Genomic DNA, 143,589 nt, shown 5'->3' with positions numbered 1-143,589 from the left:
TTCATTTCAGTGTGTCTCTTGTTCCGTCACCAGACTTGACTTGGCAAGAAAATTGCAGGGGATTTGTACTCGGAAGGCAACTCTGCCAACTAAATGTCCGTCCACTAATCTCTTCACTAAGCCGCACTCAACTGTGCTTGTTGGCTCTAAACTTAATTTCCTCGTAATTTCTAGCACAAAAATAATCAATACCGGTTCAACGTTCTACTTCACTTCGTTTATGGCAAACTTCTAGAACTGTAACAAATTTTAGCGTGTTGCACGTTCAAAACTCGACTCACGACTGAGCTCTGCGAACCGACTGCGATTGGAATGCTACCGCCGAACTCGACGACTGCGTTGTTGGTTTCTACACAGCTGGGAAATGGCCTGGCCTCTGCGAAAGGGGGCGCCTGGTTGGTTATGTGGGGACTAGGTGAGCAGCAGCAGCAGCGTGACTGGCAGTGAAACGGGGAATGTTAGTGGACTGTGGGTTGAAAATGAAACAATTTTGGACAAAACCAAATCATTTTTGAAATTGAAAAAAAACATAATTTTCGAATTTCGTTTTTGAATGGATGAGCAATTTGGCAAAATACTAGATGGCATTAACAGCAAAACTTATATGTAATACCAATTGTAGCATTATCGGGGTCAAAACTTACGTGAAGCATCAAGGGGGTTAAAAAAGTTGGAAATGCAACTTCATCCGGCTGTATCTCGGTGAAAACTCAACCGATTTGGATTACTCTTAATGCATTCGATTCTGAAGGATGTCAAGAATCACCTCCAACAAGGAAGATCCAAAACAGATACGTCTACCCTAAGTTACAATAAAAAAGGCATTTCCAACTTTTTTTCAAGGGTTCAAAGAGCCGGTGAAATTACATTTCCCATTTTTTCACCCCGTTGGGGCTACACGGAGAAAAAAGAGTTCCCAAAATCGTGAACAAGCGTTCATGAAAATGGGAACCACGAATAAAGTGTTCAAATTTCATGGTACGTTTTTCAAAATCGTACCATGGGATTTGAAAACTTTGTTCGAGGTTCCCATTTTCATGAACGCTTGTTCACGATTTTGGGAACTCTTTTTTCTCCGTGTACAAGTGATGCAATATGTTGTTTTGAAATTCCTACTAAATCAAATAATTTGATTTTATTTAATGGAATAGCAAAAATAAAATATTTATCAAAAATAAAAATCATATCTAATGAGCATAATGTAAAGTTCAGAATTTCTTTTAAGATTTTTTTTACAAAAACATTTTTTAAATATAAGCACCTTGTGGCCTCCTCCTGAAATAATAAGAAACATTTGGTGTTTTTATTTTTAATTATTTATCAATTGAAGGTTATGCTGTCAACTGATAATGATTAGGAGACGACTTCTTTTTTTCTTTCGAAACCAATAATTGCATATTAATATACAGTCAAACCTCGTAAAAGAGCGCCTCACATATACAACTTTGCATATATGTAATACATGTTTTTAACACTTTCGTTTAGAGCAAAACATCATTCAGTGCCTTTAAAAAAATACACACACACGTGGGTTTTGTACTAAATTTTGTTTGGAACGGTATTTTGTGCAGCTGTCAATGTTTCTATCCTACGATATTCAACAAAAATCTTAGAACTGGAAGCTATGTTGCATAGTGGGACCACTCATAAACCACGTGGGCACTTTTTTAAAACCAAAAAAAAAAAACTTAAAATTAACTTTTTCTTAAACACTTAAATTAATTTTATTAGAATTATGGGTATCAATCGATGCCAATTTTTGCGTTAATTTTTACTGCATACGGTTTTTAATTCTTAAAAAATCTTAAATTTTAACCTAAACCATATTTCTTAAAATAAAATTTTCATAATTTAATAAATAGGTTTCAAATGACTTAAAATTTGGAATTGATTTTTATAAGATCAAAGTTTGTACTATATAGTAGAAAAAAATACAAAATGACTTTTTTTATTTAAATTATAACAATTAACAAATGGTTATCAAACGACGTAAAGTTTTGAAAAGATAAATAAATAAGAGTTTTAACTTAAAAATCTGAAACTATCATAAATTGCCTTTAAAAAATATTATTGTATGCAATACGAGTATAAAATGGGTCCCTTTAAAGTTAAAAAAAATCACTTAAGGCCGTTGCAAATATTTTTCAAAGTTTCAATTTCTTCAATTCCGTCCGTCAATTTCTTGATATTTTCAAAACGAATGATTGGAAAGTAACTGTACGCCTGTAAAAAGCATTTTAAAACACTTTTTCCATCCAAATGTTGAAACCGAGGCTTGTAATTTCAATTTATATATTTTTTTTTATTTTTCGGCATATTGAACCGTGCCTTTGCCGTATGGGCCACCATGGTTCGGCGACTAAGTGGCGGTCGTTTGTCCATATAAGCCACTAAAGGATGAACTGTTCCAATGAACGAATGAACACGCGAGAGAACTATACTCTCGCAATATAGCACTTTCCTCACGTTTCTTTTCGTGAGGACTATCCCGTCGTTCTTTAACTTTGGGTGTATAAAAAAACTAAAATTTCACAAAAAAAATAATGAGAATGCTCAAATTTTCACAATTTAAACCTTTTGAAGCGTTGTTCTCGACTGTTCTTCCCTGACAAATGCAGCTTTAGCTGAAAATCCCCCGGACATGAAAACTGTATTTTCTGTAAGATTTGTATTATTGTGACTTGATGATTTTCGTATTGCTATGTTTTTGTTAATGTCCCTACAGAATCCCCTGAAGAAGACCGCATATCGCGTCGAAACGTCGGAATAAAGAAAAAACTACAAGTTTTTGAATTTTGTCTCTGACTGCTGAGCCGAAAAACAACCTAATTTAAACCTTTTGACTCAATTTTCGCATTTTTGATCGTCAAATTTACAATTGCCCATTTTTTAATGGTTTATTTGATGGAATTGGTTCTCGGATGACCAGTAAACATAATTTTGACAAAAGTTTGAGAAAATATTTTTGCAGGTCGTTTTTATGTAAGTTTTAAGTGAAAAATTGGTCCGGCCCGCGGACCTGATTGATATTTGACGAAAAATGTAGATAAAATCGACCTGTTTAAATATTTTTTCAAACTTTTTGAAAAGTTATGTTCTGAGAACCGATTCCATCAAATAAACCATAAAGAAATGGGCAATTGTAATTTTGACGATCAAAAATGTGAAAATTGAGCTGAAAAGGTTGGGCAGGCCTGATTTAAAGCATGGGTAACAGATAATCTACAAATTATAAACTTTCGAAAATGATTATAACATTTTTCGTCGTTTGATACTCACACAGAAAAAAAGATGGAAATCGTCAGCATCAGGAAATGATGTCAGGCATCAGGAAAGAATGTCAAATTTTGTAATATTATATCAAGAATTGGTGAATTTTAATTAGTCTCTAATGAATTTTCATCAGGTTCACAAAATTACGTTAAAAGAGGTTGACTCACATAAAATTTTAACTTTCCAAATAAAACTTTTTTTGAGGCATATCGCATATTTTATAAATTTGAGCACATTAAAAACGTTTTTATGATGATTTGATTTTTTTAATATTTAAAATCATTTCTCAATTTTGCATGGTTTCATATCTGTATTGAAAATATCATAAAAAATAATTTCAAAAAACATGTTCGATAATTTAGGTATTTGTAAAAAAATAGCGTTAGCGTACCAATTTTGCATTAAGAGGTGAGTATTTAAACAACATTAAAATCTGTAACCATCAAATTGTAAATTGTTGTCACTTTTTCTCCAAACGTCATTAAAAAATGTGTCCGAAAGAACAAAATCTATAGTTAATATTTCATAAAATAATTGCACATGTATTTTAATCTTAATATTTAAAGTATAACTCATATCACCAATTACAAATTTAACCGAATTAAATGCAACCCACTGGACTCCAACTATTTGAAACTTTCAGTTATTCTTTTTATTTTTCTTCAAAAAACCGAATGAAAATTCTATTTTTAATTTTTTTGGCTAGTTATCTGCCTGACAGCAATTGTGTTTTAGGTTATTAAAAAAAGATAAAATAAAATTTTAAAGCTTGCGAAATTATTGCAAAAAGAAGCTTGTTTAAGACAACTGATTATAAAAAAATATAAAATGAACAGTTTTTCTAAAAGTTCCTTCTGAAAGGCCGCAATGCATTATCTCTAGTTAAGTTAGAATAATTCGTAAACGTTTTTCATGCTACGAGTGAAATGTTTATGTTTGATAAAAGTGAATTTATTGTGGTAAGATTCTTGTTATTTTATGCTTATTTTAAAACTCAGTAGCTAAAAAAATTAAGATGTTTCGAAAAACATACTATCCTAACAAAATTCATAGAAAATAACAACAGCACACTGTGCCTTAATTTGTCTCACATTTTCACGAACCACACAAACACCCTCTCGCACGCTCTTTGTGTGTGACCGCGATGAGTCGGAAAATTCTTCGAGCAAAAGAGACAACTACAATCCTGCCGCCTCTTTCCCCCATCCATTTTGTTTTCAGCAGTTTCTTTCGTTCTGCCCGTCACCACCACCACTGCCAACCAGGTGGGCTGGGGCAAAATTCGGTGGGTGGCTTTTTTTTCGGTGTGTGGGTGTGTTTTCCTACAGACTTGCACACATTTCAGCAAACAGCTGAAATTCCTCAAATTGTTTTTGCCAACTCTCTCTCTCTGTCGTTTTCTTACTCACACCAAGTAAGGTTGGGTGAATTTGGGTGCGAATTTTGTGAATGAGATGGATTACGGGTGATTGAGGGTGGTGGGGAGAGGGAGCAAGTCGCAACTATTAATAAACACGTACAAGTTTTGGTACGATCTGTTGGGCTGTGGCTGTTTTTGGTCGAGTTGTGGTTTTTTAAAGTTTTTTTTTGGGTTTGCCACGGTTGAATTGTCGAAGCTATGCTTTCCTGGTTGTCGATGCCATTTGCAGCTTGAAAATGTTAAGTCTTGCCATTTTTTTCTATGCAAAATTAACTAAGTTTGTTCTACCAAACAAACTGAAAATATTGTAATGTTTTGATCAGTGGTGTAGATAAGAATCCAGTTAATAATTTATATTTATGTCTTTTTTTTAATTTTTAATCTTGCAATATTTAGATAGTTTAATAGATTTGTTTAAAAATAGAAAGTAAATTGATTACTTTTAGGCTTTTAAGGTTGAATCCAATTTTATCAAATTGCTTCAAAATGTTTAATTTTCTAAGATGCAAACCCAATAGACCAAATAGAAATAAGAGCGAGTGTACCGTGAAGGACAGATGACTTCGCATTCGTCTAAATGTGAAATGGTCACACTAAGTTAGCATGGCGAATTCAGCCAGAACCTGCAGCAATTTTTACGGTGTGATTTTTGGATCATTACCATTCGAACGTCATGTTTCTTTTCCGACAATTTGTTTCGAATAGGCTGAGAAAAAACTCAATTTAGTAGTTTGAAATATCAACACTGTAAGTTTAAGGTTTTGTTTTTTCAAATTTTGCATTGAGCAATAAATTTTTCAGTACGATGTAAAAAGCATGTTTCCATCAGAAGTTTTGTAAATATTATAAGAAAAAGTGAAAAACGATTATTTATATGGAGATACTAAGTAATCTTTAACATACCAAATATATAAATATTTTTTCTTGTCATTTTCTTTAAAAAAAAATTAAAAATACTTTTTATTTGATGAAAATAATACTTAAAATCTAATCCATGTATGTTCTCTACTGTCTATGTATTTACTACACTGATGAACAATTTAAATGATAATCTAAATTTGGAAAAGCATTTTGAATCAATTTTCGAAGCTCGTTAAGTTCAGAACTAATTCCTTCAGAAATGTCTTTCAAAGACAACTTCTTAAGAATGACGAGACCGGACAGCTTGTAGATCTATTTCACGGATGGCTACCAACCACTTCAATTTCACGACACGTGTCCTACCATTCATGGCCTCATGGTTTTTCCTGTTTCTTGGAAAACTATCACGCGTGACAGCTTCCTAAGCCCTTTCCAAGGTTGCGGAGTACGTGACAAATGGAACGTTTTTTATTTTGTTGGAAAATTCCCAAATTTCAAAAACCGCAAACCAAACAAATTGTGGCAACTTTTCCTTCAAGAGTTTGTTTTGCTTTATTAGCTGCACTGTTTATTTCCAAAACGATTTCGAAATGATTTACAAACCAATCGAACTCTGTCGGCAGCCAATCGAAAGTCTGCAGCTCGAATAAATAATAGCACAAAGTTGGTATTCTCCCCCGAAAATCACCGTGGAATGCAGCGAATGCAATGTTTATGACTTGGGTAGAATCGAGGATTTACGATCGCGCGAAAGTAAAATTACGTGCTCTCACGCGGCCGTAAGAATGCACTTCACCGTCTTCAGTGGTTATGGGTATAAATGTTTAAGACTTGAGTGAACATTGCAAAATTTTGGTTATTTTTGAGATGAGACAGTTTGAGTACAGGTACTTTATTCAGGAAAAAATCAATTCAAAAATTATGAAATTTTAACCATGTAAATTTATTGTATCTAATTACCATAACTTCACTAATCCTATCCAATCATATTTCAATCTTATCTAAACTTATTTAATATTATCTAATCCTAACTAATCTTATCTAATCTTACCGTCATTTGGGGCGAATAGGGACTACAGTCTGAATAGAGACAGTAGTGTTTAGAGCTCTTACAGGTTATAAATTTGGAAATGGGTGTATACATTTTGTTGGTCTGAGTCTGTTCTATCCGAAACCAACCAGAAAAATAAAAATATTGTGCTCTGACATGGTCAAAACTGCTGTCCCAATTCACCTCAGTTGACGGTATCTAATCTTATCTAATTTTATCCAACCCTATCTAATCTTATCTAATATTATTTAATCTAATCTAATCTTATCTAATCTTATCTAATCTTATCTAATCTTATCTAATCTTATCTAATCTTATCTAATCTTATCTAATCTTATCTAATCTTATCTAATCTTATCTAATCTTATCTAATCTTATCTAATCTTATCTAATCTTATCTAATCTTATCTAATCTTATCTAATCTTATCTAATCTTATCTAATCTTATCTAATCTTATCTAATCTTATCTAATCTTATCTAATCTTATCTAATTTATATCTAATGTTATCTAATCTCATCTAATCTTATCTAATCTTATCTAATCTTATCTAATCTTTTCTTATCTTATCTAATCTTATCTAATCTCTTGTAATCTTATCTAATCTTATCTAATCTTATCTAATCTTATCTAATCTTATCTAATCTTATCTAATCTTATCTAATCTTATCTAATCTTATCTAATCTTATCTAATCTTATATAATCTTATCTAATCTTATCTAATCTTATCTAATCTTATCTAATCTTATCTAATCTTATCTAATCTTATCTAATCTTATCTAATCTTATCTAATCTTATCTTATCTTATCTTATCTAATCTAATCTAATCTAATCTAATCTAATCTAATCTAATCTAATCTAATCTAATCTAATCTAATCTAATCTAATCTAATCTAATCTAATCTAATCTAATCTAATCTAATCTAATCTAATCTAATCTAATCTAATCTAATCCAATCTAATCTAATCTAATCTAATCTAATCTAATCTAATCTAATCTAATCTAATATAATCTAATCTAATCTTATCTTATCTAATCTTATCTAATCTTATCTAATCTTATCTAATCTTATCTAATCTTATCCAATCTTATCTAGTCTTATCTCATCTTATCTAATCTAATCTTATTCAATATAATCTAATTTAATCTAATCTAATCTAATATAATCTAATCTTATCTAATCTTATCTAATTTTATCTAATCTTATCTAATCTTATCTAATCTTACCTAATCTTATCTAATCTTATCTAATCTTATCTCATCTTATCTAATCTAATCTTATCTTATCTAATATAATCTAATCTAATCTAATCTAATCTAATCTAATCTAATCTAATCTAATATAATCTAATCTAATCTAATCTTATCTTATCTAACCTTATCTAATCTTATCTAATCTTATCTAATCTTATCTAATCTTATCTAACATTATCTTATCCTATCTAACATTGGGTAATTCTCTACCAACTCACACGAAATCGGGAAAAGTTGCCCCGACCCCTCTACGATTTGCGTGAAACTTTGTCCTAAGAGGTAACTTTTGTCCCTGATCACGAATCCGAGGTCCGTTTTTTGATATCTCGTGACGGAGGGGCGGTACGACCCCTTCCATTTTTGAACATGCTAAAAAAGAGGTATTTTTCAACAATTTGCAGCCTGAAACGGTGATGAGATATGAATTTGGTGTCAAAGGGACTTTTATGTAAAATTAGACGCCCGATTTCATGGCATACTCAGAATTCCGAAAAAACGTATTTTTCATCGAAAAAAACACTAAAAAAGTTTAAAAAATTCTCCCATTTTCCGTTACTCGACTGTAAAAATTTTTGGAACATGTCATTTTATGGGAAATTTAATGTTCTTTTCGAATCTTCATTGACCCAGAAGGGTCATTTTTTCGTTTAGAACAAAATTTTTCATTTTTAAATTTCGTGTTTTTTCTAACTTTGCAGGATTATTTTTTAGAGTGTAACAATGTTCTACAAAGTTGTTGAACAGACAATTACAAAAATTTTGATATATAGACATAAGGAGTTTGCTTATAAACATCACGATTTATCGCGATTTTGCGAAAAAAAGTTTTGAAAAAGTTACTTTTTGCGTTTCTCTTTGTTTCGTTGCCCGTGTCTGTCGCGGTGAACGGCCATGATCGATGACGACCAACTTTTTTAAAACTTTTTTTTCGTAAAATCGCGATAACTCGTGATGTTTTTAAGCAAACCCCTTATGTCTATATATCAAAATTTTTGTAATTGTCTGTTCAACAACTTTGTAGAACATTGTTACACTCTAAAAAATAATCCTGCAAAGTTAGAAAAAACACGAAATTTAAAAATGAAAAATTTTGTTCTAAACGAAAAAATGACCCTTCTGGGTCAATGTTGATTCGAAAAGTACATTAAATTTCCCATAAAATGACATGTTCCTAAAATTTTTACAGTCGAGTAACGGAAAATGGGAGAATATTTTAAACTTTTTTAGTGTTTTTTTCGATGAAAAATACGTTTTTTCGGAATTCTGAGTACGCCATGAAATCGGGCGTCTAATTTTACATAAAAGTCTCTTTGACACCAAATTTCTATCTTATCACCGTTTCAGGCTGCAAATTATTGAAAACACCTCTTTTTTAGCATGTTCAAAAATGGAAGGGGTCGTACCGCCCCTCCGTCACGAGATATCAAAAAACGGACCTCGGATTCGTGATCAGGGACAAAAGTTACCCCTTAGGACAAAGTTTCACGCAAATCGAAGAGTGGTCGGGGCAACTGCTGTGTGAGTTGGCGGAGAATTACCCAGGTACTAAAAATTACAATGTTTAGGCCAAATCTACTAGCAGAATTCAAACAACAAACTTTGTCAATTCAATTCGGTTTTATTTGTGAATAATCAAGTTACAATGAGTTCATTAAGGCACATAACAGAGTTTTGAAGCTCCTTTCAGATGTGTGTTACATGGTTATTCAATAGAAAACATTATTACTTATAACTATGGAATAGACAAGAGTAAGAAAAAGCTTTCAAAAAACATACAGAAAGTGCAATGAGAAAAGGATAGATAAAGAGAAAGTTTAATACTACACAGAAAAAAATATCATGGAAATTTATCGTCTGGGAAGGGGTACATCTGTTAGGTCAGAAAAAATATGTAATTTTACCTCTGAAGATGTGTAATTTTACCACTTTTCTGTTGTAATGTCGCTTTTTCAGTCTAAAAAGATGTCTAAATCAACCCAAACATGCTAAAAATGATCTAAAACGCAGGGGAATGCATTTCGAATCAATTTCAGCTGATTGCAGTTAAATTGCCATTGAAATTTTGAAGTTTTTTGAAAAAATAGTTTTTTGCCCCCTGATTTTTGGTGTCAACAAAAACAAAAACTTTAAATAAATTTTGTACCAGCCTTATCAGAAAAGACATGAAAATCAAGTTATAAATATTTTTTTCAATCAAATCACAGTCAATCTCTCACAGTCCACCCAAACAACTTATTTTCATTAGCGTTGCAAACCAGCATGACTTTTCTCAATCAAGCAGCCCCACAGTGCTCAACTCAGTTGGTTGAAATATGGAGCCGCGAGGTCACTCATGTTTGGAAGAAGTATTCGAGGAATGCGGTCAAGCTGACATCGCCGCCGTCGGCGCTGGTCGGAGAGTTACCTTCAGGATGTTTTTTTTCTCGTTTTGACCAGCTGTGTTTATTTTGATTTCACTGATTGGCCCTGATTGAATCATCTCTTGATTTTTTCCTCAGCTGGGTATTTTTGGGACTCTTTGGGGGGTGATCTCTTGCGCTCAGGTATTTTGCCGTTTCGTAAAAGTGCAGCAATTTTAAAATATTTTGATTTATTTTTGACCAAAAAATAGAAACAAAGCAACACAAACCTTTCAAGTCGTTTAGAAGCTCAAAGTGAAGCGTCGTTCAACACGATCATTATTTTTATTATTACCTGCTGCGCAATTTTGGGCTATCGGTTTTCAGCGGAAAATGTTTTCGGTCATTATTATTGTTTTTTTTTTTTTTGTTTCTCGTACAGTGCATTCTGCCGTTCGTTTGTGCTCGAAAACAAACCAATATTTCTGCACCTGCATTTGGTTTTCAATATTTTTGTTGGCTGAGAAATAAGTATTGTATTTTAACTCCAACATTCGTTGAATTTACATTTCTTTTGACAATATCTTCAGACCCAAAATTTCAGGAGTAATATAAGAAAAATTTCAATTAAATAATTATAGCCTAGACATGCTAAAATGTAAAAAAATGTGTTTTTTAACAAATGATAAGAAAAAAAGAAGTAAGAAAAAATTTCATACAATTTAGGATTAGATAAGATTAGATGGGATAAGATAACTCACACAGCAGTTGCCCCGACCACTCTTCGATTTGCGTGAAACTTTGTCCTAAGGGGTAACTTTTGTCCCTGATCACGATTCCGGGGCCCGTTTTTTGATATCTCGTGACGGAGGGGCGGTACGACCCCTTCCATTTTTGAACATGCGAAAAAAGAGGTGTTTTTCAATAATTTGCAGCCTGAAACGGTGATGAGATAGAAATTTGGTGTCAAAGGGACTTTTATGTAAAATTAGACGCCCGATTTGATGGCGTACTCAGAATTCCGAAAAAACGTATTTTTCATCGAAAAAAACACTACAAAAGTTTAAAAAAATTCTCCCATTTTCCGTTACTTGACTGTAAAAAAATTTGAAACATGTCATTTTATGAGAAATTTAATGTACTTTTCGAATCTACATTGACCCAGAAGGGTCTTTTTTCATTTAGAACAAAATTTTTCATTTTAAAATTTCGTGTTTTTTTCTTATTTTGCAGGGTTATTTTTAACAACGTAACAATGTTTTACGAAGGTGTAGAGCAGACAATTACAAAAAAATTGCTTATAAACATCACGAGTAGGCCGTCCCAAAAAAAATGAAAAGCTATCAAATCTTCGGTGCTCACCCCTAGAGTGATAGATTAGGATGTCAGGAACAATGTTTTCATACAACAAAAAAAATCCCAAAAATGGTTTACAACTCGCGCGCGGAGCTTGAATGAAAAAAGTGCATTTTTCGAGTATTTTTCTGAAATGCGAGTAACAATCATACTAAAGTCATTCAAATTTGGTCGCCTTGGGCTTCAAGTTATAGTTTAATGTCCCCTGAACAAATTCCTGTACAGACATAGTCCATAAAAGTTTGTGTTTGGGCATGGCTGGGCGTTTTAGGAAGAAAAAAGTTGTATTTTTTAGCCAAAAAATTTCAAAAATCACTCCCCAAAACGAGCCAAAAAATTTTGCAGCCAAAACTAATGCATTCAGCTTATAGGAAATATCATTTTGTTTTTTTTTTAACATTCAATTTATGTCCACGCAAAGCCGAGATATTTGCATTTTAGTGAACAAAAAGTGTCGAATTTTCAAAATTCTTGGTATATAAGCGTTTTTAGCATAAAACATTGGCTGCTAAGATTACAAACGGGAAGGCATATATTTTGGAAATTTTAATTTTGCTAGCTCAAAAACGATATTTGTTAATAACATTTCATGAAAAAACATGAGATTTACTCACAATGTGACGTAAACGACAAATAATCATAAATCAAAATTAATTTTATTAAAGTTCATGATTTTTTGACATAGGACTATGTCTTTACTTACTATATTGGGGGGCCAGTTCAGAAATTCGATCCAAAGCGTCACTTTCAAGCGTTAAAAAAGGGGACATTTTGAACGCTTATATCTTTTTTCCCTGTGAATCAATCCAGACGGTTGGACCACCAATCGAAAGAGGAAGACTTCAGCTATTGTTTAACTACATAGATAGTCTGACTAAACATAGTTAAAGCACTTAAAACATGCAATCAAAATGAGTAATTTTTCAGTACAAATCGGACAGATGACCAATCAGAGCGAGCGTATGCATTCGAGACCGCGCCCCTTTTGTGCCGTTCTCCGGCTGTGCCGCTATTTAAGCAGAAAATTTCGCAAAAGCAAGTCACTTAGGAACGAGCACTCGAACTGTGCACGTCGGGCCGGCGCGGAGCAGCAGCAGCAGCGGCCAATAGAAGAAGAGGACCAGCAACCAGAAGGAAGAACCACCGGCAGCAGAAGGAGGAAATTCGAGCGAAGCGGACGGCGTGGAAGTCGCGATGATGCGGCGGTTCTTATGAAAAATGGCCAATTCGACAGTGGTGAAAAAAAGCTGGAGTGGCCGGTGCCCTCAAAGAAGGTTCCCCCGGGGCCTAGGGGGACATTTACAGAAACATACGAGTTGTGGCAATATGGGTATCAAAATTCATGGTTTTTGATACTGAACATAATAATGGCCATTTCGACAGTAGTGGCCACAACCTGGAGTGGCCGGTGCCCTCAAAGAAGGTTCCCCCGGGGCCTAGGGGGACATTTACAGAAACATACGAGTTGTGGCAATATGGGTATCAAAATTCATGGTTTTTGATACTGAACATAATAATGGCCATTTCGACAGTAGTGGCCACAACCTGGAGTGGCCGGTGCCCTAAAAGAAGGTTCCCTCGGGGCCTGGTTTTTCCATGGTTTTTGATACTGAACATAATAATGGCCATTTTGACAGTAGTGGCCACAACCTGGAGTGGCCGGTGCCCTCAAAGAAGGTTCCTCCGGGGCCTGGGGGGACATTTACAGAACCATACGAGTTGTGGCAATATGGGTATCAAAATTCATGGTTTTTTAGACTGAACATAATAATTGTCATTTCGACAGTAGTGGCCACAACCTGGAGTGGCCGGTGCCCTCAAAGAAGGTTCCACTGGGGCCTGGGGGGACATTTACAGAACCATACGAGTTGTGGCAATATGGGTATCAACATTCATGATTTTTGATACTGTACATGAAAATTGACATTCCGACAGTAGTGGCCACAACCTTGAGTAGCCGGTGATCTCAAAGCAGGTTCCTCGGGGCCTGGGAGGACATTTACAGAAACATACGAGTTGTGGCAATATGGGTATCAAAATTCATGGTTTTTGATACTGAACATAATAATGGCCATTTCGACTGTAGTGGCCACAACCTGGAGTGGCCGGTACCCTCAAAGAAGGTTCCCCCGGGGCCTGGGGAGACATTTACAGAAACATACGAGTTGTGGCAATATGGGTATCAAAATTCATGGTTTTTGATACTGTACATGAAAATTGACATTCCGACAGTAGTGGCCACAACCTTGAGTAGCCGGTGATCTCAAAGCAGGTTCCTCGGGGCCTGGGAGGACATTTACAGAAACATACGAGTTGTGGCAATATGGGTATCAAAATTCATGGTTTTTGATACTGAACATAACAATGGCCATTTCGCCAGTAGTGGCCACAACCTGGAGTGGCCGGTGCCCTCAAAGAAGGTTCCCCCGGGGCCTGGGGGGACATTTACAGAAACATACGAGTTGTGGCAATATGGGTATCAAAATTCATGGTTTTTGATACTGAACATAATAATGGCCATTTTGACAGTAGTGGCCACAACCTGGAGTGGCCGGTGCCCTCAAAGAAGGTTCCTCCGGGGCCTGGGGGGACATTTACAGAAACATACGAGTTGTGGCAATATGGGTATCAAAATTCATGGTTTTTGATACTGAACATAACAATGGCCATTTCGCCAGTAGTGGCCACAACCTGGAGTGGCCGGTGCCCTCAAAGAAGGTTCCCCCGGGGCCTGGGGGGACATTTACAGAAACATACGAGTTGTGGCAATATGGGTATCAAAATTCATGGTTTTTGATACTGAACATAATAATGGCCAATTTTACAGTAGTGGCCACAACCTGGAGTGGCCGGTGCCCTCAAAGAAGGTTCCTCCGGGGCCTGGGGGGACATTTACAGAAACATACGAGTTGTGGCAATATGGGTATCAAAATTCATGGTTTTTGATACTGAACGTGAAAATTGACATTTCGACCGTAGTGACCACAACCTGGAGTGGCCGGTGCCCTCATGGAAGGTTCACCTTGGGAGAACATTTATGACAATTTTGCCGACAAATCTATAAAACAAAATAAAATAATGTTATTTCAGATTTCACTAGCAATCCAAAAACACATTCAAATTGTTTGGTCCTATGTCTTTCGGTTATGTCTCTGACATACCATCTTGAACTTTTTATGTATGTTCATTCGAATGAAACAAATTCATTTATAAAAAACTTATTTTTTTCAAAAAAAGTTACCCATTAGAGCTTTATTTATTCATATCGAGAAGAGCACAGAGCAGTACCGTAAAACGGGGTGACTTTGATAGCCGGGGTGACTTTGATAGGTTTGCGATTTTTCCGCAAAATGAAGAGTACAATTAAAATACGTAAGGAATGGTTCAGAAACATACTGACAGTGGTATAGAAGTGTTCAAAGTACCTCATGAAGAACTTTTCATAAATTTTTGAAAAGTTTATAAAGTTAGTTAACTATAGTTAAGAAAAAGTGGATGAAAGTCATTATTTTAAACTTCTCAAAGTGTCATGATTTTCTCAATGAACATGATTTTTAATCGGAAAACGGAATGCATTTTCGGATTCTTTGGACAATTTTCCACTAGGAGAAGGTTAAATAAGTTTGTAAATAATAAATAATATGTGTTTTTGAAGCACAATTTAAAAAAAAATCTCCAAATTTATAGGCAAATTCATTTGAACAAATTTCATGTAAAATGTGAAAACTTGTGATTCGTGCTTCGAATTCAGTTTAAAATGCAATATAAATCGATAATTTTATAAACAAAACTATTTTTAACAAATTCCAGGCAAAATTCCGACTTTTTAACAATTTTACCTAAAATTTATATGTATTTTGTTAAAAAGCTTATAAACTTAGTTAACTTAATATAAACATTGATTTTTTTTCTTACAAACTTTATCAGCTACTTTAGTGATGGTAAATTTAACGTACAAATAAATTTTGAACATCTTAAATATGATTTTAACAAGAAAAACTATGACTATCAAAGTCACCCCGGAATTAAAACCAAGAATTTTTAACGTAACTATTTGTCTAAACACTATTGAAAAAACTTTTTTTCCAAAATAGTGCATGGACTTTGTGTGGCCTACCCAAGTACATGTTTTAAAAATAATAATCTTGAGAAAAACCTTACCTGTTGGAAAATATTCTAAAAACAAATTGAAATCCTATCAAAGTCACCCCGATTTACGGTACTTATAAATATGTCGTTTACGTCACATTGTGAGAAAATCTCATGTTTTTTTCATTTTTCATTCAGCTTTTTGATTTATATCGTTTTTATATTTACGTAAGCAAATTTACTATCCTAGTTTCTACCACACTGAAAAAAAATTTCTATCTTAGCTTATATCTGTAAGCCCAATTAAAATGCTGTCAAAGGCAAACTTATGGGAAATTGGACGAGCTTTCCGGTAAAAATATTTACGAGACTGAAAAACAACCGGTTCTAAAATTTTGACGTTTAGACCACTTTTCAAAAAATCAGTTTTAGTAAATGATTTTTGTATTTTTTCAGGAGAGACATATCATCCTGCATTTTTCGTCAGTCTTTTGGTTATATTTTAGGCTATTTCCTCAATAATTTTGAACGAAAAAAAATCGTGACATCACCTTTAAATTTAAGTTTTAGACTTAAAAATCAAAAAATCTCATAGATGTGGCATGTATTTTTGTTTCAGTGTATTTTTTTCAGAAAGCCCATCCAATTTCCTACAAGTTTTTCTTTGACCACTTTTTGATACGACGCCACGGCTTTGAGATACAGTAATTTTTAAATTAAAAAATACAAAAATATTTAAATACCTTACGCCCTTCTCAAATGTTATTTTCGAGTACTATTGGCTCCATATACACAAAAATGGCTTATATAGGCCTAGGATAATATGTCTAAAAACTTTCATTGAAATCGGAGAGGGTCGGGTACAAAAGTACCAGAAAAATTCCTGAATTGAGCTGGAATTGCTCTAGTATTAAAAGAATTCTGCTAGTAGAGTTGGCCTAAACATTGCAATTTTTAATACTTTTGAAAACACATTTTGCAAAAAAAAAAAAATCTTTACTTAAAATTCTTTTAAACTATCTTCGTCCATAAGCTTGAAAATATGCGGAACGTCAACTCTCAACACCTCACTTGACCAAATCGACGGAGACAAATTCCTCACGACGGCGGCGGCGGCTGGCGCGTCCCAATAAAAATATTTTCCCAAAAGGTGAACGTTTCAAAACATATCATCAAAAATGCGTCTTGGGCGTGCGGTCGCCGCCGCCACCGGTGCTTGCTCAAATGGGATTTTAACTTCTATTTTGGGGTTGGGGAAAAATTTGATCGCATTAACATTCCACGGGTGTCGCGACGCCACTTGAACTGATTTTTTGTGTGTTATTTTTTGTGTTTGTTCTTTTTTTCGGGTGGTTTGTTTTTCCCGGTTTTTCCTGCAGAGAGGAATGCAGAAATTTTGCAACGTTTTTATGCGTTGCAGATATGGTTTGCAGATGGGTTTGGGTTGGCTCAGAGTGGAAAATAGATAGTATAAATGTGTCTTAAATGCAGTTCCATTGATATAACATCGTCACTGAAATTGTCATGACTCTTCATGGATTTTGCAATAAACATTTTATTTGATCATTTTTTTATGTTTCGAAATTGAGGTTAAGTTAAGCATTTTATTTCACAAAATCTCGGTTTTGTTCTTATTTTTATTTATTTGGCAGCCATCTTATTTTATTTTTTTAATTAATATGTTTTTTACACATTATTAAAATAATGTGATCAAAGTGGTTATTCGTGAAATCGTGAGAGAAATATCAAGTCTGAGAAAAGAATGGCTTATCAAAAAAAAAAAACATTTTTTTAAGTCAAAAAATTTCAAAGTCAACCCCGGTTACGTAACAATGTATCGCGGAACATGTGAGCGCAAAGTCTTCATAAATCTTTGTGGGCAGTTAACCCGACATTTCTAATAATATTCGCACGTGGGGGCACCCGTCGAAAAAAGAAGTAAAACATTAGCAACCGGTATCGGTGCCTTGAGTCATGTTCTGTCAGCTGGTCATCAATTTGGCGAAACCGATCGCGGTTGGAAGCCAAATGTGCGCCAAGGTACCTGCCAAAAATGGACCGAGTGGCGGGGGTGTTGGGGGGCCATTGGAGCAAGGATATTTATGGCGAACTTTTGTTATTTTTTGCTTTTTTTTTGTTAGGATACCCCCTTTGGGACGGGACACGACGCCACCCGGGGGTCACTGACAGGTCAGCTGATGGCGTAAAATTGATGGTTTTGCTAATGGACTGAGGTACAGCTGTTTTACACAAAAGAAATGGTTATTAGCTGTTGTGGGTTTACGAACGAAAGTTTTCCTTTCTCCAAATTTAAAGCTAATTATTTTTTTACAGTTTTTGCCTAATATTCATAACATGTAATTTGAAAAAAAAATCTTCAAAAAATGATTTAACATAGCATATTCGTCAAACTGAATTAATAAAAACAAAATGCTGACAAAAGACAAAGCAGTTTTTGATTGGGATAAGATCGTTGTCCCTCGCATTCTAACAAAATGTTAAGTATTAAAAAATTATTTCAATAATAGATTTTTTGGATTTCAGATACTTCAATAAATCAAGTATTTGCAAGTAAGTTTCAAAACATGAGATTTGCTGATACTTTGCTTCTTTTTGGAATTTCTAAAACTAGAATTTTCAATATTCTGTCTGCAGTAATAGTAATCTGAAGGGTTTCCATTTTTTTTCTTTTTTTATGCTAATGAAATTAGTATAGAATTCAAGATCATACTTCCGCTTAGTTTATTTAACCATGTGATTGTATTGTGCTCGTGACTCAGCAAAACAACGATCAGCTTTGATAAACGGCTTCGCAAATTATTTGGTCAAGGACATGCAGGCAAAAAGTTATAAACACAACCGCGTGATTTATGCGAGAATTTGTCAAGTGATTTCTTGCAAGATTTTGTTTTGCTTTATCCTTCAACTGCCCAATTATTTGAACAATTTTTATATTTTTATAGTTACGAAATTAAGGTTTCATTTCACAAAATCTCGGGTTTATTCTTATTTCTATTAATTTGGCAGCCGTCTAATTTTATTTTTTTAAATTAATCAATATGATGGTGGTTCTCAATCTCAATCCTTAGACCGGCCCGTGGCTTAATGGCTAAGACTCCCGCCTCATAAGTGGAAGGTTCCGGGTTCGATTCCCGACAGGTCTCCTTGAAATCATTCGACTATAATTGAACTTTGAATGTGAACTAAAAACTTCTTCTTCCCCCGATGATTCCATGAAATGTGGGTTCCGTTCATAGAATCTGTCTCTTGCGGTTAATGCAACGCAGTAGGCCGGGCCGCTTTGATGAGTGTAATACATTTCGGGGGTTCTCGAAAGTACTGCTGTCATTAATAATGACAAGAAAGAACTTGAGGCGTAATCTAACCATAAGTTCTTCCCGGATGCTTTCTTCGGACTGGCTGCGCTTGTGTTCGATTAGATTAGATTAGATTAGATTAGATTAGATTAGATTAGATAGTGGTTCTCAATCTCAATTCTTAGAAGTTCGTTCTCCAAATTGCTAGAATCCCATTTCCTAGAATGAACCATTCTTTAAATCGATTGTTTACAAAAAAGGCTAAATTTGTACAAGATAAATAAAATTAGTAATTCTCTGCCAACTCACACGAAATCGGGTAAAATTTGCAATCGATTTTCATGAAACTTTGCCCAAAGGGGTAATTTTGGTCGATATCTCGTGATGGTGGGGCGGTACGACCCCTTTAAATTTTCTGGATTTTTACTAAGACACAGAACCGTTAAGAGATAAAAATTTGGTGTCAAAGGGACTGTTGTGTAAAATTGAACGCTCTAATTGATGGCGTGCTCACTCTTAATTAAAAAAAAACATTAAAAATTGTTTTAAAATTGCTGACATTTCCCGTTACTCAACAGCCAAAAATCGTGAGACATGTCATTTTATGGGAAATTTTATGTACTTTTCAAATCTGCAATAACACAGAAAGGTATTTGTTTTCATTTAGCAAAAAAAATCACGTTTTTAAAACTTTTCAAGGCTATAATTTGAGTGTATCAGTGTTATACAAAGTTGTAGAGCAGACAATTACAGAAACAAAAACTGGATTTTTTTTTCAAAACTTTATCTCGTAAAATCGTGATAACTCGTAATAGTTGCAGGCAAACCCCTTAAGTTTAAATATATATATTTTTTGTTATTATCTACTCTACAACTCTGTAGAACATTGTTACACTCTGAAAGATGACCCTACAAAGTCCAAATTGATAATTTTAGTTTGGTATTAAAATAAGCCTTCTGGATTATTACAGATTTGAAAAGAACAATAAATTTTCCATAAAATAAGATGTCATAAAACATTTTACAGTTGAGTAACGAGAAATGACAAATTTTTTAACATGTTTTTGTATTTCATTCGATGAAAAATACGATATTTTCCGAATTTTAAGTACGCCATCAAATCAAGCGTCCATAAAAGTCCTTTTGACACCAAAACGTTGAAAAAACGTCTTTTTCGAATGTCCAAAATGGAAGAAGTCGTACCGTCCCTCCGTCACGAGATATCGAAAAATTTCAATTATGGAAAAAGTTTCACGCAAATCGAAGAGGGGTCGGGGCAACTTTTCCCGATTTCATATGAGTTGATAGATATTAATTATTAAGATTTGAAGATTTGAATATTTGAAGATTTCTTGAGTTTTTTATTTTTATTTTTTTTTTGAAAAGGTCCAATAAACCAAATTTTTAGTTTTTGCTTTTTGGGTGTTTTTTAATACCCCTGACTCAAAACGGTTTTAAAAACATCCAAAAAGAAAAAAAACCGGAAATTTGGTTTATTGGACCTTTAAAAAAACTCCAGATTTGAAGATTTGAAGATTTGAAGATTTGAAGATTTGAAGATTTGAAGATTTGAAGATTTGAAGATTTGAAGATTTGAAGATTTGAAGATTTGAAGATTTGAAGATTTGAAGATTTGAAGATTTGAAGATTTGAAGATTTGAAGATTTGAAGATTTGAAGATTTGAAGATTTGAAGATTTGAAGATTTGAAGATTTGAAGATTTGAAGATTTGAAGATTTGAAGATTTGAAGATTTGAAGATTTGAAGATTTGAAAAATTTGAAGATTTGAAGATTTGAAGATTTGAAGATTTGAAGATTTGAAGATTTGAAGATTTAAAGATTTGAAGATTTGAAGATTTGAAGATTTGAAGATTTGAAGATTTGAAGATTTGAAGATTTGAAGATTTGAAGATTTGAAGATTTGAAGATTTGAAGATTTGAAGATTTGAAGATTTGAAGATTTGAAGATTTGAAGATTTGAAGATTTGAAGATTTGAAGATTTGAAGATTTGAAGATTTGAAGATTTGAAAATTTGAAGATTTGAAGATTTGAAGATTTGAAGATTTGAAGATTTGAAGATTTGAAGATTTGAAGATTTGAAGATTTGAAGATTTGAAGATTTGAAGATTTGAAGATTTGAAGATTTGAAGATTTGAAGATTTGAAGATTTGAAGATTTGAAGATTTGAAGATTTGAAGATTTGAAGATTTGAAGATTTGAAGATTTGAAGATTTGAAGATTTGAAGATTTGAAAATTTGAAGATTTGAAGATTTGAAGATTTGAAGATTTGAAGCTTTAAAATAGTAAAATTTGAATATTTTAAGACATGATGATTCGGAGATTTTAGAATTCTAAGTTTAAAAAATTTGAAATGTCATCGTTATTTATTAATGATTCAAGGTAGTTACTGTAGATTATAAAAAATATAAATAAGAAATTATTTGAAACTTTTAACTCAGCCACATCAAAACAAACGAATAAATGTGTGTATTTTTATTTGTATTAATGAAAACAAAAAATAAGTGGTAAACATGTTTACTTTAATTCACACAAATTTGCAAAGCATTGTGTATCGCGTGATGACCTGCCTTAGTGCCCCCGGATCATAAACATTAGAAAAAACACATTTTCGCCAACGAGGCTCATGTTGAGGCAGATGTTGATGACGAACAATCTGCGAGAAATGAATGAACGAAAGGAACCGCTGACAAACAACAAATCTACTCGAATCTATGACGATGAGATAAACAAGCCATAATTCTTCGCCATCACCAAGGTTTGCGCGCGGGAAGTCAACAATCTGGTTCTGCCGACCCAATCGGTACCGGATCTGCCGGCCACGCCATCTTATTTAGGTTGGTTTCGCTTACGATTGTGATTTTGTTGTTATTTTTTCGAGGTTCTAAAAATATTTCAAAAGGTGCCCACATGATTCGGAAATTGTAGCAAAATTTGCAACTAAACAATTACCCATCTCGCGCTTCCCGCGCGAGCCTCTGACCTCTGCCAAGAAAGGGGCTGACCGTTTCCGTCAGACCTGAGATCGCTGACTGATGACGTTCGTCCCGGGTATTTTCGGGCCAAAACATGTGGCCGTCCTGTCCGGACTGAGACGCAGTCAATCAACGCACATGACGCGGGAACTGCTGAAGAAAGCATTTCTTTCACGGCTAGTCCGCTCTCTTTTGTTGGGCGCAGTCAGTTTTGGACCGAAGATCGTCGTCTGACTCATATTGCGCGTAATTGTCAAGGCACGGGGTTTGTGTCTACCTTTGCTGGTGAAAAGTGAAAACTTCTAGCAGATTCGTTCAGTATTTTTAAAGGGAATTGCGACGCGCAATGTTGTGACAAAATGGGGTCACCAATTAGCGAAAGAGTGAAACCATGTGATCGGGTTTTTGTTGTGAACTACTTTTTCGTGAGTTTAACAACATGTTTTTTTGGCAATTCTCTGAAAAATCATTTTTGAATAATTTCCAAAATATTTGTTTCACTTTTTTATACAAATCAAAATTCTTTTCATCTTTTTTACAACTTTAATTTTTTTTTTATTGCAAAATGTTGACTAAAGCTTCCACTAGCGCCACCCAGTAAATACTGAGTCACTGGTCAGGAATTTCGCGCCGGCTATTTTTCATCGATTTTCCTCACCACCTCTGCCACCATCATGGAAAACAGTAAATCGTAAAATTATTTATGACCACGCAGCGCTCTACCAAAGCGTTGAGCTCCCTCTACACCAGCCCAGCTTGACCGGGGTTTTCTTGTTTATTTTCATGTTTGCCGGCTTGTATGGGAAAATTGACCACTTTTCTACTCCCGGGTGGTTCAAAGCTCGAAGCCATGAATATATTGTTATGAAATTTACATTACATGATTTTATCTGTAGAGATTAGATATGACTCTTGAAATCTTTCGTGTTTTACAATTATTTAATTTTGAAACATTTTCTTATCACAATTTTTTTAGTTTAAATTGTTGAGAATTCCTGAAAGCAATATCCCAGCAGAGTTAATAAATCAACTTGTTTTTCAATTCTAAGTCTGGACATTCTAACAAAATGATTCAAATTTATGTGACTCTACCATAGTAAACAAAATAATGTTTTGATCATTTTTCGCAACAATTAAATTTTCCTTTGGGATTACTTTGACAAAGTGGAAAATAATAATTCTTCCCAAATCCCAAGGCAATCTAGTGGGAGTATTTTTCATCTCTTCCCCCCGAACGAGAAGGTTGGTTTTGCATTAGAGATGGGTTGATGCTCTAAATTAATGAACTCAAAGATCTAATGGCGCACCATACCAACAACGTGACCAGTGGCCAGTGGAAAATTGCGCGCGCCCTGTCAGTTCAATCCGAATGTGTCATTAAAACGTGGCATGATTTATAATGGTGGCACATTCCAAGCTGGGGTGATGATTTAATTGGTACTTTTTTTGAAGTGACATTTAGGACACTTGGGTGGTTTCAATTGAGCGTGTGTGTGTGTGTGTAGCACAGGAAGGGAAATCGATTTTAGAATTCCACGCCAAAGTGGTGGACGTTTAAAATAACACTCGAGCTATTTTAAGTCATAGATGATTGACAACAAAGAGGAAATTATCATGCTGGCACTCTCAGTTTTGACAAACATTTCGGTTCGGGTTCGGTAACCTTTGGATAGAGACATGTTTTTCATCAGCACTGAAATGTGGAGCAGCCCCTGTTTGGCAGTCTTGAGTGGTTCTATGTCCAACTGAACCACTGAATTGTTGCAACTGGCTTTCAACGGTAAGCTGGGGAATTTTAGATAAAATTTTAGCTCAAATAACGTGACTACATCTGAAACATCTGATTTTTGCAGAAATTCAAATATATTTAGAAAAAAGTATGGCCGTTGCAAATATTTTAAAAGTTTTTTTTCACTTGACTTGACGATGGTCAACATTTCAATGAAAAAGGTACAGTATAATGCATTATACCACACTTCTGTTGCTTTGAAATCCTTAATTTGAAAAAAAATAAGATTTAACAAATTATTTGTTGATCAAGTTCTTACACAAATCTGGAAAATTAAAAAAAACATGCCATGGTTAAGATATTGAATTGGAGAAAGTTTTTTTAAAATGCATCAAACACCAGTCCAATTGTTTGGTAATCTAAAAATTCAAAGATTTTAAAAGAATTCCACGCCACGAATTGTCAAAAATGTTTTTCTATCGCATTTTTTTACGGTTCCATACATTTAACAAAAAAAAATCAACATATCTTTAAACGAACCCTAACGTGCTAAATACGACTATCAATGCAAGAAAATTCATTTCGGATTGTTTTCAGCTGATTAGACTTTTTCCGTTAATTTTTTTGAGTTTGATCGTTCCAAATAGTGACAAAAACTTTGAAATTTACAGTCCAGACTCAAATATCCGAGGGCCTAGGAAAATTTCACTTTGGATAATCAAAACACAAATACATGTTTTTTTTCGTTCTCTGATTTTTTTTATTTTTGAGCTTAAATATGACTTCTAAACTACTCTAAAGTGATTTAAAATTTGTGAATCAAAGTTGATGGCCAAAATGATAATCATGAAATATCGAAAAAAAACAAAAAAAATGACGTTTAAAAAAATGTCTAACTCCTGATTATCGAGTAGGTTTTTTGTCGGAAGATTTCATTTGCTTTTTCTAGTAATGTCTTTAAAAATACCATTTAAATTGGCGAAGTTCCTTGATCCAAGTCACAGCTTAGTGGGAGAGGAAGCAAAAAAAAAATATTTTTGCTTTAAACAAGGAAAATCCTCTAAATTCTGATTCAAACGGTAACATGAAATTATTATTGAAAATAGCAGTTTTGCTATTCCCAATTATGCCTTAAGTACACAATAACTTTTTGAGCATACACGGAGAAAAAAGAGTGTTCATGAAATTGGGAACCACGAACAAAATGTTCAATTGCCATGGCACGATTTTCAAAAACGTACCATGGAATCTGAACACTTTGTTCGTGGTTCCCAATTTCATGAACGGGTGTTCACAATTTTAGGAACTCTTTTTTCTCCTTGTATAGGCAAAAGCATAATTCTCTTTAAAAATCATCAGATTAAATTTGTGTCTGATAGCTAGCAACAAAAAAATCAATTTTAGTGCGATAAAAATCGCAATTTTTCATATTTAATAGCAAAATTATTGTAACTTCTTTTTAATAATTAATTTTTATTTTATATTTGCATTTAAATTTGAAAATGATGAATAATTCTAGATAACTTTTTCAAAGCAACCAATGCGCTATGGTTTTCCTATGTACATATGACCTTTTGAAAACGTAAGCGAGAATTCAAACAAATCTTAAAATATCGTACAATCTAAACAAAATCTTACAATTTTGTCATAATAAGGCTGTTACGAATTACACTTAAATAATAAAATAAAACAAAATTTCAACTAAAATTAACTCATGAACAATTTTTTAAATTGTAAACAATAAATTTCATAAAATATTTGATAATAACAAATAAATCTTGTATTTTTTTAAAGTTTTGTTTATTGGGTATTTTTGAACACCCTATACTTGATGTGGTTTCAAAAACACATTAAAAATCAAAAAACCTAAAAATTGTAAAAAATAAAATTTGGTTTATTGGAACCTTAAAAAAACCTCAGTTAGCATTATACAATTCAACAAATTTTCCTGGCCCCTGAAATCAATATTTGTGGTCAAAGTACAGGTAAATACCTGTGAAATGCAACCCCGGATCCTGATTGGTTGAAATTTGCTAGAGATACAGGTCGTCAAAGTTGGGTTCTCAAAAAGGTAATATTAAAAGATGGTTAAAATGAAAAATTAGTCAAGTACTTAAAACCAATTCAAACATTAAATAAATATAATGAAATTTGACAATGAACTAATTGAACCGAATATATTTTCAATTCTTGATGGAAAATGTGTCACACAATTTAAGAAAGATACACATAAACAATTAGAATTCCACAAAATTGGTCTATAACTCAAGTAATTAATTTAATTAAAACAGTTGAAAAAAGGAACGAAGAAAGTGTCTGAAAAATCTTCCAAAATAGATATACTTAACTAGCATATTTTGGCACCTTCTATTGGAAGTGGCCCTCAAAATATAAAAGCATGAAAAATTAAAACAAGGTGGCAAGTGTAAACATTTTCAGGTCAGCGTTCGCGTTCATTGATACTTTTCAACTTAGTTAAAAAATGATTTCTTTTGGGGTAATTTGTAAAATTTTTAACATTTTGCTAAATTAAAGTTAGTTTTAATCATATATAACCCTTATATTTTATTGAAAACGAAAATTTTACCTAAATACATACACTGGCATTTCCTTGTTCAAAAAATGTCAAACTGCTCCACACACTTTTATTTGTTTCAATTCGCACAGATTATCTCAAGGACGACGCACTGTCCCAGAATAGCGAATTAGCTGTCCTACTAGAAATAAATTTGCTCTCGAAGGAAAGTAACATTCAAAAATGGCTTTTTTGTATTTAAAAAAAATTGGGCAGAATGAATCATTCAAAAGTCAACGAATCAGTTTCAAATTTTAGAAATGGAAAATCACAAGCAATTTTTTATGACCCCCTTCCATTTGTTAAATCATCTAATGAAGTCTACTTTATACCGTCACACGTCTCCAACCTGCTTCTTTCATCAATGTCACCAAAGTTCAAGGTTAGCGAAAGTTCACCCGAGCGAGATTCACCGCTGACAGTACGGTTAATCGTAAATTTGTTAGAGAGTCATCTGTTTAATCCGATTTTTTTTGCATTTTCCCCCAGATGACTCCGCAAGAGTTCAACATTCTGCGACGAATTTTGTTTTTTTTCGTGCGATCGGTCGAAATAATTGGTAGCGAAAGTGTGCCAAAAGGCATGTCTTTTTGGCGCGGGGAAAAACAAACATGTTTTTTCATCGCCAGCGATTTTTTTTCTTCTTTGGTTTTTCTTTGGCGCACACAACGAGACCGACACCGAGCGATTTGTTGTTTTTCTTGAACTTGAACGACTTGCCGTGGCCAACGGAATGACTCAAGTTTACTTTTCGAAGGAGCGGAACCAGGGGAGGGGAATGTGTACAAAACAATGGTTCGTTAACGATTGTTTCGTCGCAAAATGGGCGCGATTCAATTAGGATGTTTGGGGAAACAATAAGGATACTTTAAAAATCAATTTAAACTAGACTCGGTTTTTCTCATCGTCACATAGTGAAGTATAAAGCAAAGTTTTCAAAATATAGCTCTGTTTTACTTTTTTTCTGAAATATGATATAAATTTTGTTTTTGTTTTTTTTTTCTCCAAAAAATGTGTTTATATTTTGCGATCACTGGGTTTGGCTAGAACAAATATGGTACAACTAAATTAGTACATCAATTGAGTCCAAAAATTATGCTAGAATTGCAGATATTATTCTTCACAACGATAAAGCTTATTTTTCTGAGTTCAATAACCCATTGTAGGATCACAAAAGGTTTGAAATGGATTTTAAAATTAAATTTAAAAATTAACTTTGCGGTCGTTTTTGACTGAAAGCATCTTACTTGACAGTTCTTTCTAAATGAACCATAGTTAATCCATCTTAAAATGTTGTCTTCGTTATTTATTTTTAATCAGATATTGTTTTTTTGCGTGTTTTTTTACCTTTTGTAAATAATTCGATGCTTCTGTGCTCTCTTGTGCTAACTAGACAGGAAAACCAGCAAGCTGAGTACAAGAGAACACAGAGGCATCGAATGTAACGTTATACAATTTCAAGACAAATCTCATTTGGTAAAAAATTGATCATGATTAGAACGAACTGAAAGCGCCTAGATTTTCCATTAAGTTGTTTAATATCTGAACCAACACGAGAAAAGGGCGGAAAAGCAATTAGCCACATATTTTTTAAACGTTCAATAGATTTAAAAAAAAAGTTTTCAGCTGAAATAAGAAAACTATAGCTGAGTTGGAAATGACCAAGCAATTACCTATACCAATTTTGCAAAATTACTTTCTTATGCTGGGGAAATCGACGATTCAGATTGATAAAGGAAAACATCGTTAAACTGCTGAATAAGCGTAACTTTCGAGAATATACTTTTTGTGCGAAATATAAAAATAAATTTCTCTATTATTTATAAAGCTGAGGAAAAAGCGTGAAAGTGCCAGAAGCAATCAAATTCGCCTTTTGTTAGGCAATACTAATAACAGCTCTTGTATTCAATATTGCATCACACTTCAATAATGTTGTATGCAATTTATCAACGAACCAGCAGATTTTTTTAAGGAAATGGAAAATTGGCTATTAAATTTTATTTTGAATACATATTCACAATTTGTGAATTACAACACAGGGGAAATTCACACCATGTGGGGCATCCATAAACTACGTGGACACTGAAAATGGGGGGAAGGGGAGTTGATTGGATGCTGATGCTCACGCGAAAAAGTTTTTGTTTGTATAAACAAGTAAAAACAGTGTGTACGTGGTTTGTGGATGGACCCTTTTTTAGATTGTCTCAACTTTTGGGACCATCCATAAACCACGTGGACACTTTGGGGGTGTGGCGATTGTCCACGATCCATACAAAAAAGTTTTTTTTGTATGGACAATTGTTCACGAAGGGGGGGAGGGGGGGTAAGAGATTCCCAAAAAGTGTCCACGTGGTTTATGGATGGTCCCTTTGCAGTGAGTTTAGGTTTTTTTTAAATAAAGTTTTGAACCGATACTCATTCATGAACGGTTGAATTCTAAATATTTTTTATTTTAGTCTCAGATTAATTTTTAAAACTACTATAATTTAAGTTATTCACATCATGGTTAAAGTTTCATCCATTGAGGCGCCATCCATAAATGACGTAGCATTTGCGGGGGAAGGTCATTTATTGGCTATACTGCCCAATTTTTTTCGAAAAATGTTATTTTGAAGGTGTTCAGGAGGTCATTTTGAGCAACTTTTGTTCTACGAAAAGCATTACTTCTCTAGTTTATGTTTTCATTGTTATATTTTTAGCAATTCAATTTGCTTTTATCTTGTAAAGTTTTTGTTTGTTTTCAGAAGTATTTACCACCTCCTATCATTACATTTTGCCTATCTTATTTTTTCATGTTTTGTCACTTTATCAATTTTTTGATTGTTTTTCACATTTTCTGCTATATAATGGCACCATTATCATTTAAATTATAAAAAAAATACTTAGAGGTATAGTCTGGAACACTACAAAAATTACTGCATACTTTTTTTTACCTAAAGTGTAGAAAAATTTTGTTAAAAAACAGCCAAAGTTGATCCCTGAAAAAATTACATTTTTAAAAACATTCCCAAGGTCACATTAAATAAGTCAAACTTCCCACCCTTAAATTTTCTCAAATTTGAAGAATACTTCTTTGGGACCATCCATAAACCACGTGGACACTTTAAGGGGGTGTATGGCGATTGTCCACGATCCACATTAAATAAGTCAAACTTCCCACCCTTAAATTTTCTCAAATTTGAAGAATACTTCTTTGGGACCATCCATAAACCACGTGGACACTTTAAGGGGGTGTATGGCGATTGTCCACGATCCATACAAAAAAGTTTTTTTTTGTATGGACAATTGTCCACGAGGGGGGGGGTAACAGATTCACAAAAAACTGTCCACGTGGTTTATGGATGGTCCCTTTCCTATTCTTTAGATAAAAATAAGTTGAAATTGATGTTCGGCGAATTTTTAGATCGAAGCCCGTCTTGATGCGGGGTTCATCATCAAACTGAAAATTTGTCAAATTAATCCAAATGAATTAACAACAAGAGTGTTAAGATTTTCACATTTATTTTCTTTATGTTTAGATAACAAAACAATACTTTCAGCATTCATTTTTAACATGAACGTACACTTACCCCTAATTCCTACACTTACACTAAACACTTTACATCTCGTCCTCGATCTTCACCTTGTTCACGTACCCACCACTAGTCTTCCTCCCGTTCAGCTCCTTCGCTTCCCTCTCCTTGGCCTCAATCGACCACGGCTGCAGCTCTCCGGAAGCCCAGAACCAGTAGATCAAACAGCCGATCAGGTAGATCCCGGCCGCAATGTAAAACACCACCCGCCACTCGTCGTCGGTCTTGTTCACGGTGAGGTAGCCCGTAATGATCGGACTCACGATGCCCGGGATGGTGGCGAACGTGTTCGAGATGCCCATCAACACTCCGGCACTCTTGGGCGACAGGTCCAGATGGTTGACGGCAAAGCCGGACCACGCGAACGCTCCCATTCCGACGGCGATCGTGATGCAGGTGATGGTCGGACCTGGCTTCAGGATGAACGCGCCAATGATCATGAACACCGTTTGGCCGAGGAAAGCGCCGCAGTTGAAGTACCGGCGGACCTGAGTCGTGGTGAGCCATCCCTTAACGATGCTGGTGTCGGCGAGGTAGCCGGAGACGAAGAGGAGAATGCCCATCACCAGGTACGGGATTGCGGAAATGAAGCCGGTCTTCTCCAGCTGGAAGTGCATTGTGTCTGGAAGATCAAGCACAATTTTATGTATGGTCTAATACAATATAATTTTGGATGATTTACCCTTCAAGAACGTTGGCAGTTGCGTCAACAGCGTGTAGAATCCCCAGTTCTCGGAGAAGTGAGACGCCACCAGGGCCCAAACCGCCGCCGAAGTCAGAATTCCCCTCCACGGATGCTTGATCTTCTCCTTAACGCCCTCGGTCCTGCCCAAACTACCCAAAATGAACTCTTTCTCCTTGGGACTGATCCAGTGGTCCACTTCGGGCGATGTCTTGATGAAGAACATCCACGCCATGAACCAAATGCAGCCGACCACCCCGAAGATGTAGAACACACTCTCCCAACCGTACGCGTTGGCAAAGATTCCACTCAGCGGCATCGAAACCACAGTTCCGGCGTAATTTCCGGCGAACGCGATCGAAGCCATCCGCGACCGCTCAGTAGGCGGTGCCCAGCGTGACCAAACGGCGTGGATGCATGGGAACGTGACTCCCTCGAAGACTCCTTCGATTATCCGGACGGCGATCAGCAGACCGATGCCTCCTTTGGCGGCCAGCGGCGTCAACAGGGTCAAAATGGCCGTCACTCCGATGCCGACGCCGAAAACCTGGAACGAAAACACGTTCCGTTTTTGGCAATTAGCAACGATATCAAACTAATTGGTCCAAATCAAATTCTGTGGAGATTCAACCATCATGCTTCCACAAAATTATTTATTTTATTCTGAAGGCATATGAAATAATCTACAATCTCTAATCAATAAAGCTGACAAATGAAAACAAACAAATGAATCTGCAGACCATCCTAATAAATTACTCAATTTGCTGATAATTATTCCTAATGAATTGCAACTTCTATAACCCTAATAGTAATGCGACACCCGCGTTATCGCTAGCCAGCGTTTGATTGACCACTTACGTAATTGCCTCCGAACTTGTTCGAGATAAACCCGCCCAAAAAGGGCGTCAAAATGTACCCGTAGAAGAACGAACTCAGCACGAATCCCTGCTCCTTGGAACTCCAGTCAAAGTATTGCTCCTGCAAAAGTAAACAAAAACAAAACTTTACCAATCAACCACACCCCAACTCCAAACGCAACTTCCACATACTTGACCAACGGTTCCGTTGCCGTAGTCCACGTCCCGCACCTCGGTCATGGCGACGATGGCCACACTGAGGTTGACGCGGAGCGCGTACACGTTGAAGAAGCCCAGGAAGGCCATGAACACGACCATGTAGCGGCGCCGCTTCCAGAACATCCACAGGGGCGCGGAGATGCCATCGCTGGAATTTTGAAAGAATAAAAAGAATGTTTAGCCCCATGATTGATGTTTATAATATTTAAAAAAAAAATTGTTTAGACAACTTTCGATTTTTGTGATTTTTGTGATTTAGATGACCAAAAATGTCATTTTGCTATGCTATGATGCTAAAAGCTCTATCACACGAAGTAATCAAAATTGTTTTTCAGAAACTTAAAAAAAAAGAAATTACCCGTACAGTTGATTTGAAACCAAAAACGCAAAAAAAACAACAACAAAAACATTTGCGTTACTGAACATTGAAAATTAATTAAAATTTATATGATTTTTGATAAAACATTTTTGAAAATGATTCTAAACGCCGAGAAATCTTTTTGAATTGCTTTCAGCTTATTGCATCTACATCTCATCTTAATGTTGGCCATTTGAAAAGTAAGACTTGATTTAACAATTTAACAATTGATTTGTAACATTTTTGAGGCCGGATCTTAGTAGGACTATTGAGTGTTCTGCGCCAAATTCAAAGATTTAATAATTCAGAAGAAAGTTATGTCCGGTTTGTTTCTGGGACCCTTTACTCTTCATGAAGTTAAGGTTAAATAGTTAAGGTTAAAAACAAAAAAATATATTAAACACTATATTTGAATAGTGTGGCATCAGCTATACAAGTTATTTGAATAATAATTTAAATTTTAAGCCATATTTTGTTTCCCAACTGGATTTGAATTTGAAAGGAGGGGGCAAAAACTTGTAGATAAATATGCAATGGCCTATTTAAAAAAAATGCAAAATTGATCACAAAATACCGTATTGTTTTCGAAAAAAAACAAATTTTTAAAATTTGCCTTATGAGTGACAAACGAATGGAAATTTATTAAAGTTTTTTGAGAATACTACAATTTTCACGAATTCCCGTTTTGCCTTCCTCACTGAGGCAAGGCTATAAAATCACTCGAAAATTGAACTTCTTAAATACACCTTCTAGATATACCTTCACGTATACATATCGACTCAGAATCAAATTCTGAGCAAATGTCTGTGGGGATGTGTGTAGACATGATTTTTTTTCCACACGATTTTCTCAGAACTGGCTGAACCGATTTCGGCCGGGTCAGCCTTATTCGACTAGTTTTGGGGTCCCATAAGACCCTATTAAAATTTATTCTGTTTAGTAAAGTATTTAAAAAGTTCTGTTAAGAAAAAGATTTTTGTAGCTACAAAAAAAGGGTGATATTTTGCATAACCTCAAAAGGCCGGGTCTTTTTGTTTACGTGCGAGAGTCGCGCCAGATGCAAAACGTCCGGTTGCCACATTGCTTCAAATGAGAGTCTGCATGTTTGCTGGAAAAGTCTGTATCAGATATATATCTTTTTATAAACTTATTTTCATTATTACTTTGTAAATGTGAGGGAGGCACCAACCACCTAATGGTGGATTAGGAAACGTTTTTTTTTTTCGAAAATACCCAAATTTTCAAAATATGCAATATGGGTATCAAACATACATTCAAATTGTGTATGATGCATATCATACAAAATTTTGCGTCGTTTGATACCCATATTGCAAACTAAAAAAAAAAAAGAGATTTTGGAAAAATACGGTATTTTGTGAATATTTAAGTATTTTACAAAAAAATAATAAAATGGAAAAAGAAATCTCGCTTCGTTTTATATCCATGAAGCAAATTTTGAAAATTTGAGTGTTTTCGAAAAATACGGTATTTTCTGAAAATTGCATTCAAAATGTTGCTTCGTTTGATACCCATGATAAATATTTAAAAAATTGAGAATTTTCGAAAAAATACGGTAATTTGTGATAATTTTAGAATTTTATGAAAAAAAGTCTAATAAAGTGAAAAAAGCATACGAAATATCGCTTTTTTGGCATATTTTGAAAAATTTAATGCACTCGAAAAAATACGGTAATTTGTGATAATTTTAGAATTTCAAAAAAAAATCTAGTGAAGTGAAAAAGCATGCAAAATTCCACTTCGTTTGATACCCATGATGCATATTTTAAAAAATAGTATTTTTTCTTAAAAAATACGATGATTTGTGTAAATTTAAGTATTTTCAAAAAAACTCTAATACTGCCCTTGCAAATATTTTTCAAATTTATTTCGCCCCACCCCCGCCCCTTCAAAATTGGTCCAAAAAATCAGAGGGTAGAAATTTTTTTTTCAAAAATCTTCAAAATTTTAATGAATATAAAGGTCAAATCTACATTTTCCTGCATTTTTAATCGTATTAAGCATGTTTGGGCTGGATTAAAAGTATTTTGAATTTTTATGAAATTCCAAAGTACAACACCGCAAAAAATTTTTTTTTGCAAAAAAATAAATTTTCGTCAATACTTAGGTATTTTGGAAACTAATGATTGCAAAACAACTGCCCCCCCCCCCCCCCTTCTCGACTTTGGCCAGAGTCAAGGGACATAAAATTTAAAAAAATATTTGCAACGGCCTAAAGTAAAAAAAGCATGCAAAACTCCGCTCTCTGATACCCATATTTCATATTATAAGATTTAGGTACTTTCTAATCAATACGGAGTTTTGAGATAGATTTTCTAAAAATATGTTCTTAGTGAAAGCATTGAAAATTTAACATGATATGGTTGAATTAATCGATTTTAGAAAGCTTTTAAAAATGAGTTATCGTTCATTATCGACGATAAGATTATCGCCGATAGATTAGAACTATCGTTATCGAACAAGCTGTCCTTATTTAAAATCGAGCTGCCCTTATTTAAAATCGAAAAGAAAAGCAAATTTATAAAAAAGGAATATTTTACGAAAATTTTTACACGTGTTTTTTTTTAAGAAACGAAGAAAGAGACAAAATTAAACAAATTTTCAATTAGATAAATCTCAATTTTGAATTTTTTGAAAATATAATCAAATTCAGATTCGTAATCAGAGACATTGATTTTACGAAAAGCAAAGGTGGTACGAAGCAACAGCTATGTAGGTTGACAGAATTACTGTTTTTCTAACATTTTTACCAGTAATTACAGGATTGAAATACATGAATAAATATCGTTTGTTTAAAAAAAAAATGCACTTTAAATTAAGCTTTTAGCATTCTTTTTATTATTTACGCATGAAACAGTTAAAAAAACACGACAAATTCGAATAATACCGACAGAACACCCAAATCAAAACAAACCAAACAAATCAACTTCCAATTCTTCGCAATGGACAACTTTCACACCGAAATTTCCCACAACGCCAATCAATCAACCATGTTCCATCACGTGCTACCGTGTGTCGAGTGCAGAAGACTCTCTACGATATTTTACACGTGGTGTGTGTGTGATTACGCGCGTACTAATCATCGGAAGTTGACAATTTCTACCTTTCGGAGAGACATTTGTTTACGTTCGTCTTTCATTCACAGCGCTTATGGCGCACACGTGCTCAGTTACTATCTTTGTTGATTTTCCCACACACCTTAATGGAGAGGAAAATTGAGGGTTTGTTTTTATTTTTTGTCAAAGTGACGTAAGTGATAAAATGTTTCAGGGATGGTTTTTTGGAAATATAAATTTTTCATGAAAAAATAATTCCGAGTGGCGTTTCCATGCGTTCGCAAGATACCTGCCGATCGATTGACCCCCGAAGGCAACGCTACAACAACCAAAGCTGCAGAGGATGCCAGCGGCGAAATGTCTGCCACTTTTTTGCCTCATGATTCAAACGACCTGTGGTCTGATATGACAGCGAGCTGATGCAACTCAATTCGTCAGCGTACGTTCGATTGTCGTGAGGTTTTTATTTACAACTCATTACTGCACGCGCGTGGAACCTTCCCTCACGTGTGTGTGTGTTATAAAAGTACTTGACTGCAGAAAGTGTATATTTTAGATTTTTTTTTTTTTTACTAAATCGTGTTTGTTTCGATTCCACTAATTGCAAAACTAATTTTACCTTTATTTAGGTTACATAAATAATCTCTGAGTAGCTTCTATCAGAACTGATATCTATCCTTATCGAACCACTTCGAAAGAGCTTTCGACAGCTTTCCATTAAGCCCAGCTGCCAAAATATGATATGTTATCCATTAATCCAATCCATTGATATCAATATGGCCATTGTCAGGCCCCTCCGGCATAAATCAATAAATATTGTACTCAAGACGGACTTAATCCACAATTGGGTGGTATTTGATTTCCGTCAAAATTCTGAGCAAATTTACAATCAATTTGAGTTTGACAAGGTGGCTTCTTATCATACTAATTGTTGAACCCGTCATGAACTGGTAGTGATTGAACGCTTTCGTGGGAGGGTTTTTACCGGTGCTATTGTGATCATACTTATCAGGTTAGTGTATATGGTAGATAGGGCTAAATTGGAGAACAAGCTCTATTGTTGTTTTATGACCATCCTCAACAAGCTATTTATTGAACAGCTAAACATAATGAATTTCCAGCAGTCAAAACATGAGATGATAATTTAATTCATTGGAATTAAATCCATCTACCAATTCCATTTGTTATAAAATTGCTCTTGAGCAATTCTCTACGAAATCGGTCTTTTTTTTTAATTTTGATTTTTATATTTTTGAATCCAGCTGAAACTTTTTTGGTTCCTTCGGTTTACCCTAAGAAGCCATTTTGTATCATTAGTTTGTCCATATAATATTCCATACAAATTTGGCAGCTGTCCAAACAAAAATTATGCATGATAATTGAAAAACATAAGGATTTTTTTTTATCGATTTGGTGTCTTCGGCAAAGTTGTAGGTATGGATAAGGATTACACTGAAAAATAATGCTACATGGTAAATTATGTCGGTGATTTTTAATTTCTATTTTTGTCACTTAAACTAAGTTTACAAAAAAAAAACTATTTTTAAATGTTTTACCCGGACAGACGATAAACACAAAATTCATGCCATTTCATTAATAAATAAATACTTTTAAAATAACATAAAATGTTGTGGAATCTCCCTGAAAAAATAATTTTTGCATATGAGTTTAGTAATAGTTCATGTTATCATAACAACAATTGTTTTTGGTCTGATGTTGGTTGAAATCTAAAACAACCTGGGAATAACAACTTTTGTTATAGAAAAATAACTTTAACTGTTGATAGGATTAGTTGTTATAAGACCAAAAAATAATAACATAGATTTGTTTGAAGAATATCAAAAAATGTATTAAGAATTTTATTACAATATCGATACAAAAACATAAAAATCATAAGGACGAATAACAAATCCTGGTTTAAATAACATAAAGTGTTATTGGCCTAGTATTTTCAAGTATCAAAAAATGTTATTCCTAAAATATCTCCGTCTGCTCGGGTTAGGGAACATCAATATTACACCCTTTTGAAATGTAAGTCTTGATTTAAAAAAAAAATTGTTTTCGAAAAAATCGGAAAATTTCATAACTATTTCATATTTAAACAATGCAAATCGGACCATAAGTTGATATCGACATTTGAAAATAGTGGTTTGTTTGGGTGAGACTTAGCAAAAAATATCGGATTTTCAAAAATATATTTTTTCAAGGTGGACTGTGGCTATTTTCAAAAAACCTACCTAAAAATGGATATAAACTTATAAACACTTGAAAACGGTGCACTTTATCAAAATTTCACTGAAGTACTTCTTGATTGCAAATTCGATATTTGAAAAAATAAATATTGATTGAAAAATTCATAACTCGGTCAAAATTTTTTGCATATTTTCGAAATTTCTGAAATTTTTCGATATGTTTTAGAGGCATCAATCTAAAACATATAAAAAATTGATGAAAATTAAACTAGTGACAAAAAGTGAAATTTAAAAACACCATAACTTTATTCTTATTCTTCTTGTTTTGTATCAGCTCGACGTCGTCGTGCTATCTTGTCGCACCCGCCATTTTGACGTTCCGAGAAAAACGCGTTTTAATGTTTGACCTTGAATATTCAAAAACGAGAGCACGCAATGTAAACAATAACAAACACGTTTTGTTTGGCTCACCATTCTGTGCATTGTCCCAAAGTTTGGTTGAAGTTGGTTGCTGGAGTCCCGAGTAATAATTACAAATGTTTACGGTAGTCTAGCTTGTACGTGCGACAAACGCATCCTGACTTTCCTGGCCTGAAATCCCTTTGGCCTTTTGTCGCACTTACATCAATTTTCATGGAGTGACAAGATAGCACGACAAGATTGAAACTACTTTCATATGTAAAGTGACAAAAATGCACGGTGTTTTTTCGGTTTTTGTTGAATATCTCAGGATTGAAATCGAATTTTGGGGATCTGTTAAGGTCAAAAGGTGAGGCATTGGGAGCTGCACAAAATGGCGTTCTTAACTCAATTTGGCCCAAAATGCACGTACGACAAGTTAGCACGATGGCGACGAGCTACTACAAGTTTATTCCTTTAGTTTTTGGAAAGAAATATGGATTTTTGTTTTTCCAAGGTGTCTGAACTTATTTATGTAAATAATGGCAATTCTACCAACTGAACTTAGCCCTTTACCACCCAACCCCGTATTTTGAAATGTATTTTAATGCAAGGTTTGAAGTATGACTTGTTTTCTGTCAGTTTGACAATGTTTTCTTTAAATATCGGATTCAACTTTGGATTTTTTTCCATTAATATTTTTTTTAGTAAAAGTAAAAATGCAGAAGTTTGATTTATGTCTCGGGTTATGCATATCTGCATTTTTAACCCATTTAAATGATAATGGTATCATTCTTTAGTACAAAATGTAACAAAATAATAAAAGCAAAAAAAAGTGGCGAAAAAATCAAGGCAGTTAATAACTATTAAAAACAAACAGAAAACAAACAGGATAAATGCAAATTTAAAAACTAAAAATTAAACAAGAAAAACGTAAATGAAGAGAAGTGATCTTTTTCGTAAAAAAAAGGTTTACTCAAAATGAAATTTTCAGAAAAAATTTGGCCGGTAGAGAATTAAGAGTTTTTTTTTGTCACAGCTGAATAAATATCTACAAATTGGAACTATCAAAAGTCTAATTTAATATTTTTTTTATTTGGCCGTGAAATTTTGAATTTTCGTAAAAAAGCGAGGAGTTTCACATTTTTTATTTTCAATACTAAGTTCCTCACACATTAAGTTAGTGCAATTAAATGTAATAACTGTACATTATCAATTAAATTTAATAAATTAAATATATCTTTTCAATATTCATGTTTATACAGTTAAAAAATCAAAACGTAAGGAACTGTCGCCATATAACTTGTCCTAATTATTTGTTAATTGCTTGTTAAAGCATGGTATCAAATAATGTGATGAATACGAATATTTTAACAATTCTCAAATTCCGTGAAATAAGGTGTTTTAAAATAGTCGTTCATATGGTATTTTTTTATTTTAGTGCTTGAAAAATCACCAAGCTTTAAAAAGCCAAACTCGGTTAAAAAGCAGACAATTTAGATAAAGTTACGATTTAAAAAATAATTGATCAATATTTTATTTACTTGTTAGATTGATATGAAAGACGAAAAAAGGTAACTTTTGGGCTATAGTGAAATATTGACAAAAAAGTTTCAACGTGATATGAATATAAAAAAAAAGATTTTCGAAAAAAATATTTAATGTTCAATCTAAAATGTTTTTGCAGAGCAAAATTAATTTTGCAATCAAAAATTATTTTTTGTTTGCATACCATTTTCAAGTTTGTCAGTTTTTTTTCTGAGAGAAAATTGATATGTTTTGAAGAATTTATTTCCAAATAGCCGTGATTTCACAACTAGCAATGTATCAGTATTTATTTATACGATTTTCACTGTTCAAAAGTGAAATCTCTGTGAAATATTCCAATTTTCAGAATTCAAAATTTCAAAATCAAGTATTTTCAAAACATGCACAAACATACATTTTCAAAGGAGTATAAACAAATGTCTAGTTGAAATGCATGATATTTTAATAAACTAAAAAGTTGTGCTCAGAAGCGTCCGTTAAATTATTCAATTAGCATAAACTGCCGCTCAAATCAAGTCCGTCTCATATGTAATTTCTTCAATTTTGAGTTGACGATGCAGTTTGGGTCAAAATCATGTGAACTTTAAAAAAAATATAAAATTTGTATATGATTCTAGAAAACCGTAGCAAATTACACTTTTTCGTGAATTCCCAACAAGTAGCCTTATGGACGGGACAAATTTGCCTTGCGTTTTTTCTCGGCTTGCTGTTTATACATATAGGATGGACTACCCGGGCAGACGGTAATAACAAAATTAATAATATTTCAATAACAAATCCTGTAAAAATAACAAAAAGTGTTATTATTTTATCCTGAAGTTCAACTTCAAGAAGAAAAAATAATAACAGTTTCTGATAAAATAACAAAATTTGGTATTGAAGTGATATTATATTGAAAATGTTCAATAACATGCTAATAATAGGAAATGTTATACATTTCAAAAACCCTCCTAATAACCAAATTTAATATTCGTTCGGTATACTGACTTAGAAATAAAATTACCATAAATCGCACAAATGGAAAAGTTTCTAAGTGCACAAGTTCCATAACACAATCTGTTATTTTTTTTTTTCTTATGTTAAATATGTTTAGATCTTTGGGATAATTTTGTCTAATTTCGTCGGGGTCATTATTTTGGCGATGAAATGGGGTCCTTAAGCTAAAATTATTCCAAAAAGTTGAAATTTTGGAAGTTGATTTTTTGAATTATTTGATATACCCCCTCAGGGACTTTGTTTAAATTGGCTAGAACTATGGGATAATTGTGACCAATTTCGTCGGGGTCGATATTTTGGCCATGAAATGGGGTCCTTAAGCTAAAATTATTCTAAACAGATGAAATTTTGAAAGTTGATTTTCTTAATTATTTGATATACCCCCTAAGAGACTTTAGTAAAATTGGCTAGAACTATGGGATAATTTTGACCAATTTCGTCGGGGTCATTATTTTGGCCATGAAATGGGGTCCTTAAGCTAAAATTATTCTGAAAAGTTGAAATTTTGAAAATTAACTTTTTTAATTATTTGATATACCCCCTAAAGGACTTTGTTTAAAATGGTTAGAACTATGGGATAATTTTGACCAATTTCGTCAGGGTAATTATTTTGGCCATGAAATGGGGTCCTTAAGCTAAAATTATTCAAAAAAGTTGAAATTTTGAAAGTTGATTTTTTTAATTATTTGATATACCCCCTAAGGGATTTTACTAAAATTGGCTAGAGCTATGAAATAATTTTGAGCAATTTCATCGGGGTCATTTATTTCACCATGAAATGGGGTTTCAAGCTAAAATTAATCCGATAAAATTAACTTTTGAGAGTTCATTTTTTTTTTAATTTTGTTATATTCCCTAACGGAATTGATTTATTTGTTGAGAATTTTTGAAGTGTGAATAACAAAAACTGTTATTATTTTCACAGAGCCAGGAAGTCAGAGCTGACGTTGAAGTTCGAGCTGGAGTGAGACCTCGGAGACTGCATCGGATTCAGCAAATTTTCAGCAACTTTTACTTGGAGTCGGAATTTGTGAAGTCGGGTATTTTTAGAGAGCTGAAGTCGTCGTTGACGTCATATCCTGCATCCTGAGTCGGAGTTGTCTTCAAAGTATGGATTCAATGTCGCTTGGAGGTACCCGACTTTGCAGCCCTGACTAGTACAGAGGAGTTATGGCAACTGCAGGTTTATTTGCAAATTACAAATAAACCAAAACAATAACCTTTTTTGTTATGGAGACATACCAGTTCAATAACATTTTTTGTTATTATGCTGCTCCACCTCTCCGCACAAAATAACAAATCATGTTATTCCTTCATGATTCCTTCTGTGTTATTGGTTTGTTATTGCAATTACAACATAATAACAGTTTAAGTTATTCTTCGAACAAATCTTTGTTACTGATTTTTGTTATTTTAACAGCTAATCCGATCATCCCAATAACATATTTCGATCTTCTCACAATATCAAAAACTGACCTTCCCAAGTTATTTCCGTCTGCTCGGGTAGCTTATAGCGGCAGTATATATGAATTGTAGAATCTTGAATCTGAAGGTTAAATTTGTATGGTTATAACAATTAATAAACACATGTTGAAGCAAATAATTTGGATTGGATTCTATTAAAAAGCGCACTAGGACTTTTAGCGCCATAAACATTCAAATTTGATATTTTTATCGATAATTTGTCAATATAATTTGATTTAATGATTACAGTTTCAAAAACGCAGCAATCTCTCAACTAAATCAATTATTTTTCAATAACTAAATGCTTCACGGTATGAAAATCAAACTTATCAGAATAATTGTCTGCAGTACATCATTTCATTGAATGACAGAGCAGATACAGTAATGAGAGAAAATAAGCTCAACAGGTTAATTTTAGCTACTTTTTCAATGAACGATAGAGTCGTGAGAAACCCTAACTTGACAGCTATTACGACTCTAACTTAAAATATCCACCGGTAATCAACGCCACTGCTGTTGTCCGAGCACTTTAAATTGCAAAATTTGTTGTTATTTTTTCTAAACATAATGAACTACACCACTACACACCGCTCATCCTCCCCAAACACCTTTGGCGGCTAACATAAACAGCTCAAACTATTACGTTTCACCTTCAGGCCATTTTTAGATGTTTTATTAGGTGCTACCGTTTGGGCTTAAGTTTTAAGCGCCCCGTCGGTTACACCGCCACCACCGCGCCTGGAACAATTAGTTTGAAGTTTTTATTTAATTTATTCACCTCAATTTGCTAACTTCAGCGATATCCATATTGCCGGCCACTTTTAGTGACGCCGTTGATTCTGCACACTTTCCTTCACGAAATCTCCCGCTGCTGCTGCTACTGACTTAGTTAAAGTCACTTGCTAATCCAGCACTGTTGACACACCACTTATCGTTTAGTTTTGCGCTTCGCTCTAACTAACTAAACCAACAGTGTGACGACGACGGTCGGTTGCATTGTTGGCCAAATTTCGCACGCAATCAAAATTTGGTACAATATTTCACCTGGTTGAAATGAACTTGCTTCTCTCCCCCCGTTGGGGGATTGACTTAGTTGGGGGTCGACCGGGAAGCACCTGTTGACACACACTGCTGCTTCTTCGCACTGGTAGCTACAACTAGGTTAGCACAGCGGGTTGGATTATGAAAGGAAGCTCTGTTTGATCTTTTTTTTTTTTCGAGACTTAAAAATTCCAACAAAATAACACCAACTATATCTTCACTTAGTACCACTCACTAAAGTTCCCCCCACCTAACTTGAGCGGCAGTTAGAACACACGAACCACCCGCGTCGAGGGTGCACAATCGACTGAAGCTGGAGAGCCCGGCAGCGATCCAGGAGAACACGAGTTCGAGCTTCGAACTGCTCCACGGCGCAGGAGTTGATTTTTTTTCGGGGGTTGGTCGGTTGACTGGCTCGGAGTAAAGGTGTGATAATCGAATCGACAAATAATCGTCGTGAGCAACAGCTGCCTGCGCTGAATTGCTGAACTGAAGGCTACGCTGGACTGGGCATTGGGTTTATGTACCTCAGGGGGGGGTGCACACTGCGCGTTGATGAAGCCGGCCGCAGCAAGGCCGAGTTTGTTTGGGTGAAATTTGACGGTAGTTGTAAGGTGATTCTAGGTGGTAAATTAGGAAGACACTTGAGCGTCTCGAACATTTAAAAATTTAACGGGACAGGGATCAAAACATAAAAATAACTTGAAAATTTGAATATGTAATAATAAAATAGCAATAAAATATATTATGAAAAAAGGCAAAAAAAAAAAACAAAAAAGAATATAATTTACATCAATACTATCGCTAAATCTATCAGAATCTTGCGATTGAGAACTATTTAGATAGGTTAGGCAAACTTTCATGACATTTTGACTTGTTGACACAATTTTTCAGCCGTTTCAAATAAAAACACTGTGCAATATCTTAGACTGACGTGGGATATAAAAATAACTTGTACGTGCGTAAAACGCGTCCTGACCTGAAGTCCCTTAGGCCGGTTGTCGCACTTACATCAATTTTCAGGGAGTGACAAGATGGCACGACAAGATTTCAACCAGGGCTGCGGAGTCGGGTCATATTTCAAACGACTCCGACTCCGGCTCCAACTCCGGCTTTCTCAGATTAGCTGACTCCGACTCCGACTCCGGCTTTGAACAAATGGGTGGCTCCGACTCCGACTCCGACTCCGGCCTACCAACTCTATCCGACTCCGACTCCAGCTTTCAACAAATGGTTGGCTCCGACTCCGACTCCACATGTTTTTAAATGTTTCAAAAGTTAGTTAACTATTATTAGTTAATTATTTTTAAAACATTGATAAATATGATTTTTTAAATACTCTCTAAGCATCATGTTTTTCTTAAGAAAAATAAGTTAAGCAAAAGTAAAGTAAAGTAAATAAACGGAAAAAAGTTTCTAGGTTACAAGTTTTATACGTTATGGAAACAGAAATCAAAAAATATCTTCAGTTTTAGAGGCATTTTGAGAAGAACAGTTTTGTAAGTAAATTTGGATTTACTTGCTTAACCTCAAATTTGAAAATATTTGTTTCAAAGCTAATAAATTTAGATATTAAATTGGTATTTTTGAATGAATAACTAAAAGAAATCTGGCCTTAATGATCTATTGAACATTAAAATTCAATTTGCTCACTTTCAGGCTGACATTTGTAAGAAGCACAGTGACAGGCACCTTGTTTTTTAAATGACAATTTTAAACGAAACTTTTTTTTTGTTTTTTTTTTTTAAAGACGTACATGGACATCACGCCATGGCTGAAGGAGATTATTGTTGCAAATCAATGTATCTAAACAATTTCTTCGTGAAAAGGACGCTTAAGATGTCCTTTTCAAATATCTGTGACATGGAAAATATTTTAACCAGGAAATTTTTAATTTATTTTAATTTTAAAACTTTATATACTTTAAAAAGGAGGTGCACGATACTTCGTGAATCTTCACCTCAAACAAAGCTTTATGGATGATCTTGCGCCTCCATCAAAATATATGAAAAAACTTAAAATATAATAAAAAACAAATATCCACAAGTAAAATATTTTCTAGGTCACAAATATTTCATTTTTTTAAGGTACATTGATTTGCAATGGTTATCACCTTACATCATATTGGCGTAAGACATACAGTATGAGAAAATTCGTACCAGTTGATAATATTTTGATTCTATGTTTTTTTATTTTTAATATTTGAAAAATAAACTAAAATCCCATATTTTTTTCTATACATTTTTTTATTAGTTCATTTTTGTACTGAATTCTTGAGATTTGTTCAACGACAATTTGCAACGATATCAAAATAATTTACCTAAAATCAACATCAACATCAACAATCAATAATTATTTCAAATTTGTGGCAACTTCTTTTCACATTTTTTGTTAGTTTAAATTATTTTAAATGCAACGCTTTGATTTTCTTGTACTCAGTTATAAACAAAATGCGCATGTTGAGTTCCAAGTAAGAGATTGTTATTATCGTTGATTTTTTGTTACATAACTTAAACTGTCAGTGACTCTTTTTCGATCTGCAAAAACAGTGATTATTATTTATAATCTTTTTATGTACCTCGTAATTTTTTTCCTAAAAAATGATTTAACTTATAACCTCTAAGACATTCGCTATCGGGGTAAAAGATGACTTTGTGTGTACTTTTTTCAGAAATAGCTGGATGAAATTTGGTTAAATTTGAATTGAAAGAGAATATAAATATAGTCTGACTACATAACCAATATTTTTTTATTATTTTTTGAATTATGATACTACATACTTGGATAAGAGGTTATCATTTAGTGATTATAGTGTAATAACACAATTAGAGCATTTCAATCACAATAAAAAGCTTCAAATACATAATGGCATCTGATAAATCAATTTAAAATATGAGTTGTTTTGTAAATTAAGCTGTTATATAGGAAATACCGAACAATAAAAAAAAAACATATTTTTTGTTGAATTTAAGATATCTCCGGCTCCGACTCCGACTCCGGGTTATCAGAAATCTTCGGCTCCGACTCCGACTCCGACTCCAGCTCATAAAATTTAGCCGACTCTGGCTCCGACTCCGACTCCAGCTGATCGAGTTTTGACGACTCCGACTCCAGGTCCCCAAAAAGACCCGACTCCACCGACTCCGGCTCCGACTCCGACTCCGACTCTACAGCCCTGCATAATATTTTTTAAGTTATAAAAATTAAAAATCTTGACTGCCATAATGTTTTTGTAATTTTTTCCATTGTTTCAAATATTAGCGGTTCTTTTTAAAAGGATAAATTCTAAAATATTTTGTAAGTTTTTATTTTATTTATGAAAATTGTAGGAATATTTTAGAGACTTTAACATTCTTTCAAATTTAAATTGCTCCGAAAAATGAAAAAGTCTTGCTTCTCAAATATTATTGCAAGTTTTTTTATCCTTTTCAATTTATAATTCATGGTCACAATAGATCCTAAGAAAAATGTGGTAAAAAACATAGCTGTAAATAAAAAAAAAACGATCGCATTTGTTTATATTTTTAAAGATAATAAATAACAAATAATTTTATATTTCAGAAAAAAAAAAGTTTTACGATGAATTACGATTCCAAGGAATTGAAAAAAAAATCAAACCATCCACATTAACGACCCCCAGGTCTTTTGTGGTCTCTATTTCAAGTTTCTGCTCGAACCTAGGAGTCCGAAGGCTTGAATGGGGAGAGCACCCAAACCTCTTTCTACTCCAAGGAACCTTCCACCCCAGTGTTTGAACTGACGACCTTCGGATTGCGATTCCAACTGCCACCAGCGATTCCACCGGAATAGGCTTGGTTTGGTGTGTATTTGTACTTATGGAGACAACTCCTACACCTGGAATGACTTAACGGCCTAACAACCAAGGCCGGGACCGACATTTTACTTCCTCATCCGATGGAAGGTTGCAGAAGATGGGAATCGAACCCAGAATCATCCACTTGCAAAGCGGACAGCATAACCATTCGGCCACGCACTGCCACAAGGTATTATCTTTAATTGTTTGAAAGAATTTAAAACTAATAGAAATTATTGTTTTAAGACAAGAACTTGTAACTTGAACTAGAATTAAAAAAAAAACACAGAAATATTTTTATCATTTATCAACAAATTTCTTTTTTAAGAACTGGTCATGGTGAATACTATTTTCAAATTGTAATAATTTTTGATTTGTTTTTCACAATTCGTTCTCTGACGATTATTTTCCTATCTACAAAATATAAGACAGGACCACTTGCCCAAGACACTTAATAAAATAAAATAAATGAAATAAAAAAAAAAGATAATAAAATACCTTCTTGAGATTTTAAACTTTATAATACTATGGCGTCATCCATAAAATATGTCACGCTCTAGGGGGAGGGGGTCTGAGAAAGTGTCACATTGCGTGTTATAAATATAGGGAAAGCGTGACAAAGAGGGGGAGGGGTAAATTTTGGCTGATTTTAGCGTGACGTTCTTTATGGATGTAGCCTATTAACTTTACTTTTCTTGTTTCATTTTTTGATTTTTCATTTATCTTGTTTAGTTTATGTTTGTTGTTTATAGTATTTGACTTATTCTAACACCACCTATCATCATCGAAGTTTTTGATTGATTTTCAGATTTTCTGCTAGTGAACGATACCATTGTCATTTGAATCGTAGAAAAATGCTTTGAGGCATAGTATGGGACATAGCAAAAATCACTGCCCAATTTATTTTACAAAAATACAGTCCAAGCTGACCCCAGAAAAAAATAAATTTTTCAAAACATAGGCAAAGTATAACAACAGGCAAAGTTAAATTTGAGAAATGCTTCTTTCGAATGTTTTTTTAAAGATCAAAAATTTATTATTAACATACATAGTTTCTATGATCTGCAGCCAAAAATGTATTTTGACCACTAATAATGAAAAACATTAAGACATGAAGAATGGATTCATCCAAACAGGACAAAAAAAGTAAATTACGAATTTTAAAAAATGAGCAAACATATTTGAACACGTTTGTTCATTTTTTTTTCCTTTTTCAAAATTTATAATCGGACACATAAGTGCCAATACTCTCAGCGCGCGCTGATATGAACCGCTCAGTATCATCTGTCCATCAAATAAAACTTTACCACAAGCGCGCACAGAAAAACTGGATGATGGCAATAAAATAAGCCACCCAGGGCAGATAAGTAATTGATAATTACGTCCCACAAGTGACCAAACGAGTGCGTCCCAAGTCATCCACCTATCAGGTCATTAAAATTCTTCAATTGTCCCGCCCACGCACGTCACAACATTATTATCGAGTTTAGTTTTTATGTTTTGTGTGTGTGTGTATACAGAAACTTCGTACTCGAGGTTTGGGTTTGTTGTGTTCAAAACAAGCAAACAACTTGCGCGGCGAGTTAGTGACAGCAGTTAAATCCAACGTAATTAAATGCACTTCGACTGAACGTGATTACATCTTAACGAGGCGGAGATTTTTTAGCAAATGTTTGAAGTTTTACGTTCTGTTTAAATTTTTATTGCTTAACTGTTTTTTCTTCATTTGTTTATTTTGGCTACTAACAGCAAAAAAAATCAAAGCTTTTCACTCCAAGAAATTCAACATTCCTACAGAATTAGTATCTGCACGTCACAGTCTACAACAGCTGATGCCGCGCACAATGAATAATGCCTTACCATTTTCCTAATCGCTCATTTCCTGCAACGTTGACGTCGAACCATCGTCTTCGTTTTCCTCGCCAGAACCAGTATATTGGCACTGACCTTCCGTTAATCAATCAACGCATCACTTGCCCTGGAGCCTGATAGCGCTCATTTTTCACGTCACAATTTGACAAAACGCCATCTGGTTGCCATCGGATGCTCAATTTGCGTCAACTTTTTAAGCCACTTAATGATTGCATTTTACATTGTTCTTGCTGGGACGTTGGAGATTATGAGGCCTTGCGTAGGAGGAGGGGGAATCACATTTTCTGTATGTTTTCAATCACATGTTCCGAAAACCCAATTCTAACATGGATCAATTTTAAAGGTGCACTGAAAATGTTAACAACGTTTTAGTAGTGGGTAGGGAAGAGCAGACATAAACAACCCTAATTGGTCTATTACAGGGAATTGAGTTGTTTTTATTTGTTGCAAAATAACTGCTTATTTCAGATCAATCAACCAGCAAACATTTTGAAAATTGCACGGATAAAATTTTATTCACAGACAAGAAATCTAGATTAAATTTTCAAAACAATATTATTATTGATCATGGGTTTTCTATGCAGATAGGACCTTCTGAAAATTTAATCTAGAAATATCCAAAATTCGACATGTATTTTTTTTTAATTTTAGCGTATTTCAAATTCATTGCTGTCATGAAAGTAAAAAGCTTTATCAAAAAATTCGAAGAATTCTTGCATTCGGACATGAATAAATTGTTATCAAGTAAAACAAAAAAAACGTGCAGGAATTGCAGTTGTGCAACACAAAGGTGTAATATCGATTGACAGTGTGAAAATGCACGTACTTAAAGCCCAGGTATTATGCAAGTTGAGCAATTCTCTACCAAAACCAGAAATGGATTTTATTTGTATTTTTTGATTCGCCTCAATCTTTGTGCGAGCCTTCCCTATGACCAAAAAAGCTATTTTGTGTCATTGGTTCACCCATACAAGGCTCCATACAATTTTTGATACATACATATTCAAACATTTGTAACTTTTGAGTGAATGTTTTAATCAATTTGGTATCTTCGGCAAAGTTGTAGATATTATTGATGACTATTGGGAAAAAATAGGAAAATGGAAAAAAATTGCCGATTATTTTATAAACTTTTTTTCACAAAAACTCAATTTCCCACTTTTTGAGATGTTTTAGGGGGCAATAGCCCGTAACTTTTGTTACGTAAGTATGGTCAAAAAATCTGCCACCGAGTTATGAATTTTTGAGCTTTTTTGGTCTTAAGGAAGGCCCCCACAAAGTTTGAGACGAATCAAAACATAAAAATGGACGAAATCGACTGATTTTGTAGAGTATTGTTCAGTTGTATGATTCGTTTTGTAGTTATTTTTCCAAACATTTAGCACATTTTTTACAGTCACAGTTGCGAAAAATGCCAGAGTTTTTTAAATTTTTTAAGTGTTTTTTTTTTTTGATGACAAATACGTTTTTTTCGGAATTTTGAGTAGCCATCACAGAGAATGACCCATTTATTTTTCATAAAATAATGTGTAAATAAAGTATAATTCTACAAAAACTGAACAAATTTTCATCGGTTCCAATCATACGTTTTTTGACACAAAATCTGATAAAATATTGTTTCAAATGAAAAAAAAAACATTATAAAAACTAAACATTTAAAAAGAACACTATATTCCCATTAAAGTGACAAGTAGAGCTTCCAATTCACTCGGGTTTTGAATTTCCCGGGAAACGGGAAAAATTTAGTTGGAAAGCCAATTTTTTTTAAACAGTCATAAAATGTATGTCTTTATTATATTTGTAATAAAACTAGCTCAATAATATTAATTGGTTAAAATTTACACTTCAATCTAAACAAGGAAGTCATTTAAAAAAAGGTTTAAAGAAACTTTTTTTTTGTTTTTTTTGTGCTTTGGATTAGATGAACTACAATTTTTTATTCCAATGTGATTGAAATTAAATTAGTTTTTTTATAAATATATTTCTTTTAAATTTTTGTACATGACATGACTAGAAAAGCTTGTTTTTTTTTTTTTTTTTTTTTTTGAAAGTGTCTATAAAAACAATAAGCGACAGCAAATAAAATTATATCAGTCAATGTAAAATTTCAATTAAATTTTCAGTTTCATGTTTTATACACATCATATTTTACAAATTATCTTAAAGTTACTACCGCTAACTGTGGAAAATCAGAGCTTAGCTTAGCTTAGCTTAGTTGACCGTACTCTAGCCGAGCATAAAGCTCGCAATAGCTAGGTTGGCACCGATAAGGAAAATAAATGCGTCAGGAATGTGCCGAGTGACACATTACCACTCATTTGTCCTTTTGGTCGACTCCTCACGATCAACGGGGGAAGTGGGGGAGGGATGTGATGATTGGATACCCTATAGAGATGCCTAAGAACTTAGACGACCTCCAAGATATCCGAATTTGGAAGGGGAAAGGGATTGATGGGATACTTCACCGACGAATGAAGTAGTGGGCATTGGTTGTTAAATAAAATTAAAATTGAAATGTATTACAATAATAAGGATAAAACAAGAACGCTCTCACCAAATTCTGGGATCATCTAATCTGCTCCGTAAACTCCGATGTAAACCCCCGCTTCCTTAGCATCTCATGAAAAGCCGGAGTTACGATTGCCGCCGTCACCGTTGAACTGGTTTCCTCCGGAGTGAGCTCCATCTCGAATCGTTTCATATTCGCTTGAGATACTTCCACTCCAAGGCTTCAAATAATTTCTTCTTATGCAAAATCAATAAGCCAGAAATTTTGAAAAATACGTGACGGATCGAAAAACAAGCGCGCCCACAAACCACGACTAGTACTCATGTTTGGCCGCTTTGAATCAGACGCTTAAAAAATAATATTTTAGCTTTATAATTTACTGGGTAACTTCATGCGCTTTTGGCTGGTAAAATTGGAATGAATTAGAAATTTTTTTCAATAAGAAATAAATTGTTCGCTCTACTGTACACCTCCCTACACCACTGCATAGTGGGAAAAGGCCCAAAAATTGCCGCAACAGGATTTCGCGCAAACAATCGACTGCTGTAAATCAAAAGCTTCTTTTTGCACCAGGAACAATACTGCCGTTCTACGCATAATTGTCCCATTTCATTTTTGGACGACGAGCTTCGATTTAAAAATTCGCCAAAAAATAATTTTTAAACCAATTTTTGATCTGTAAAAAGCACTGGAAAGAAAAATAATGTTTTTAAAAATGTCATTTTTTTATGGGTCATCTGTGGTTGTGTTTTTTACTAATATCTATATATATAAAAAAATTTCGACGGTTTTGTTCGAACGCGAATCAAAAAAAAATCAGAGCTACAGTCCAAATAGGTACAGGAGATTTTGGGGCAATAAATTTAGAATATGAGCCCTCTTTAAAACGCCAAAAAATTAAAAAAAGGCTGTAACTTGGGCAAACCTCAATTAAATTTCATAATATGGGACCCCTTGGATCCCATTTAATGGCGATAATTTTATCATATTAGTGTTCATTCTAGTGTTCTGCCGGGACCGTGGTGTAGGGGTAAGCGTGAATGCCTCTCACCCAGTCGGCCTGGGTTCGATCCCAGAAGGTCCCGGTGGCAAATTTTGAGACGAGATTTGTCTGATCACGCCTTCCGTCGGACGGGAAATAAATGTTGGCCCCGGACTAACCTAAAAAAAAAGGTTAGGTCGTTAGTTCAGTCCAGGTGTAGAAGTCGTCTCCCTGGGTCCTGTCCTGGTGGAGTCGCTGGTAGGCAGTTGGACTAACAATCCAAAGGTCGTCAGTTCGAATCCCGGGATAGATGGAAGCTAAGGTGTAAAAAGAGGTTTGCAATTGCCTCAACAATCAAGCCTTCGGACACTTAGTTTCGAGTAGAAATCTCGCAATCGAGAACGCCAAGGCAATGCTGTAGAGTGAATAATTTGATTTGATTTTGATTGTTCTTGAGAAAATTTCACAATTGAAACATGCTTAAAAATGTTTTTTTTTCATCCCTTTGATTTTTTTAATTCAGAAATTGCTTGTTTTTGGTGTCATCTAGTATTCTTGGAAACGAACCAGATTTTCAATAAATGTGAATCGAAATAAAAAAAAATCAGTTCAATAATTTTCTTGAATTGTTCTGATTCGCCCCAGATGCCCGTTTTTACGAAAAAAATAAAATACGATATTTTTTTCAAATTTAAAATCTTAAATTTATGTAAATACTATACCCAGTCTATTGAAAATATTTAAAATCAAAGAGAAAATATTGTATGCGCTAGGCATTTTGCGGATCTATAAACCAAAATTTTCAATTTTTTCCTGATAATCCAAATTAATGCTTATATAAGCCGAAATTTAAATGGCTTAAAATTCTTATCGATTACTAAGTATTAACGATTAGTCAGTAAAAATTAATTTCCAGACCAAATTTTTTTTTTCAACTTCGCTAGTCCCGGGACAAAGTTGAAAATTCCCGGGGATTTAAGAATTGGGGGTTTTGCAAAAAATCCCGGGAATTCCCGGGATAAACGCACCAATGACGCACTAATGACATGTTTCTCAAATCCTTGCAATTGTGATAACGGAACAAAAATTACAAATTGTATTATACATTTCTATCTCTTTACGATTTAGAGCTGAGTAGTTCTCGACCATAATTTCAAAATTAAAAATAAATTGAAAAACGAAATAGATAATAATCCTGAATTTATAGTTTAGATTAAATTATACAATTTTTGAAATATTTTTTTTTTTTTTGGGAAAGATCAGAAATTTTTGAAGAGATTTATTTTTAAACATATTTTTAAAAGTTTATGTCTTTTAAATTGGTCTGAAAAATCAGGAGGCATAAACATTTTTTTAAGCCTTCAAAATTTTAATCAGAATTAAAGTCAAATCAACTGAAAAGAATCTAAAACGCAATTTTCTGCATTGAAAATCAGATTTGGTATGTTTGGGCTGGATTAAAAATAATTGAATTTTTATGAAATACCAATGTACAGCACCGCAAAAACTTTTTTTATTTAACAAAAAAAATAATTTTCTTCAATACTTAGATATTTTGGATACTACTCATTGCTAAACAACTGGACAGGTGTATAATGCATTTTAAAAACTCTTTTCATTCTAATGTTTAAGCCGTGACTCGTAAATTAAATTTTTAAACTTTTTTTTAACTTTAAAATATATTTGCAACGGACTCAGAAAAAAACATTATTTTCGGATTTTAAACTTTCAGAGAAAGAAATTTTTTCAGTCTTTCGAACAAAATTTCAATGGTGCTTCTTTTTCAGTAATTATTTTTGAAATGCAAAAAAGAAAAAAAATTAAATTGGATATCCTAAAAGTAGCAGTTACTTGATAAAAGTACAGTTAATCAAAAAATGTGCTGTGCTCTTTTATCTGCAAAGATTGCAGAGTTTCGATATTTCCTCTTAAAAACATAAAAAAATCGAATATTGAAAAATATTTATTTTGAGAATTTAACTTTTAGTTAAAATCAACTAAACAAAATGATTTTTTCGAAAAGTCCTATTCATAAATATAAATATGCCGAAGACACCAAACCGATCAGAAAATCCCTTCGAATCATGCGAAATTACTTATTTTAACATAGGGAATGCATGGACAGAGTTTCATCTAAATCAAAAATTATTTAAATTTAAAGATCGCGAAATCGTAGAGAACTACTCAGCTAGAATTCATTATATAACGTGTATTATTAAAAATCCTGAAATTTTTAAAAGGTGACACCGCCCTAATGTAGCAAGATATCTTAAACCTAAATCATCAAATTTTACAACATAATAAAGTTTAACAAGCGTAAAGCTGTTAGAACAGCATGCAATTCAATCGAGTACTACTATATTACTCTGTGACTTTATGCTGCCATATCAGCATTTTGACGATTAATAAGGCGTTTCAACAATAATATGCTCAGTTAGAAGTAAGCAAGAAAGTTTAAATCAAAAGTTTTGTTACATAATTTGCTTGTCAATAAAAGCTGGTGAATTTTGATTTGATTTCAGTTAAAAATGTTCTGAAAAAAAAAACAAACAAACAAGATCTAAAAATAAAGCAGATAAACCCGCAGCAAATCAATCAGCTAAAGCTATCAAGGCACGCTTGATGAAGTGCTCAACGCAATCGCCAAAGGGAGCCAATAACTGTCAATCGCGATGCACGGTCATCAAGTGCAGCAATCAGGCAGTTGCAGCAGGGGTCTCGGTAATCCTAACTCAAACATTTCGCGCCAGACAATTACACTGCTGCAAGGCAACCGTGAAACCTGTTTGCTTGAATGTGTTTAAAGAAAGTAAAAGTCGGTACTTGTGGGCACTCAATGGAGTCACTGTCACTAGCTGTTGGGGGTACCCCTTTAAATGTATAAGACCTTGAACGGTGGTTCAAAGATGAAATTTTAGTGAAGTATTTAATAATTCAATGAAATAATTTTAATTAAAACTTTTTTTTTTATTAAATTGTTCTTATTAAACTATTTTCCACCGATATAAAAAAGAACTTGAAAGGAATTCCCCGATGTAAGCCCGTTAGTCAACCCGACAGGAGGCGCACCGACAATCCCTTCGATTTCCCGCGTGGTGGGGTTCGATCTGCCACTCCAAAGCCGGATCATTGGAACAATTTAATTCAATCATCAACGTAAGTTATGCCATGCAGCGTAGACGTATTAATATGTGCATTAACAATGACCTCGGTAGGAGCGCGCCCTTTTTCTTGAGTGAAAACTAACAGAATCAAGTTCACTTCCTGACACTTGAAAGTATGTTTTTGTATTTTTTTTCTATCCCGTTCTTTCAAACCCCCTGGAATTCACACTATCTAAGCTCAAACCTCGAGATTTGAATCGCTTTTACAATCTGCGTTATTATTTACCGCGGCTATTATCGCACCGGCAAAGGTTGGCGAGAGAAGTGACACCTCCTGCAAATGAAGTGTTGGTTGTCAATTGGCGCCTCCCGAAAAGCTGTTTGTAAATAGTGCACCACCAAGTGATAAGTTTATTTTCGTATCGCGAGTATCAGGTAGTAATCCTTTACGACAGGACTTTTTTACGAGCGCGGACCACGTGAGTCCATCAATGGTGCTGAGATAGTAGCTGTTACTTGGCGAGAGATAACGCCGACGCGTCTGGCGTTTGGAATCCCAGATATGGAGACAATGTAAATGTTTGTAACTGACGATATTAGGGTATTTTAACCATTAGTGGACCCCCTAGTAGAGCCGAAGCACATTTTTTACAAATTGTCAATATTTTAAGCACTTTTTCATAACCCTTTGAACAAAATAATGGAATCTGGAGTGTTTTGAACAATTTTGCTTATTTGTTTCATCAGTTTTTTGTTTTTGAGCAGAAAAATAGTCATTTGAAAAAAAGTTTTGTTTTGCCTGTTATGGACCCCCTTTTCCTATAGTGGACCCGGGTCCATAATCCGATTGTGGACCCGGGTCCACTATAGGCAAACTGTTATTTTTATACCTAATTTAACCGATATTTGATGTTTTGATGCATTGTGTAGGTCTAATAATAGATATAATGAATAAAAGATGGATTTTGCTCACTTTTAATCATGAACAAATATGTTTTGTTAACAAATTTGGCTTAAAACAACAAAAAAAAACCTAACAGACATTTAAACACATTTATTTCCGAAAAAGATCAGAGAAAACGTTTCAAAAACCACTGTAAACATACAAATAATTTAAAAAAGTGATTTTGATGCAATTTTTTCCATATTAATTACATAAATGATTGACCGAAACTAACAATAGATTTGTTTACAGTTGCTGATAAAACTACGCATGTTTATTTAAAAAAAATGTTTTGTGATTGATTTATTATTATAAAATATCATTTCAAACTGCAACTATGATGATTCAGTTAAGTACCATTAACTAATGTTTTGATTAATTATAAATTCTTTCGGCTTCAGCATATTTGGTACTTTTAGCTGTTTTAATGTTATTTAAACTCATAATTGAAAAAAATATGCGTTTAGGTTGATTACAACAAGCATTTTATGTATATTTAAGAGAAACTTTTGCTTAAATACACAGTTTTCTTTATTTTTGTAAGTTAAATCAACAGGGGTCCACTTTTGGAAAAGTTTAGATTTTCGTTGTCCTATATTGGACCCCCATAATTTTTGCTCGAAAATGAGCAGTTTTTCGCTTTATTTCAGTAAAGTTTCTTAAACTTACATTATTTCGACCTGCTGAAGTTAAATAATCAGTCAAAAAATGATTGGATAGTTAATTCAATCATTAAATATAAATGGGTAATTCTCTACCAACTCACACGAAATCGGGAAAAGTTGCCCCGACCCCTCTTCGATTTGCGTGAAACTTTGTCCTAAGGGGTAACTTTTGTCCCTGATCACGAATCCGAGGTCCGTTTTTTGATATCTCGTGACGGAGGGGCGGTACGACCCCTTCCATTTTTGAACATGCGAAAAAAGAGGTATTTTTCAATAATTTGCAGCCTGAAACGGTGATGAGATAGAAATTTGGTGTCAAAGGGACTTTTATGTAAAATTAGACGCCCGATTTGATGGCGTACTCAGAATTCCGAAAAACGTATTTTCATCGAAAAAAACACTAAAAAAGTTTTAAAAATCCTCCCATTTTCCGTTACTCGACTGTAAAAAATTTTGAAACATGTCATTTAATGGGAAATTTAATGTACTTTTCGAATCTACATTGTCCCAGAAGGGTCATTTTTCGTTTAGAACAAAATTTTTCATTTTAAAATTTCGTGTTTTTCTAACTTTGCAGGGTTATTTTTAGAGTGTAACAATGTTCTACAAAGTTGTAGAGCAGACAATTACAAAAATTTTGATATATAGACATAAGGGGTTTGCTTATAAACATCACAAGTTATCGCGATTTTACGAAAAAAAGTTTTGAAAAAGTTACTTTTTGCGTTTCTCTTTGTTTCGTCGTCCGTGTCTGTCGCGGGCGACCATGAACGGCCATGATCGATGACGACCAACTTTTTCAAAACTTTTTTTCGTGAAATCGCGATAACTCGTGATGTTTATAAGCAAACCCCTTATGTCTATATATCAAAATTTTTGTAATTGTCTGCTCTACAACTTTGTAGAACATTGTTACACTCTAAAAAATAACCCTGCAAAGTTAGAAAAAACACGAAATTTTAAAATGAAAAATTTTGTTCTAAATGAAAAAATGACCCTTCTGGGACAATGTAGATTCGAAAAGTACATTAAATTTCCCATTAAATGACATGTTTCAAAATTTTTTACAGTCGAGTAACGGAAAATGGGAGAATTTTTAGAACTTTTTTAGTGTTTTTTTCGATGAAAAATACGTTTTTTCGGAATTCTGAGTACGCCATCAAATCGGGCGTCTAATTTTACATAAAAGTCCCTTTGACACCAAATTTCTATCTCATCACCGTTTCAGGCTGCAAATTATTGAAAAACACCTCTTTTTCGCATGTTCAAAAATGGAAGGGGTCGTACCGCCCCTCCGTCACGAGATATCAAAAAACGGACCTCGGATTCGTGATCAGGGACAAAAGTTACCCCTTAGGACAAAGTTTCACGCAAATCGAAGAGGGGTCGGGGCAACTGCTGTGTGAGTTGGCGGAGAATTACCCAAATGCAGTTTTGTTGTGAAAATACTAGTGGCCATGGCTGATTTCAGATGTCGAACTCAAAACACTTATTTTGGCTGAAAGGACACGTCAATGTCAGCCAACATTGTTTTAAATTATGCTGAACATACAAAATAAAAGATTTGTAGACAAAAACACGCTTGAAATTGTGATTTTATTGATTTTTTCATCAAAAACACTTCAGAGGGTCCACTATAGGAAAGGGGTCCACTAATGGATAACGTACCCTATTTGCGTATTAGATTAAAGAGAAATTAAGTTTTCGAGTGGACACTCTGACTGTTTCGGTGATCTCGTATAAAAGCTATTTTAATTTAATTGTCTAACTTGAGTTAGTAAAACTATGCTAAACTTATCAAGCAGGTGATAATAGATTAGATTTGGAAAAAGCATTTGAAGCTTAAAATCAATTGACGTCACAAATTCTTGTATTTGCTTTGCAGTGTAGTCGGGCGTAGCTTGAGGTTTTATTCCTGCTGTCTGGATTTATTTTTTAGGGTAGTGAAAATGTCAGGTCAAAAAGATAACATCTCTGGTTAGTTTGCATTACGTTTTAATAGCGGTCACGAACTTATTTTTTTATGAAGCAAATAAATTTTTCATTATTTTTCAGTAAAAAGCATATAAAGGACGTGCAGATGAACAATTCAGATTTTTTTATTTGATCATTCGTAAATTGATCGAGAACAGATTGAAAAACGACTTTGTTCAAAATTAGCACTTACATCCTTCTTTTAATTAACCTGAGCGCAGGGTTGTTAAAATATCAAGATATCAGCTCTCAGCAACTTCAATTATCCCACCTGAATATTCATGCCTCAAATACAACTGCTCTTCTTTCCTTATTGAAACTCTCAGTGCTAAACATAGCCGAACACGTTTTCGTATTCACACCAAGGATCTGACACGCATGCAGTTTTCTGAAGTCACCGCCAGAGGCGCTGTCAATATTGTTTACGTGTGGTTTTGAAAAGGTCGCATGAAATGCATACATAATTATTTTTCAAAATTAAAAGGTGAAAAGGGTGCTGAAAAGACAGAATGCGTAACGTGATTTTCGAAAGCTCCCAACTGCTTCCCACTAATACAACTGCACTACAGCTGTAAACATAAACTAAGTAGAAGGCTATGTTCAAGCTCAAACGTGACATATTTTTTGCTGCTAAAGTGAAATGTTTTGAAACATTTTGGATCTGTTGATTTTTAAGTTTTCGCTGAAAAATTAAGTGCTTTGCACTTTTTTTGTTCGTAGACTAAACGATAGGCGGCCAAAAGAGGCCTATTTTGTTTTCCACGTGATGAAAAAATGTGTCGGAAGTGGGTGGAATTTTGTAAATCAGAAGAGAAACCGAATGGAAGTTCCAAGTTTATGTATCTTTTAAGCGTAGTGATAATATCGGTGCAAGATTATTCAATATTATTGGCAGTTGCCATTTATAGTTATTGACAATGCGTTGCTAAAATTAAAAAAAGTCATAAACATAGTTTTTGCGTGAGACATAGCGCTTATTGAAATGTTTGCGACGAATTATGCCAATCTCGATTTCAACCCTCTTCTTAAGATGTGTTGACTTCGAACACCTCAAAAGCTCGACGCCATCGACTTTTTTTTATTCCTGACAAAATCATTATAGAACGATCACAATACTTGCCACGTCATGGTATCATTTTGCGAACAGTAAATTGGTTCCACTTTGACAGTTCCAAATTGAGGCCGCTTTGCGAACCACTATTCTGCACCCAGGTTTTCACTATCTTTTGCATAAATATTTGAGATAATTACCAGTATTACTTAAATTTCTTCACATTTAACAATTATAATAACAAAATATTACAAAGTTTAATGCTGCAGTTTTCGGAGAGATTGAGAGACTCAGCGGTGAGAGCGCATAGTCGAGGAAAAGAGGAGGAGTGATAAAAATAGAGAATGACATCGCTAGGAATCACGAGACACAAGAAGAGATCTCACAAGCTTGACCAAGCTTGACTATCTCGAAAAAAAAAATCGAAAAAATCTGAAAATTTCATATCAATTTGCTTCTAGGACGCTGAAGATTGCATCGATCGTAAAATTTCTCCGATTTTTAATGTCGAAAAATTCAACTTTATCATTTGAAAGTGCCCAAAAACACTTCTGGAGTTTTTTTTTTAAAGGTCCAATAAACCAAATTATCAGTTTTTTGCTTTTTGGGTGTTTTTGGAGCCGTCTTAACTCAGCAGGGGTAATAACAAACACCCAAAAAGCAAAAACTGAACTGGTTTATTGGACCTTTTAAACAAAAACTCCAGACATATTTTTGACGCGATGTTAGTGAAATGTTATTGTTGATTCTAAAACTCAAAATATATGTTTACTCAAAATTCGATAGGAAATAAACAATAATTCCATTTTTTGTCATTGAAATCAAACGCACATCCGTAGAGTTATTAACCCTTAAAAAATAACACTACTTTGGTGATGCAGAGAAAAATTATTTTTTGCTGTTTTTTTTTTCTCAATTTTCAAATTTATTGAAATTTTCTGAGCTTTTCGAAAAAAACATATTTTCAGAGATGGTTAAGTTTAAAAAAATATCACGTTATCAACAGAAAATTAACTTCAAAAAATTAACGGTGCTCGATATCGAAATGAATGTAAAGTAGGGGAAATGAACATATTTTCAGCCTTTTGAGTGGTGACTCTTGGTTCCAATAAAAAAATCTCAAAAAAAAAATCAATTAAATCATCTAGTTTCTTGGTTCATTTGAAAAAGCAACTTTTCCTGGACATTTTAATATTAAATAATGTCAACTTTCGCCATTTCATAAATTTCTAAATCATTTTTCCTACCTATTACAATCTTTTCCAGATTTAAGAATTGTTGGACTGTTTTTATTTTAAAGAGTCTCGCAATCTACTCCTTCTACGACCAATTTTGTCAAAAGCTTTAGAGCAAACCCATTGGCAAAACCTCAAAACCAAGTTTTTAAAGTAACAATTTGTGGCAATGTTTTAGAAAGAAGTGATCTTCAGAGCCCATTTTAATCTTAAGGGTCAAAAGTTACCACCATTTTAAGATAAAAAAGATGCAGTTTTAAAATTTTGAGGGGTATTTTTTAAAGCTTGAACATGTTTAATTTTCAATGTGTATCTTTTTTCCATGTGATCCTTCCCATTTACCACAACTCTTCTCAAGACACCAAAGCTCCAATTTCTGAATTTTTCTGAAAATAATTTTTATGTTTTCACTTTACATTTTGAAACTACTTACTTCTGCTGTAAAAAAACAACAGAATTGATCAGTAATTCTTTTCTAAAGTATCCACGTGGTTTTTGGATGGTCCCATAGCAAAAAATTGGTATGCAACTGGTTGTTGAACTTTTACGTTTATTTTTATTTAACCGAATTTTCAAATTATTTATGCAAAATTTTGAGGAATATTAAGCATTTATCAACTGGCGATCAAACTAATGTTTCTTTTATTTGAAAACATTTTTTTTTATCTAAAACTAGTTTTATTTATAATTCGTACTGAAAAAAAACCCTTTTTTAATAAATCAATACTTACTCTTCAAACCCCCTTCTAAATCCACAACACTCAAGTTCCTCTCAAACTGCCTCCCACCGTCAGTTCCTGCCACTTTCACCCTTTCCTTCTCCTGCACCTCAATCGACCACGGCTGCAGCTCCCCGGACGCCCAGAACCAGTACACCACCAAACCAACCAGCTGCAATCCCGCCGTAATGTAAAACACCGCTCTCCACTCGTCGGGCGACTTGTCGCTGGTCAACAGTCCGGTCACCGCCGGCGCGATGATCCCCGCGATCGTGCTGGCCGAGTTGCCGATGCCCATCAGGACGCCGGCACTCTTGGGCGACAAATCCAGATGGTTCACCAGGTACCCGGACCATGCGAATGCTCCCATCGAAACTGCCAGCGTAAGACACGTGATGGTGGGGATTGAGCGAAGGATCGCGGCACCGATGATCGTCAGGGTGGCTTGGACTAGGAAGGAGCCGCAGTTGAAGTACCTTCGCACTTGGGTTGTCGTCAGGATCCCCTTGATCTGGAACCAATCGGCGAGGTAGCCGGATACGTTCAGCATGAGTCCCATGCCGAGGTAGGGGAGGGCTGCGATTGATCCGGAGTGTTCGACGTCAAAGTGAAGAGCGTCTGAGGGAAGAGTTGAAACGTAGAGATCACCAGTGGTTCATATTTGGTTTAGGTACCTTTCAAAAACGAAGGAAGTTGAGTCAACATGTTGTAGAAGCCCCAGCTCTGGCAGAATCCGGACACCAGAATGGCAAAGACCGGCTTAGAAGTCAGAATTCCCTTCCAGGGATGCTTGATCCCGCCTGATTGACCTTCGACGTTACCGAGACTTTTCATGATGAACTCCTTTTCCGCCTTCGAAATGATGCGGTCCTGCTCCGGAGTGGGATGAATCATGAGAAAAAATGCAACGAACCAAATACAACCAATCACTCCAAAGATGTAGAAGGCACTTTCCCAGTTCCAGCGCTTCGAAACTGCTCCCGTTACGAGCATGGCCAAGATCGTACCGGCAAACATGCCCACCAAACTGATCAGCACCATGCGCGATCGTTCACTTGGCGGTGCCCATTTGGACCAGATTCCGTGCAAACACGGCAGGGCAACTCCTTGGGCCATCCCTTGCAGGATTCGGTTCACGATGAGCCAGCTAACGCCTCCGTAGGCCGACAGAGGAGTGAGCAGCGTTAGAACAGTTGTGAAGCCTAAGCCGATGCCTAGGATCTGGAAGAAACTGAGCGATTAAGTGGTCATGATCTTTTGAAGGAAAGTTACGTTAGTTGCTCCAAGTCGGTTGCCCAGAACCCCGGCCGGAAGTTGCGTGACTAAATACCCCCAGAAGAACGAACTCAAGATGTTACCTCGAACCTGGCTGCTCCAATCGAAGGCTTGTTCCTACGATATTCAACACTTATTATCCCTATTGAAACAAACAAAAAAGAATAAACTCACATATCCAACGGTTCCATTCTGAAATGAGATCGCCCGTTTCTCGGTCATCGCTACGACGGCAATACTCATCGCCACCCACATGGCGTACATCACCAGACAACCCAGAAAGGCCATCAGAACTACGATGTAGCGACGACGCTTCCAGAACATCCACCGGGGAGCGTCGATTCCGTCACTGAAGACATTTTTTGATGAAGTTTTGAACGAAATCTTTGAATAACCACATCTTACCTTAGCTCGCTGCTTGCCTTCGCGTCCATCGTTTATTTTCTCCTGTGACCTGCAAAAATGTTAGAACTGCACAAAACCACCGTCTTCAGGTGACTGAATGATAAGAGTGTCGTCACAAGCGAACGACCGCTAACAGTTGGTCATTACATCTCAATGAATAGTTTATAGGGATGCGCTAACAACATAATTTGGTTCGTTTTCCATTCGAAAACCCTTTGATTGGACAGTCGTGGGACGGTAGTTGGTTAAAAGGATTCACAAACAAATTGTTCAAATTAGGTTTATTGTGGTAACTAAATAAATTACAGATTCACTGAACTAAAGCCTAAACCACAACATCTGACAAACAGTTCAATCTTCAACACTTAATCTATTGTCGAAGCCCTTCTTATCAGCTCCATTTTCCACCCTCTTCCGTTCCTGCACCTCGATCGACCACGGTTGCAGTTCCCCGGACGCCCAGAACCAGTACACCACGAATCCCACCATGTTCACCCCGGCCGTAATGAAGAACACCAACCGCCACTCGTCGGCCGTTTTGTTGCTCGTCAACAACCCTGTCACAACGGGCGCAATGATCCCGGCCAACGTGCTGACCGAGTTGACGATCCCCATGATCACTCCGGCACTTTTCGGTGACAGATCCAGCGCGTTCACTCCGTAGCCGGACCAAGCGAACGCCCCCATCGCAATGGCCACGGTAATGCAGATGATCGTGGGGACCGCTCGAAGGATCAGAGCGCCCGTGGTCATGAACGCCGCTTGGGTTATGAAGGATAGGCAGTTGAAGTTCCGTCGGACCTGGGTGGTTGTTAGGATGTTCCGGATCTGGAACCAATCGGCCAGGTAGCCGGCTAAGCCTAGGGCGATTCCCATAGCTGCGTAGGGTAAGGCAGAAATTGATCCAGATGATTGGACCTCGAAATGGAGAGCGTCCCTCAAGAATGAAGGCATCTGAGTCAACATATTGTAAAAGCCCCAGCTCTGGCAAAATCCGGCCACTATCGTGGCGTAGACAGCTTTTGAGGTTAGGATCCCCTTCCAGGGGTGCTTGATCTTCTCCGGCACTCCTTCAACGATCCCCAAACTCTTCAGGATGAACTCCTTCTCTCGAAGCGTGATAAAGCGATCTCTTTCCGGAGAAGGTCGCACCACAGCAAACCAAGCTACAAACCACACACAACCAGCCGTTCCAAAGATGTAGAACGCACTCTCCCAACTCCACAGCTTCGCTACGAATCCAGTCAACGTCATCGATATGATCGTACCAACAAACACCCCGGCAAAGGTGAACAGAACCATTCGCGATCGCTCGTTCGGCGGTGCCCATTTAGACCAGACAATGTGCAGGCAGGGTATGGTCACCCCCTGCGCCATCCCCTGGAGCACTCGATTGACGATGAGCCAGCCGACACCTCCGTACGCTGACAGCGGAGTCAGTAGCGTTAGAACTGCCGTAATACCCAGTCCCGTGCCAACAATCTGTAATGATTGGAGGGTAATTAGACAAAGTCACGCAAGTCTACACCCAACATTGTTTACATTCGTCGCTCCGAATCGATTAGCCAGAACACCAGCCGGAACCTGCGTTACGAGGTACCCGTAGAAGAACGAACTCAGCACGTGACCTCGGACCGATGAACTCCAGTCGAACGCTTGCACCTGAGATGTTGAACACTATATCATCTAGCTCCCTCACTAATCTCAATCAATTCTCACGTATTCAACGGTGTCATTCCCCCGAGAAACCGTCCGATTCTCGGTCATTGCCACGATTGCGATGCTCAACGTAACTCGCATGGTGTACATCACCATGCACCCGAGAAAGGCCAACAGGACCACCACGTACCGGCGACGTCTCCAGAACATCCACCGGGGAGCGTCGATTCCATCGCTGATGAGAATGCAAAGATCAATCGTTACGTCATCAACCCCAGCCAACAAACCGAACCATAGCTTACTACTCTGCACTGCATCCATGATCCAACGCCCGTCAAACTAGAACCGATCGATGGCGTCCACTGGACGCTACTAACAACGCTCTCGTCAAACTCAGCCAAGTTATAAGAGGTTGTACCGGCCAACATAATCCCGCCAAACTAAGTTGATCTCGTCAACCGCCGCGTAATGACCCGTTGACACGTGAATTAAAGCCCCAACAATTGACAATACCGCACAAACCTAGCAGACTCGTACGAGTTCACGTGCAGCGTCACCCGCAATTACCGCGCTACGACACGTTAGCATATCGCGGAGATTCAGTCATCAATGGAGGTACTTAAAAACGGGTTGATAATGGCTCCCGCCCACCTGCAGTCGGGGGGAATGCTTTCACTGCATCGTTGCGATCGGACTCCTGACGTAGTAAAGTTGTAAAGTGGTCGTTACGCCGTTGTTTGCAAGTGTTGTGGAACTGCGAATTCCTGGAATTGTTTCAACTGTGCTAGGGTATTGAAAAACGTAACATTTTAGCTTCTAGAAAAATATGAAAAAATATTCAAAATTGATTGTTGTAGTATAAACATTAGTTGGTTAATTTATTAGTTCAATATTTATTAGGAATAAACTTAAAGAATCCGATTTGTTTACATTTTTTGATACCTTAATTTTTCAAATTTGCGAGAAGTAACTACAATGTGTGCAAGATAAACGAAACTTATGCTATAGGTACAACATTATTCTGGATTTTTTTCACTCTCATAGAATAGGATACTATTATTAAGACTAACATTGAACTCTAAAACTCATCCCGTCAACACTTCATAAATCTCTGGCCCAATATTCCTGCTTGACTCTTCAAACTTCTTTCTTCCTTGTAACCAGCCGAACAATTTTGTACGAAATCGGCTGATGAATTTTAATTTATTGATTTGGCTCAAACTTTGTGGAAGCCTTCACTTTGACCAAAATAAAGCCAAAGCCATCAAAATTTACTTTTGCACAAATAAACAATTTTTCTTTTTTTTATTATTTAAAATTTTGTTTCGGACTTTAAAATCAAACATAAAGTTGCTGACATAGAAGCCAGCAAAGGATAAAAATTAAAAAATAGGTTTTTCTAAGTGTTATTCAATAAGACCTTATTTTTCAAAATACGATAGCTTGACAAAAACTTGTCTGATTTTCAAGGTTTCAAAACGAAATTTTTGTGAATATTTTGTATCTATCCTTTTTTATCTTTTTTTAGACGTAGTTCAATACTTCAGAAGATTGAAAATCCAGGCTTGATGACACATGGAAATCCTCATTCCATAAATTTTTGTTCTTTGCAAGGCTCCAAAAACGAAAATGATAGAAAATTTTCCCAGCTATTCAAAAACTAGGGGAAATATACCTTTTCTAATCAAACACCTATCTTTGTCATATGAAGAGTTTGATGCTCGATTAAAGCTCCAAAAATACTTTTCAGGCTATAAACTTACCAGCAACAGCACCGCCTCGAGTAAGCACGCAAATTTATGCCACTTACTGGCCAAAAAGATCAAATTTAATGCGTTGGTGTACTTGGTTTTAATGAATTTCAAGGAACAATCCAGATTATCCAGCATCAGTCAAACACGACCGCTTATTAGGCTTAAAATGGGCATATTTCCCCTATACATTCATGGATGAACACTAGCGTGGTTCACGGATATATGAAAAAGACAAAATTGTTCAATTTTGTTTACATCAATCGTAATTTTAAAGTATTATGACCCCAGAAGCAAGCCTGAAAATTTGAGTTCATTTGGTTGGGGGTTCGCTGCTCCAGTTTTGATTTGAAGTTAGAATGGAATTTCAATAAATTTAATTGATTTATTTTTCGCCTTAGTACTCTTCTTCTAGAAAAGTTTCCTCAACCCGACATAATTTTTTCATCTTAGAGATTTCTAATAGGATTTGATCCGGGGATCAACTTTGTAGCACTTCGCAAAGCGCTAGGAATTGATCCCGAACAGATACAGGATGTTTTTTGGAGTTTACTATTTTCGGAAAAATTTCAAAATGAGCTCGAAAAATTAACGGGATGAATTCCTAGCGCTTTGCAATGTTCTACAAAGTTGATCCCCGGATCAAAACCTATAAGAATTATCCAAGATGAGAAAATTATGTCGGATTGAGAAACACTTTCTAGAAGAAGAGTTATAAAGTGAAAAATAAATCAATTAAATTTATTTGAATTCCATTCTAACTTCAGATCAAAACTGAAGCAGCTAAATATTAATCAAATAAGCTAAAATTTTCAAGTATGCTTCTAGGGTCATAATACTTTAAAATTCCGGTTAATGCAAATGAAATTTAACAATTTTGTCTTTTTCATATAAGGGAAAGTGGGGCAACTGTAACAAGCTAAGAAGATGCTCGTTATAACCCATTAAAAACGTAAAAAAAATCGGTCGGATTTTTTATAATCATCTTATTCCAGGTCATGACTGAGACTTTGATAGAAAAAACGTTAAAAAATCCTGTTTTTTAATGTAAAAAATTGATTTTAAAATTTTTGATTTTCCGTACGTTCTACTCAACTAGTGGGGCAAGACGAACAACCCGTTGGGGCAAGAGGAACAATGCATGAAAAAACATGTTAATTTGCTAACAATTGAACTGTTATCACTTAGATACATCAGATTAGAATGTATTTGAAACGATTCTTTCATTTTAAGATTAAAAAATAATATTTTACTAAAAATTATTACTCAGATGATCAATAGTAAAATTTTATGAAATCCCTATCTTTTGTATGGACATTTTTGTTAACAATTGTTTATCAGTTATTAAGTACTTTTATGTATTTATTTCAAAATAAAATATGTTGTTTCAGCAATCGTTTTTTTTCCATACTAAAAATCCATATGGTACACTTGCCCCACCTAAACAAGATTTTTTAAAAGCTCTCTACAAAATTAACCAAAACATAAATCATACTTTATAATAGGTGAAAGTCATTGGTAGGGACACTACTGATCTTGGAAAAATAGCATTTTGATAAAATGAGCCTTAAAACGAACCCTAAGCCTTATTTTGTACTTTCCAAATATTATAAGGAAACAAAGGTTTTGAAAAAAACTTCATTCAATCTTGTGCCCCGTGGCGTTTACGTCGTTTTGGCGGTTATGTGGTAGTAGAATCAACTAATTGCATTGCTAGCAACAATTCCTCATACTGGAAATAATCAAATTTGTAAAAATTACTGCCGTACGAGCGATTGTTCCTCTTGCCCTATATGGTCGTCTTGCCCCACCTTCTCCTATCCGTGAACCACGATGATGAACACCTTTTACAAAAAAATAAAAATGAACTTGGCTTGAAATGAATGTTTGTACTTCTTTATGGCTCAAAAGCTGCGGATTTTTTTCTGACCTAAAATTTCAAACATAAAAAAATTGGATTTAGGGACATTTACTTTTTGTTTAAAAAACATAATAATCAAAATAAAAAATCGTGCTCCTTTTTGCCTTCCTCACCTGAGGCAAGGCTATAAAATCACTCGAAAAATGAACTTCTTAAATACGACTCCTAGATATACCTTCACGTATACCTATCGACTCAGAATTCTGAATTCTGAACAAATGTCTGTGGGGATGTGTGTAGACATGATTTTTTTTCCACACGATTATCTCAGAACTGGCTGAACCGATTTTGGCCGGATCCGCCTTATTCTGTTCGTTTTGAGGTCCCCTAAGACCCTATTAAATTTTATTCTGTTTAGTGAAGTACTTTTAAAGTTATGCCAAAAAAAGTTTTTTTTGTAGCTACAAAAAAGGGTGATTTTCGCATAACCTAAAAGGCCGGGTCTTTTTGCTTACGCGCGAGAGTGCGTAGGAATTTTGGTCTGACCACGCGGGGGATTGGCAGCCACACCCCCTTGTATGCGTATCGCCCGGTTGCCACATTGCTTAAGCATTGTCTGCGTCTCTTCTGGAAAACTTCTGTATCAATTATGTTGCTGCATCATTTTGTCTCGACAAAGATTTACACGAACTTTCTACTGAAAGATATAAATTATGAGACTTTTCTCCTTTATTTCGGAGAGTTGGTAAAAACAAGAATTGAAAATTGCTATTCAAGTAAAATCAATAACTATAAAAAAAAATGAAGAAAAAAATTAAAAAAAAACTCTTAATTAAATTTGTAAATACAACCTAAAATACAACATGAATGCGAGGAAGGCACCAACCACTTTAAGGCGGATAAAGTAACATTTTTTAATAAACCTTATTAATACCTTCAACTTTGCCGAAGACACAAAATCGATCGGAAAATTCCAAAAAAGATACAGATTTTCGAATATTCAAGTATCATTCTTGTATGGGCAAAAAAAAAATAAAAAAAAATATATATATATATTCTGAAAAGATATGTGGGACACATGTGATCAGCCAATCAATAACAGTCCAAACTCAATTATCTGATGATCGATTATACAAAAGTTTATAAGGAAATTCAGATGATCAAATCATGGAGAAAATATTTGATTGGTAGCTTGCTTGTTCTATCACTGAATGCTTTTTTTTAAATATTTCCTCTCAGCAATTTTTGCTTAAATTTAGAATTCCCTCGTCAGGCATCTTATATAAGTACTATACTTGTAAAGTCCCACTTTTCACAGGTTTTTCAGTATCCATCTTATAACACCTCTTCATTCAATTGAGATCATTTAACACATATTTTTACTTAAATATACAGGTTGAAACCATTTCAGATCTGATAAATATGCCCTCAAATTAAAGTTGTCTATCAGCTAAAAAAGCACTTCAAGAAAGGCCTAATCCACAATGCTCAATCGGTTTTCATAACCTTTCTTCTCCTGTGCCCCACCACTCTTACCCAGCCGGTTCCGCTCCTGCACCTCAAGAGACCACGGTTGCAGCTCACCGGAAGCCCAGCACCAGTACACCACAAGCCCAATCACGTTCACCACGGCAGTGATGTAAAACACCTGCCTCCACTCGTCGTGTCGATGGTGGGTCGTGAGCGATCCCGTCACAACCGGTGCGATGATCCCGGCCAGCGTGCTGACCGTGTTCGTGATGCCCATCATGACGCCGGCACTTTTCGGCGACAGGTCCAGATGGTTGACGGCGTACCCGGACCAGGCGAATGCGCCCATTGAGACCGCTAGCGTGATGCAGGCGATGGTCGGGATCGGTTTCAGGACGAAGGCTCCGATGGTCATGACGATGGCTTGGGTTAGGAAGGAGAGACAGTTGAAGTTGCGCCGGACCTGGGTTGTGGTCATGATGCCCTTGATCTGGAACCAGTCGGCCAGGTAGCCGGCTATGCTGAGTGTAATGCCCATGGCTAGGTATGGGAGAGCGGATATCGATCCGGTTGCTTGCACCTCGAAGTGGAGGGCCTCTTTCAGGAATGTTGGCAACTGGGTCATCATGTTGTAGAAGCCCCAGTTCTGACAGAATCCGGCCACAATGATGGCGTAGACTGCCTTCGAGGTTAGGATGCCCTTCCAGGGATGGTTGTACTTGTCCGATTCTCCTTCGGTGATTCCGAGGCTCTGCAAAATGAAATCCTTCTCCTTGATTGTGATGAAGGGGTCCTTTTCCGGGGTTGGTCGTACAGTTAGGAACCACGCAACAAACCATAGACAACCGATTGTTCCAAAGATGTAGAAGGCACTCTGCCAGCCCCAGAGATTCGAAACGACTCCCGTGAGCAGCATGGATATGATCGTTCCGACGAATACACCGGCAAAGGTGAACAGTACCATCCGCGATCGTTCACTTGGTGGAGCCCACTTGGACCAGCCGGTGTGAATACTGGGTATACAAACGCCCTGTGCCATCCCTTGGAGCACCCGATTCACTATGAGCCAGCCAAATCCAGCGCAGGCACACAATGGGGTTAGCAGTGTGAGAACCGCTGTAATACCCATGCCTATTCCAACGAGCTGCAAGTATAAAGATAAGTAGATAGTGTTGTACATGATCACATGCGTTCTCGTCAATTGTTTACGTTTGTTGCTCCGAATCGATTTGCTAGGATTCCAGCTGGCACCTGGGTGAGCATGTAGCCGTAGAAAAATGAACTCAACACGTGACCACGAATCGAAGAGCTCCAGTCGAACGCTTGTTCCTGCAGGAAATAACGCAGAGTTAAACCTCAAATCGCTTCTAGACATCCCACGCAAAACTCACGTATTCAACGGTGCCATTCTCAAGCGAGATCGTCCGGTTTTCGGTCATGGCCACGATCGCGATGCTCATCGCGACCCGCATCGTGTACATCACCGTGCAGCCCAGAAAGGTCATCATCACCACCACGTACCGGCGACGCTTCCAAAACATCCACAGCGGAGCGTCGATCCCATCACTGCGAAAGAAAAAAAAAGGAGACCCTCAACGGTGTCATCCAACTACTCTAGCGAGTACCGAAGGGGACATTCAGACTCACCTTAATTTACTACTTTGTAGTGCGTCCATGTCGTTCGCGCGGCAAAACCAGAACCGATCGGAAGCGTCGCCCGGACGCTACTAAACTGCGCGATGGCTATCGTTGCCGCCGATTGCGCGCCTGATCATCGCTAAGGTGTTGCTCAGCATCGCTGTTAACACTTAATTGACCTGCTCTGGATTTGAATGGGATGAGACGCGTGGGCACATGTCTCGATTAAAAAAAACGTGAATACGTGCGTAAATCAGCTGGACATGAATGTTTTATTCGGATTCTGACATTATGACTGGAAACAGTAACATACGTGGGAACTTTTTATCCGGTTGATAGCAACTGCATTTGGCACGTGCGATTATGAACTTTTATCGCAGCACAATTAAATGGGAGCAAACGCTAGGAATAGTGACATTCAGGAGCGTGCAGTTATGACTGGTTTTGCCTTCCTCACCTCACTGAGGCAAGGCTATAAAATCACTCAAAAAATGAACTTCTTAAATACGACTCCTAGATATACCTTCACGTATACCTATCGACTCAGATACCTATCGACATCAAATTCTGAACAAATGTCTGTGGGGATGTGTGTAGACATGATTTTTTTTCCACATGATTATCTCAGAACTGGCTGTACCGATTGTGGCCGGATCCACCTTATTCTGTTCGTTTTGGGGTCCCCTTAGACCCTATCCAGGTTTTTAAGCGAAGATGGCGTTCGAATGTTGAACGTCCGAAATGTCAAAATCGCGCAAGAGCACCAACATTAGAAAAAAATTTGGCTGTCATGCCATGGCACACTTTTTTAGTAATGTTGGTACCACTCCGTGATTTTGACATTTCGGGCGTTCACCATTCGAACGCCATGTTCACTTAAAAAGCTGGATTAAATTTTATTCTGTTTAGTGAAGTACTTTTAAAGTTATGCCAAGAAAAAGTTTTTTTTGTAGCTACAAAAAAGGGTGATTTTTGCATAACCTCAAAGGCCGGGTCTTTTTGCTTTTTTGACTTTTTGACCACGCGGGGGATTGGCAGCCACACCCCTTTGCATGCGTATCGCCCGGTTGCCACATCGCTTAAGCAGTGTCTGCGTCTCTTCTGGAAAAAATCTGTATTAATTATGTTGCTACATCATTTTGTCTCGACAAAGATTTACACGAACTTTTATTTTTTACATTTTCATTTTGAAGATTTGGTAAAAAAAGAATTAAAAAATGCTGTTCTAGTAATATCAATAATTAAAAAAAAAAACAAATGAAAAAAAATAATAAAAAAAAAACTATTAAATTGATTTGTGAATACCACCTAAAATACAACATGAATGCGAGGAAGGCACCAACCACCTTAAGGTGGATTAAGTAACGTTTTTTTCTCAACATTAACAACCCTCTACCCAAGTCCTTATTTGTTTAAAGTTCGGAGTTTTTTCAAAGTCCCAATAATCAAAATAATCATTTTATATTTTTTGGTGTGCTTTCGAAACCGCCTTTAGCAAGGCATACAGTCCTCATGTACTCATGTACTCATGTTGTCTTTTTTGTCTTTTTTGTCTTTTTTGTCTTTTTTGTCTTTTTTGTCTTTTTTGTCTTGTTTGTCTTGTTTGTCTTTTTTGTCTTTTTTGTCATTTTTGTCTTTTTTGTCTTTTTTGTCTTTTTTGTCTTTTTTGTCTTTTTTGTCTTTTTTGTCTTTTTTGTCTTTTTTGTCTTTTTTGTCTTTTTTGTCTTCTTTGTCTTTTTTGTCTTTTTTGTCTTTTTTGTCTTTTTTGTCTTTTTTGTCTTTTTTGTCTTTTTTGTCTTTTTTGTCTTTTTTGCCTTTTTTGTCTTTTTTGTCTTGTTTGTCTTTTTCCTACACTATTTAGCACAAATGTGTCAGAGACAAATGAGTCATAACTAGCCTAAGACGAATCTTTTCAAGATTGATAAGCTTTACGAAACCGTTTGATCTACTCACCTCTCCTATCTCACCTTTTACGCTGTGAGTCACCCAAACAATCGATGACTGTATTTATCAAGGGTCGGATAGATAAGAACAATAACAATTACTTGTGAGTAATTAAACTACTTTGTGAATAAAAAAATTATGTTTTCAAAACTTGAATTCCCATTTCGACCTGAACTGAACCTAAACCTGTTCATAGAAACATTAAGTCGAACCTCCTGCTACCCAACCAATCTTTTTTCAAAATACAGTCCAGACTCGATTATCCGAAGTTTCGATTATCCAAAGTTTGATTATCCGAAGGTTTTTTTTCAATATTTCATCATTGCCATTTTGGCAGCCATCTTGGATTTAAAAATTATAAATCAATTTAAAGTAGTTTAAGTGTCATACTAAAGCTAAAGAATGAAATAATAAGACAACGAAAAAAAATATTTTTCATGACTCGATTATCCGAAGTGAAAATTTGACAAGGCCTTCAGATAATCGAGTCTGGACTGTATTCCGTTTTTCAAATCGTTAAACAAATGCATTTCAAGAAAATATCTTAAGTCATTCAAAAAATCTTTTCAATTATCTATTTCTTTATCGAAATTGTAATGTGCAGAGTAATTGTTCTTTCTCTGATAAATGTCAAACATACTGATGGTTAGATCTTCTCATATCAATCTGGTACATGATTCACAAGTACTGTTCAATATTGTGACTGTAGGATGAAGCAACTTTTAAAATCAACTCAATCAAACGAATTTTGAAATTGTACAACTGGGTACAAAGTAGTGTTCAAAGAATAAAGTGAAATAATCAAGAATTGAAATTTTTCACCTTAGTGCACGGTAAAACTGGCCACTGAAGAGAAAAAGAATAGATAAAGCCGCACCGTGATTGCCAACATCTCGTTCTGATAAGAGTGCCCCAACCAGGTAGCAGCGCTTGTTTACACAATAAAAAAATAGTGTAAATTTGGAACGCGTAATTTTGGATGACTGAAAATTACCTCCTTCAATGTTGTAATTTTTCCTCAATTAAGACTGAAAAAGTGGCATTACGCCAGAAAAGTGTAAAAATTACACATTTTAAGAGGTAAAATTACACATTTTTGTCTGACATAAAAAATGTAACCCTTCCCAGATGTAATACTACCATGATTTTTTTTACTGTGTAGACACTCGTGTGAGGGAGTACGCCCTGCCGCGATGGGGATACCCCACGACATTTGTCCGGTATTTAATAAGTATTTTTCGGAGGGACATGACTCAAACAAGTGCCGTTGCCGGAAGAGAACACCACTAACTTAGAAAATGGACCCTGGGCAGAGCAGCAAGTTGAGGTGAGTTTGTTTTAAATTTCTGAGGAGTTCGTCAACTGAGTTTTGTTTTTATTCTAGCGATGGAATCGACGCTCCGTGGTGGAAGATCTGGGCGAAACGCCGCAACGTGGTAATGCTGATGGCCTTTTTTTGCATGCAGGTCGTGTATCTAACCCGGTTAAGTCTGAATGTAACGGTTGATGCTATGAAGGCCGATCTCGGCCAAAGTTGGGACAAAGAACAACTGGTGCGCTCGTTCTTCTACGGATTGCTCGTGACGCAGATTCTCGGTGGTTTTCTTGCCAGCAAATTTGGTTGTACGAATGTGATCACTGTCGGTATAGCTGGAACCTCGGTACTAACCATCTTCACCCCGTTGGCTGCCTACGGCGGAGCCGGATGGATTATAGCGGTGCGCGTTCTACAGGGAATGTTCCAGGGGGTGGTCTTCCCCTGTCTGCTTGACCTCTGGGCGCGGTGGGCACCTCCGTCGGAGCGAACGAACATGGTCATGGTTACGTTCGTGGGAATCATTGTGGGCACGATCAAAGCGATGTTCATCGGTGAACCCCTGGTCGAATCCGTTAGTTGGGAGAGTGTGTTTTACATATTTGGAGGCGCCGGATGTTTGTGGTGCGTGGCATGGATCAAGATGATCAGGAAGTCTCCGGACGAGGATCGATCGATTACTGATGGGGAGAAAGAGTTCATCATGCAAACTTTGGGGAATGTTGAAGGACAGTCTGGAGGTGTGAAACACCCTTGGAAGGGTATTTTCACCTCGACGGCAGTTCTGGCATGTGCGGTTGCCAGTTTCTGTCAAAATTGGGGACTCGTCAATAATCTGAACATGTTTCCAACGTTCTTGAAAGGTAACGATATTTTTATTTCATCTAGAACTAAAAATATAAACAAAACATTTAAAATTTTCAGATACCTTAAACTACGAGCTCTCCCCAACGGGTTTCCTCACAACACTCCCGTACGTATCAGCCATAAAAGGTCTCACCATTGGCGGCCCCCTGGCCGATCGTCTCCAGGTCAAGAGCCTTCAAACGGCTACCCAGGTTCGACGCAACTTCACCTGTGCCTCCTTCATAGCGCAGCTGATCTTCATGCTTGCTGGAGTGCTTGTGCACGATTCAATAGCAGCCATCATCCTGATGACGGATATCGTGTCACCGGTTGTGACCGGGAATCTTACGGCGAACAATACGGTGGAAGAGTGGAACGCGGTGTTCTTCGTAACAGCCGGACTTTACCTGTTGGGATGTGCTGTGTATTGGTTCCTGGCTTCTGGAGAGTTGCAGCCGTGGTCGGTTGAAAAGAGAGCTAGAGATCGACAGAATGGTTTGAGCGCTATAAATTGTTCAGTGTGAATCCAGAAATGCAAATCAATCATATTTGTTCTCGAAATGCTTCAGCAGTTGAATAAAAAACTGGCAGCCATCAAATACTAAGATTTTACAGCAAGTCATCTGCACTATTTTCATTCACCTGTATTCAGCAGAAGTTCGTATCAAGCTTGAAGCAAATGTTAACAATATATCATTTCAGTTTGTTTAGAGATAACAGCTACAGTGGAACTTAAGCTAGTAATATTTTGTTAAAATTTTCTAAAAAGATATTAAAATAAATCCTTAAACTGTTATATGATTCGTCAAATCTAAAAAAAAGTATTGCAAATTTAACACTTAACGCTATTTTACGGTATAAAATATCGTCACTGTCGTGCTATCTTGTCGCACGTCAATTGTGTTCAGAACGTCATTTTGTGCAGCCCACAATGCTTCACCTTATGATCTTAATAGATTTCCAAAATTCGGTTCCAATCCTGAGATGTTCGATAAAAACTGAAAAAAAACACCGTGCATTGTTGTCACTCTTCATATGAAAGAAGTGTCAATCTTGTCGTGCTATCTTGACACACCCTGATAATTCCGTATTAACTTTTCCGTAGGGCGAAACCATAAATGTAAACAAACAGTCTATCCCACTTGCTCTTGCGACAGTTCACGTTGACTAAGAAAGGGATAGGCTAAAAAAATTAAACAAAACGTGTTTGTTACTGTTTACATTGCGTGCTCTCGTTTTTGTTTATTCAAGGTCCAACATTAAAACGCGGTTTTCTCGGAACGTCAAAAGAGACGCGTGACAAGATAGCACGACAGCGTCAAAATGTTGATATAAGATAAAAAAAACAGTAGTGAATAGCACCCTGATTGTTCAGCCACTTCCAGTTCTGATAGTTGCACGTTTGGATCTCTGGCTCTGCATTTCTTGAAGGTTTGTATGTAAACCTAGCATAGCTTGCGAACGGAACTTGGATGGACCTGAAGAAGCACGAACCGCCCAGGTAAGTTTTAATCCTACAAAGAACACATAGTTTCAATTGAATCTCTTCCAAGTGACGGAATCGCTGCACCAATGTGGAAGTTCTGGAAACGACGACGCACCGTGGTGGCGATGATGGCCTGCCTGGGAGTACAGTTTATGTATTTGAACCAGCTGAGCTTGAACGTTACCCTGGCGAGTATATCAAAGGAACATGATTACGCAGAGTGGTCTAGAAGGCAGAATTACCTTCTCAGCTCATTTTTGTACGGATACCTTTTGACGCAAATAAGTGGTGGTGTATTGGCTCCCAAGTTGGGTCCAACAAAAGTAAGTTGAGCAATTCTCTACTAAATTGGTCTTTTTTATTTTTGTATTTTTTTAATCCGGCTGAAACGTTTTTAGTGCCTTTGGTATGCCCAAAGAAGTAATTTTTGCATCATTTGTTTGTCCATATAATTTTCCATACAAATTTGGCAGCTGTCCATACATAAATGATAAATGAAAATTCAAAAATCTGTACCTTTTGAAATATTTTTTAAATCGATTTGGTGTCTTGGGCAAAGTTGTAGGACTACACTGGAAAAAAATGAAACAAATTAAAAAAAAGTTGGTTATTTTTAATTTCTTTTTTTGTCACTAAAACTTTTATTCAAAAAGTGGTCAAAGACAGGAAAATGGACAGGCTTTCTAAAAAAATACACTGAAAGAAAAATACACGCTATTTGTATCACATTTTTGAGTTTTAGGTTCAAAAGATTAATTTTAAGGTAAAGTCACGATTTTTTTTTCAGTGAGAGCTTTTTTTTTGAAGTTTAATTTTAATGTGATGTAACGATTATTTTTCCTTCAAAAATTTTGAGGAAATAGCTTAAGATGTTACAAAAAATGTAGGATGGTATGTTGGTATGTCTCTCCTAAATAATACAAAAATCGTTTACTAAAACTGTTTTTTTTTTTAGTGATCTAAACACCAAATATTTTTTTCGATTCTTCAGACAATTTTACATAAAAGTCTCCATATTGACCATTGTCCTATGTCCAATCCTTGTGAAGATACAGCGTTTTTAAAAATAAAAAAGTTGAAAAAATAGGGTTTTTTGGTGGTTTTTGGCAATTTCTACAAGACAGAATTGATTTTTCAGTCTCGAAATTATTTTTACCGGAAAGCTCGTCCAATTTTCTATACATTTGCCTTTGACAACTTTTTATTTAATTTTTTCAACATTTTTAATTTTAAAGCCGATGTATCTTCACATGGAGAAATTGGACAATGGTCAATATGGAGACTTTTATGTAAAATTGTCTGAAAAATCGATTCCCTTTATCAGTTTTTAAAAATTTTGACGCATAGACCACTTTTCAAAAAAACAGTTTTAGTAAATGATTTTTGTGAGTCTTTTGTAACATCTTAGGCTATTTCCTCAAAAATTTTGAACAAAAAAATCGTGGCAACACCTAAACATTTAACTTTTAAAATTAAAAATTTAAAAATCTCACAAAGGTGGCGTGTATTTTTCTTTCAGTGTATTTTTTTCATAAAGTCCGTTCAATTTTCTACAAGTTTATCTTTGACCACTTTTTGATACGATGCAACGACTTCGAGATACATATATTTTATATTACAAAATACATTTTTTTATATAACTTACGCCCTACTCAAATGTTATTTTCGAGTACAGTTGGCACCCTATACACAACAATGGCTTATATAGGCCTAGGATAACATGTCCACAAAGTTTCATTGAAATCGGAGAGGGTCGGGTACAATAGTACCAGAAAAAAAATCTAATTTGAGTTGGAATTGCTCTAGTACGATTTTTTTTAATTGTAAGTCTAGATTAAAAAAATTAAAATATTGTTTTCGGAAAGATCGGTGATGATTCAAGAATGTCAAAATTTCTCTTAAGTACTTTTCGATTGCAAATTCGATTTTACATAGAAGAATGAAGTTGAAAATTTGTTGCAAACAATATTTCGATTTTTTTGAAAATCAGTATTGATTTAAAAATTCTTAACTCGGTCATTTTTTTTTGTACATTCTGGAAATTTCTGGAAAAATGGCATATGATGTCCCCTAAAACATATCAAAAAATAACAAAAAATAGTGTTTTTTGCACATCAAGTTTTAGTGACAAAAAGTGTAATAAAAAATCACCAATTTTTTTCAGTGTAGTCCTTGCCGAAGGCACCAAATCGATCAAAAAAATCCTTCAAAAGATACAGATTTTCATATATCATTTTTGTATGGACAGCTGCCAAATTTGTATGGAAAATTGATATGGACAAACTAATGATGCAAAATGGCTTTTTTTGGGCATATCGAAGGCATCAAAAAAGATTCAGCCGGATTAAAAAATACAAAAAAAACGAATGACCAAAATCTCAGAGAATTGCTCAGTTGGAAGTAACAAAACTCGACATTTCTTTAAGTTGATGTCAGTAAACGCATCAGTTCCATCAAGGTATTATAGATTTGGGCTCACTGAACACGCTGCAATCGTTAGAATTTATTATCAGTGAAATTCCTGCGAAAGAATAAAGTTTTTGAATTTAATGGAGGCGCTTGGTGTTTCAGAACAATTTAACAGCATTTATATCCGAAATTTACGACTTTATTCTTTCGCAGAAAAATCACTAAAACTCAAACCTGCCAATTGGAGCGTGTTCGGGAAGCCCAAATCTATCATACCTTGACGAAACTAAAGCGTTTACTGACATCAACTTAAGAAAATAAAGTTGTGAAATGTTTTCATTCTTACAAACTTCCAGATGATCGCCACCAGCATAGCAGCAAGCTCCGTTCTGTCCCTTCTGACACCGCTGGCAGCGTACGGTGGAATCAGGTGGCTCATAGCAATCCGGCTATTGCAGGGAATGTTCCAGGGCGTCGTATTCCCGTGCCTTCACGAACTATGGACCCGCTGGGCACCTCGCAGTGAACGCACGCACTTGGTGCTGACAGCACTCGACGGAATCCAGATGGGATCGGTTAATGCGCTGTGCTTGGGTGACCTCTTGGTTGATTACGTGAGCTGGGATAGTGTTTTCTACATATTTGGGGTTTTGGGGTGCATTTGGTGCTTCTTTTGGACTAAAACGGTCAAAGACCGTCCAGAAGAAGATCAATCTATAAGTCAAGCTGAAAAGGAGTTTATTTTGCAAACCTTGGATAATGTTGAGGGTCAATCAAAACATCCATGGAGAGCCATACTCACTTCTCCAGCGGTTTTCGCTTGTGCAGTTGCCAATTATTGCCAGATCTGGGGTTCCAACACTATTCTAGCCACACTACCATCGTTTTTGAAAGGTATCCACTGTAATCAGTCATCAAATCAAGCCATGATCAAGTTTTGTTTCGCAGAGAACTTCAACTACGAGGTTGCTCCGTCGGCCTTCATTTCAACACTCCCGTACCTGGCAACAACAATTGCGCTGAAGATTGCTGGACCTCAAGCTGATCGCCTTCAGAACAAGGGACCGTGTACGACCACCCAAGTGCGGCGGAACTTCACCTGTGCTTCGTTCATCGCTCAGGTGATCTTCATGCTAGCCGGAGCGCTGGTTTTGAACGCTATACAGACCTCAATCCTGATGTCGTTGGCCGTTGCGATGCGAGCCCTGGGCTGGGCCGGCTACATCGTAAACCTGCTGGATTTGTCACCTAGAAGTGCGGGAGTTATGATGGGATTGGTTGGATCGGTTGGAACCATTGCGGATATCACGTCACCTTTGATCACTGGGCTTCTTACTCCAAACAGTACGATTGATGAATGGAACGTGCTATTTCTAATTACAGCTGGAATCTACCTAATTGGAAGCTTCGTATACTGGTTATTGGCTTCTGGAGAACTTCAACCGTGGGCTATTGAGAAGCGCGAACAGGACAGGCGTCAAACCCAAGATTCCGAAATCTCTTCTATCAATGATTATTATACTTATTTGTAATCAAACAATAAATAAGTTTTTTAGATAAACTCGTCACTATCTCCTTTCACTACTCACCGGCATGGTACAATAAATGATAATTCCCATCAGCCTACAAGTGCCCATCTTTAATAGCATCCCAACTTGATAACAGAGCTTCTGCATCGCAGCACCACTTCGACACCTTAGTCCGGTCTGGGAGATTCCCGCGACCAGTTCAAAATGGACGCCGTGGCGAGCAGCAAGCTGAGCGACGGGATCGACGCCCCGCTGTGGATGTTCTGGAAGCGGCGCCGCTACGTGGTCGTGGTGATGGCGTTTCTCGGCTTCATGAACCTGTACCTGACGCGGGTCAACCTGAGCGTTGCCATCGTGGCGATGACGGAGAACCGGACCGTGGTGGGGGAGGACGGGAGCGTTGCGTTTGTAGGTTGGGGTGGTGGCGGGGTGAGGGTGATGTTCGAGTTGATGATCTTGATCGCTTTTTTTCAGGAGCGCGACTTTGATTGGAGCTCCAGCGTGCAGGGGTACGTGTTGAGTTCGTTCTTCTACGGGTATTTGGTGACGCAGATTCCCGGTGGGATGTTGGCGGCCCGGCTTGGTGCTACGAATGTGAGTTTGGTGTGAGTTTGCTAAATCATTTTATAGCATTAGTTTGCAGATGTTCGGTACGGGTGTAGCGGGTACCTCGATTTTGGCTCTGCTAACGCCACTATCTTCTTACGGTGGAGCCGGATGGGTCATAGCTATCCGGGTTCTGCAGGGAATGTTCCAGGGGGTGTCCTTCCCAGTGATGCACGAAGTGTTCGCCAAGTGGGCACCTCCGTGTGAGCGATCGCGCATGGTGATGTTGTCGTTTGCGGGAATCTACGTCGGCACGATCGTGTCCAATCTCGTGAGTGGAATCTTAGCCGAAGCGCTAAGTTGGGAGAGCATATTCTACGTGTTCGGAGCGGCTGGTTGCTTGTGGTACATCGCGTGGGCGGTGATGATCAGGAGAACTCCCCAAGAGGATCGTTTCATCACAGTTAAGGAGAAGGAGTTCATCATGCAGAGTCTTGGGAACACTGAAGGTCCTGCGGAGAAGGTGAAGCATCCCTGGAAGAGCATTCTTAGCTCGTCCGCCGTGATAGCTTGTGTAACGGCAAACTTCTGCAACAATTGGGGCTTCTACAACATGCTGACTCTGTTGCCGACGTTCTTGAAAGGTGCGATCACTTGAACAACTCTCGGTATCAACCCTAACGAATTCTTATTCGCAGACGCCCTCCACTTCGAGACGCAATCGTCCGGAATCATAGCCGCCCTGCCGTACCTCACGATGTCCATCATGCTCGGCGTGGCCGGCTACCTCGCCGACTGGTTCCAGATCAAGGGCGTCATGACGACCACGCAGGTGCGGCGAAACTTCAACTGTCTTTCGTTCATAAGCCAGGCGGTCTTCCTGACCACCGGCGCCATACTCCTAGACACCGTACCAACGATCATTTGCATCACCATTGCCATCACGATGGGAGCGTTTGCGTTGACCGGCTACGCCGTCAACCATCTGGACCTTTCACCGAAGAGTGCCGGCGTCATGATGGGACTGTCCAACTCGTTTGGAACCGCCGCGGGCATCGGATCGCCCATCTTGACCGGCTACCTCACGCCGAACAAAACCGGCGAGGAGTGGAAGATGGTGTTCTACGTTGCGTCCGCGATTCACATGGTCGGTTTTGTGGTGTACTGGTTCTGGGCGTCCGGCGAGCTGCAGCCCTGGTCGATCGAGATGCAGGAACGACGACGCAAGGGTTACGAAAATAAAGCAAGCGTTGAAGATTAGCGAGACAATTGTTTTCCTTTGATATGACAATCCCGGTCACACTACGACGAATCGTTCATATTTGGGCCCGGTTATCATGACGCCTGGCAAGCGTTAGCTGATAACGCAGATATTCGCACCAAACTCACCTACTCACCTGCTTCAGTAGAGGCGGCACGACTCTCTCGGAAGGATGGACGCCTCCGAAAGCAGTAGACTGAGCGATGGAATCGATGCCCCACTGTGGATGTTCTGGAAGCGACGCCGGTACATCGTGGTCCTGATGGCGTTCCTGGGCTTCCTGAACATGTACACGACGCGGGCGAATCTCAGCGTAGCGATCGTGGCGATGACCGAAAATACGACGGTGGTGCAGCCGGATGGCAGCGTGATTCAGATCCAGGAGTTCGATTGGAGCTCAACGGTTCAAGGTTACGTTCTAAGTTCATTCTTTTACGGGTACCTCGTAGCGCATCTACCGGCTGGGATCCTCGCGAACAAGTTTGGAGCAACAAATGTAAGTGAGTTCATCTTGCACGATCACCAAATTTGATCACCCTTTTATCCTCAGATGATCGGCACCGGAATCGGAGTGACTTCCGTCCTAGCCCTGCTGACACCTCTGGCAGCTCGCGCTGGCGTCGGTTATCTCATCGCCACCCGGATACTTCAGGGAATGTCCCAGGGCGTGATCAACCCGTGCATGCACACCGTATGGTCACGCTGGGCACCTCCCAGTGAGCGATCCCGCATGGTTCTGCTGGCGTTTGCAGGCGTATTTGTGGGGACAATCTTGGCGATGCTTCTCAGCGGAGTCATTGCAAGCGCTTGGAGGTGGGAAGGTGTCTTCTACATCTTTGGAGCGTGCAGTTTTGTTTGGTTTGTGGCATGGTTCCTGTTTATACGGAAGTCACCGGAGGAGGATCGCTTCATAACGCCGATGGAGAAGCAATTCATTCTTCAGAGTTTGGGATGCGTTGAAGGTCACCAAAAGATCAAGCACCCCTGGAAGGGTATCCTTACGTCGAAAGCCGTCTACGCCATCATCATTGCCAACTTCTGCCAAAACTGGGGCTTCTACAACATGCTAACGCAGTTGCCATCCTTCCTGAAGGACGCCTTCAAGTTCTCCGTCCAAACCTCCGGTTTTGTCGCAGCGATCCCGTACTTCGCCATGGCCTTAACGCTCAGCCTCGCCGGATACCTTGCCGATTGGTTCCAGATCAAAGGAATCCTCACGACCACCCAAGTTCGGCGGAACTTCACATGTGGATCCTTCCTCACCCAAGCCATCTTCATGGTCACGGGTGTACTCCTGCTGGAGACCGTACCCACCGTAGCTTGCATCACGATCGCGATCGCGATGGGTGCGTTCGCGTGGTCCGGATACGCCGTAAACCAACTCGATCTGTCGCCGAAGAGTGCCGGACTGCTCGCTGGAATGTCCAACTCGCTGGGAACCGTCGGAGGAATCGTGTCCCCCATTGTGACGGGATATCTCACCAAGAATCACACCGGAGAAGAGTGGACCTCGGTGTTCTATATCTTGTCGGCGATCTATCTGTTTGGGGTGGTGGTCTACTGGTTCTGCGCTTCCGGTGAGCTGCAACCGTGGTCCATCGAGATGCAGGAACGAAGGGCCATGGAAAAACAAGGCTACGAAAATAAAGCAAGCGTCCAAGATTAAACAAGATCTTTTTACTCCCGTATCACCTAAACAACAGTCTATTTTCGCGACGGAGATAACAACGTCTATAAACTCTCGCTACTGTTTACTCTTCTGTCACCTCAGACAATTCTCGTACAAGGTCGTCGTCACGCTCAGTCTCCGCACAACGATGGACGCCGCCGAATGTGACAAACTAAGGTTTGACGACCCCACCAGATCTTAAACTGCTCAAGCTGTTTCCTCTTTTGCAGCGATGGAATCGCGTCACCCCTGTGGATGTTCTGGAAGCGACGACGCTACACGGTGGTCCTGATGACCTTTCTGGGGTACTTTAACGTATACTCGCTACGGGTCAACCTGAGCGTAGCGATCGTGGCGATGACCGAACCTCGGCTGACCGTACTGAGCAATGGTACAGTGAGTTACCAACCGGAGTTTGACTGGAGCTCCAGCGATCAGGGTTACGTGCTGAGTTCGTTCTTCTACGGCTACCTGCTAACGCAGGTGCTCGGAGGGTACCTGTCGAATCGGTACGGTGGTACAAATGTAAGTCAGAGCTAACCTGGTCAGAGAGAAGTACCATCGTTTGCTTTGCAGGTCTTTGGAGTTGGAATCGGTGGGACGGCCCTGCTAACACTGCTAACGCCAGTGGCCGCTACAGCCGGCGTCGGATGGTTGATTGTAATCCGGATACTGGAAGGAATGCTCGAAGGGGTGACCTTTCCCTGCGGGCATGCCATATGGTCCTGCTGGGCGCCGCCTAGCGAACGATCGCGAATGTCTACGATCGCATTTACGGGAGCGTTTGCCGGAACGGTGGCGACAATGCCTCTGAGTGGAGTTATTGCGGATCGTTGGGGCTGGGAGTGGGTTTTCTACTTTTTTGGGACTGTAGCTTGTGGTTGGTACATCGCTTGGATCGCGATCGTTCGAAGGTCGCCGGAATATGATGATCGAATTTCTCATGGAGAAAGGAAGTTCATTTTGCAGACGTTAGACACTACCGAAACAGCTACGGATAAAGTTCAACATCCTTGGAGGGAGATGTTTACGTCAAAAGCAGTAATCTCAATGTCGATTGCAAGTTTCACTGAAGATTGGGGTTATTACACGCTACTTACCGGATTACCGACGTTCCTGAAAAGTATGTCAATGAGATCTTCAATATATTTTCTACCATTTTAAGTCTCATTTCAGCCGTTCTCAACTTTGACCTCAAACAATCTGGACTACTCTCGGCACTACCCTACCTGGCCATGGGCATCCTCCTCAGTTCATCCGGCTACGTAGCCGATTGGTTGCAGATCCGCAACTACTTGACGACCTCCCAGGTCCGGAAGTACTTTACCTGCGGTGGCTTTTTGGTTCAGCTAATTTGCATGCTGGTCGGTGCCCTCGCACTCAGTCCATTGCCCACAATCACCTGCGTGACGATCGCCGTCGGATTCGGGGGAGTCGCCTGGACCGGTTACCTGGTGAACCCGCTGGATCTGTCGCCCAAGAGTGCCGGAGTACTGATGGGTATCTCCAACGGGTTTGCAACCTTTGCCGGGGTTATCAGTCCGATCGTCAGTGGATACATCACGACCAGCAACGGGGAAGATGAGTGGAGGTTGGTGTTCTACATAGCGGCGGGGATCTACGTCGTTGGAACGGTCATCTACTGGGTGTGGAGTTCCGGCGAACTGCAGCCTTGGTCGATTGAAGTTCGAGAGAGGAAAAATAAAGCCGAGGAACGATCGTAAAACATTTGATTTATTTGAACAGACCTTGACCCAACATTCCAAACCTCAAAATTATTGATCAATCACTCAACCCCCCTCACCACCGGCTTCAACGCGTTCAAATTTGCTTCAGGTCCCCCACCAGTCACCTGGCAAAACTGTTTAAACTGCCGTTGCAACTCGGCATTGTTCTCCGCAAGCTTGTCCCTTTCCTCCCTCAGCAGTACATTAATGGCCGTCACCCGATTGATCTTGTCGAAAAAGAACTCAAACTCTGCGACCTGCCCCGCGTCCCCCACATGCCCTTGATCGATCCGCTTCTTGAAGTAATCACGATCATCAACGCACTCCAACTTGGCGCAAGTCTGAGCCAACCTTAATATCTGCTTCCCACGTTCCACCAGCTGATTCAGGTGTTTTTGCACGTGGAACACCTCCCCGGCCAACGCTTTCATACGCTCCATGTGCTGCACTTCTAGTTTCTTCATCTCGCGCTTGTGCGTATCGATGTCATTCTCGAGGTTTCGCTTGAGCAGCCGTTTTGTGATGATCTTGCGCGTGCCGGCCACCTCAACCTGGATGATTCGTTTGTTCAACAGTTTGATCGAGCCGTTGAGTTCGCGAATTTTGGCGCGGTTCGACTCGATGATTCTGCCCGAGACGAGGTCCACTTCGTACAGGTTCCGGAATGCTTTCTCCTTTTCCGGGTGGAGGATCTTGGTGAAGTATTCCTGGGCCACGGTTTGGATGTCTCCGTGGAGTGCTTCCAGCTGAGCGGTTTTTCGGTCGCGGAGACGATCGCGGCGCTCGATGTGCTGGATTTGGTAATAAACGAAAGCTGAATGATATTTGTGATATGGAATGGTGATTTTTGCCACTTGTTTTTGAAGCAAATTTCAAAAATATTAAAAAGAAGGTCGAAGTAGGTCGCGTAATAGGAAGGTCGCAAAATTTTCGCTCGCGTCATTTTTGATGAAAAAAAAAATATTTTCAGTTAAAATTAATGAAGATTTCTTTATTCAAAGTCGTCGGTTACGTTCCGTCCCGTGGTCCCTCGCGTATCGTTAAATCTCCGATGAAGAGGAGGAATGTCCCCCATCAATTGAAATACTGTTTTCAATAGAGGAAAAGTTTGTGGATAAAAATCAGCTGGGTCCCGTGTAGCAAAAGCTTTAAAAAGAATTTTCCGTGTGTTTTACGCAGTGCCAGTTGGAACCGTTTTGGCACTAGTTCTAGAAAATGTAGTATTGTGGTCAGCAGCATCATGAATGGCATGTTCCGTGAAGTGAGGACAAACTCCGTTCGGAAACGGGGCCGAGAATGGATTCGGGGACATAATGGCATTCCGAGGGCCATGACCAGAGTGGGTTCTGAACTGAAGTAATTGCCTGGCTGCCCTCTAAAATATCAAGGATTTAGCTGAGGAGGCAAGTTTGCTGCGCAAATGATTTCGAGTCATGAAGACCAGTTCTAGAAGAAACGCAAGCCATCATCGAGGAATTCGGTGAGATCAGTCCATTTTAAATCCTCATCAGACCAAATCTTAACTGAACTTGCATTCACATTCTCTGCCCACAACTTGCTCTCCATCTGCCATGACTTTTCTTATTCCTAATTTTCAGTTCTAATTTTGCTTCTTCCTACCATCTGTTTCTTTTATGTCATTGTGAGGGGATCATCGATCCATCCGCATTGACATACTATCTTTCATTTTTCTTCTTGTCTTTCCTTACATTTTCTCTTTTTTCACACTTACTACCAGTCTTTGTGAGGGGATACTGAGCTCGATTTGCTCTCCATCCGCATTGACCTTTTCTCATCTATGATTTTCCTTTTTATCAGTAGTTAGAATCAAAGCCGGGGATCGGGGAGGGAGCATCAGGGCAGTGGACAGTATGCTGTAATGGCGGAGACTGGATGTGGATAGTGGAAGACCAGAACTACGTCACAAGGGGAAAATGGTTTAGTAATTGTACAATTCTTAAGGATTGTCCAATTACTACATCTATTGACTTCTGTCAGTCTCCAGCTGTCTGCCGCGCCCTTTTAGGCCCCCAGCAGGGTGCGAGCCCTGTTTTTCAGCTTTGTCAGATTTCTTTCGGAGTTATTGGAGGTTACTGTCGGAAGGAGATTCTTTCCCCTGAGGACACCGTGAGTGATTTTGCTTGTTCGCGTCCAACCACCCCCTTTTGGCCCTTCATACGACAGTAATTTGAAGATACTCCCTTTAAGTCTGAGCCACTGTAATTCTAGGCAACCGCTACATAGGTCATCCTTGTGGCCCTGTTGGTTATCAAATCAAATCAAATCAAAATCAAATCAAATCAAATCAAATTTCAAAAATATTAAAAAAATTACTAACAGTAGTATTCTAGGTGGATTTCCTTTGACCAAAGGAGCCATTCTGCATAATTTGGTATCCAAAACAAGTATCTATAAAATTTTGGCAGTTATCCCTACAAAAAGACATGAAATGAGACATTTTCTAATCGATTTGGTGCACAGAAAAAAATAATGTAAATTTGGAAGCTGTAACTTTGGAAGGTTGAATATTACCTCTTTTATGATGTAATTTTACCTCAATTTAGACTGAAAAAGTGACATTAAACCAGAAAAGTGGAAAAATTACACATTTCCAGAGGTAAAATTACACCTTTTTTTCTGACATAAAAGATGTACCCCTGCCCAGATGTAATATAACCATGATTTTTTTTTTCTGTGTGTCTCAGGCCAATTTTTATGTACCTATTGATTGAAATGTTCACCCAACAAAAAAAAACATTTAAAGTCTAAATAAAGTAAAACAGCCCACCATTTTTAAATGTCGATATGTCAGCAACTAATAGTCCGATTTTCAATGGTAATATATGAAACATTTGTGAAATTTTCCTATCTTTTTAAAAACAATATTTTCAAAATTTTCAAAACAAGACTAACATTTTAAAAGGGCGTAATATTGAATGTTTGACCCTTTTGAAATGTTAGTCTTGGTTAAAATTTTTTGAAAATATTGTTTTCGAAAAGATCGGAAAATTTCACAAATGTTTCATATATTATCATTGAAAATCGGACCATTAGTTGCTGAGATATCGACATTAGAAAATGGTGGGTTGTTTGGGTGAGACTTAGAAAACATCAATTTTCCTGTTTTTAAACCTTTGCATTGCAATATCTCAGCAACCCAAGATCGCTTCGCTTCGCTAGGAGACGGTGATATTAGCGGATTGCAGACTGGATTTTCACCATGTGATGTGATGATTGTCTAAGCCCAAGTTGCCTAGGAATCGATAATTAGGAATAGAACCAATTCTACCTGAACCAGATTGCTTTGATCGTTATGCTTTGATCGTTTCTTTCCCGACTGACACTTGATCGCTGGCTGTGGCATAGACGAATAAAAATTTGAATGATTGGGTTTAGTCGTCAACTTGCTGCGATCTGATTATAATTTTCCCCATTTAACACCAGCAGTCATGGGCTGTTACAATCATCGTCTGCACTCTTGACGAATGACAGCTAGTCGTGGCAATTTGAGAATAAAGATTATTCTCAGCAGTCTTATTCGTGAGGTGTAACAGGCAGCGATTAATCGCCAAATTAATCATAGTCGTCGGATTTTCAACACTGGTTTCGCTTGGAGTTGGACGGTTTTTGGGAAGGTGAATGGTCTGAGGAGCCACCCTAGGCGAGTGGTAACGACCTTTGGCATTGTTGTTCGAATTCTTCGTGTGTTCTCATTTCTAATGGGAATGCTTACAATTCTTCTCATCTCTTATTGGATGAATTCTATCAGTCACCCAGGCTATTTATAGCGAGGTAATGTAGGTTCATTTCAAATGCGTCTGCATGCACCCAATGCAATGCATTCTTGTATGTTCTGATAAGTCCTACTCAAGCTACCAATGCTCCACGATAAAGTGGAAAGCATTTTGCTTGCCAATCCTAAGGACAGGGGATCTAACCCCGCCGTGAGCTTCATGTTTTTTCATTAATTTCTAAATTCAATGAGTCCAGAACTTTCTCGTTGGGAGCAGATGGGTTTCGAACCCAGCACCATTCGCTTATAAAGCGAACACCGTAACCATTCAGCCACGACCGCTCCCCTATCTCAAAAACCCAAGATCGTATCAACAAAGTCCGAAAAAGCAAAATATAGAGAATTTTCTCAGCTTTTCAAAAATATTTTTTCCAAAAGTGTGCAAACATGTGCACTATTTTAAAAAAATGAAAAACTGCGACGATTTTCAAAAAAGTTACCAAAAATGGATTTATCTTGAAAACGGTGCACTTTATCAAAATTTCACTATAGTACTTTTTGATTGCAAATTTGATTTTACATCGAAAATTGAAGTTGAAAATTTCAAATTCAAATTCAAATTCGGTTTTATTGGTGAATAATCAAGATACAATAAGTTCTTTTGAGGTACAAAACAGAGTTTTGGAGTTCCTTACAGCTGTGTGTTACATCATAATCCATTTTGGAACAGTTATTGCTTGTAAATAAAGGTGTTACCAAGAGTAAGAAAAATTTAAAAAAAAAACTTACTGAACTTGCTAGGAAAAGGGGATAGAAATAGAGAAAGCTTAAAACTAGATCACAGTTTTTTATCCTTTATAGATGTGCTTAATCATTAATTCCCCGAGGGCTAGAAATTGCTCCGCCTTGTTACGGCAGCTCCGAAACCGCGTCATCAACTCCCCCGCGAGAGCAAAGAACTCCGGCAGGGTAAAGTTGAAAATTTTTTGCGACCAATATTTTGATTTTTTGAAAAAAATCAGTATTTATTAAAAAAGATTTTTTGCACAACCTGAAAATTTCTGAAAAGTTGGCATTTTATGTCCTCTAAAACATATCAAAAAATAAAAAAAATTAAAAATAGTGTTTTTTTGCAAATCAAGTTTTAGTGATAAAGAGTTAAATAAAAAAATCACCAATTTTTTTTTACCTTGTATCATTTTTTTTTCCAGTGTAGTCCGTATCCATACATACAACTTTGCAGATGCAGATTTTTGAATTTTCAAACATCATTTTTGTATGGACAGCTGCCAAATTTGTATGGAAAATTATATGGACAAACTAATGATGCAAAATGGCTGCTTTGGGCATACCGAAGCCACCAAAAAAGTTTCAGTCGGATTAAAAAATACAAAAAATAAAATTGAAGAAAAAAGACTGATTTCGTAGAGAATTGCTCAGTTTGCTATTTTTGCACATGGGACATTTATGTGAACATGGGCAGCATAGTGATTGATGTTGCAAATTTTGGTTTAGGAGATATGATTTTTGAAAAATAATCATGTTTTTTGGATAATATCGAAATTATGATATTAAAAAACATATCAATTTTTCATCCTTTTCAAAAGTTTAATCATTTTTCAACTATTATCCGAAATATCGTAAAGCCGTTGAAAATATTTTTCAAAGCTACTGTAAAAAACATTTAAAGTCTAAATAAGTTATCAAAATTTTCACCTTTTTTAAATCTTAATTTTTTTATTTGGATGAAAATTTATCCATGCATTCTCTATGTCAAAAGAAACAATTTTTCATCATTTGTTTTTCAATACAATTTTAAATGCTGTTAGTTTTTGAAATTTTGTACCTTGAGAAGGAATTTTGTTATCGATTTGATGTCTTCGGCAAAGTTGAAGGTTATTATTAGGACTTTGAGAAAAAATAGTTACACGGAAAAATCAGGTTTTTTCAATTTGCTTTGTATCACAAAAAGTTATATTTTCAATATATGGTGGAATTAAAAAAAAACATCTTGCCATAGTAATTGAAGGTGCAAAATTTGGTTTAAGAGATATGATTTTTTGAAGAAAACATGTTTTTTTTTTGTAAATCATCGAAAATATGAAACTAGGAAAATTATCTACTTACAATCCTTTTCAAAAGTAATGCTCGATTTTATAATTTGAATTTTTTTTAATTAAAACGATCAGAAAATTTTAAAATAATCATTATCGGACCAATTGAACCATAGTTGACTCTAAAAACATCAATTGTTTTTATTCATTTCATTTTATCATAATATTTTTGAGAGCCCGTATCTCCAAAACGAAAAGAACAATCTAAATATTTCTCAGACGAATTTTCAAGGAATTTCCTCCGTTATAAAAATTATTAGGAAATTAGCATTCACGTTCACTATTTATAAAAATTTAAAACAATCAAACTTTTTTCTTAAAATCAAACTAAAATTGGTTTTAACTTGAAAACGTCGCACTTTTTTGAACATATTGCCAGAAAACAAAATTTTAAATATAAATGGTGGTGATGAAATATTCAAAGAATTGAATTTGGTAATGGAACAGACAAACTACTACTCAAATTGGACTTAAATAGGGTTACTCAAATTTAATGTAAAAAGCGAAAAAATAAAAATAAACGTATTTCTGTTTGTTTCTGTTTCGATTATCCGAAATTTCTAAGAAACCCTCTTCAGATAATCGAAACTTCGGATAACCGAGGCTTTTGATAATCGAGTCTAGATTGTAAATAAAATTTAAACCATTCAAGTTTTTCCACTCACCGTGTTGATGCAATCGTCGTTTTTCTTGATAAACTCAACACTATCGTCCATAAGCCCTTGTTCCATCTCTTCCTCAAGCGAGATCAAAGCACCTTCCATTTTTTCAACGCACTCGTTGGCCTGACTCTGCGAAAGTGAGAAAAAAAGTGTTATCTCTTTATTGATGTAGATTTAGTTTTCCAGTGAGTACTAATTTCATAACAACTTCTTGTCGAAAGTCATCCAAACGATCTTCGCGGTCTTCAACGTACTCCTTGGCCAAATTTGTTACGAAATATTGATGCATTTCTTAAAGATAAATAATTGTATTACAGTGACGATTATTCAAACATTTCAGAAGAATACCCAAATAACAATTAATCAGCCTCTTGATTCGCTGCAAATTCCTCGAATAAATGTCCTCCATTTCATCCCTTTCCTCGAGCGTCCTGTCAATATACAGATTCTTCCGATCAAACACCATCTGCAGATTCTGTTTAATCTGCAACATCTCCTCCACCACGTCGGCCAGCCTAACATCCGAGCACATCCGTTCCCAGTCCTGAAAGACGCGCCCTTCCGTCTCCTTCGCAAAATTTTGCTCCCGCTTCAGATGATCCTGCGAAAATCCGGATCAAAAACTCATCCTCAAAAAATAGACAAAAAAGTAAATACCCTCTGGCACTTCTTCCGCAACTCGTCGGCGGCCGCCCGTTTGGCGCGGAGCTTTTCGAGCTTTCGAAGCTTTTTCAGCTCGGCCTTGGTTGGCACGGGCTGATCGTCCGCGATCGTGGCATGTTTTTCCATGTCCGGTCAGGAGGCAGTCGTGACACGAACACGAGTCAAGAGCGACAGCTTGTTTGACGGGGTCTAATGAGCTTGTTCCGCTCACACCCAGCCTGCTTTAGTTTGTAAGTTGGCGAGAGAAGGAAAAATGCTTGGAAAATGAAAAATGTAGTGCTTTTTGCTGTTGGTTTCTTTCATACAAGAGTTGGAATATATGGCTTACATTAGTTTCATCGTTTTATGCTTCTGGTTATGGTGTGTACTTGAAGCGTATGACATATTTGTGGGTGTGTCCAACAGAGCAATTATTATTAGTTATTTATTCACTGAAGTTGACCATGTTTGGGTCGGGCAAAACGGATTATCGAATAGTGTTGAATTCGAGTTTGAAATCAGAAGTAAAAATAATTGGAAACAGATAATTTCAGTTTTTTTTTTTTGAAGATTGGACCAAATTTTCATTTTTTTTTTTTGCTTTTTGGGTGTTTTTGAAACCTCCTTGAGTCAGGGAAATTAAAAAACACCCAATTGTTGTTTTGTTGTTTTGTTAGTTTTGTTAGTTTTGTTGTTTTGTTAGTTTTGTTAGTTTTGTTAGTTTTGTTAGTTTTGTTAGTTTTGTTAGTTTTGTTAGTTTTGTTAGTTTTGTTAGTTTTGTTAGTTTTGTTAGTTTTGTTAGTTTTGTTAGTTTTGTTAGTTTTGTTAGTTTTGTTAGTTTTGTTAGTTTTGTTAGTTTTGTTAGTTTTGTTAGTTTTGTTAGTTTTGTTAGTTTTGTTAGTTTTGTTAGTTTTGTTAGTTTTGTTATTTGTTAGTTTTTAGTTTTTAGTTTTTAGTTTTTAGTTTTTAGTTTTTAGTTTTTAGTTTTTAGTTTTTAGTTTTTAGTTTTTAGTTTTTAGTTTTTAGTTTTTAGTTTTTAGTTTTTAGTTTTTAGTTTTTAGTTTTTAGTTTTTAGTTTTTAGTTTTTAGTTTTTAGTTTTAGTTTTTAGTTTTTAGTTTTAGTTTTTAGTTTTTAGTTTTTAGTTTTTAGTTTTTAGTTTTTAGTTTTTAGTTTTTAGTTTTTAGTTTTTAGTTTTTAGTTTTTAGTTTTAGTTTTTAGTTTTTAGTTTTTAGTTTTTAGTTTTTAGTTTTTAGTTTTTAGTTTTTAGTTTTTAGTTTTTAGTTTTTAGTTTTTAGTTTTTAGTTTTAGTTTTTAGTTTTTAGTTTTTAGTTTTTAGTTTTTAGTTTTTAGTTTTTAGTTTTTAGTTTTTAGTTTTTAGTTTTTAGTTTTTAGTTTTAGTTTTTAGTTTTAGTTTTTAGTTTTTAGTTTTTAGTTTTTAGTTTTAGTTTTTAGTTTTTAGTTTTTAGTTTTTAGTTTTTAGTTTTTAGTTTTTAGTTTTTAGTTTTTAGTTTTTAGTTTTTAGTTTTTAGTTTTTAGTTTTAGTTTTTAGTTTTTAGTTTTTAGTTTTTAGTTTAGTTTTAGTTTTTAGTTTTTAGTTTTTAGTTTTTAGTTTTTAGTTTTTAGTTTTAGTTTTTAGTTTTTAGTTTTTAGTTTTTAGTTTTTAGTTTTTAGTTTTATTTTAGTTTTAGTTTTTAGTTTTTAGTTTTTAGTTTTTAGTTTTTAGTTTTTAGTTTTAGTTTTTAGTTTTTAGTTTTTAGTTTTTAGTTTTTAGTTTTTAGTTTTTAGTTTTTAGTTTTTAGTTTTTAGTTTTTAGTTTTTAGTTTTTAGTTTTTAGTTTTTAGTTTTTAGTTTTTAGTTTTTAGTTTTAGTTTTTAGTTTTTAGTTTTTAGTTTTTAGTTTTTAGTTTTTAGTTTTTAGTTTTTAGTTTTTAGTTTTTAGTTTTTAGTTTTTAGTTTTTAGTTTTTAGTTTTTAGTTTTTAGTTTTTAGTTTTTAGTTTTTAGTTTTAGTTTTAGTTTTTAGTTTTTAGTTTTTAGTTTTTAGTTTTTAGTTTTTAGTTTTTAGTTTTTAGTTTTTAGTTTTTAGTTTTTAGTTTTAGTTTTTAGTTTTTAGTTTTTAGTTTTTAGTTTTTAGTTTTTAGTTTTTAGTTTTAGTTTTTAGTTTTTAGTTTTTAGTTTTTAGTTTTTAGTTTTTAGTTTTTAGTTTTTAGTTTTTAGTTTTTAGTTTTTAGTTTTAGTTTTAGTTTTTAGTTTTTAGTTTTTAGTTTTTAGTTTTAGTTTTTAGTTTTTAGTTTTTAGTTTTAGTTTTTAGTTTTTAGTTTTTAGTTTTTAGTTTTTAGTTTTTAGTTTTTAGTTTTTAGTTTTTAGTTTTTAGTTTTAGTTTTTAGTTTTTAGTTTTTAGTTTTTAGTTTTTAGTTTTTAGTTTTAGTTTTAGTTTTTAGTTTTAGTTTTTAGTTTTTAGTTTTTAGTTTTAGTTTTTAGTTTTTAGTTTTTAGTTTTTAGTTTTTAGTTTTTAGTTTTTAGTTTTTAGTTTTAGTTTTTAGTTTTTAGTTTTTAGTTTTAGTTTTTAGTTTTTAGTTTTTAGTTTTAGTTTTTAGTTTTTAGTTTTTAGTTTTTAGTTTTTAGTTTTTAGTTTTAGTTTTTAGTTTTTAGTTTTTAGTTTTTAGTTTTTAGTTTTAGTTTTTAGTTTTAGTTTTTAGTTTTTAGTTTTTAGTTTTTAGTTTTTAGTTTTTTTAGTTTTTAGTTTTTAGTTTTTAGTTTTTAGTTTTTAGTTTTTAGTTTTTAGTTTTTAGTTTTTAGTTTTTAGTTTTTAGTTTTTAGTTTTTAGTTTTTAGTTTTTCTTTAGTTTTTAGTTTTTAGTTTTAGTTTTTAGTTTTTAGTTTTTAGTTTTTAGTTTTAGTTTTTAGTTTTTAGTTTTAGTTTTTAGTTTTTAGTTTTTTTAGTTTTAGTTTTTAGTTTTAGTTTTAGTTTTTAGTTTTTAGTTTTTAGTTTTAGTTTTTAGTTTTAGTTTTTAGTTTTTAGTTTTTAGTTTTTAGTTTTTAGTTTTTAGTTTTTAGTTTTAGTTTTTAGTTTTTAGTTTTTAGTTTTTAGTTTTTAGTTTTTAGTTTTTAGTTTTAGTTTTTAGTTTTAGTTTTTAGTTTTTAGTTTTTAGTTTTTAGTTTTTAGTTTTTAGTTTTTAGTTTTTAGTTTTAGTTTTTAGTTTTAGTTTTTAGTTTTTAGTTTTTAGTTTTTAGTTTTAGTTTTTAGTTTTTAGTTTTTAGTTTTAGTTTTTAGTTTTTAGTTTTAGTTTTTAGTTTTTAGTTTTTAGTTTTTAGTTTTTAGTTTTTAGTTTTTAGTTATTAGTTTTTAGTTTTAGTTTTTAGTTTTAGTTTTTAGTTTTTAGTTTTTAGTTTTTAGTTTTTAGTTTTTAGTTTTTAGTTTTTAGTTTTTAGTTTTTAGTTTTTAGTTTTTAGTTTTTAGTTTTTAGTTTTTAGTTTTTAGTTTTTAGTTTTTAGTTTTTAGTTTTTAGTTTTTAGTTTTTAGTTTTTAGTTTTTAGTTTTTAGTTTTTAGTTTTTAGTTTTTAGTTTTTGAGTCCGTTTCGCGGTGCCTGTCCGTCGGGACGCATTTTTTTTTTTTCGCGTTCCGGTTTCGTCGATCGTCGTCGGTGTGTATTTCGGGTGAGTGCGTGCGCGTGTGTGTGAAGGTGCGGCTAGCTCTGGTTGTCACGATGACAGCAGAGCTGAGCCAGTCCGTTTCGCGGTGCCTGTCCGTCGGGACGCATTTTTTTTTTTTTTCGCGTTCCGGTTTCTTCGATCGTCGTCAGTGTGTTTTTCTCGTTAGTGATGTATTTGATACACATCACAGCCGGGAGTTCGATTTGCGATGCCTTTTCGTTGGGTCGCAAAATTTTTCGCGTCCGTCGCAGTGTGTTTTTCGTTTTTTTTCGCGTGCGTGTGTGCGTGTGAAGGTGCGGCTGGCTTTGACTGTCCCGATGATAGTCAGTTCGATTTGCGATGCCTTTTCGTCGGGTCGGTAAATTTTTCGCGTCCGTTGTCGATGTGCAACAACAACAAAACCCTATCATACCATTTCATCTCGATACATCGTAACTCGTCGTTCGCAAAGTTAATCAGTACCTCACTAAACATCAATCATTCAAAACTCGTGAAATCATCTCAAGTTAAAAATTACACTGTTTAACCCTTCAGTTTTAATTACAAATGATTTTGGTTCTATCTTTCCACAGCCGGCTGTCTAAGACTAGACCATTTCATTTAAAATTTAACAACAGATAAACGGAAATGTCTCATCCGCAGCCTCCGATTGCTTGCCTTGAGAATAATACAAAATACCGTTCAACAAACACTATGATTTTGGGTCGCATCATCATCTTCTATGATGAATCCTGACCAAACACCCTATCCTACTAACAAGTTTTCAGGTTCCTGGCGCTCGTGGGGTGTAAGCACAGAGTAAATCAGCTGCCCTAGTAGCAACCTGCGCTAACTAACATTCCCGTCCCTTAAAATCGAGGTCTACAAACTGACATGGCGGGCGCCGTTGGTGGCCAATGACTGTTACCTATTCGCAACTGATCTAGCTTTAGCAATCATGGTGTTTTATCTTTTCAGCGCATTCATACATGCTGTTGATAAGGGAAACACCACTAGATCGTCGAAGCCTATAATCAGTAGTGCTGAAAGGATATTACGGTTCTGTTCAGCAACGGAGGGGCAACCATGGGTGATCTCTCATGCTCATGCTCATGCTTTTAGTTTTTAGTTTTTAGTTTTTAGTTTTTAGTTTTTAGTTTTTAGTTTTCAGTTTTTAGTTTTTAGTTTTTAATTTAGTCCCCTTCACCCCTGTGTAAAATCCACTATCATCCAATGCTTAATCGCTTACATCCTTAGATTTACGTGTCCCCTCGCTGTGCAACACTTCTTTAGCCGGAACCCCCCCCCAGCAGCCACCAGTTTTTACGCCCAACACTCTAGACGCTCTTATCGTGGTCCCATCGCCGCTAGTGATTGGTAATTAATTTACTAATTATTCGTCGTCGAGCCGTCTGAAATTATGTGTTAGCTGCCAACCAAACCAAACCCTGCCTCGAACATCATCATTATCATCGTGACCGTCTCCCTCTCGGCTTAGCTGCACTATCTGATGCAAACTAATCCAGCTAGCTGTAAAAAAGGCTGCCCCGGCGTCGAGACTAAAAAAGCTGCGCCTCTATTTATAATACAGTCGTTGCCGGTTTTTGAGGAAGTGTGCCTCAATTAAACGTTGATAGGTTCGTCTGGCGGAACTCGCGCGCGGAAATGTATCAGCGCGTAGATCAAGTGTGCTAAAAACTAGTCTACCCGGCTTTTGGGGTGAAAGAGAGATTACCCAACCCGTTGAAGGGTTATGACTTGAAAGCTGTCATAGGCTTATCAAAATTTGAGAGATTTAAACAAACCGTATACTTTGCTGAGATGGATGCTCACTAGCATGAGAAATTTGCATTATTTCAAGTGAGCGATAATTACAATAAAAATGACGAGTCAACAATGCCAGACGGCCTAATCTTATCTAAAAATGACAAGGTGAGCTTCATGAAAAGTTGCAAAAATCCGCAATTGTAAAGCAGCACATTCAACTTTATTGCCAAATAAGTAGTGCCACCGTATATGACCACAGACAAGTAGACATGAATTCAATCTGGTAGTTTTTATGTTTAAACCACTCTGAAATATCAGATCTTCACCTCTGTTTGCCAGTGGTTTGATAGAGAAGATACTTATTTTAACAACCATCCCATGGGGCATGCAATTGGCGAAGGATCTTCACCACGATAAGAGTGAGACCGCACCATGGAACCACCAATTATGTAATTCGTGAGAGTTTGACAGAGCTAACCGGCAGAGAGAGAGAAAAAAATGAAGTCACTTGTGAAAAGTCGGTCACAATCTTATCTGGGTTTTGGCGGGAATCGATCTTTTTGGTGTTAGGGGTAGAAGTCAAATTCGAAATTTTCTATAATTCTGTTTTTTTTAAGCGCTAAGCACGACTTTGGTAAAAAATCTAGTATTTTATTTTATGTAAAAATGACAAATGTACACGAAGCTCCCCTATGCAAAATGTTGAAAGTGAAGCTACCCGAGCTTTTTCGCTAGATCTATTTTCACTGGATTATCAACAATTGTGTTGGCCAAAAAACTGGACGCTCTTTGGAATGCATCTCAGAAATGGTGTACAATAAATTAGGTTAGATCATCAGTAGTAGATTAGTGACCTGGTTAAGTCTAATCAGATTAAATTCAAAGTGAAATTGCCTACAAAATGTTATGTAACATATTTAAAGCTTACGAAAAACTAACTCATAAATACTTCAACTTTTAACAGTAAAACTTTTCAACCTAAACAATTTTGTAAGAAGGGGAAAAACATATTATTTGATTGGGCACCTAATGTTGACCCATCAACACTTTGGCATTGGATAAGATATGTAAAAGCATTTTTTTTATTGAAATGAAGTCTTGCAGTTTCCAATATTTTTTGAAGTACAGTCATCCCACATATTCGGAACACCCACAAATTCGGAACACTTTTATGATAATTTGTCAATAGCATGCCAAAAGTAGCTTTTCTGTCGACCTTGCTATTTTTAGAACCTTCATTTGGACATTATCTTGCTATTTCACTAGTAAAAGTAGTTCTTTTCGAACAAAAAACTCCATTCCAAACTAATTTGTCCAGAGCAGCAAAACACTGCCTCCAAATGGCCTGTTTCATAATTGTGGGATGTTATTGTGCCTCCCACAATTGTGGAACACCAGAATTTAACTGATATTTTCACAAAAAAGTTATCAAACCATGTATAAAACATCACTAAGCTTGAGTTTCATTGGTTTCAATGTGTGAAGTCATTATTTGGTAATAAATATGTACTCTTGGAGAGATCCAAAGTTTGTTTACATTAGTAAGAAAAAAGTGTTCCAAATTTGTGGATCTCAAGGGTCAAAGTAATTCTTCAAAAACTTCATATAAAAGTTAAAATTTGCAGATGTTCGATACAGCATTCGAAAGATCGCAAGAATAGCTTTCAAATGAAGGTAAAAGCGAATCATTAAGTTCAATTATAGATGTGCTATGATTTTTTGAGCATTGGCCGATCTGGAAACCGTTCCGAATATGTGGGATGACTGTATAAGTCCCTCGACTCTGACCAAAGTCAGAGCAGGGGAAATGCATTTGAGCTGGTTTTCTGTTGATGAAACTTAAATTTTCACTAAAATTGTGACGTTTTTCGAAAATCATTTTTTTTTTTGCCCTCGGATTATTAAGGTCGACTTTGAAGGGGGAGGGAGGGGGACATAAACTTTGAAAATATCTGCAACGGCCTTAAAAATAGGCAAATAGAAAGACATTTATTTCACTCATTTTTTTAACTTTATTTATAAATTTTAATTGTCAATTTACATACACAGTAAATTTTTTATAGAATTTCCTAGCAATATCAGTGATTTTCCAGTTCATTTTTTGAAGCTCAACTTTTGCAAAAAATACATTTTATAAATCGTCTCTCTTAAATAACAAAATACCACTTCAAAATAAAAATAAAAATCGAGTTTTGTGATAAAAAGTAAAAAAAAAAAGTTTTTTTTTTTCAAACCTGTACCAATTTTTACTCAAAAATCCTAATTTCAACCTAACCTACAATCTACAATTTTGCCGAACATACCAAATCGATACAAAAAATTATCTCTTCATTTGCTGGTTTATGTTTACATGTTTTATTAGAACTTTTGTATGGACAGCTCCCGAATGTGTATGGAGACATGTATAAATAACAAATGATACACAATAGATAACAGTTTTTTTTTTTCAAAATAAGGAAACAATGGTCACAGTTGATCTAAATAATAAATAAAAAAAATCAAAACAGCTGATTTTTTTGCGAAATCTAGAGAATTTCTCAAAACTGAAATTAAATTTAAAAAAGATGATTTTAAAAATACATAGCTAACTACATTGAAGAATTTTCAAATCAACTCAGATTTTCTTTTAGTTTGACAGCAAAAATCTTTGAAACGTTATATTTTGCAATTTTGGTGTTTTTTTAATACTCGTTACAAAAGGTAACAACCTCAAACATATTAAAAAACAACAAACAAAAGTTAGGCTAGTTGTTAATTAAAAAACCCCCAACATTGTGTGTAATGATGTTGCCTCAGTGAATACAATTTTAACATGATTTTTTAAAGCATTTCGATGTAAAATATTAATTAATTTTCTCTTTGTTTTTTGCTGTTCCATAAATTTCATAAACATTTTAAAAAACTAATACTTTAGACTTCATATGTTTTAAATACTTTAATCTGAAAATTAAAAAAAATAAGTTAGAATATTGTTTCCTCAAAAATGAACATATAATTAAAACATTTTTTTTTTTCAAATCATAAAAATGCGTTTGCACCTTGTCTTAAATATTATAAAGAAAATAGTTAGAGGAGGTTGAATAAAACGAGATGTTTTTGCAGTTTGCAGAGAAAAAAGCCTAAGTTCTCCGATCGGGCTCAAAATTTTTCTGGGGCTTCCTTGGCCAAAATAATTAGACCCGTATTTTTTTGTTTGGCCATTAGAGTGACTTACATCGTGCTAGGGTGGTTCGAAAAATGGAAATTATAGTCATGCCTCGGTTTAGCACCGCATATGGGGGATGCAAAACCGAGGCGTGCATAACCGAGGCACAGAGCTTATGGGATTTTGGCTATATGGGAGACATTGGCTTTAATGCTACGAAAAATCATGCAAACATCAAAAAATAATAGTGTTTTGAAATTGGGATGATGTCAGCTATCCATTAAAATTATTATTTCATGAAAATTTTCACAAAAATACGTATTTTTTCTGTATTTGGAAAATGCATTTTTTTTCTCTAAAGAAACCAAAAATATATTGTTATTGCAATATGGGTATCAGATGATCAGTTTTTTTTTCATACATTTTGGGTGTAGTAACAAATTTTTTTGAAAATACTCAAAATTTTCACAAAACTACGTCTTTAAAAAATACACCCAATTTTAATTTTTAAAATATGGATATCAAACGATCGGGATTTTTTCATACATTTCGAATGTAAAAACAACATTTTTAGAAAATACTCAAAATTTTCACAAAACTACGTATTTTTGAAAAAAAAAATGATTTGATTATTTGATACCTATATTGTAAAAACTGAAATTTTGAAAAGTTTTACAAAAATACGTAGTTTTGTGAAAATTTTGATTATTTTCAAAAAAATATTGTTATTACATTCGAAATGTATGAAAAAATCCCTATCGTTTGATACCCATATTGTAAAAACGGAAATTTTTAGTATTTTATTCGAAAATACGTAGTTTTGTGAAAAATTAGAGTATTTTCTAAAAATGTTGTTATTACATTCGAAATGTATGAAAAAATCCCGATCGTTTAATACCCATATTGTAAAAATTTAAATTTTGAGTATTTTATTCGAAAATACGTAGTTTTGTGAAAATTTTGAGTATTTTCTAAAAATGTTGTTATTACATTCGAAATGTATGAAAAAATCCTGATCAATTGATACTTATATTGCAAAAAATTTAAATTTTGAGTATTTTTTTCGAAAAAACGTAGTTTTGAGAAAATTTGGAGTATCTTCTGAAAATTTGGATATTTTCTTCGAAATGTATGAAAAAACCTGATCATTTGATAACCATATTCTAAAAACAATATATTTTTGGATTCTTTAGAGAAAAAAAATACATTTTCAAAATACAGGAAAAATACGTATTTTTGTGAAAATTTTCATGAAATAATAATTTGAATGGATAACTGACATCATCCCGATTCCAAAAAACTATCATTTTTCGATGTTTGCATGATTTTTCATAGATTAAAGCCAATGTCTCCCATATAGCCAAAAACCCATACGCTCTGTGCTTCAGTTAAGCACTGGGCCGTGCTTAACCGAGGCAGCTGAACGGTGCAAAACCGGGGCAGTGCAAAACCGAGGCGTGCAAAACCGATGCATGACTGTACCTCTTTTTTCGAAAAATTATATCTCCACGCCATTTCATACGATTTTAGCTGTCTTAGACGCAAAAGAAGGGTAATGAGTTTGGCTATTTGGGAAAAATAGTAAGAAGTTTCAAAAATCTAGCTTAACATTTGAAAAAGTCGCATGAAAACTTTAAATGGCGTTTTGACCGTGTCTAGACCAAAAAGCCTATGTCTGAAAATATTTTTATCGGATTCCTCGGACCTGACCTATAGATGTGTGGGTATCAAAATTTTCGTAACTTTTGGTACTATCTATAGGTCATCGCTGAAATTTCGCAGTTTTAGTAGAAAAGTTGATTTTTTGCCGATTTCGTCATTTTTCCGTTTTTGCGTGTGGCGCGTCGAAAAACTCAGTTCAAAAAATCATATCTCCGAAACGTACGGTTCGACAAGGCCAATTTTTTGTTATGTTTTGTGAAATTTTCCGAGGAATCCGATAAAAATATTTTTATTTTTCTTTGGTCCAGACACGGTCAAAACGCCATTTAAAGTTTTCATGCGACTTTTTCAAATGTTAAGCTAGATTTTTGAAACTTTTTACTATTTTTCCAAAAAAGCCAAACTCATCACCCTTTTTTGCGTCTAAGACAGCTAAAATCGGATGAAATGGCGCGGAGATATGATTTTTTTTTTTTTTTTTTTTTGAAAAAAGAGGTTTTTGCGAAAAATTACGAAAATTGCCATTTTTCGAACCACCCTAGCACGATGTAGGTCATCCTAATGGCCAAACAAAAAAATACGGGTCTAATTATTTTGGCCAAGGAAGCCCCAGAAAAATTTTGAGCCCGATCGGAGAACTTTTTTTTGCGGCTTAAGCTCTTTTCAAATGGAATTGCTGAATATACCTAATAAGATTTCTCATCCCCCTTCTGCAAATCGCATACAAGTCTTTTGTATGATTATCATACTAAAAATCAAGCTAGAACTTTCAATATCGTTCTATATCCCAATATTCATTTCACCCCGAACAGCAGTATCCAGCGTGTCACACTCTCTCACCAAGATACATTTTGCAGTGTTGCGCGACATTCTCTCTCACGAAAAAAAAGAGAGAGTTTATGTCGCACGCGGGTTGTTTGCGGACAGGAACCGGTCCGGGAGGGAAATTACTTGTCCAAATTTATGGAGACAACACCAGGGGAGACATTTTATTAAATGGCTAACACCGAATTGGGATCGTGATTAATTGCATGAGTTAATTAAAGTCAACTTAAATTTCGTACCATGTGAAACTTTCATTTATTTAAAGCAGGTATCATGTTTACAAACATAACTGCGTAGTATAAATGTGTAAAAATGTTATCTTATAAAATCAAAACATCGAAGCATTCACCACAAAGTGTTATTTATATCCCATAACAAATCAAGTCGATGCTTATCGAAAGAGAGTTGGATTGTTGGGAGCAAGAGGCTTGTTGCAACACCCGCAAACATTGTTGCAACAGTGTCACATTGAGCTAGTGTTGCAATGGTTTTGAATGATACATTTTTCAAGACGACATTTGAATGATACACTCTCATTTTAACAACACATTTAGAAGATAATTTTAAAATCAATTTAAATTTTATTTCAAAAACAAATTGAACTTTATTTATTTATTTTTCAACGAGAGTGATAAAGTGTTCATTATTGCTAAAGAGATATTATTATTGTTTTTCAATGTCTGCAATTTTTTCAACAATACGAACATACTGTTATCATTCATGTCTTTGTCATTTTGGGATTATGGACATTTTGCAAAATTGATCTTGATTTTGCATAAAGCTCAACGTTGAATCAGCAGAGTTTGGATTTCAACCTGCAGAAGACATTTGTTCGACTCCCTTCATGGAGATCAACCAAGCATCCTCACCTGAACACCACCAGCTCGTTGCAACATTCTCGTCATCTTGTCACACCGCAGAGAGTATCATCACCATGGAGTTTGCGTGAAGTTCGGAGTCAGCTCTCATCAGAACCTCTTGTTGGCTCTCCTCTCCCCCAGATGCTGCAAACTTCACCACCTGGGTCCACCAGACAATCTCTCCCGCAGCTTCAAACCGGCACCGGAGTCTGCTCTGCTCTCCAAACTCCAAACTCCAGCAGCAGCACGCGCGACGAAGATTGCACCGCCGAGCGAAAGCGAAACCTCCGGGCGGCCTTAGCTAGCCCGCCGAACTCTTCGAGCAAGTTCGTCAGTCCGCTGGGTGACTTTCGAGCGTACGGAGCGTCTGAACACGAGAGAGTGTGTCACGTCAACGCGTCTGTCGTTGTGGTTTTCGCGGTTTTTCGTTCAAGTGAGGCGAGACTGCGCGCGATCGGGGATGACCCACAAGTGCCCTTACGCGCGTGTTACGCGGTGAAGACCTGCAGAACTCGCTGCAGTGACCTCGCCGGGAAGGAGAAGCCGAGGTGTGATTTTTTTCTAGAGGGGCGACAAGACCTGTGAAGTTCGGTGAAGTTTGGCGTTGCGAGGTGGATAAGCAAACAGAAGGTTTGGAAGGTCTGGAAGAAGTGGTTCAGGAAACGAGTTCCGCCAGTGATACCTTTGAGGGGTGAACCTTGTGTGAAGAGGTTGTCCGGTGACGAAACTGAAGTTTTGAGGAAGATCGGTGCAGTGATCCCGGGCACTGGATAAGCCCACTCTCTGCTGAAACAGCCGCGCTCGTTCGCCGTCAAGAAGTGCTCGCTGCAGCTAGAAGTGACTGTACAACGATCTGTCGGGTAGTATGCTAATGAGTTGCGTTCGACAAGTCAATAAATTATGAACAACTCAAAGGAGTCATAGCTCATGACGCAGAAATCTTGGAGGTTCTCGAGTTGCGTTGGTTGACCGCTGAAGTCCGCGTGTTGTGCAAGCGGCTCGGCCGAAGGAGGTAGTTCAAGAGAGAAACGTCTTAGAAAACAGTGTGATATAACACCCCTAAACGGCTGCAAAACACCAAAACACCTTTCGGCAGCAACTGCAACTGGATAATGAGCTTGCGAAAAGTGGCCGTCCGTACAATAGTGACAAATTGCTAAAAGTAGCTGGAAAATTGCACCCGCAGAAGATCGTAGTGTTTTTTTTTTTTTTTTTGTTTTCGGATCTTCCGGGGAGCGCTAAGCTGCGTGAAGTTCAACCCCGCGTAATGATCAATTGTGTGTTAATTACCTGATTAAGTAAGTACGCAGACAATCGGTTGATTTGGAAACACAAACGAGCTTTAAGGACGGAAAACATATTTCACCCACGTTTTTTTTCTCACCTGAAAATCTGTTGGTTTGTGATTTGGGCGTCAAGCTCGGAAGTGAGTTGGGCTTTCTTGTTGTTACGTGGGTTGGAAGGCAAAAAAATCGAGGGAGTAATGTTTTTTTTCGGGGGTTTGAACCGAAAAAGCTGTTGTGGTTTTGATGAAAAGGTGGTCGATCAAAAAGTTTGTTTTGAGAGAAATTTTAAACTAATGGCCTCAGTGTCGGGTTTTCAGTTTGTCTAAAAAGAAGGCTTCGGCAACATAATTGTAATTTTCTGAAAACAAAATCGCTCGCCGCCAAAATCATAGTTGCAAGGAAATCCTTAGAAGACTCTGCACCCAAAATTCAGAGTCGAGATAATCGTTCTCTCAAAATTTATTGAGGGCTCAGTGCCAAAATCGATAGAATAATGGTACCAACTCACACCATCATAACAAATGAGTTCATTCGTTAGTTGAATCAATAAATCTTCAACAAGTGTCATACATCGACTTCTGACTTCTCCTTGGTCACCAAGCTGTGGTGGCCGAGGCAGCTGAGTCATTGGATTGGTTTGTCAAAGGTCTCTGGTTCGATTCCCGTTGTCGACACTTTTGGTTTTTTGTTTGACGGATGAACTTTTTTTGCAAATGAACCTCGAGAGAATAGTTCTATTGCCCATCTCGAGCTGTGTTCTCTGCGTCCGTGAATGGTACCACTATTCTCTCGACTCGAAACAATCATTCTCTCGGACTAGCGCTGCCAGTTTTGGGTGTGAGTATGTAAGCAAATCTGTATTCAAATCTCTTTAAAATGCTTTAAGGGTGTCTTCTTATTCCAAAATTTTCAAACTTACGAACCCAATCTTGCAACAACGGGATTGTAAAATAAGTCAAACTTTGTTTTTAATTACTTTGTGAGCAGTACATTAGGGTATGAATCAAACAATATTTCGGTAATACCCGTAGTTGTGATGATACCAAAATATATGCAATAAAAATCTTGGTACGAAAGCTCTGGTTGATTTGCACCGTTAAAACATGGAAATCCAAAAAAAATTCATTTCAAAACTGGTTATATTTAGCATTTTAGTTTTCTTATTTTAATCTCGTTTCAAACCGAACAATACATAAGTTGCGTCTGATTTAACCCTCTAAAGCCCATTTTTTATTTTTTTTTCTTTTGTTTATGAAGTATAGCTAGTATTAAATTTTTATCGTTTTCAATAAACAACATTTTATAAAAAAAAAAAGTTTTATGGATTTAGGTTTATTCTACGAAAATTTTTATTTCAATTTGTATTTTTCAGTTTGTGCTTGTTCCTTATTGTATTTGGCTCTTGAAAATAATCCAACTCAACCAGAACAGCTATTTTCTGATCGTAATTAGGTTATTTGATAATTGTAATTTTATTGGATCCATTGAAAACTAATAAAATAGCGTTTAAATTGAGGAAATGCAGCTTTCTCGAAACTGGTCTTAATCGTGATTTTTACATTTTAGACCAGTTTTGAGCACCCTAAATATTTTTCCAGGAGCAAGACAGCGAAATAAATTTCCACAAATTTTCACAATTCAAATGTATCACTTTTTCGATTTGCAGACAAATTTTAGGTACAAAAATTAAATGACGAAAAAGTTGTTTGTTCCATACCAATTCAAAATTGAAATGTGAACATGTTAGTAAAAACACAGCCAAAGTTAACTCCTTGAAAACATGAAATGCTTCAAAACATTGGCTACTTTTAAAATTTGGGTTTTAGCGGGTTGAAAATTTTAAAATAATGTGTTGAATGTTATGTTTACGCCGATGCAAATATTTTTCAATGTTTCTGTCCATTATTGAAATAAATAGCCAGAATTTCATCAGTTCAATGAAAAATTATTGGAGAATGAATTATACACTAGGGTGCCCAGAATATGGGACTGTTTCTCAATACCTCGCTCCACAAGCTGAATATTGTTCCTTGAGCTATTTTAGAACTTTGGGACAAATATGAGCAAAATCGGTCAACATCTACCCCTCGATACTCTTAAATTAAGTTTGTATGGGAAAAATCGAAAAAAAAACTTATGGAAAATCCAGTTTTTTATGGTTTGGTCTGCACGGTGCGCTAGTTTTTTTTTTTTTTTTTATTCATAACTTATTTTTATTAGGTCTTTTTAGGTGCTACGACCAGGTTAGGACCGAGGATCAGTTTACCATCAAAATATAACATAAAAATACAAAAAAAAAACACACATTACACTCCATACTTGGAGATCATGTAACTGACGAGGGTTACTTGGTCCAAGCGGGTCTTGCAGGTTTTGAATCTGCCGATGTACTCGGAGAAAATGCCCCACAGCTCAGCAGAACTGTAGAGCACCTCCCCGGCTACTTCTTTCGTGGCTCCACCGTCTCGGGAGCCACTGCTTCTTTGGCTGCTTCCTGCGGGGCGAGGACGATCCCTCGATTTTCCGTCCGGGACTGCACCCGGCAACGGAGGGAACTCCGCCGGCGTGAACGCCGGAACTGCTGGACTCTGCTTCTCCGCCTTCCTTGCCGGCGGTTTCGGTTTCGACGCCTGCTGGCGCCTCCGGCTCGGCTTCTTGAACTTTGCACTCGTCCGTCTTGTGGGGACCCCCACAGTTGTTGCACCTGCCTTTCAGGTGACAGTTCCTGGTTCCATGACCCAGCTGCAAGCAGTTCCTGCACTGGGTCACGTTAGGCCGCTTGTTCCGGTAGGCCTCCCACCGGATGATAGTGCTTGCCACAACTTTCACTGCAGAGAGCTTCTTCAGATTGGTGTATCCCTTGGGGAAGACCACAATGTACGGAGTTTCGTCCACGGTGGACTTTTCCTTCCGCTTGATGATATGCACCTCCAGCGCGTCCAGCTTGAGATCCCTCTTCAGAAGGTACTTGACCTCGTCCGGTTTCAGTTCATCAGGAAAACCACGAAGAACCACCCGATGATTTCGTTCGCTCCGCCGATCGTGGGTGTAGAAATGGTGCGCTAATTCCATCTAAATATTTCCAAAAGTGAGATTATTATTGAAAATTGCATGCTCTACAGCTTTGTAGATCATATAAAAAGATCATACCTAAGCTGTAAAACTTGATCCTGAAAAGTTATTAGCGATTTAAAAAAGTAATTTTTTGCATGAAAACCATTTTTTTCGCCAACTTTAGGCTCGGGTATCAATGGGGGGTTAATCTCAACCAATTTTGCTCAAAATTTACACAGATGCTTGAAATAACCCAAAAACCCGTTTACCGTTTGTCGAGCAGGGGGTCATTTTTTCTGGGCACCCTAACTATACATCCATACTGTTGAAATTCAATCTTAAGATTTAAAAAAAAAAAAGATTAGAAGAAAACGAAATTTTTAGAGAAAAAAAACATTTTTGCTCCGAAAATTCATTTAAATTCAACATATTTTTGAATTAACCCAACCATGCTAAAAATCAATCTTAGTAAAGGGAGGGTAGCTGTATCTTCACAAACTGGACCTTATCACGGCACCATAGGGAGGCGACATGGACAACATTTAGTTAAGAATGAAACTGCCACTGAATCCGATTTGTAAATGTCGGCCCCGATACTCTTCAAGGGTGTTCCCCTTAGGAACTGGGAAATTGATTGGATCCGATTGAAAAAAGCCAGGCTTCGAAGCCTTGTAGCGAGCTCTAGATTGCTCAGAACATCAAAACTTGCGCAAAAATCTGGCATTCACGCCAATGATGCCTCCAAAATCGTCATTTCTGCGAAAAAAATTCTTTCCACTGGTTAAATGCAAAGCTTTTGTTTATATATTGGATTTAGGCTCAGTATGCCCACCGGAACGAAATACATAAATGTTGCTCGTATGTTTGGCAGGTTAAGCACTCGCTCCTAACTCCATCCAATTTGCTGATTTTCACTATTTAAACAACAAATTTTGCAAAACTTTTGATAGAAACTTGCTTGCTCACTTCGCATTGAGCTGTTTATCACTCGATTTCAGTTGAAAACGCTTTTAATTAGCTTTAATTGAATGTCAAAGTTCTGACCTGCCAACATTAGAGGCACGCTGGAATTAGATGCTGTTCCCCTAATAATTAGTTTTACAGATTTTCTTTTTAATTTTTTTTTCCAAAATCAAGGTGTGTTGCTTGCTTGATACCAGCGAGCAAAAAAACTCACATCGCACAACAAGTGCTGCTGCCCTGCTGGGAGGACCACATGGCCGATAATGATGAACAAACCGTCAAGCGAGCAGCTAGTTATGTGAGTGGTGGCAATCTGTCCAGCTCCGCGTTGTCAGCCAAAAGAAATAGAAAGGTTGACGAATTAAGCAGCATTGCGCATTATTTTGCTCAGTGTTGACCAACCAACCGATCGAAACCTGAAGAATTGGTCGCGCAAGCAATTCAGCCAAATCGGCAGTGGCTGGCGACGTCGACGTCCGTTGAAGAAGTCCTTCAAAAAGACTATTTGGCATTTCATCGGCGGCGGTTGTCGCTGCCACAAAGATTAGGGTCTGGCGCTGGGGCCTTGTTTGACCAAGATGAATTGGACCTGCTGCCGGTTGGTCTGTGTGGATTGGCGAATTTAATTGTGATTTTGATTGGGTCCTCCAATCGAAACGGCTTCATTGATTGGAAGAGCCGTTGACATAATATTCAAAGCACACGAGGGTGCAGCATTTATCAAGTTGTCAGCGCTCGGGACACATCCGTTTTAGGACGGTTTGAAGGTTAGCCGGACACAGTTGGGTGAATAGTTTATTTTTTTTTTTTGCGGTAAGATTGCGTAATCGAATCTCTTTGCCTGAAAATTTTTTATGTTAACACATAAATACGCAAGCTTAGAGTATTATTTGAAATATTCAACTAAAAAATGGGTTTTAAGCATTTCAATTTCAAGTTGCAACGACCTGCTGATCACCAAATTTCGCAGCACCGCATCCATCAGCTGTTTGCTACAGCTTCTGATCGGTTATGCAGTCAAATTGTACTCCGTACACGTACGTACGAATTGGCACCTTAACCGCAGCTCCGAGAGAAAGAAGATTGGTCAGGTCACAAAAACAAAACCCAGCACTGCAAACAACTACGAACAAAAAAAAACTGTCCAAAACTGACACACTTTGCACCGCTCGCGCATAGTTGGGTGCCAAATTTAAGACCCCCAAGTCCACAGCAGATAGAGACAAGCCCGTACACGGGGGTGATTAATTATTTTGCTCAGAGGCTGCCCTACAAAGCCACGGGGGCAAGGTGTTCTAGACATAAGCACACCACAATGCTCAAATTAAAGTTGAGGCAAGAAGAAAAAGCAAGAAAAAAGGGGGTCAGAAAGCGTCGTCGGGCAAGTTTCATTTTCGCGCCCAACAGACCCCGTGCATGACCCGCGCGGGAGGAAGTTCAATTCTGTCAGCTTAGGGGGGAACGGAAGGGTAAACTGGGTCGGTCATGGCTAGTCAGTGACTAGCCAGCAGAATACGGTGACAATTATGCGCAAAACGTGGTGGCAGAGTATCAAACCCGGAGGTGTTAATTGCGCGTGCCGCACACAGGTGAACGTGCTGCGGGAGGAATGTCACAAAAATGGGGTTTCGAGGGTAATTTGCTGAATTGTGGGTTCAGTACAGTACAAATACTACAATTGATGAAATTTAATTTGATGACAAACCCAACCAAAACTACAAACATACATTTTTACATGCATATTACCTGGTCAATAATCCTACCTTGACTGAAAACTGAACCTCAATATACTGTTTGTCTAGAAAACACAATAGCTTTATTTTTTATTTGTGAACTTGGGACTGACTTGTATGTGACCGAACTGAAGGACGCTCACTTTGAACTTATGCAAAGTTTTCCGCCAAAAATAACTATTCTGTTCGCCTATATTGTATTTAGAAATTTGAGAAATTTGCATACATATTACTCCCCCACATTTGGGAAAACTTATTACATCACATTTAGATTTTTTCATTAGTATTTTCTTACTTAACTTAAAAAAATAAAACAAAAATATTACAACAAACTTTTACATTAATTCCGAAGAAAATATGGTGTTACCAGGAACTGGAAAAAATCGAGAATTTGATTCCACCGGGCGAAACTCTGTATAAACTTGGGAATCAGACGGACAATCCGTGATTTTTTTAAATTGGTCAAAATTCCTAAAACTTCTCTCAGATGAATATTATTCTAAATAAACAAACTTAGACAAATATTTGCAAAATATTTGTTGCTTTCAATATTTGGAGCAAACTGCTATCAAAATATTGTTTTTTTTTATGAATCATTAAAAATGTTTTAACTTTCGATCAGAGTATTTTGAAAATATTTATTTTAACCCCAACAACCTAACCTCTAGGTCAGCTTCGATCAAAAAAATCAATTTTTGAACCAATTTTTAATATTTAAAAAGCATTGTAAAGAAAAAACACTTTGAAATTAGGAATTTTTGGGTTGGAAGTTTTATGTGACTTAAAATAAATTTCATTTTTTTCGTTGGGTCAAATTTGACTGTGTATTAGGGTGCCCAGATTATGGGACTTTTTTCAAAACCTCCCTCCACAAGCTGAATATTGTTCCTTGAGCTGTTTTAGGACTCTGAGCCAAATAAGAGCAAAATCGGTCAACATTGATACCCATTGATACTCGGAAGTAAAGGTGGGCAACCCCGCTCGTTTTAAGGAGCCGCTCATTTTCGCTCGCTATTTAAAAAGAGCGGCTCTTTTAAACGGCTATTTCGCTTCTTTTTTCAAAATTTTTGGGGAATAGGCTTTTTTTAAAGAATGGTATGTTTTATTATGCTTTTTCATTATTTTTATTCAAGAAATAAAATAAAACGAGAAGCCTCGCTTGAAAACCACTGGTCGCGACTTTTTTTGTGTTGAGAGTTCTACTCGAAGTTTAACTCACATCTAAAATTAAACAACTCTTTTCAACATTCTGATTTAAGTGATGAAGTCAAATGCCAAAGATAAATACCGAAGTTTAATCGGGCAGGAGGATTATTTTTTCCAAAACTTCATGGGAGCAGTTCTCTAGGATTTCGGTCATTCGATTTTTTTTGTATTTTTTAATCCGACTGAAACTTTTTTGGTGCCTTCGGTATGCCCAAAGAAGCCATTTTGCATCATTAGTTTGTCCATATAATTTTCCATACAAATTTGGCAGCTGTCCATACAAAAATGATGTATGAAAATTCAAAATCTGTATCTTTTGAAGGAATTTTTGATCGATTTGGTGTCTTCGGCAAAGTTGTAGGTATGGATACGGACTACACTAGAAAAATAATACACGGTAAAAAAATTTGGTGATTTTTATTTAACTTTGTCACTAAAACTTGATTTACAAAAACACTATTTTTAATTTTTTTATTTTTGATATGTTTTAGAGGACATAAAATGCCAACTTTTCAGAAATTTCCAGGTTGTGCAAAAAATCATTGACCGAGTTATGAATTTTTTAATCAATACTGATTTTTTCAAAAAATCGAAATTTTGGTCGTAAAAATTTTTCAACTTCATTTTTCGATGTAAAATTAAATTTGCAATCAAAAAGTACTTCAGTGAAATTTTCATGAAGTGCACCGTTTTAAAGTTAAATCCATTTTTAGGTGACTTTTTTGAAATAGTCGCATTTCTTCATTTTTTTTCAATTAGTGCACATGTTTGCCCAGTTTTGAAAAAAATATTTTTGAAAAGCTGAGAAAATTCTCTATATTTTGCTTATTCGGACTTTGTTGATACGACCTTTAGTTGCTGAGATATTGCAATGCAAAGGTTTAAAAACAGGAAAATTGATGATTTCTAAGTCTCACCCAAACAACCCACCATTTTCTATCGTCAATATCTTAGCAACTAATGGTCCGATTTTCAATGTTAATATATGAAACAATTGTGAAATTTTCCGATCTTTTCGAAAAAAATATTTTCAAAATTTTCAAATCAAGACTAACATTTCAAAAAGGCCAAACATTCAATATTACGCCCTTTTAAAATGTTAGTCTTGATTTGAAAATTTTGAAAATATTTTTTTCGAAAAGATCGGAAAATTTCACAATTGTTTCATATATTAACATTGAAAATCGGACCATTAATTGCTGAGATATTGACGATAGAAAATGGTGGGTTGTTTGGGTGAAACTTAGAAAACATCAATTTTCCTGTTTTTAAACCTTTGCATTGCAATATCTCAGCAACTAAAGGTCGTATCAACAAAGTCCGAATAAGCAAAATATAGAGAATTTTCTCAGCTTTTCAAAAATATTTTTTTCAAAACTGGGCAAACATGTGCACTAATTTTAAAATAAAAACTGCGACTATTTTCAAAAAGTCACTTAAATATGGCTATAACTTGAAAACGGTGCACTTTATCAAAATTTCACTAAAGTACTTTTTGATTGCAAATTTGATTTTACATCGAAAAATGAAGTTGAAAAATTTTACGACCAAAATTTCGATTTTTCGAAAAAATCAGTATTGATTAAAAAATTTATAACTCGGTCAATGATTTTTTGCACAACCTGGAAATTTCTGAAAAGTTGGCATTTTATGTCCTCTAAAACATATCAAAAAATAAAAAAAATTAAAAATAGTGTTTTTTTGTAAATCAAGTTTTAGTGATAAAAAGTTAAATAAAAAAATCACCAATTTTTTTTACCGTGTATTATTTTTTTCCAGTGTAGTCCGTATCCATACCTACAACTTTGCCAAAGACACCAAATTGATCAAAAAATTCCTTCAAAAGATACAGATTTTTGAATTTTCATACATCATTTTTGTATGCAGCTGCCAAATTTGTATGGAAAATTATATGGACAAACTAATGATGCAAAATGGCTTCTTTGGGCATACCGAAGGCTCCAAAAAAGTTTCAGTCGGATTAAAAAATACAAAAATTAAAATTGAAGAAAAAAGACCGATTTCGTAGAGAATTGCTCATGGACTAATTTGTAAAGGGAAAATCGTAAAAAAATGTATGAAAAACACAATTTTCTTACTGTTTGGTCTCCAAGGAGCGCAACTTCAATCCAAATATTCACAAAAGTGATATTCTCATTGGAAATTTAATGCTCTACATCTTTGTAGAACATACCAAAGCTGTAGAACTTGATACTGAAAAGTTATTAGCGATTTAAAAAAAAATATTTTTGTATCAAAAACATTTTTTTCATCATCTTCAGACCTATGGGTTAATCTCAACCAATTTCCCTCAAAGTTGGCACAGATGCTTAAAATATCCCAATAAACCATTTGGACAAAACTTGGAGAGAACGTTCATCTATTGATAGTTCTCAGAGGAGTGAGAATAAGAGAATTGTCAACCCTTTTCGATGTTATCGAGAAATTGAAAAGAGAGATGTGAGCCGGTATCATGGAGGTAAACTTTCGCAACTATCATGGTAAACTTCATAGAAGCTTGACAGAAAGTTAAACTCCATGTTGCACTTTTAATTTCTCGATAAGAGTCTTGAGCTTTAATTATGGGTAAATTTACACATTCAACATTATTTGTCTCGGTGCGGGTGATGATTTGAATCATGTTAAATCAAAGAAGTATTGAAAATTTAAGACCTATTATCCAAAACGTGTCGTTTTTGCCGCTGGAGAATATGTCAGATTTTCTTAAAACTCCACGGGACCAAAAGTAGCAACCAAGAATCTGCGATGAATCTAACCGATTCCGACAACCCGTTCGCGAGAATTCAAACTGCCCAGACGAATTGATGCTGACACCCGTCTCGCAAAAAAAAAGACAGAACTCCAAATCTTCCAAAATTCAACGAATCGAAATAATTGAATTAATGCATGTCCTTCTTCTTATCTTTTCTCATTTTCAGCCCAAAACCATCACCACCAGCATCGGCGGCAGCAACACTTGTTTGCAACCCCAAAAACTCCAAAACCAAACGTTACTTAAAGAACGGGTCCTTCCCCGGGTCGCTTTGACTTATGACTCGCCGCTGAAAGAGCAACTGGAAAGCGAGAAGGAAAAAAAAAGCTGCAGTCAGTTGCAAAACCGGCCCCCGGTTTGCAGACCTTCGTGAAGAACTCTTCTACTGCCGTTGATTTTTCTTCCAAAAGACCTCGCGGGGAATTGTCGGCTGTGTGTGTGTGTGTGCGAAGATATGTGAAAAGCGCGATTTCAGAAAAGAAATCCAGTTTTCGAGGGAGGAGCGGCCACACCCTCCTACTCCTCTTTCTGCAAGAGGGATCCCCACGATTCTGCAAGCAAGCGCCGACGAAGATCAATTTCGCCAGGCGGAGACCTCTCCGCAGGAACTCCAGAGGAACCGGCCTCTTTGGCAACCTTTTTAAAGTTGCTTTTTTTTTTTGCTCGCCTTCCACTTGGGGCTTGACTTTGGTGGTATTGGTTGGCGAGCTGAGCCAGTGTTGGTGATTTTTCTGTTGATGTTGTTCCAAGGGGGGCACATTCTTTCGCCGCTGATTTATGCATGCTCAAAATAAGGCGCATTTTAGCGACTCGACCAGAAGTGCCTGCTCAACGCCACACATGGTCAGGACCGGTTCCGCGGCGGACACTACGGATTGCGAGAGTTGAGCTATCGGACCCCTCGGAAGAACTTCAAGGTTGGTAACACTGCCGCCCAAAGCTGTGAAAAGTGAGCGAAACTTTGTGAAACTTGAAAAAATCGTGAAACATAACCTCAACATCGACGTGAAGAAAGTGAAGAAAGAAGTGTAAAAGGAAGAATATCATCTCAAATTGCTTGTGCGTCACAAAGGTTTTTTTTTTTTTTTTTCAAGTGATGAGCCAAAATTAACATACCAAGACACCCCTTACGAACCATCCAACGGGCCAACATTAGGAGCAGCAGGAGCTTGCAATTAATTTTCGACGTACCAACAGAGAAAGAAACGGTTTTGACCATCGAAAAAAATTGTTGAGAAGCAAAACTAGTTGCAGCGGTTAGTGCGTGTGTAAATCTGTTTTATACCGAGTTTTATTCATCCGGGTGCCCCGGAAAGTGTGGCTAAGTTGGGGCTGAAATCCGCACCGACCCAAAGGAATTAAGTAAGTATTTTCATTCACTGTTTTTTTTTTTTTGTTTCGTTGGACTGTCTTTAGAGGGCTAATAAGAGGAAGAAAGGCTTTTTTTTCACCCGTCATGGTAATTTTTTGGCGGCTCGTGTGGCGTTTTAGGCACGAGTTGCGCCCCAACGTTTGCTGGATTTACATATACATATTTTATTTTAATTGTCACTTTGATAATTGTAGGAAAGCGTTTTATGCCGGGTGACTAAACGATTGGAAGGTAATTAAGGGGCCAATTTGCGAACAGTTTGGCGCTTTGTGGCGATAATTGGGGGGAGGAAATGTTGCTCTGACTTTGTGAAGGATAATTTGTGTTATTTTTTAACAACAATTCGGTTGAACGGTAATACTTGTTTTATAGACGAGACGAAGATATTAAAGATTTGGCAACACTGCTAAAATTAATGTGCACGTAAGAGAATTTATAGACAGAATGTTTCTTTTTTAATGAAAATTGCTATATATCGGAAAAATTAAACACAAAAAAATCCATTTTTTTTCTACTAAAAGTTATCACTAAAAGTCAAATACAGAAATCATGTACACTTCAACTTTTCTGGATTTTATAATATGTGGAGTACTTAATGTGTATTAAGAACGCAGGTTTTGCGCTAGGTTTACGCAAAATCTGGTGCCAAAAAAAAGAATATTTGAAAAAAAAAATCGTTTTTTGATTGAGTTTTAAGCCCTTAATTTTTTTTATAAACTGCACAGATTTTATGTTACAAGTAGTAATTTTCAAAAGTAATATTTTTTAAAGAAATTTGAAAAATTTAATTCATAAAGAAAACCACCATTCATCACTTATTTAGAAACTGGCTGTATCTCGGAAATATTTATAATATTTTTTTGTATTTTTTCCAGTGGTAAAAAAGTCAAACTACCAATTGTTAAATTTTCTAATCTTTAAAATACCAATTAATAAAAAAAAACAAATCAAGCCAGCGAAGCCATTTGAAAAAATCCAAAATAATAATGTTGAGCCCTTTTTAAATGCTAGACTCGATTTCAAAGTTTTGGAATAATTTTTGTATTAGAAAGTGCAGAAAATTTCGCTGAAGCTTTAATATTAAGCATTGAAAATCGAACCACTAATTTTCAAAATACTGACAGTTTAAAAATTTGTGCTCTTAGGAGACACTGAGAGAAACTGATTTTTCACAAAATATAGCCTTTAAGAGGTATCTGAGCATTCAGCATTTAGCATGAACAATATTTGTAAAAGGAAATTGTGTTGAATCTTTTTTATCCAAAATGTATTTAGGCTACTACAAATTTTACTTTAAATTGTTCTCCCTCGGCTCTATTCCAGGTCGAAAAGGGGGGCAAAATATGAACTAAATTTCACATTTCAAATCCTTACTTTCAAAAAAATTCAACAAAAAAATGTCGCAATATGCTTTTTGTGCTTTGTTAGAGATTTTGAATAACTTTTTAATTTTCTAGAGGAGCAATTCTCTACGAAATCAGTCTCTTTTCTTAAATTTTAATTTTTGTATTTTTTAATCCGACTGAAACTTTTTTCGTGCCTTCGGTATGCCCAAAGAAGCCATTTTGCATCATTAGTTTGTCCATATAATTTTCCATACACATTTGGCAGCTGGCCACACAAAAATGATGTATGAAAATTCAAAAATCTGTATCTATTAAAGGAATATTTTGATCGATTTAGTGTCTTCGGCAAAGTTGTACACTGAATAAAATGATACACGGTAAAAAAATGGTGATTTTTTATTTAACTTTTTGTCACTTAAACTTGATTTGCAAAAAACACCTTTTTATTTTTTTTAATTTTTTTATATTTTTTAAAGAACATCAAATGCCAACTTTTCAGAAATTTCCAGGTTGTGCAAAAAATCTTTGAGCGAGTTGTGAATTTTTGAATCAATATTGATTTTTTCAAAAAATCGAAAAATTGGTCGCGAAAATTTTTCAACTCAATTTTTCGATGTAAAATCAAATTTTCAATAAAAAAGTACTTAAGTGAAATTTTCAGAAAGAGCACCATTTTCAAGTTAAATCCATTTTTAGGTGATTTTTTTGAAAATAGTCGAAGTTTTTCATTTTTTTTAAATTAGTGGACGTTTGGGTGGGACTTATAAAATATCAATTTTCCTGTTTTGAAACCTTTGCATGGCAATATCTCAGCAACTATGGGTCGTATCAACAAAGTTCAAAAGTGCAAAATATAGAGAATTTTCTCAGCTTTTCAAAAATATTTTTTTCAAAAGTGGGCAAACATGTGCACTAATTTTAAAAAATGAAAAACTTCGACTATTGTTAAAAAAGTCACCTAAAAATAGATTTAACTTGAAAACGGTGCACTTTATCAAAATTTCATTAAAGTACTTTTTGATTGCAAATTTAATTTTACATCAAAAAATGAAATTGAAAAATTTTTGCGACCAATTTTTCGATTTTTTGAAAAAAATCTGTATTGATTCAAAAATTCATAACTCGCTCAAAGATTTTTTGCACAAGCTGAAAATTTCTGAAAAGTTGGCATTTGATGACCTCTAAAACAGATCAAAAAATAAAAAAAATTAAAAATTGTGTTTTTTTTTTTGCAAATCAAGTTTTAGTGACAATAAGTTAAATGAAAAATCATTACAATTGTTTTACCGTGTGTTATTTTTTTCCAGTGTAGTCCGTATCTATACCTACAACTTTGCCAAATCGATCAAAAAATTCCTTCAAAAGATACAGATTTTTGAATTTTCATACATCCTTTTTGTATGGCCAGCTGCCAAATTTGTATGGAAAATTATATGGACAAACTAATGATGTAAAATGGCTTCTTTGGGCATACCGAAAGCACCAAAAAAGTTTCAGTCGGATTAAAAAATACAAAAAAAACTAACTTAATCCACCTATGTGGTTGGAGCCTTCCTCACAACAGTGGCTGTACACAAATTTCATCTATTTTTTAGATCCGGCTTCCAAAAAGTACATCGATATCACTTAAGTGGGCATGTCTCGAGACAGGGTTGCCAGATCTTCGATGTTTTGCACTCGTTGGAAAGGTCTTTTGATAACCTAACCAACAATGGGTCGGATAGTGGATCCGGACATAGTTTACATACATTTAAGTGATATCCGGTTTCAAAAAAGTACATCAATATCACTTAAGTGGCCATATCTCGAGACAGGGTTGCCAGATCTTCAATGTTTTAGATTCGTTGGAAAAGTATTTTGATAACCTAACCAACGTTGGGTCGGATAGTGGAGCTGGACATAGTTTACATACATTTAAGTGAAATCCGGCTTCAAAAAAGTACATCAATATCACTTAAGGGGCCATATCTCGAGACAGGGTTGCCAGATCTTCAATGTTTTGGACTCGTTGGAAAGGTCTTTTGATAACCTAACCAACGATGGGTCGGATGATAGACCCGGACATAGTTTACATACAGTTAAGTGAGATCCAAATATATGTGAAAACACATTTTTATACATAACTTTTGAACTACTTATCGAAACTTCAATCTGTATAAAACTCGATCTATGGGACCCTAAACCAAGTCGAATGCAACAAGTTCGGGTCAAATCGGTTCAGCCAGTGCCGAGAAACATGAGCTAGTTTGTTGGTCACATACATACATACACACACACATACACACACACATACACACACACATACACACACACATACACACAGACATTTGTTCAGTTTTCGATTCTGAGTCGATATGTATACATGAAGGCGGGTCTACGACGTTTTTATACGAAGTTCATTTTTAGAGCAGGATTATAGCCTTACCTCAGTGAGGAGGGCAAAAATCATATTTTCAAAAAACATTTTTTTTTCATTTATTCATGACTTAGGGTGGTACAAAATCATCCTGAATTCACATGTCCATTTTGTATGATCAGCCCGCAACATTGTATTGTGAATTGCATGAAAAAAAACTAGTGATGCGAAAGGCTTTTATTGACGTAGGAGATACATGATTGATCATAATAATTACGCGTGACTAATTTTCAAATAAACTTTCAAAAGTGACAGAAGACCCAGAGAAAGAGATTATTCTCAACAATTTGATTTTTTATAAATTAAAAAAAAACCTCAATAAAAAAAGTTCATAACGGAAATCGATCCCTTGACCTTTGACTTAACAATCCAACGCAGTTGCTATGAACGGATGAATACAGCTTTGTTATGGTGGCCGAAATCTGAGAACATTATCCTCTTGCGAAAACCCTTGTTCTTTTAGTAAAATTCGAGGGCATTTTACTCTGCGCCGTAATCTTTAGGAGTTCAAAGAGAAATTATCGTTCGCAGAAGCCATTAAAATCGCAAATGACAACTCCTGGGATTGTTTCCATCAGCTCATCCTTCACCAACCAGCCAACAAACTGACGTACAGAAAGCTCTGCAAAAATCTTGCCATCTGCAATCACACGTCAGTCATGATCTCCGTTTTTCCGCAAAACAAAGCCTCACTTGTGGGCGAATAAAAAGTTTGAAGCGGCCCTTCTTTGCAAACTTTCGCAAAGACAAAGAGGGAAGAGAGTCGTATTCGTGCTGAAAACTGTTTGAGGAAACAAACAATAGAGTCGACCCCGTCGCCTTCTCTGCGTGATATCTGGAGCATATAAAGCAATAATGTCGGCCCTTTCGCTCCTCGGGGCGGGAGATTGTGTTACCGAGATAAAATCTTCGCAATTCTTCCTCGATTGTCTGCAGGTTGATGATCTTTCTCTCGTTTTGTAGACCTTTCTGCGGCAACAATTTAAACACCCAATCTAATGACGTTCCGTGTTTTCCTCTTCATGTTGCTTTCCGGTCAAATTTGCCTATTTCCGAGCTGTGTCACACTGAGGGAACTCATACTACACTCAGTTTCCCAAATACCTCACAGTTTCTCAACCTCTCGTGAGCAACACTCATTAGCTGGCGTGAGTCGCGCAAGTTTCGGAACGCCTCTAGATCTGATCGACGACGACGCCTGCTGTGGCCTAATGTGGGGGGAAGTTGGTTTCGTTTTCACTGCTCCACATTTTTCCGGCAATTAATGCCGACAAAGTTCATGAGGGAAAATCGCTTCAATGAGTGTGTTTTTTTTCTTCTCAGCTCTCATGAAGGTATACTCTGGGTTGCACTTGATTGGCGTCAGGGTGGGTACTGTATGGAAATGAATTTTCCCAGGGTTTAACTTTCGAAAGATACATTTTAACATTTTGTTTGCCGATCTCAGCGTTTCAAACCCCTCTAATTGATATTACACACCGGCAATAAAACTTAAAATATGTGTGCGCCCTCATTAACCATCTCGATTGCGATCGATCAGCTTTTGGGGGTGATTATTTCCATAACTTTTACTTCCATTACGCGCACGTGCTGATTTGTTGCAAATTACTACGCCATCGTTAGTAAACATGCCCTGGTGGATGTTCAAATCACTAATTTGGAATCTGCAGCAGCTTACACACACAAAAAACTTTAATAATCAAATAAAATACCGCGCAAGGTAGCCATCAACGTTAGCTGATGTCCACGACGCGTCAGCCCAGTCGTGATGATCGACGTCAAACAAAATCGAGCGTAACATTTGAAACGGGACTAACTCTAGTCAAACAAGCAACAAGTTCAAATCAAACAAATATCAAAATAATAATTTCATTCATCAAACATTTATTTTATGAACCCTTTCGCAATGTTACCACCCGAAAAAATGGTAATCCACCAGCCAGAGAGGTCCAAGAGTTGGCGGAGAAAGGGCCGAACGTGCCATTAATTTAATGTAGCACGGTTTCGCTTGGTGACCTCATCGGGCTCTTTCCCGCTGCTGGCGGCGCACAATGTTTATTTAAAGAGTATAATCAAATTAAGATTAAAAAATGTTCAACATGGTACGCCATCGTAAGTAACGGTCAAAGATGGCATCATGGAGGATGAAAGCTGTTTTGATTTGTTTTTTGTTTTATTTGCGACTAGGCTGTGACTTAAATAATGAAGTTTACATTTTTAAAAAAGAATTTTATACAAAATTTTCAGTTTTGAAACATATGTATTTTTTGAATTTCTGCAAATATTTTATACACTGTACACGGTGTATTTTTCCGAGAACATTATGATAAAAAATTCGGCAAGTCTGAAATTTGGCACCATGAGAGAAGGGCTCTTTCCCGACATTTTGCGGTGTCCAGCGAAATATTTCATCGGGGAGTCTGGAGCAACTTCGTTTTTAAAGATTTTTTTTCGATTTTATATGATTTTTCTTCAAAAAATCGATGGAAATCGATGAGTTCATGTTCCATCAAATGTCTTATGAATGTGCCTCAAGAGACTATAAATTACATATTTGACCTCGGATAAAATGTTTCCAACCCCAAATTACCAGTTTTCTAGCTTTCTTTGAAATAACCCCGGATACAAATTCGAGCATAAAATATTGCTAAACTGAGAGTATTTGATTTAAAAGCTATTTATAACTCAAAAGGTTCCCAACATTATTTTTTCAATTCTCTGCCATACAACACCAAAATATTTTGAAACTTTTTCAAATCAATCACATTGTAGAGAACAATTTTCTGAACAATTTCCATAAAAAGTGTCTATTTTGGTTCAATATAAGTAGAGATTTAACCAATTTCGTAAAATAAAAAGTGACTTTTCCCAAAATTTCAGAATTTCATTCCCATTCAAACGATGAACACTGCCTACTAAGATTATTTAAGGATGAAAACATTTTGCTAAACTTATATAAAATTTTGATGAAATTTATGGAAATTATTTTATTAGAATCTTTAAAAACTCAGTAGGCGGTGTTCATCGTTTGAACGGGAATCAAATCTAAAAATGTTGGAGAAAGTCACTTTTTATTCTACGAAATAGAGTATATTTCTGCTTATATTAAACCAAAATTGATACTTTTTTATGGAGATTGTTCAGAAAATTGTTCTCTACAATGTGATTGATTCGAAATTGTTTTAAAATATTACAGCGTTGTATGGCAGAGAACTGAAAAAGTAATGTTGGGAACCTCTAAGTTTAGCAATGCTTTATGCTCGAATTTGTATCCGGGTATTCTGCTGCTGTATTTTCATGACAAATTGTACAAAGAAAATATTTTTATTCGATCATTCTGAGCTGTTTGGGCTCTCAAGCTTGGATTTTGGGGTTGTTTCAAAGAAAGCTAGAAAACTAGTAAATTTGTTTTGGAAACTTTTTATCAGAGGTCAAATATGTAATTTTGAGTCTCTTGAGGCATATTTATAAGAAATTTGATGGATTTGAACATGAACCCATCGATTTCCATCGACTTTTCTGAAGAAAAATCATATAAAATCGAAAAAAAATCTTCAAAAAAAAAATTTGGTCTAGCCCGAACGAAATATTTTGCCGGAACCCGCAAAATGTCGGGAAAGAGCCCTTCTTTCATGGTGCCAAACATCAGACTCGCCGAATTTTTTTTTCTTAAGTTTGTTCTAGGAATCACACCGTGCTGTAATGTCACTTTTTTCCTGATATATTAAGCCGATGCAAATATTTAAAAAAGTTTTTGTCCCTCGGCCCTGGCCGAGGTCAAGGGGGGGGGCAAAAAAATAAAAAAATATAAAAATTTAAATAACAAGCCATAGTCTACACATTTAAATGAAAAATGTGTTTTAAAATGCATTTTACACTTGTTCAGTTGTTTTGCAATCATTAGTTTTCAAAAAATCTAAGATCTGACAAAAACAAAAATTGTATCGAAAAAAAAGATTTTGCATCGAAAATTTTCAAAAAATCTTAAGATTTTTAATAAACCCAAACATGCTAAAAATGATTTAAAACGCAGAAGAATGTATTTTAATTTGATTTCAGCTGGTTGCACTTGAATTTTCATTGAAATTTTGAAGTTTATTGTAAAAATATTTTTTTTGCCCCCTGATTTTTCGGGCCAATTTTGAAGGGGGGGATGACAAAAACTTTTAAAAATATTTGTACCAGCCTTATTGAAATCATTAAAAAATTATATGTGATTGAGTCATGGAACTCTTTGGAAACCAAATGCGCAGACAACTCGTTTTTGTATAAAACCATCTGATTCTTTCTTAAATCCGGCTTTGAAAATGTGTTTAAATGTCAAATAAGTGGTCATATAGGGGAAGGTGGGGCAAGACGACCATATGGGGCAAGAGGAACAATCGCTTATACGGCCGTAATTTTTACAATTTTGATTATTTCCAGTATGAGGAATTGTTGCTAGCAATGCAATTAGCTGATTCTACTACCAAACAACCGCCAAAACGACGTAAACGCCACGGGGCATAAGATGTAATGACGTTTTTATCAAAACCTTCGTTTTCTTATAATATTTGGAAAGTACAAAATAAGGCTTAGGGTTCGTTTTAAGGCTCATTTTATCAAAATGCTATTTTTCCTAGATCATTAGTGTCCCTACCAATGACTTGAACCTATTATAAAGTATGATTTAACTTTTGGTTATTTTTGTTGAGAGCTTTTAAAAATCTTGTTCAGGTGGGGCAAGTGTACCATATGGATTTTTAGTATGGAAAAAAATACGAATTGCTGTAACAACATATTCTATTGGGAAATAAATACATAAAAGTACTAAAAAACTGATAAACAGTTGTAAAAAAAATTGTCCATACAAAATATAGTGATACTATGAAAATTTACTATTTATCACCTGAGTAATTTTTTATTTTTCGTGAAAACGATCAAATTTATAGTAAAATATTATTATTTTATCTAAAAATAAAATAAACGTTTCAAATACATTCTTATCTGATGTATCTAAGTGATAACAGTTCAATTGTTAGCAAATTAACACGTTGTTTCGTGCATTGTTCCTCTTGCCCCAACGGGTTGTTCGTCTTGCCCCACTAGTTGAGTAGAACGTACGGAAAATCAAAAAAATTAAAATCAAGTTTTTACAATAAAAAACAGGTTTTTTTGATAACTTGTTCTATCAAAGTCTTAGTTAAGACCTGGAATAAGATGATTATAAAAAAATCCGACAGATTTTTTAACGTTTAAATGGGCAATAACGAGCATTTCCTTAGCTTGTTACACTTGCCCCACCTTCCCCTATCGATACAGGGTTGCCAAATCTACAAGCTTTTAGACTATTTCTACAGTTTACCTATTCAACTATGGGTTAGACGATGGATTTGGAATTTTCATACAGATAAAATGAGATACGGCTTAAAAAAGAACATAAATATCACTTAAATGGTTATGACTTTGTACAGCGTTGCCAAATAGTTCAAATCATTAAAAAAACAAATCGCTGAATTAAATAGATTTTTTTGCTGTTCCAAATAAAGCCTTCTGTTGATAACTGTTACGTCCTACTTGTATTGTTTTAAACAAGCCTTCTTATTTATAAACTAGATTTCGAGTATGAAAGTTGTACAACAGTTTTGAAAACAATACTAATAAAACAAACGCAGACTGCACAAAAATAACAACAAAAAAGTCAGCAGTAATGCCCACTACGTGCTGTTCCAGCCATCAGAACTGTAAAAAAAAAACTCAAACCTTGTTTCAACTCGCTAATCCACTTACCAAGTTCAAATACCCGAGAATCCAACGACCTGTGCCAATTTGGTGGCCTGCTCCACCGGGCGGGCTGGGTCAAGGATTTGCCTCGCTCAGCAAGTACCTCTCAATCACGCTGAATTTGTTTGCAAGTCTGCATTTTTTTGCCAACTCAACCCTCACCTGTACCAGTGTACTTTGCACAGTGGCCACTTTTCGGTCAAACGTAGTTTTGAGGCCACTCACAAAAAACAGCAAACAAATAAATTGCACAAATAAGCCAGCGATTTCTGATGATAGTGCAAAATAAGTCGCGGCAGCTCATCCATTTTGCAGCCGTCAGCGCGAAAACCGCAAATGCAATTTTAATTCCGTTCCTCCGGCAATGTCAACCCTCAAATCGAGCTCTAATCACTGCACTGCACTGCTCAACTTTGTACCGACAGTGTTTGCAATGAGTCATGCACGACACACAGTGCAAGATCGATTTCATCAACAAGTTCCTCAAAACTGCCCCCTCACCGTCGGATGACCTGAGGTGACGACGGCGGTCATGCAAACTTATTACAGGCAACTCTTTTGAGGCAGCCTGGTGCCGACACCAATTAACACCCCTCGCTACTTTGAAGTCCACTTTGGAGCGGATGCCTTCAAAGGGAGCAATTAATCAGAGCGCCTCGAAAAAAGGAGGCATTACTTCGCCGGTCTTGTTTGCGAATTTGCATGCAAAAATATTGACGCGACACGTTCGGCATACTACAAACGCACCTAGTTTGTAATGGGACGAACACTAAATCCAGCTAAGCTATCTTGGGTTAGAAGTATCCTTAAAGAATGAGGTGCCGCTAATGGATTCAAATAGAATATTCTAATAACTTCGCAGTAATACCTCATGGAGTACGGTTAATTCAATCCAACCTTCTAACAACTCCGCACTCAACGATATCCGACTGTAAAATTTTCCTTCTAGAATCGCTTTCAACGATGTCGCACGCACAGCAAACTTGTCGCAAAAAGGGCCAAGTTTGTCGTGTAGTGTAATTCTACTTAATGCAGGTGATAATTGGAGGCTTGCTCGATGATGCAACTCGTACCAAGAATATGGCCAGGCAGTGTCTCTATTTGATGCCTTTCAGCAGGTTGTGACATTGATGAGGCGGCGCCGCACTACTGCCATAGTACGGTGACAATGAATTTGCATACTGATGGGTGTCAATCTGCGTTAGCACCAGCAGCACTGACTGATTGACTGACTAGAGATATGTGCGAGAGGTGGTTTGGAACCGGTTAGCGTTCTAGATCACAAAGTGTAAGGTGGAAGAGAGGCTGTGATTAGTGACGGGTATAATTAATCCTTATTATTGGCCATGTTGCATTTTAAACGGTCAAAATCCAACTGAAAATTCCCTGCCCAAGTTCTCAAGTTCCAAAAAAGGTTTGCGATTCAATTTTTGTCAATCAATGTGCGAAATTCTTTCAGAAATGCGCCTTTTTTGAATTTTGTATTGTTATTTTTTTTTAATTTGCCCTAAACTTTGCATAGAAGACATTTCATTGCAAAATCGGATTTCAAATCAAACAAGTTCTTTACAATTCAAATTTTTCTTGATTTTTTAAAGAGCACTGTTGTTGAGGTAAATCCACATTAAAATACAGATATCTTAGCAAATTTTAATCCAGTGTTCAATGTCAAAACAATGGAACATACGTGAAACTTTCCTATCATTCCGTTATTAGAATTTTTACTTTTTTTTTTCATTTGGATGAAACTTATTATAGGGGAACAGCATCTAACTCCAGCGTGCTTCTAATGTTGCCATATCAGAACTTTGATGTTTTATTATACATAGTTCATAAAAAAGCGTTTTCAACTGAAATCGAGTGATAAATAGCTCAAAAGGAAGTGAGCAAGTAAGTTTTTATCGACAGTTTCACAAAATACGTAGTTTTAATAGCGAAAATTAGCAAATTTGATGGAGTTCGGTGCGAGTGCTTAACCTATCAAACATACGAGAATTTCCCCTATGCATTTCGTATTTGTTAAGATATCTTGTTCGGAACTAAAAGAGACATCTTTTGAGGTAGAGTTAAGGGTCGTGTAAAATATATTACAGCAGGAATGTTTTTTTAAATGAGATTTTTTATTAAACATTGAAAATATAGTGATGGAAAATTTAAAAAAAAATCATTCAGAATGCGTTATTTTTAGAAAAGGAATGATCAAAAAAATATTTTAACTGCATCAACGTACAAAAATCATTCCAAGTTGTTTGCCCTCGGCCGTGGTGGACAAAAAAATAAATTTATAAATTCAAAACTTTAAAAAAATTTCAAGCAAATGGTATCAATTTTTATACATTATAACAGTTATGCTACTCTAGAGTGGTAAAACGAAACTATTGGCACTACGCCCCCCGGGGCATGGCCTTCCTCTAACGTGGGATTTCTGCTCCAGCGCCTCTGACGAGACAGGAGAAACCGGGACCGACGTTTTACTTCACCATCCGATAGAAGCTCAGTGGATAAGGCGGGAATCGAACCCGCGTCTCATAGCATCATCTCTAGAGTGGTAATCTCGGAAATAATGAGAAAATCTGGAAAACGCAAGAAAGCAGTTCTCTACGAAATCGGTCTTTTTTCTTTAATTTTTTTTTTACCGGCTGAAACATTTTTGGTGCCTTCGGTATGCCCAAAGAAGCCATTTTGCATCATTAGTTCGTTCATATAATTTGCCTTACAAATTTGGCAGCTTTGGTAGTCCATACAAAAATGATGCATGAAAATTCCAAAATCTGTATCTTTTGAAGGTATTTTTTGACCGATTTGGTGTCTTGGGCAAAGTTGTGGGTATGGATATGGACTACACTGAAAAAAATGATACACGTTAAAAAAAATTGGTGATTTTTTATTTCACTTTTTGTTACTAAAACTTGATTTGCAAAAAGAAACACTATTTTTATTTTTTTTTTTATTTTCTGATATGTTTCAATGGACAATCAAATGTCAACTTTTCAGAAATTTCCAGTATGGGAAACAAATCTTTGACCAAGCTATGATTTTTTGAATCGAAAATGATTTTTTTCAATTCATGATTTGTTTTTCAAAAAATCGAAATAGCGGTCGCAAAAAAATTTCAAGATTTTCAAGGTATAGCAATTTTTTGGTAACTTTTTTCAAAATAGTCACAGTAATTCATTTTTTTTAACTTAGTGCCCATGTTTGGCCGCTTTTGAAAAAAATAATAGCTGAGAAATATCTCTACATTTTGCTTTTCTGAACTTTGTTGATACGACCCTAAATTGTTGAGATATTGCCATGCAAAGGTTTAAAAACAAGAAAATTGATGTTTTCTAAGTCTTATCCAAACAACCCACCATTTCTAATGTCGATATCTCAGCAACTAATGGTCCGATTTACAATATTAAAATATGAAACATTCGGGAAATTTTTCGATATTTTCGAAAACAATATTTTCATGAATTTTAAATCAAGACTAACATTTCAAAAGGGCCAAACATTCAATATCAAATCCTTTTGAAATGTTAGTCTTGATTTAATTTTTTTGAAAATACTGTTTTCGAAAGTATCGAAAAATTTCACGAATGTTTCATATTTTAACATGGAAAATTGGACCATTAGTTGCTGAGATAACGACATTGGAAAATGGTCAATAATTAAAGCTAAGTATTTTCTCAGCTCTCCGATTATTTTTTTTCAAAAGTGTGACAAATATGGGAACTAATTAAAAAAAAATTACTGCGACTATTTTGAAAAAAGTTACCAAAAAATTGCTATACCTTGAAAACGTTGCACTTCACCAAAATTTCACTAAAGTAATTTTTGATTGCAAATTCAATTTTACATCAAAAAATTAAATTGAAAAAAAAATGCGACCAATATTTCGATTTTTTGAAAAAAAATGTATTGATTCAAAAAATCGAGTTATGATTTGTCAAATATTTGTTGCCCATTCTGGAAATTTTTGAAAAGTTGGCATTTGATGTCCTCTAAAACATATCAAAAAATTAAAAAAAAATAAAATATTTTTTTTGCAAATCAAGTTTTAGTGACAAAAAGTGAAATTAAAAATCACCAAATCATTTTTAACAGTGTATCATTTTTTTTCAGTGTAGTCCATATCCATACCTACAACTTTGCCGAAGACACCAAATCGATCAAAAAATTCCTTCAAAAGATACAGATTTTTGAATTTTCATACATAATTTTTGTATGGACAGCTGCCAAATTTGTATGGAAAATTATATGGACAAACAATGATGCAAAATGGCTTCTTTGGGCATTCCGAAGGAACCAAAAAAGTTTCAGTCGAATTAAAAAATACAAAAAAATGAATGGCTGAAATTTCAGAGAATTGCTCAGGAATAGGATTCTACTAGGATTAAAATTCCTGCAAACTTCTCTAAATTTAATTAAAGATGTTTTTTTCCTCTACAGGAATGTTGTTGTAATTATTTTAAATGAATAATTCGGGAAAACATTGTTTGACATTGTGTTATAAACTCAATCTACATGGCTTTAGATTTCTATATGTTGCGAAATCGCAATTCGCAATTCGCAATTCGCAATTTTCAGTGTAAGAACGGGCCTTGACCGATCTTATGCACCAGGTTCCCGACGAACACGCACTGCCCTTACACCTACATCTCACCCTTGCTCTGAGTCAGTACGAGCAGCACGCTAGAACACGCTTTGAGTGTTCGTGCCAGGCATGCACACCTTCTTTTCCGGTTACGCATTTTAACTCGGCCGGGGGTGGTACATTAAGTAGGGTTTGATGTAAGTATAAGCGCCTAACCATTTATAGTGTGCCTATCAACTTTCATAAAGCCAAAACTGTTTTATTTTTAGTTTGAATTCAAAAACTAATTGTTATTTACTGTGTATTGTTTTCTCCTGAAATCTTCCCTATTGTTGAGTCGTGTTTATCTGTTGCTATTTCTTTTGTCGCGGTGTTGTGTTACAATATTTTGGTCCTAAGCATTTTATAAAAGTTTTTCAAAAGTACAATAGTAATATTTGCGTTAATCCTTTAATCATTTCATAAATTGAGTCAGGGCTCGAACCTCACTTGCTTAAGAAAAGGTGAAGTTTCAAAACAATGGACAGTGAAAGAAATATACTATGTAAAGAATCAATAGTAAAAGAAAGATAGTAATTTATGAAGAAGATAAAGAAATTAACAATAGTTAATGAAAAGAGATAACAAACAAGCTTAGATTATTGTTATGATGGGCAATTTACAGGGAAGATGAGAAATTATTGAAATAGATAAATAAAGAAAAGGCACATGATAAACAAAATTGACATCGCTGCCAAATTAAGGGAAAGCAGACAGTTTGTTGCAGCAGCATCAATTAGTAAAATAGAGTGGAAAAGCGTTAAGAAATAAGAGAATCAAATAAGTAAAATCGAAATCAAATGGAGGATAGTAAACAGAAGCTGCGTTAGAGAATCAGTGAAACAAAATTAACAGAATATAGATGATAGATAAAAACGGAAAGAAGAGAAACCCCGTTGTGTGATGTTTCAGGTACATCCACAGCAGTTGACTCAACATACTGCGAATCAAAACAATACCGTCTACAATCACAAATTACTTCCCTTTCCCACATTGTCGCGCCCCTTTCTTCTAGCCGTCTCGACTCTGACCCTCGCTGGTCAAAGGTTTACGATCCGTTTCCACAGGCCACCAGCTAGGTCATCATGAAAACCAAGCCAACGTGGAGGTAAGAAAATAGGACACTTGCAAGGAACCAGAGCTATACTGTCCTGATCAAGAAAGATCTAACAGGACTACGGACGTAGTCAGTGACGCTCCTTCCAGGATGTTCCTCGCCTGAGCGTCAACTGAAGGGATATCATCAGAATCATTCGCACTTGGCCTGCGATTTCTATATGTTGCGAAATCGTTTTTAAAACTCCAAAATTTATTTCTTATAAGACATCAGTTTTCAAAAGATATTCATGTAGGATTTTACAAGTTTTCTCAATTTTTACTTTAATTTTTTTTTGGAGGAATAGCAATTTGTCATGAAATTATTATTTACCGTTGAGCAAAAATTGCGAATTTTTTTTTGAAAAAATAATCGGATTCAAATATTATTTTTTCTTCAAATATGAAGTATAACCACAAGAATTACTTTTCTCAAATGTATACAAGATTTTTGTTAAGAAGGAGTAGTACAGTCATTGAAGAGTAGGGGAAATATACCCATGAAAATCATTCTAAGCCGTTCGACCGATTCTCATCACTTTTGCCATTTTCCGATACTAAATCAACATTGTCAGACGTATCAACAATGGAGAGTTGCTTGCTCAATTTTATTTGTTTATTACTTTGGAACAGTCAAAAACACTTTATAAAAGCTGTAATTCATGATCAAAGTGCTAATAGGCCGATAATAGAAATAGGCTGAGAAAGGTTATAGTTCCCCTATTTGCATAAATGTTGTTGATTAATTATTTTTGGTTTTATTTATCTGCCCAAGTTTGAATATTTTAAATTTCAGATTTTAAAGTCTATCATTTTTATAATTTTTTCATAGGTCTACCCTCTGCAACTGTCATAAATTTGCAAAATATGGAGGAATTTCAAAAAAAAATTTGACATCTTTTTCCGATGAAGGGTCTCAAAATTCGATTTAATTGGATTAAAATGGTGAAAACAAACTTTAAACAATGTTTTTTTAAATAGTTTGCAATGGATTGTACTTTTTTTACAAATAATTTAAATTTTCCCCCTGATGTATTGAGGAATTTTCGAAGAGAGGAGAAGGCTGAAGAGGAAATAAAAATTTTCAGAGGCCTGATAAATACAATAATTGTATAAAACTTGTAAATTATTTACAATGCCAAATATAAAACATACACTTTCCTCAAACAAACCAAATACATCAATCTGTAAGATACCTTATTTGCCCAAGGCTAATTTTCATAATCTTCCCCTTATCTTTCAACCAAAACCAACACCAAGGGGAAAATTTTAGGGTGCAAACCCAAACAACACTGCACTCCTCTCGAAAGGGCATCCTCACTCACAGTAATTAGATATGCGGTGAAAGTGTTTCTGGGGAAAACAACAGGCGCGTGGGTGAGAATGACTCACCCCTCACACATTTTGTACAAAAGCAATTGCTGTTTATCGATCAATGATTGCTTATTGCTTTACGCAGAACAGAGGGATGTCACTCCGAAGGGAGACTGTGAAAAACAGTGAAGGTCGTTGTTACACAGGGGGAGGTTTTGCAACAACTTTTGTTGGAGGGTTATTTGGCAAGTGTTAACAGAATGATGAAAATGTGTTATGAAAATTTCATTAGTAAATTAATTAGCACTTTTAAAAGTAAAACACATATTTTCGCATATTTTTTTCTAAAAATGTGTAAAGATTGAAAAATTACCCCATTTCCGTGAAAGCCTCGTTGAAGAACATAATGGTGGCGCTTCTGAACGCTTCACAAACGCCCGAGAAGAGCGTGGGTGATTCAGGTAATTCTTGCCCCATTAATCCATTCATCGCAATTATCGGCTGTAATAATTCATAATTGAGTAGTAGCTTTCCGCCGCCGCCACGCCATTAGTTTTCGCGCCTCTGTCACTACTGCGCGAGTCGTGGTTGTTGTTAAGATGATGAGTGTGTTATGCGTGGCGAGATTTGACGGTAAACCACAATACACTTGAGCGTTGAGCTGTCAAGATGGTTGTGTTTAAAGGTGAGCACGACAAACTATCTCAAAGATGCTGTTTATATTTTTTTTTATTTTTTGTTAGAGATGTTTCCTTCAATAGCAAAAAAAATAGCGTTTCAACCTCTTTCCACATTCTTGGCCAAGACCGGTAACAGGTTGCAAGCCCGAGCGTGAATAATATTCATGAATGCCACAATAGACTCATTCACGCGCGGCCCAAAGGAAGAACGTCATTTACATTTTGTGCCCATTTTAAGACCGGCGTTTTTCTTCTTTCATATTTATTCTCTTTCAACTATACGGAGAAAAAAAAAGCTGCAAACACACACACAAAGTGGCTTTCAATCAAAAAAGAATCACAGACACACGGACGGGGAGAAGGGAAAAATTGTGCGCGCCCCCAAAGATGGGCCCGATTGAATGAATAAAACATCGGAAGCCGTGCCGCGCAAGTTCTGATGCCGGATTTTCTAATTGCCGCGGACCGGGTTCCGGGTTTGACGGATTTGAAGGTTTGGAGCGCCGCCAACACGCGAAAATGTATTGAAATTTAATGAGCGTCGCTGATTGATTTTGGTGCTTTTTGTGCACGGAGGAAACGGACGGCTTAGAATGGATTTTTGGGTTGGGAGGAATTTTGGTGATTGGGAATTAGTTTGGATTATTGATTTTGGTGGTCAGAATTTGGAACGGTGGAACGGTGAAATTAATTCATAGAATTAATTTTCATTCGGGCATAGATTTTAACGCCACAAATGGTTGGTTTTTGAGAACTCTAAAAGTTTTCGGAAAAACAAGTTTTCTCGAAAAAATATTTAATAAAATTTAAAATAGGAAATATCTTTACTTCTCAGAAGCAACTTTCAAAAAATGAAATTTTAGAATGTTTTGATAAGCTGTATACTATTCCATGAAACTGTACATTCAAAACGTGTAATGTATCAATTTCAGGCGACATTTTATAAACTTTGAGCCAACATTTGTTTTGATTTAATGATTTTTATAGAGGACCAAAATTGGCTCAAAGGGGGACGACAATAAGCTCTTTAAAGCATATTCATAATACATTTTTTTTGGTAGCAATCATCATGTTTTATGACAAAAACATTACGGAAACTGAAGATTCCTTCCTTCTTAAATTTAAGTGGATAATTTATAGATCTTTTGCCTCATTCAACGACTTCATGAACAAGTTCTACCTCCTTGTCTACCTCATTTTTTTACAACCCTTTGTTTATTATTTAATTATGAACATTTTATTGTATCTTTTATATTTTTCCCAAACTTCATTTTTCAATTTAAGTCTTATAGACTCAAAAGACGTACATTTCATTTCAAAATGTCCATCTATTTTTATTTACTTTATTATAATAAGCAGTGTAGAGGAATTGTTTTCATATTTTCCATTGCATATCCATGTATCGCATTACACGACATTTTTTTTATTCAGATAATTGGTGTTGCTTTGAAACAACAAAAAACACTTTTTTAAAGTCTGACAAGTGTGTTATAAATTTGTTTCAAAGTATTATCCCTCAGCTCTGGTCAAGGTCGAGGGTTGGCAACAGTGTTGTAAATGAGTGATTGAAAAAAATCTGTCATTTGATGATTCTTGCACTAAAAGTATCAGAAGGTATAGCGACCGTAACAGTAGCTTATGAGCTTTCTTCTTTTATCTCGTAATTGCCAGCAGGAGCATACCTTCTCTTTTCCTCGAACACTGGCTGAAGATTCGCTCTGTTGAGAGGAAATGATTGAGGATTGTGAATGCGGGAATGAGAGAGAAAAAGAGAATAATGATTGTAGCCGCTGAGAACTGATAATTTGATATTTTTACCTGGTGGGCAATAAAATAAATAAAAAAAACTAAATTTCAAATTTTCAAAAACAAAAACTCAGGCGAAAAGTGTAAAAAAATTGACAAATATTTATGAATTTATGAAAATAATATTTTCTAAAACTTTTTCGTCTGTGGTCCATCTTATCAAAATTTATAAAAAAAAAACTGCCATAAGAGTGGCTTTGGTTATGGACGCTCCCTTGCAATATTATTGCGAAAAGTTTGCTTCTGGAGTCTAAAAGTAGGCTGTCATTAACACAAAATATAATATTTCTTTTCATTTATTTCGTCATTACTTCGTTGATTTATTCAAAATAAATGTAAATTCTCCAAAACTTATATTGAAAGCGATTTTTGGCACATTAATTGAGTTTACAAGTCTGAACATACATGTTCATGTTATGTTTCTCCGAATTGGAATGTTTTAAAAGTAAAACACAGGTATTTATTCTAAATTTTAGAAAATAACAAGGCTGATGCAAACTTTATTAAAAGTTTCGCCATTTTGGTAATTTGGTAATTGTGATAATTTTGGTAATTTGGGTAATTTGGGTAAATTGGGTAATTTTGGTAATTTTGATAATTTTGGTCATTTTAGTCATTTAGGTTATTTTGGTAATTTTGGTAATTTTAATGATTTTGGTAGTTTTGGTAATTTTGGTAATTTTAGTAATTTTAGTAATTTTGGTAATTTTGGTAATTTTGGTAATTTTGGTAATTTTGGTAATTTTGGTAATTTTGGTCATTTTGGTCATTTTGGTCATTTTGGTCATTTTGGTCATTTTGGTCATTTTGGTCATTTTGGTCATTTTGGTCATTTTGGTCATTTTGGTCATTTTGGTCATTTTGGTCATTTTGGTCATTTTGGTCATTTTGGTCATTTTGGTCATTTTGGTCATTTTGGTCATTTTGGTCATTTTGGTCATTTTGGTCATTTTGAACATTTTAGTCATTTTGGTCATTTTGGTCATTTTGGTCATTTTGGTCATTTTGGTCATTTTGGTAATTTTGGTCATTTTGGACATTTTGGACATTTTGGTCATTTTGGTCATTTTGGTCATTTTGGTCATTTTGGTCATTTTGGTCATTTTGGTCATTTTGGTCATTTTGGTCATTTTGGTCATTTGGTCATTTTGATCATTTTGGTCATTTTGGTCATTTTGGTCATTTTGGTCATTTTGGTCATTTTGGTTATTTTGGTCATTTTGGTCATTTTGGTCATTTTGGTAATTTTGGTAATTTTGGTCATTTTGGACATTTTGGACATTTTGGTCATTTTGGTCATTTTGGTCATTTTGGTCATTTTGGTCATTTTGGTCATTTGGTCATTTTGATCATTTGGGTCATTTTGGTCATTTTGGTCATTTTGGTCATTTTGGTCATTTTGGTCATTTTGGTCATTTTGGTCATTTTGGTCATTTTGGTCATTTTGGTCATTTTGGTCATTTTGGTCATTTTGGTCATTTTGGTCATTTTGGTCATTTTGGTCATTTTGGTCATTTTGGTCATTTTGGTCATTTTGATCATTTTGGTCATTTTGGTCATTTTGGTCATTTTGGTCATTTTGGTCATTTTGGTCATTTTGGTCATTTTGGTAATTTTGGTCATATTGGTCATTTTGGTCAGTTTGGTCATTTTGGTCATTTTGGTCATTTTGGTCATTTTGGTCATTTTGGTCATTTTGGTCATTTTGGTCATTTTGATCATTTTGGTCATTTTGGTCATTTTGGTCATTTTGGTCATTTTGGTCATTTTGGTCATTTTGGTCATTTTGGTCATTTTGGTCATTTTGGTCATTTTGGTCATTTTGGTCATTTTGGTCATTTGGTCATTTTGGTCATTTTGGTCATTTGGTCATTTTGGTCATTTTGGTCATTTTGGTCATTTTGGTCATTTGGTCATTTTGGTCATTTTGGTCATTTTGGTCATTTTGGTCATTTTGGTCATTTTGGTCATTTTGGTCATTTTGGTCATTTTGGTCATTTTGGTCATTTTGGTCATTTTGGTCATTTTGGTCATTTTGGTCATTTTAGTCATTTTGGTCATTTTGAACATTTTGGTCATTTTGGTCATTTTGATCATTTTGGTCATTTTAATCATTTTGGTCAATTTAATCATTTTGGTCATTTTAGTTATTTTGTTCTTTTTGGTCATTTTGGTTATTTGGTCATTTTAGTCATTTTGGTAATTTTGGTCATTTTGGTTATTTTGGTCATTTTGGTTATTTTCGTCATTTTGGTAATTTTGATAGTTTTGGTAATTTTGGTCATTTTGTTAATTTTGGTAATTTTGGTAATTTTGGTTATTTTGGTTATTTTGGTAATTTTGGTAATTTTGGTAATTTTGGTAATTTTGGTAATTTTGGTAATTATGGTAATTTTGGTAATTTTGGTTATTTTGGTTATTTGAGTCATTTTGTTCATATTGATCAAGTTAGTTCGAAAAATCATGAAACGATTTTTTTTTTCAAAAAACTTCAAAATTACAATAGAAATTTAAGTGCAATCAGCTGAAATCAATATAAAATGCATGGGTTTTCGACATTTGCAATCATATATAGCAAGTTTAGTCTCGCTTAAACATATTTTGATCTCTTTAAAATTCAGCAAAACAAAAAAATCGCAATAAAAAATTTCCGACATTATTTACAAATTTTAGAAACTAATGATTTAAAAAACAACTGGACAGGAGTATCATGCAATTTAGAAAACTCTTTCCCTCGACTTTGTCAGAGTCGAGAGAATTATTTGAATTAATAAAAATAAATTTAAATTACTTGAAAATATGCTAATTTTATTTAATTTTTGAAAAAGCCAATCTATTTTTTTGACTAATTTGAAATTTCTTGTTGGGAAACTAAACCAAAAAAAAGTTCATTACATTGTTCAGTTTTGAATAAATTCAAAGATCTTAAACTGATGATTTGCACTCAAAGTTCAATAACCCCATCGGTTCAGTTTCACTCTCCGTAGGGCATCTAACATCCGTAACATGAATCATTCATAATTGATTTATCACACACATTGATGGGTAGCGCGTCTTTTTCTCTCCCTCGCTCTCTCTCTCTCTCTCTTTCATATCGCTGGAACCTGTTCTCCGCTGCAAACGGACCTGCTGAACTTTTCACTTCTCAATGGGTAAAACAACAAAACCAAAACATGCGATGAGCTCGAGAAGCTAATCAGTCTCTATGAAGAAAAAAAAAGAATGCCCGTGAAAGGGTGAGGAGCAGCTCCAGCCTGCCAAGTTGACAATTTCCCAGCGGCGACCACCTCTCTCTCTCTCTCTCGCTCTTTCTCCGTGGCCGTTGACCACGTTCGGATGACTCGGACTCCTCACGGTTTCGAGCAGCAGTCTATTAAATATGTAAAAAAAATGGCCTGTCCCAAGCCGCGACATAAACGTTTCGCTACCAATTACGATTGCGCGCACAACATAGACGCCGTTGGTCCACGGTGACGACTTCCTCTAGCCTTGAAGCGGGGGTTGGAGTGTGGTCTGGTCACTCACGGTACCTCTTCTGTACGCACATCTCTGGGCCGTAGGTTTGGCGGCGGCGCTAATCTCTTTGAAGCATAATAGCTACCCCCGTGAGTGAGTGTATGCTCAGTCCTAACTCAGTCTTGTAAACATGGCTACATAGTTACTTTACCCCAAAGACGTCTGCGCTGCAGTCGCAGTCGTCAACGGCCTCGGATGTTGATTATGTGCGTAATATTTCTGCTTTTTTGTGGTATTTTGCGCTAAAAACGAGGCCCGCGGGAAAGTTGTCCCCGAAGGCGGTCTCGTCCGCAATTAGCTACTAGTACACACATCCAAGCCCGCGTCGAGAAGCTGTCACAAAGTGGACCACCGTTGACTCAAAACCGGGGGGGCAGTGTTGCCAACAAATGCTCCCGCCGTGTCTGATGCGCGGTTACGCACCGGGTTTGATTGTGATCATAACCGATAGCAACAAGATGCGTTTTGGAAGATGATCGGTGGCGCTGAAAACGGACAAACGCGCGGCGCGTTACGTGGCCACCAATCCTACGAAGCCTCGTGAGTATTTGGACCGCGCGGCCCCGTGAGTGGTTGTCAACCAGTGGGCCACCTTGCGCGGAGAGTTGATTTATGGGCAGTTTTGACGCGATTGGTGTTTACATCTCTCGGTGAATCCGTTTGGTTGCAGGCGATAGATACCGAGGATGGGTGGATAATTAGTATTCGTGGCACGTACGCACCTTGTAAAGTTTTACGGCCGACTGACGTCTCGAGCCCTCTTTGAGATGATCGTTAGAGGAAGGAAACTATTTTGTTCTAATTTGATGGCTATAGGGTGGCTCTAATGAGAAAATTGCAATGTAGTAAGGCGGTAAATAACTTTTTTTATATTTAGCTTTCATCTCACTCCAGTTCTGACCATTTTTCGAGTCATCATTACAAATATAAAATCAAATATTTGTTAACGAATCCGAGGTCCAGTTTTGATAATTCGTGATACGACCAGTTTCATTTTTTTACATTCTAAAAATGACGAGCTTTCAATAAATTGTTGCCTGAAATGGTTATTACTTGAAAATTTGGTGTCAGAGACTTTTAAGTCTAATTAGCCGCCCGATTTGATGGAGTATTCAAAATTACGCAAAAACTTTTTTTTATCACAAATAAAATTAAAATAGTATCAAAAACCGTAAGACGTGCACTTTTCAAACCTGCACTAACCAACTAACTCTATTTTTTCATGCTTTTTGAAACTTGGCAAGTTTATTTTTACAGTGTAACAATGTCCTATAACATTTTGGAGCATACAATTATTGCTATTTGAATTTCTATAAGTTATTGTGCTGCACAATTTTTTTCAGTTAAATAACAAGAAATGGCAGATAATTTTATTTTTTATTGTGATTAAGATGTTTTTTTCTAGAAGTTCGTCCCATTTTACCTTTGACACTAATCATCACCGTTTCAGTCTGGAAGGTATTGGAAAACATGTCACTTTGGTTGGTCACTTTTTCGTTTGACACACTAAAAAGTGACGAACTGTCACATTTTACACGGCGCTCACGCAAACTATCAAAACAAACATTTGATAGTGTGTGTGTGTGTGTGTGAACTCCGTGTAAAAGAGGTGTCAAACTAGAAAAAAAGATCCCGTTCGTTCGTGACAACAGTTGGATTCAAACCATCTGGGTTTGATTGTATAAAAACGTGACAGGGGTTGTACCGCCCTTTCTTCTCGAGGTTATTTTGATTCAATTCAAATATAAAAATAATGATCCTTGCAAAAACAAACTTTTAATTTTAAAAATTGTATGAATCTGAATAATTAATAATATGTATCGTGAATAAACTATAAAACTTATTTATCAAAACAATTTATGTGCAGCAATTCAGAATTTCATTTAAAATTATTTCCTCTCGGCCTATGTAAGTAAAAAGAATAGAATAAATTTCAAATTTCATGCTCAATTCTAAATTGGACAACATAGTTAATAACCTGTTTTATACATTACGACAGCCAACAAATAGCAAAACAAAAGCATAATTCATGAGAAAATTTGAATTTTATGCAATATATGAAATAAAAAATGCCTAATTTGTCAAAAGCTATAAATACCATATTTAATTCAAAAATAAACAGTAATTCAATTTCCAGTTGTTCCTCTGCTGAACAATTCTCTACGAAATCGGTCTTTATTCTTCAATTTTAATTTTCGTATTTTTTAATCCGACTGAAACTTTTTTGGTGCCTTCGGTATGCCCAAAGAAGCCATTTTGCATCACAAGTTTGTCCATATAATTTTCCATTCAAATTTGGCAGCTGGCCATACAAAATGATGCATGAAAATTCAAAAATCTGTATCTTTTGAAGGAATTTTTGGATCGATTTGGTGTCTTCGGAAAAGTTGTAGGTATGGATATGGACTACACTGCAAAAAAATGATACACGGTAAAAAAAATTTGGTGATTTTTATTTAACTTTTTCTCACTACAACTTGATTTGCAAAAAACACTATTTTTAATTATTTGATATGTTTTAGAGGACATAAAACGCCAACTTTTCAGAAATTTCCAGATTGTGCAAAAAATCATTGATCGAGTTATGAATTTTTTAATCAATACTGTTTTTTTTTTTCAAAAAATTTTCAACTTAATTTTTCTATGTAAAATCAAATTTTCAATCAAAAAGTACTTTGGTGAAATTTTGGATAAAGCGCACCGTTTTCATGTTAAATCCATTTTTAAGTGATTTTTTTGAATTTAGTCGCAGTTTTTCATTTTTTTTAAGTTAATGCACATGTTCGCCCACTTTAAAAAAAAAAATATTTTTGAAAAACTGAGAAAACTCTCTACATTTTGCTTTTATGAACTTTGTTGATATGACCTTTAGTTGCTGAGTATTGCCATCCAAAGGTTTAAAAACAGGAAAATTGATGTTTTTAAAGTCTCACCCAAAACATCCATCATTTTCTAATGTCGATATCTCAGCAACTAATGGTCCGATTTTCAATGTTATAACATGAAATATTTGTGAAATTTTCCGATCTTTTCGAAAACAATATTTTCAAAACTTTCAAGTCAAGACTTATATTTCAAAATGGGCCAAACATTTAATATTACGCCCTTTTAAAAGTTTAGTCTTGGTTTAAAAATTTTGAAAGTATTTTTTTCGAAAAGATCGGAAAATTTCACGAATGTTTGATATTTTAACATTGAAAATTGGACCGTTAGTTCGTCGCCATCGTGCTAACTTGTCGTACGTGCATTTTGGGCCAAATTGAGTTAAGAACGCCATTTTGTGC

At 35.9% G+C, this 143,589-nt stretch overlaps 10 protein-coding genes across 12 annotated transcripts in view; 4 read left to right on the top strand and 6 right to left on the bottom strand.

Moving 5' to 3' along the window:
* LOC6039442 (dual specificity protein phosphatase 18) overlaps positions 1-349 on the bottom strand; it is a 9,030-nt gene extending 8,681 nt beyond the window's left edge. Inside the window, exon 1 of the mRNA XM_038264498.1 lies at positions 1-349. This exon is cut by the window's left edge and continues 276 nt beyond it. Coding sequence (XP_038120426.1) covers positions 1-5 — 5 coding nt within the window. The 5' untranslated portion in view covers positions 6-349.
* A 29,397-nt stretch (positions 350-29,746) lies between these two features.
* LOC6039443 (sialin) lies at positions 29,747-43,170 on the bottom strand. Its single transcript, XM_001849001.2, has 5 exons — positions 42,402-43,170; positions 31,566-31,740; positions 31,375-31,494; positions 30,517-31,063; positions 29,747-30,456 (listed from the first exon to the last, which is right to left on the bottom strand). The coding sequence occupies exons 1-5, from the start codon at positions 42,428-42,430 to the stop codon at positions 29,861-29,863; spliced, it is 1,467 nt and encodes a 488-aa protein (XP_001849053.2). The 5' UTR covers positions 42,431-43,170; the 3' UTR covers positions 29,747-29,860.
* Positions 43,171-61,437: 18,267 nt separating this feature from the next.
* Positions 61,438-63,390, bottom strand: LOC6039444 (vesicular glutamate transporter 2). Of its 2 annotated transcripts, XM_038263177.1 has the most exons (6): positions 63,213-63,390; positions 62,982-63,156; positions 62,805-62,924; positions 62,463-62,753; positions 62,207-62,402; positions 61,438-62,150 (listed from the first exon to the last, which is right to left on the bottom strand). In XM_038263177.1, exons 1-6 carry the CDS (start codon positions 63,239-63,241, stop codon positions 61,534-61,536), a joined length of 1,428 nt encoding a protein of 475 aa, XP_038119105.1. In that variant the 5' UTR covers positions 63,242-63,390; the 3' UTR covers positions 61,438-61,533. The 2 variants fall into 2 exon arrangements, with proteins under 2 accessions (XP_038119105.1, XP_001849054.2); XM_001849002.2 differs by having other exon boundaries at positions 62,207-62,753.
* Positions 63,391-63,478: 88 nt separating this feature from the next.
* On the bottom strand, positions 63,479-65,316 carry LOC6039445 (vesicular glutamate transporter 2). Of its 2 annotated transcripts, none has more exons than XM_001849003.2 (4): positions 65,164-65,316; positions 64,932-65,106; positions 64,755-64,874; positions 63,479-64,694 (listed from the first exon to the last, which is right to left on the bottom strand). In XM_001849003.2, the coding sequence occupies exons 1-4, from the start codon at positions 65,190-65,192 to the stop codon at positions 63,564-63,566; spliced, it is 1,455 nt and encodes a 484-aa protein (XP_001849055.2). In that variant the 5' UTR covers positions 65,193-65,316; the 3' UTR covers positions 63,479-63,563. The 2 variants fall into 2 exon arrangements, with proteins under 2 accessions (XP_001849055.2, XP_038119106.1); XM_038263178.1 differs by having other exon boundaries at positions 65,174-65,278.
* A 4,177-nt stretch (positions 65,317-69,493) lies between these two features.
* LOC6039446 (vesicular glutamate transporter 2.1) lies at positions 69,494-71,755 on the bottom strand. The gene is made up of 4 exons (XM_001849004.2): positions 71,601-71,755; positions 71,345-71,519; positions 71,163-71,282; positions 69,494-71,097 (listed from the first exon to the last, which is right to left on the bottom strand). The coding sequence occupies exons 1-4, from the start codon at positions 71,627-71,629 to the stop codon at positions 69,958-69,960; spliced, it is 1,464 nt and encodes a 487-aa protein (XP_001849056.2). The 5' UTR covers positions 71,630-71,755; the 3' UTR covers positions 69,494-69,957.
* A 2,964-nt stretch (positions 71,756-74,719) lies between these two features.
* Positions 74,720-81,150, top strand: LOC6039448. Its single transcript, XM_001849006.2, has 7 exons — positions 74,720-74,862; positions 74,920-75,713; positions 75,775-76,216; positions 76,349-76,353; positions 77,219-77,505; positions 79,948-80,485; positions 80,540-81,150. Exons 1-7 carry the CDS (start codon positions 74,834-74,836, stop codon positions 81,121-81,123), a joined length of 2,679 nt encoding a protein of 892 aa, XP_001849058.2. The 5' UTR covers positions 74,720-74,833; the 3' UTR covers positions 81,124-81,150.
* A 102-nt stretch (positions 81,151-81,252) lies between these two features.
* Positions 81,253-82,927, top strand: LOC6039449 (sialin). Its single transcript, XM_001849007.2, has 4 exons — positions 81,253-81,528; positions 81,595-81,714; positions 81,764-82,310; positions 82,365-82,927. The coding sequence occupies exons 1-4, from the start codon at positions 81,325-81,327 to the stop codon at positions 82,925-82,927; spliced, it is 1,434 nt and encodes a 477-aa protein (XP_001849059.2). The 5' UTR covers positions 81,253-81,324.
* Positions 82,928-83,040: 113 nt separating this feature from the next.
* On the top strand, positions 83,041-84,613 carry LOC6039450 (vesicular glutamate transporter 1). The gene is made up of 2 exons (XM_001849008.2): positions 83,041-83,423; positions 83,478-84,613. The coding sequence occupies exons 1-2, from the start codon at positions 83,100-83,102 to the stop codon at positions 84,591-84,593; spliced, it is 1,440 nt and encodes a 479-aa protein (XP_001849060.1). The 5' UTR covers positions 83,041-83,099; the 3' UTR covers positions 84,594-84,613.
* Positions 84,614-84,690: 77 nt separating this feature from the next.
* LOC6039451 (sialin) lies at positions 84,691-86,320 on the top strand. Its single transcript, XM_001849009.2, has 4 exons — positions 84,691-84,773; positions 84,827-85,121; positions 85,173-85,719; positions 85,773-86,320. The coding sequence occupies exons 1-4, from the start codon at positions 84,745-84,747 to the stop codon at positions 86,318-86,320; spliced, it is 1,419 nt and encodes a 472-aa protein (XP_001849061.1). The 5' UTR covers positions 84,691-84,744.
* A 2-nt stretch (positions 86,321-86,322) lies between these two features.
* LOC6039452 (dynein regulatory complex subunit 2) lies at positions 86,323-93,621 on the bottom strand. Its single transcript, XM_038261376.1, has 5 exons — positions 93,490-93,621; positions 93,181-93,433; positions 93,026-93,123; positions 92,836-92,961; positions 86,323-87,114 (listed from the first exon to the last, which is right to left on the bottom strand). Exons 1-5 carry the CDS (start codon positions 93,619-93,621, stop codon positions 86,383-86,385), a joined length of 1,341 nt encoding a protein of 446 aa, XP_038117304.1. The 3' UTR covers positions 86,323-86,382.
* Positions 93,622-143,589: the final 49,968 nt, after the last annotated feature.

This window comes from Culex quinquefasciatus, chromosome 3 (genome assembly GCF_015732765.1).
Source record: "Culex quinquefasciatus strain JHB chromosome 3, VPISU_Cqui_1.0_pri_paternal, whole genome shotgun sequence".
NCBI classification, from domain to species: Eukaryota; Metazoa; Arthropoda; class Insecta; order Diptera; family Culicidae; genus Culex; species Culex quinquefasciatus.
This window is presented reverse-complemented; position numbering and strand designations above follow the sequence as displayed.

Coding starts and splice junctions, on each gene's coding strand:
- LOC6039451 (XM_001849009.2), top strand. CDS start 84,745: ATGGACGCCGCCGAATGTGACAAACTAAG. Junction 85,122..85,172: donor ATCGGTACGGTGGTACAAAT/GTAAGTCAGAGC, acceptor TTTGCTTTGCAG/GTCTTTGGAGTTGGAATCGG. Junction 85,720..85,772: donor ATTACCGACGTTCCTGAAAA/GTATGTCAATGA, acceptor GTCTCATTTCAG/CCGTTCTCAACTTTGACCTC.
- LOC6039448 (XM_001849006.2), top strand. CDS start 74,834: ATGGACCCTGGGCAGAGCAGCAAGTTGAG. Junction 77,506..79,947: donor CCAAGTTGGGTCCAACAAAA/GTAAGTTGAGCA, acceptor ACAAACTTCCAG/ATGATCGCCACCAGCATAGC. Junction 80,486..80,539: donor ACTACCATCGTTTTTGAAAG/GTATCCACTGTA, acceptor TTTGTTTCGCAG/AGAACTTCAACTACGAGGTT.
- LOC6039445 (XM_001849003.2), bottom strand. CDS start 65,192: ATGGATGCAGTGCAGAGTAGTAAGCTATG. Junction 64,875..64,931: donor GGAATGACACCGTTGAATAC/GTGAGAATTGAT, acceptor TCAACATCTCAG/GTGCAAGCGTTCGACTGGAG. Junction 64,695..64,754: donor ATCGATTCGGAGCGACGAAT/GTAAACAATGTT, acceptor CAATCATTACAG/ATTGTTGGCACGGGACTGGG.
- LOC6039452 (XM_038261376.1), bottom strand. CDS start 93,621: ATGGAAAAACATGCCACGATCGCGGACGATCAGCCCGTGCCAACCAAG. Junction 93,124..93,180: donor GCTGATTAATTGTTATTTGG/GTATTCTTCTGA, acceptor TTTATCTTTAAG/AAATGCATCAATATTTCGTA. Junction 87,115..92,835: donor ACGACGATTGCATCAACACG/GTGAGTGGAAAA, acceptor TACCAAATCCAG/CACATCGAGCGCCGCGATCG.
- LOC6039449 (XM_001849007.2), top strand. CDS start 81,325: ATGGACGCCGTGGCGAGCAGCAAGCTGAGCGACGGGATCGACGCCCCG. Junction 81,715..81,763: donor CCCGGCTTGGTGCTACGAAT/GTGAGTTTGGTG, acceptor ATTAGTTTGCAG/ATGTTCGGTACGGGTGTAGC. Junction 82,311..82,364: donor GTTGCCGACGTTCTTGAAAG/GTGCGATCACTT, acceptor TCTTATTCGCAG/ACGCCCTCCACTTCGAGACG.
- LOC6039450 (XM_001849008.2), top strand. CDS start 83,100: ATGGACGCCTCCGAAAGCAGTAGACTGAGCGATGGAATCGATGCCCCA. Junction 83,424..83,477: donor ACAAGTTTGGAGCAACAAAT/GTAAGTGAGTTC, acceptor TTTTATCCTCAG/ATGATCGGCACCGGAATCGG.
- LOC6039443 (XM_001849001.2), bottom strand. CDS start 42,430: ATGGATATCGCTGAAGTTAGCAAATTGAG. Junction 31,741..42,401: donor GCTGAAGTTAGCAAATTGAG/GTGAATAAATTA, acceptor TCAAAATTCCAG/CGATGGCATCTCCGCGCCCC. Junction 30,457..30,516: donor ACTGCCAACGTTCTTGAAGG/GTAAATCATCCA, acceptor TTGATCTTCCAG/ACACAATGCACTTCCAGCTG.
- LOC6039446 (XM_001849004.2), bottom strand. CDS start 71,629: ATGGACGCACTACAAAGTAGTAAATTAAG. Junction 71,520..71,600: donor CTACAAAGTAGTAAATTAAG/GTGAGTCTGAAT, acceptor TTTCTTTCGCAG/TGATGGGATCGACGCTCCGC. Junction 71,098..71,162: donor ATCGATTCGGAGCAACAAAC/GTAAACAATTGA, acceptor TTATACTTGCAG/CTCGTTGGAATAGGCATGGG.
- LOC6039444 (XM_001849002.2), bottom strand. CDS start 63,241: ATGGACGCGAAGGCAAGCAGCGAGCTAAG. Junction 63,157..63,212: donor AAGGCAAGCAGCGAGCTAAG/GTAAGATGTGGT, acceptor AAATGTCTTCAG/TGACGGAATCGACGCTCCCC. Junction 62,754..62,804: donor ACCGACTTGGAGCAACTAAC/GTAACTTTCCTT, acceptor AGTTTCTTCCAG/ATCCTAGGCATCGGCTTAGG.